At 42.4% G+C, this 143,503-nt stretch overlaps 11 protein-coding genes across 21 annotated transcripts in view; 5 read left to right on the top strand and 6 right to left on the bottom strand.

Moving 5' to 3' along the window:
* syne1a (spectrin repeat containing, nuclear envelope 1a) overlaps window positions 1-13,385 on the bottom strand; it is a gene marked incomplete at its 5' end in the record, with an annotated part of 171,551 nt that extends 158,166 nt beyond the window's left edge. The window contains 4 exon segments of the mRNA XM_080452284.1: window positions 2,172-2,255; window positions 3,409-3,504; window positions 9,483-9,544; window positions 13,238-13,385. Of these exon segments, the coding sequence (XP_080308410.1) occupies window positions 2,172-2,255; window positions 3,409-3,504; window positions 9,483-9,544; window positions 13,238-13,385 (390 nt within the window).
* A 20,170-nt stretch (window positions 13,386-33,555) lies between these two features.
* myct1a (myc target 1a) lies at window positions 33,556-36,520 on the top strand. Its single transcript, XM_080454208.1, has 2 exons — window positions 33,556-33,859; window positions 34,951-36,520. The coding sequence occupies exons 1-2, from the start codon at window positions 33,805-33,807 to the stop codon at window positions 35,499-35,501; spliced, it is 606 nt and encodes a 201-aa protein (XP_080310334.1). The 5' UTR covers window positions 33,556-33,804; the 3' UTR covers window positions 35,502-36,520.
* A 706-nt stretch (window positions 36,521-37,226) lies between these two features.
* serac1 (serine active site containing 1) lies at window positions 37,227-48,307 on the top strand. Of its 2 annotated transcripts, XM_080453324.1 has the most exons (18): window positions 37,248-37,312; window positions 38,503-38,563; window positions 39,873-39,973; window positions 40,172-40,208; window positions 40,329-40,471; window positions 41,097-41,186; window positions 41,904-42,035; window positions 42,250-42,371; window positions 42,966-43,094; window positions 44,029-44,142; window positions 44,395-44,557; window positions 44,814-44,964; window positions 45,171-45,315; window positions 45,765-45,865; window positions 45,949-46,046; window positions 46,168-46,350; window positions 46,621-46,764; window positions 47,509-48,307. In XM_080453324.1, exons 3-18 carry the CDS (start codon window positions 39,880-39,882, stop codon window positions 47,637-47,639), a joined length of 1,977 nt encoding a protein of 658 aa, XP_080309450.1. In that variant the 5' UTR covers window positions 37,248-37,312; window positions 38,503-38,563; window positions 39,873-39,879; the 3' UTR covers window positions 47,640-48,307. The 2 variants fall into 2 exon arrangements, with proteins under 2 accessions (XP_080309449.1, XP_080309450.1); XM_080453323.1 differs by lacking the exon at window positions 38,503-38,563 and having other exon boundaries at window positions 37,227-37,312.
* Window positions 48,308-48,847: 540 nt separating this feature from the next.
* Window positions 48,848-57,188, top strand: gtf2h5 (general transcription factor IIH, polypeptide 5). Its single transcript, XM_080452963.1, has 3 exons — window positions 48,848-48,974; window positions 49,846-49,911; window positions 56,777-57,188. Exons 2-3 carry the CDS (start codon window positions 49,877-49,879, stop codon window positions 56,955-56,957), a joined length of 216 nt encoding a protein of 71 aa, XP_080309089.1. The 5' UTR covers window positions 48,848-48,974; window positions 49,846-49,876; the 3' UTR covers window positions 56,958-57,188.
* Window positions 57,189-59,051: 1,863 nt separating this feature from the next.
* On the bottom strand, window positions 59,052-60,248 carry LOC308102911 (GPI mannosyltransferase 1-like; the record flags this gene model as incomplete). The annotated part of the gene is made up of 1 exon (XM_080452764.1): window positions 59,052-60,248. The coding sequence occupies one exon, from the start codon at window positions 60,246-60,248 to the stop codon at window positions 59,052-59,054; it is 1,197 nt and encodes a 398-aa protein (XP_080308890.1).
* Window positions 60,249-62,619: 2,371 nt separating this feature from the next.
* dynlt1b (dynein light chain Tctex-type 1b) lies at window positions 62,620-63,799 on the top strand. Its single transcript, XM_080453186.1, has 5 exons — window positions 62,620-62,677; window positions 62,843-62,884; window positions 63,173-63,296; window positions 63,461-63,538; window positions 63,658-63,799. Exons 1-5 carry the CDS (start codon window positions 62,651-62,653, stop codon window positions 63,726-63,728), a joined length of 342 nt encoding a protein of 113 aa, XP_080309312.1. The 5' UTR covers window positions 62,620-62,650; the 3' UTR covers window positions 63,729-63,799.
* Window positions 63,800-63,963: 164 nt separating this feature from the next.
* Window positions 63,964-74,945, bottom strand: tmem181 (transmembrane protein 181). Of its 2 annotated transcripts, none has more exons than XM_080452612.1 (17): window positions 74,829-74,945; window positions 73,743-73,846; window positions 73,117-73,184; window positions 72,700-72,790; window positions 72,373-72,509; window positions 71,690-71,806; window positions 71,421-71,501; window positions 70,438-70,537; window positions 69,308-69,438; window positions 69,056-69,147; window positions 68,785-68,842; window positions 68,417-68,519; window positions 68,274-68,325; window positions 68,060-68,142; window positions 67,788-67,877; window positions 67,616-67,682; window positions 63,964-66,023 (listed from the first exon to the last, which is right to left on the bottom strand). In XM_080452612.1, the coding sequence occupies exons 1-17, from the start codon at window positions 74,834-74,836 to the stop codon at window positions 65,939-65,941; spliced, it is 1,467 nt and encodes a 488-aa protein (XP_080308738.1). In that variant the 5' UTR covers window positions 74,837-74,945; the 3' UTR covers window positions 63,964-65,938. The 2 variants fall into 2 exon arrangements, with proteins under 2 accessions (XP_080308738.1, XP_080308739.1); XM_080452613.1 differs by having other exon boundaries at window positions 72,379-72,509.
* A 3,200-nt stretch (window positions 74,946-78,145) lies between these two features.
* Window positions 78,146-121,337, bottom strand: tulp4a (TUB like protein 4a). Of its 8 annotated transcripts, none has more exons than XM_080453276.1 (16): window positions 121,306-121,337; window positions 118,532-119,268; window positions 117,533-117,654; window positions 116,957-117,110; window positions 103,407-103,535; window positions 102,228-102,389; window positions 101,412-101,592; window positions 93,292-93,399; window positions 92,953-93,119; window positions 91,442-91,666; window positions 90,232-90,466; window positions 86,531-86,675; window positions 85,593-85,764; window positions 85,360-85,453; window positions 81,730-85,223; window positions 78,146-81,568 (listed from the first exon to the last, which is right to left on the bottom strand). In XM_080453276.1, exons 3-16 carry the CDS (start codon window positions 117,640-117,642, stop codon window positions 81,452-81,454), a joined length of 5,493 nt encoding a protein of 1,830 aa, XP_080309402.1. In that variant the 5' UTR covers window positions 117,643-117,654; window positions 118,532-119,268; window positions 121,306-121,337; the 3' UTR covers window positions 78,146-81,451. The 8 variants fall into 8 exon arrangements, with proteins under 8 accessions (XP_080309402.1, XP_080309401.1, XP_080309403.1 ...); XM_080453275.1 differs by having other exon boundaries at window positions 118,532-119,318; window positions 121,306-121,326; XM_080453277.1 differs by having other exon boundaries at window positions 121,182-121,307.
* A 2,742-nt stretch (window positions 121,338-124,079) lies between these two features.
* Window positions 124,080-128,708, top strand: mrps10 (mitochondrial ribosomal protein S10). Its single transcript, XM_080453302.1, has 7 exons — window positions 124,080-124,185; window positions 124,398-124,450; window positions 126,265-126,328; window positions 127,440-127,579; window positions 127,671-127,779; window positions 128,138-128,227; window positions 128,541-128,708. The coding sequence occupies exons 1-7, from the start codon at window positions 124,114-124,116 to the stop codon at window positions 128,631-128,633; spliced, it is 621 nt and encodes a 206-aa protein (XP_080309428.1). The 5' UTR covers window positions 124,080-124,113; the 3' UTR covers window positions 128,634-128,708.
* A 124-nt stretch (window positions 128,709-128,832) lies between these two features.
* Window positions 128,833-138,502, bottom strand: LOC308103363 (uncharacterized protein). Of its 2 annotated transcripts, none has more exons than XM_080453300.1 (6): window positions 138,170-138,502; window positions 135,835-135,920; window positions 134,924-135,082; window positions 134,403-134,549; window positions 134,022-134,147; window positions 128,833-130,441 (listed from the first exon to the last, which is right to left on the bottom strand). In XM_080453300.1, exons 2-6 carry the CDS (start codon window positions 135,918-135,920, stop codon window positions 130,327-130,329), a joined length of 633 nt encoding a protein of 210 aa, XP_080309426.1. In that variant the 5' UTR covers window positions 138,170-138,502; the 3' UTR covers window positions 128,833-130,326. The 2 variants fall into 2 exon arrangements, with proteins under 2 accessions (XP_080309426.1, XP_080309427.1); XM_080453301.1 differs by lacking the exon at window positions 128,833-130,441 and adding an exon at window positions 132,273-133,415.
* A 1,817-nt stretch (window positions 138,503-140,319) lies between these two features.
* Window positions 140,320-141,375, bottom strand: msgn1 (mesogenin 1; the record flags this gene model as incomplete). The annotated part of the gene is made up of 2 exons (XM_080452763.1): window positions 140,320-140,567; window positions 141,066-141,375. The coding sequence occupies 2 exons, from the start codon at window positions 141,373-141,375 to the stop codon at window positions 140,320-140,322; spliced, it is 558 nt and encodes a 185-aa protein (XP_080308889.1).
* Between the last annotated feature and the right edge of the window lie 2,128 nt (window positions 141,376-143,503).

Genomic DNA, 143,503 nt, shown 5'->3' with positions numbered 1-143,503 from the left:
CCAAAGCAGAGAGAGAGACACTTGCTTTGGCAATGTAAACGTATGTTTTCTCATGCCAATAAAGCTCCTTTGGCAGACAGACAGACAGACAGACAGACAGACAGACAGACAGACAGACAGACAGACAGACAGACAGACAGACAGACAGACAGACAGACAGACAGACAGACAGACAGACAGACAGACAGACAGACAGACAGACAGACAGACAGACAGACAGACAGACAGACAGACAGACAGACAGACAGACACACACACACACACACACACACACACACACACACACACACACACACACAGGGACAGACAGAGACACAGAGAGAGGAACAGAAATCGAGAGACAGGTATTAGAGAAACAGAGGGATAAATAAACAGAGGGGGAGAGAGAGAGAGTGGTGGAGTTGGATGCTGCCAGATGTGGTTAGATAGTGGATATCTAACCTTATCATCACAGAGAGGAGTATATATTACAGAGGAGCTGAAGTGGCACAGCACCACAGGTCATAATAGGTATAAATCGCCACTCCATTATAAGGCGGAGGGCGGCAGATGAGGTTTCCATGGAGAATTGTGGGATATCTAGTTGATGAGAATGCCTGCAGTATATGGCTCCATATTAGAACGCACAGTGGGTTATCATGGCAACCCATCACTGCTATGAGCAGTTGGAATGGTTAATATTAAATTGTTGTGTGTACAGCGTGTGGAAGTGTGTACACACACACACGCGCGTGCACGCACGCACACACACACACACACACACACACACACACACACACACACACACACACACACACACACACACACACTTGAGCAAGCAAAGGAAAACACATTGGAAAACCAACAGGCTCATCATTATTTCCTGTTATGATAGATATATGAGGTAGAAGCACTCACAGGCGTACGGCCCACATCTAACATGGAATGTAAATATGGTCTAGACGTTTTGAATGATTTACACACAGACCACATTTACATAAAATGTTTCACACACACTGACAACTACATACATATACACACAGACACAGACACACACACACACACACACACACACACACACACACACACACACACACACACACACACACACACACACACACACACACACACACACACACACACACACACACACACACACACACACACACACACACACACACACACACACACACACACATACACACACACGTGCAAGCACGCCCATGAACGCACAGAGTGCGCACGCCCACACACAGCTGGCGCAGCATGGCAAAACACAGCCCCATCGCCGTCTCATCTCCAGACTGCAGATTACCGCTTTAGGATTTACAGTTTTAACCCCTGTCACACTTGAGGAAGTCAAATCAATGTCCCCGCAGACGGCAGCTCGCACTTATGGATTTATTTATGTATATCCAAGGACATGCCGGCAGAAGCTCTGGGGATCTAATACTGATCTCACACATGGAGGGGGGGGGGGGTGTTTGATACTAGTGGCCAACTCGTTTCGACTGGACGGGAGGGAGAAATACACTGGGTTTGGACATACGTCTGTCAGCGAGGCGGGGAAGAGGATCCCACCAGGGTTCTTGGAACATGGCAACAAGGATGATGAGAGAGGATGGCATGGAGGAGATGAGACAGACAAAGAATTAAAGCGGGGTAGAGAAGTGAGGAGTTGAAATGACACAGGGGAGGGAAATAAAGCCAGAATATGATGATGAACAGTATTTTTTACTGAAATTAACCCTTTTTCTTTGTCTTTCAAACAAACAAGTACATCAAGCAATATGTATAGATATGTATACAAATGACAAAACATGATTTAATTGGTGGAAGTAAAGAGCTGAATTCTTGAGGTACTGAGACTGAGATTTTTTTTACTGAGACTAAAATACACAAATCACAGAAAAACTAAAAAAAAAATGTTTTGAGGAGCGATTTCATTGATCCATTGCATGATACGTGGATACACAGAGGAGACAGAGTACTGTGGCGCCAGGGGATGAAGTGAGGATAGAATAGCAAAGAAGGAGATTCATTCAACAAAGGGGGGTGAAAGGGGGGAAGAAAGATGAGAGAGAGAGAGGGGTCACAAAGGGTCAGTCAGTGTTTTGTGCCCACAAGGCAGTAGGAGAGCAGCCAGACGGGAGAGAGAAGGAAGAGGGGTAAACAGAGGATTGAACTCTTACCTTCCTGCCCTCCAGGAAGTTGAGCGCTGTACCAATGTTGGAGACGCAGTGGATCCTCCGTAGCTTCTTGCCCTGCTCACATGGCTGGAGGAAAACAGAATAATGATGGGTAGAGATGGAGAGCAAGAGAGAGAGAGAGAGAGAGAGAGAGAGAGAGAGAGAGAGTGGGAGTGAGAGTGAGAGAACACTGTTGTGCAAGCACTGTAGGAAAAACTGAAACTGATTTAGAAAAATTCACGTTTCTTTGTTACAGAAGGTAATAAACACTTTAAACCTGGTGTCCCTATTTTAGCACATTTTCGAAAATGTTTCAAAATTGAAATATTTGTATTAACATTTTCAAATATAGCGATAATAGCAGTGATGTTAATAAACAGGAAAAAACAAACAATTTACTAAATTGTGAATCATAGACAAATACAGAGAATAGAAACAGAAAACCAAGTGAAAAAACACCTCGAGACACAGAGATCAAACCAGAGATGTGCTTGCCCATAAGCAACTGGATCGATCAGACATAAGTAGACAGCTAAGACCTTGGGCAATATTGGTCTACAGGGATATGTGTAGTGTCTATGGATCTGTGGGTCTGTGTGTGTATGTATGTATGTACGTACATGAGTACATACAGTATGTACGTGTGAACCACTATGATCTTTCCTTGTTAATCTGGCTGATCATAATAAAGGCCAAATCTATGTTTATTTCCATGTAATTAAGGCTCGTATTACATTCACGCTGTGATCTATGGTTCTTTTCTCCCGTTAATGTGTTAAGCAAATCTCAGCGGTGATCTTTACAATATAAACAGAGCCAATTGTGATTAATTAAATTGTTTTTAACCCATTAAAACCGGGAAAGCATCCCGTGTCATTTTAGATTTTTGCATTGGCTATTCAAAAATAGCAGATATACAAGCTTGCAGAACGTCACTTGTACATCTGCTATTTTTGAACATTTTTTGAACAATCTTGATAGAACTACTGGTTTAGATTAAGTCATTTGTAGAATCGGCCTCGGGTCTTAATGGGTTAACTGTGATTCAGGCTCTGTGTTCATCAATTTGCATTCCACTGTTATCTGACCAAGGGGGCCTTGTCATATCAGATCAACAGGATCAAATGAAAGAGTTAGAACATAATCCCGCATGGAAAGGGTTTGGAACAGAGCTGGGAACAGCTCTGCAGCCAACAACATCACGTGCAGTGCAACCGACCATGTGGGCTGTGCGTCTCACCAGCTTCTGTCCAGACAGAACCTCCAGCAGAGCCAGAAGCATCACCCCGTCTTGGATGTCCTCAAACAGGTCCGTCACCACCATGGGAGGGACACGCTATATGTGACAAAAAATAAACGTCACCAAAAAGAGATGTGAGATCTTTTGTAAAGACATACTTATTTTGACTTCATCATTGGATTTGATTTGTGAATAAAATCATTGAAGAATGCAGTTTCACTTTTACACACAACAAAAACCTGCGTCCTAGCGGGTTAAGAGTATGTCTGAATATGTCTGAATATTCTATGGAAATAACAATACAATCGGAACTATGCACGAAAACGAAATTCACCCACTTTTTTACTTCTGTAAACCTGTGATGTGACAATAAATCTGATTCTGATTCTGATTCTATGCTCTATCAAACAGTTACAGTACATTTGCTGTTTACATGCGTTATGCCATAGATTCAAACAAATCTTTCCTGGAATGCAACAAATAACTGGGATTGTGGGTTTAACAGCTCTCGCAACGTGCACAAATATGAAACAATCACATGATTTCCCCCTTTAGTCTTAATCTACGCCAAAATTGTGCAATCGTTGCAATGCATACGAGCAAAACGGGGGGGGAAAAGAAGAGCTTATGAAAGGAGAGCTTTCATAACAGTCAAATGATGATTTCAACATGAAACAGGGATAAAAGTAGGCCCTGGTATAAGAGTCGTTTATTACTGACAGACAGATTCAGCCCCAAGTAGAAGCTCACTGAGCTCTAAATGGGGTCTTCAAATCCCAAAATATGCTGATGATTCCCAAAATGAATCCTTCTCATTGACTACCTCCCCTGCCCTGACACAGACTTCCAGACTGGTGAAAATCCACATATCTCTGTTTCGCCCCGACGCCACATCAAGGATTTCTCTTAAAGCACATTCACATGGCGCAGCTGAGGAGAGCTTTAGAGGGGGAAAGCGTTCTGACGAGCGAACCATTCACAAGGAGATTAACAGCAAAAAGAGAGTAAGGGAGAAAGTGAGAAGAGGGAAGGGAGACATACTGTATGTGTGGGTTGAGTGCATGCGTGTGTGTGTGTGTGTGTGTGTGTGTGTGTGTGTGTGTGTGTGTGTGTGTGTGTGTGTGTGTGTGTGTGTGTGTGTGTGTGTGTGTGTGTGTGTGTGTGTGTGTGTGTGTGTGTGTGTGTGTGTGTGTGTGTGTGTGTGTGTGTGTGAGGAGAGAGATGAACAGCCCTTGACACCCAGTCTATATGGGAGGGGGATAATTGAGCAGAAAGACTGGCAGCAAGAAAAATGATAGAAGGCAGTGGGAGAAGGGACGCCAACCTCCCGTCTTTGGAAATTAATTATCAAATGCAGTAGCTCTCATCACTAATTCCTCTTCTCATGTTGTTTCATGGCTTTGGATACTCAAATATTCAGACAGCACTTGACTGTGCCCCTATCATAAAGTGGCAGCACAAAAACACTTACATTTCAGAGGGATAAATTATGCCAAGAGCTAATTGAAGTGACATTCACCTGTTTGTTCATTATAATCCCAAACCTAATGGGGAAATCTTTGAACTAATTACAAAATAAGAAAGTAATATCAATTTCCTCTGTTCAGCCACATCCGCTAAAAAAATAAATAAATCAATGGCCTAATGAGCTAATTACAAGTGAGTGTCTGTGTCATAATTGACTGTGAACAGAGTCATAATTGACTGTGAACAGTGAGAGAGTGTCTGTCTGTTGTCTCATGTGCAGACTGACTGTGAGGATTCTTACAGAGAGAGTCTGTATGTCATTCCAAAATTAAACTTATCCACTTTGGGAAAATCACTCATGCATGAAGTTTATTGCTTATAGCTTAGATACAGATATACTTTGCAATTCCAATTTGGGGTTGATTGGATGTTGCGTTCATGATATGGCTTTTTTGTTGACATAAATAGGCCCCTCCCACTAATTTGGAAGCCAGTTACAAAACATAACCTTCGCCTCTCAGCCTGTCGGCCTGGTAGGGATAAGTAGTGCACAGAAAGACCAAACTATTAGATAAAACTGAAGTCTGATATCAAGGATGAAATAAATACCCAAATGGCATTCCATTCTGTGAGTGAGTTGCTGACAAAGTAAGTGAGTGGATGAGAGTGAGTGAGTGAGTGAGTGAGTGAGTGAGTGAGTGAGTGAGTGAGTGAGTGAGTGAGTGAGTGAGTGAGTGGAAGAGAGAGAGAGAGAGAGAGAGAGAGAGAGAGAGAGAGAGAGAGAGAGAGAGAGAGAGGCAGAGATGTTTACAATGGTCGGTGGAGCATCACTTTCCTGGTGTTGTCATTTCCAGGAGCGCTTGCTTCGCTGACTACAGTAACCATTACTTGTAATAGTTCTTGGCCTGTGAAATACCTGAGAGATGATGAGACTCATACCAGCCACCAGACCCTCCATAATTAAGCTCCGACATTCTCAGAAAGGATTTGTCAGAATGCAAACCCTTTCCTTTCTCTTTCTTCCTTTCCCTCTCCCATGCAACTTAAAAGCTCTGTACCGGCTGAGCACACGAAATTCACAAAATTCTTGCGCGATCTTAATGATTAGGCTAAAGCTACACAAGCCTGCGCAAAAGCACCCTATTGATTGTAGTACACTTCCTCCTCTCCTTTCAGAAAACAAAAGAAAAACTCACAAAATGTCATGACGTTCTGCACTGTATGTAGGTTATGTCTATTGTCTATAACTGGTGAATTACTCTGGTGAACTCCCTGCAGTAATGAGAGTCATTAATCTTCTCTGTAAATTACCTGTTCTCATACTTCCTGCCTCATATAAACCTTTGTCAGAGCTCATAAGACTTCTTTTGTTATACCTGTGGAGTGTGGAATAGAAAAGTAAGGGGGAAGGGAGAGGTAGTGAGCAGAAGCCCATGTGGGGGTGCAGTGTGGGTATATGAAAGCCTTCACATCGTGTCTTATCACACCTAGGTAATACTAACGATTAATCACATACCTTTAGGCGATAGATTAATGACCTCCGATACCAGGAACGGTCTAATCATCTGCACAGCCAAGGGCATATTCTAACCCTGTGAGAGCTAAGCTAAACCAACTGCTAAAGCTTATACCTGCCTCCTGCCCTGGTACCTTCTTAAGATCTCTCTCTCTCTCTCTCTCTCTCTCTCTCTCTCTCTCTCTCTCTCTCTCTCTCTCTCTCTCTCTCTCTCTCTCTCTCTCTCTCTCTCTCTCTCTCTCTCTCTCTCTCTCTCTCTCTCTCTCTCTCTCTCTCTCTCTCTTTTTTTTTCGTTTTTGGATTATGTGTGCCTTTTTAATGAATACTTACCTAGTATGGGCTGTCTGAGGGCACAGAAACATACAGTATGTGCTTACTGCTTATACGAAGCAATGTAACCAAATATAGCACCTTGTGCCACCTTCTGATCATTGCATAAACCCTGACACTCAAAATACAAACTATGTACATAGTGTTGCTGTCAAAGTAAAAACAAAACAAAACTGTCAAGTTCTACTCGGGCATCCATTCTCTCCTCCCTGCCGACCTGTCCTCTGTGTGTCCCTCTACATCCTGCTCCACCACCACACAGTCGGACACCTCTTCCATGGCCCCAAATAACACTTGTTTCTTGCTTAATTTTTCGGTATAAATTTACAGCATGTGTTCTCCGTTACTCTTCAATTGTGTGAAGGGAAGTTATTCACTCTAATCACCCAACACGCAGGCCTTATTTTTTGTAAAAACACAAAGTTCATTGTACATAGTATTTTGCATGCCATGATTTACAGAACAAACTGTGGCAATGCGAATGGGTAAAGTACACAACCAATAGAAAACAATCTGTTTAAACTGGAATGTCAAAGTGGAATGAGAATTGCATGGTACAGTTCATTATGACTTATCTGGAATGTACATTATGAAAATTGTGTTTAACGTTTTGGATTCTGTGTGAACACAATGGGAAGTTAAGTAGTGTATTGGCCGAATTAATCAGAATCAGAATCAGCTTTATTGTCACATCACAGGTTTACAGAAGTAAAAAAGTGCCTTGATGGCAAAGGTGGGTAATAACAAGTTACATTTACTCAGTTACATTTACAGTACTTTAGTAACTTCTTGTAACAGTAGTTATAATGCTCTGTACTGTACTTGAGTATTCTTTTCACTAGATACTTTATTAATCTTACTCAAGTAATTATTTGGATAACTACTTTTACTTCTATTGAGTCATTATTAGTTTAAAGTAGAATTATTTTTACTTGAGTGCAGCTTTTGGCTACTCTACCCACCTCGGCTTAATGGTGTGGGGTTCTGAGGCACTGTTAAGTGAATAGGGACAGAGGTTCAAGAAATGCATCCATGCGTTTGAGGAAAAACTGTAACACTGAGGATTTTGCTGTGTAGAGCACTATAGCCTGACATGTATGATTTGTCTTCCACAGAAAGTTCTAGATTCTAGTTCTAGAATACATGCAGATCCTTGGTAGAATAGATTCTCTGCAGCTTCTGAAATTATCCCCTACCCCCCAACATCACAAAGCTGTCCTTGCATTTTACGAGCAGCCATGGCGACCAAGAGATTTTTGGAAGTCAAATATTGGCCAATCAGTGTCGCTACGGCAACGTCAGGTTTCAGGTGAAAGGGTAAGTAAGCTGATGATGACTAAAATTGACAGAACAGCAGCAAATGTAATCATCTAGACAGGCAGAGAGGAGTAAAATAAGAATAACAAGGCAGACATACATCTCTCTGCTCTCAGAACCACAATCTATTGATTAGGTGAGTGAGCGTGAGCGAGTGAGTGAGTCAATCAATCAATCAATCAATCAATCACATTTAAAATTAATTGCCCGGTCCTTTACGTAACCAATTCATGCTCACCACTTGGGCCATGTTTTCTTGCTGCAGGCAACATTAAAGAAACTCTCCTTTGAAAGAGCATTGCTTGGAATTGCCTGGTATATTCTGTGATAAAGACCACAGGACCAGCAGAGCCTCTTAAACCCTCTACACTTTCCCCCGCTGACTTTGTCCCTGCATTTGAAATGTATATGCGGAATGTTGGTAGCAAGAGCTACAACTGCTTAATATTTATTCAGTTGCATGAAAATGATGTAATAAATAAACAATGAATTGTTTACCTTAAATGTTATTAAACATTCAAGGCATTTAAATATTTGGCTACATGCAATTTTCGTCTGTAAGGGCCCTAAAATGTGATATTTTTAATGTTATTTCAAGGTTTATTCCCTCCAGGCTGCTTTTCAGATGAATTTTCTGCTCCATGTCACCACAGTACAAGGCCATCACCACTGTCATAATCAAATTGGAAACCTTGAGAGGGGCGTCTCGGATTGAAATAGCACTTAATTACCTTGTGTCGTGCCACAGTTGCCTTGTCCACTCATTCCTGACACACTACTCAAGCAGTAATGGGTTAAATTGAGGCACCTAATGCAGTATAATACCATAATTACATGCACATGATGGCTTGTGGCACATGGCTACACCAACTGTAATTGTTTAGGCTTAGCTACAGGTGCATTGTTAGCCCCCTGCTTTTCTAGAGAGGCAAATGAAGGGCAGACATACTCTAGAAGTGCTTATCCTGAACAATCTAAATGAAAAAGAAAAGAAAAATGATGTGCCAAACTGAGGTGGAGAAGTTAATATGAAATCATAAAGGTTACAGCAGACTCAAATTATTTGCTATACTATAGCTTGCAGGGGGAAGACATAGAATGTGTTGATACTGTAACGTGTCCCAGAGATAATTAGAGTAAGACAAAATCCTTGCCACTGGCTATAAGAGATTGAATGAATAAAAACAACAAAAGAAGCTGTGCAGGTAAGCATGGCAGCACGTGTGGTTTTGGCTGGCACAGTTATACCTCTTACTCATATATCACAGTGAGTTTTTGGAAAAGGAGTCATGAATCATCATGGTGGGAGCATAATGGTTGTAAGAGGATGAGGAGGTGCAGAGGAAGAAGATACATTATGAGCAGTAAAAAATGAAATAGCGAAGGGAAAGATTTTAATATGTTGCTGTAATAGCGACAACAGTAAGCAGCAGAACTCCCTTACCTTTGCCAAGTGGGAATTGATCCATTTTGTGAACGTCCTTTTCTGTACCGCCTCTTGCTCATCTGTACATCAGAAATCAAAGTTTTGTGATCAATATAATTACATGCAATATATTGCAATGCAATAATAACAGAAAAAATCCATCCTTTCACTTTCAATTTAAACTGATTCCGATAATTAACTGCTAATTGAGTTTGTGTTTCATAATGGCTGGTGATTCTTGCTAACTTTTGACAGTATTATTTGATAAACAAGCCTAAATAGGCCATGCCACACTCTGGCATACAGTACTGACCAATGAGAAGTGATCTGACATTTAGACGGCATTTTCACCAACGAAACCTGTCTTCTCGTCAACTGAAAAGCCAATACCCTCTTATGAAAGAATGCCCTCTCCAGGACAGAAAGGGCACATGGCAGCGGTTCCTTCAATAAGATAAGGACGTCCCTTTGGCCACCTTTCCATGTTCAATTGAGGGTTTCATTAGCCTAGCAGCCACAGTTCAAGTATGCAATTTGTTGCTGCATTATTGTTCAGTGTAATGGTCATGTCACATAAAAAGCACCTCTCCAGCATGTGCATTTATTCAACTATAGTGAAGGGCGACTCTTGTTGTGGCCTCCAGCGATAACCCCTAAATTACCTAAGACTCAATCAATAGCATAGATATCTACTGACAATGTCCCCTAAAAGGACACTTTACTTAAATGAGTCCAGGGACATAAATCAGGTTCTGAGTGGTTCATAGCACATGCACAAACATACACAAAGCAACCATCCAAACACACATGTGCACACAAACACACAGATACTCACCCACAGACACCCACAAACACACATGCACATGCACACACACCTGTACACATGCACAATAGACCTGTAATTATCATCTTGTGGGGACGTCAAAAGCGTGAAATTCTTCATTTAAAATGCCATTTCCACCCATTCTGTTTTGCCATTTCTACCCCTAACCCCAACCCAAACCCCAACACCAAACCCCACATCCCTATCCCTATAACCCTAAACCTAACCCCTAAATGCCTAATCCTAACCCTGACCACAATCTGAATCTAGTTGTAACAGATTAAAAAATCATTCTTTCCCTCAAGGGGACCTGAAACATTTCCCCACAAGGTCAATTTTGACAGGTATTACTATCCTTGTGGGGATTTTGGGTATCCACAAGGATACTATTAGCCCTCACACACACACGCACACACACACACACACGCGCGTGCACACACACACACACGCACGCAGACACAATTTTATTGTTTCAGCTAGCCTTTGTAGCAAACCAATCCATTTACAAAGTAATCCATCCACAGTGCTGGACACCCTCACTTCATAATACAGCAATAGCCGCTGCAAACCCCACTCATCTCCCGTTGGTATTGCAGCGACCGCTGCAGCCTAGTGTATGTTCTTTCTCCCAAATTGACAAACAGAAATGAATAAACCCAAGTCGCATCTCTAAAACAACTTCCATCACTCCTCCTGGCATTCCGTCATCACAGCAATGCATGCTGGTGGAGCAAGCAGCATGTTGCAACTGCGACTCCTACAACGGCTACATCTGTGATCCTGTTCCCAACCTGTCCCATAAATGCAAAGAACACAGTGGTCCTATGTCATGCCAGGAAAACACACACACACACACACACACACACACACACACACACACACACACACACACACACACACACACACACACACACACACACACACACACACTTCCTGTCCTGCCAAAAGCTCTCATCACGTATTGTAGCCGGCACACGTGACAGTGTTTTGTTTTTTCCCCCAGCCTGGCTGCGGCACAGAGCAATATCCTTGAGATAAGCACGTTATCAACGAGGAGGACGCCTGCACACGGCTTCCCACTCCCTTAATGAAACACGCTGACTATTTGATTACACAAGTCGGTTAGTGTGTCACAGATTGCTATGGGCAGACGTGAGTGGTCAGGGGTGTGAATGCTGTGCGTATGTGTGTGTGTGTGTGTGTGTGTGTGTGTGTGTGTGTGTGTGTGTGTGTGTGTGTGTCGGGTTGGTAGCTGTGATGATGTGTGTGTGTTCATACATAATGCAGACACATATTCACACACAGTCATACGTGCCACCGAGCAGGTCCCCCATTTTATAAATTAATCGTTTGATTGGGTCCGAGAACAATCAAATATTGATGGGGAGGAATATTGGAGGAGAATGAGACAGATTTGGCCGGCTTATTGGAGCCTGAGTGTGTGTGTGTGTGTGTGTGAGGCAGAACATGTCTGCATGTGTGTGGTGCCAGCTTTCAATCTCCGGGACGAGGTGACTTTCACCTCACACACACACACACACACACACACACACACACACACACACACACACACACACACACACACACACACACACACACACACACACACACACACACACACACACACACACACACACACACACACACACACTCCACATCAACTCCCACTTTCGATAACACAAATCACCTTCCTCAGCACCCCAAGCCTCAAAGCAGCATTTTAACACATGATTAGCCCTCCGTTAGAGGTAGTCACCATCATCAGTCTCATCCGCTGTCCCCCAGTTACCGCACACTAACCCCTTACTGTGCAGACGACCTTAATGAAATACAACCACAAACACTGTTGCCCTGCGCTGCATCCGCTGACTGTACATAGGAAAATACGAAACGTTCATTTAACTCCAAAAGTGTAAAAATAGACTGTGTATTTTGTCTGTGTCTCTGGTATAACTGGGGCAGTGACAGACACACATGTACTGTAGGCGGACAGCATTAGATTTGATTTCACAGAACCAACTACTAAGAATCTCTATTGCAGCTACCAGGCTGTTATCTATTACAGTGTTTCAACATCTTTGTCAGTCTGTTTCCCTGCGCATTAAAACCACAAGGGATTTTTATGCAAAACACATGCATTTCACAGAAAACCAGTCAACAGTTTATAATTAACTCTAATATGATCTAATTTAACAGACAGTGCAACAGATAGACAAACAGATGGTCGGTCAGGCGAATAGTGTGAAATACAGATGACTATACAGACGGGGCTGACAGCCAGCCAGACCCATAGCCAAGACAGACAGATAAGGGATCAAATATTGGAGCAGACAGTCCTCCTATTGTGCCGAGACACATGCAGAGTGCTGGTGCTTGTCTGCGGATTCACCTGCTGTGGGCTCAGCACAGAGCGACCTCCATATGCCCCCCCTCCCAAGGTGGAAACACCCCCCCCCCCTTCCCTTGCATCCTTCTTTCCTTCAACTCCTAACTTAACACACACTCACACACATTGCTCCCTAAGGAGCTGTCCTGCATGGAGAGCTAAATAGTGGAGGGGAGAAGAAATCAAAATGCACACACGCCCATGCACACAAACATGCACGCACGTGTGTGCACTGTGCATGCACACACACACACAGGCATGTATACAGTACATACTGCAGTGCCATGCTAACACATACACACAGCAGCATGTCCTCACAAATTTAAGATACCACACACACACACACACACACACACACACACACACACACACACACACACACACACACACACACACACACACACACACACACACACACACACACACACACACACACACACACACACACACACACACACACACACACTTGTGTTAGCTTTTTTCGCTTGCTCTCTATCTGTTTTTCGGCTGGGACACACACATACATACAAACAAACACACACAAGCACACACTGCCCCACTTACCACGGAGGTAGCGAGAGAACCCAGCCACTAGGTTGAGGGACGTGTTCTTCTTTTTCGGGGATGCTTCGCCCCCTGAGCGTCGAGCCATCCTGTACCCCACACTGCACCTGGACCCCCCCCTGTCTTCATGGGGGCGTGGGGAGTACATCCACGGCAACCTACCCGGAGAGGGTACACTTGCCCTTGTCCTTGCCCTTGCTGCCTCTCCCTTTTTGGGGGGAAAGCGGGGAGGTCTTTAAAGAGCCCCCCCCAGGAGGCTGAATCTCCTGAGATGATGACAGCAGTGAAACTGTTGCTCCCTGCCAAACGCAGCGAGAAAGGAAGGAGGCAAGGAAGGTGCAGCTCACCTCCTCTCCTCTGTCCTCACTGTCTTCCAGGTCCTGCTGCCCTCTGTCCTGTCCTGCAGTTAACGTAATGTACTGGGAGTCTGACTGTTCCTGCCTCCTAAGCAGCTTGACAGTGTGTGGTGGGAGTGTACACGAAGAGTGATGCAAAGAGTGTGTGTGTGTGTGTGTGAGTGCGTGAGTGAGTGAGTGAGTGTGAGAGTGCGCAGCGCAGTGCCGGCTTCTCTCAGCATCAATCTCAGTGTCTCTCTCTCACTCTCCCTCTCTCTGTCTATCTTTTGCTCAGTCTCCCTCTCCCTCTCTCCGTAGACTGCAGGAACAATCCACTTCCCTCCACCAGTCCACCGGCCAGCCAATCGGAGTGCGTGGGAATGAATGATGTCACAGCAGCACTGTCCTGTTGTGGGGAAGGTGGGGCTGAGGGGGGGGGGGGGGGCAACGTGTGTGTGTGTGTGTGTGTGTGTGTGTGTGTGTGTGTGTGTGTGTGTGTGTGTGTGTGTGTGTGTGTGTGTGTGTGTGTGTGTGTGTGTGTGTGTGTGTGTGTGTGTGTTGAGGGATTGGGAAGGACTGACGATTGGGGACATTGGGCAGTTTAGGAGGAGACAGTGTGAGCTCTACACCAACAGCATCACACACACAAAAGTACACAACACACACACACACACGCACACACACACACACACACACACACACACACACACACACACACACACACACACACACACACACACACACACACACACACACACACACACACACACACACACACACACACACACACGCGCACACACACACACACACACACACGCAGTCCATCGGGCACAGTCAGGATAAACGTGCAGGAATTCCCTATGAGCTGCAGGCTTTCGAAAGTCCTTGCACTGCAACGCCCCCCCCCTCCCACACACACACACACACCTCTCTCCCCCTCTCTGTCTCGCTCTCTTTCACTCTTGTTTTCTCTCTCTCTTACACACACTCTCCTCCCCACAGATACCGTGCGGTGCTCAGAGGCATATGTGGCTTTCTAGTCCAAAGCCTGTAGGGGAGCAGGCAGGCTATCGCTGGCACTAGTCCTGTCTGATCTGCTACTGTACTCTCCTCTAAGGACCCCTCTTTCATCCTTTGCTTTTCCTGACCAGGAGGGGGGGGGGGGGGGGGTAGGCAGACTACAGAACACAATATATAATAGAAAAACACATTTTCCAGACGTTGTATTGTATTTATGTATTAACCACTTTGAATCTGGCATCCCTATTTTGAACATGTTATTATCAGCATAAATTGCCAAAAATAGCAGATCTACAAGCTAGCGACGCATCGCCATATACTTTAAGGCTTAAAGATATCGTTATTTGTAAGTGATTTTTTTTTGTTAAAAAAATTATAATAATTGGGTGAAAAGACGTTAAACGTTAATGCTCTAAATTCTGATGATAATTGCTATTGAGTGTTTGTTCAGTAACAGGGGTCTCCCTGTCTCTCCAGCGCTTTAGTGATCAGAAAATACATTTTCAGGTGTTCCGAAACGGTCTTACTTACTTTAAATGGTTAACTTGCGTTTACTCAAAGGTGTCGCTTTCACTTTGCTGTCACTGCTAGTAAAATCTATCAGGGCAATACAAATATATCAACTGACTTTATTTCTTTGCCAAGCAAAAACGTGCATAGACTGTATGGTATCAGCACTTTAAAAAGCAAATTTCACTTCACTGGAAGTGATACTAGAGATGATAGAGGGATTGGATTCCAAATCCAGAAGTCAAAATCACACTCAAACTCTTGCTACAATGGATTTATGAGGTAAACACAAATGTCGGCATTGTTTTGCTGACCCCGTATTATTTACAAAGACTGACTTATGCCACTATTTCTGTCTGACCTGTATTTCCCCAAATTCATTCAGTTCATTTTCTTCCCTTATTCCCTTATTACTTTCTCCCTCTGTCATGTACACACACACACACACACACACACACACACACACACACACACACACACACACACACACACACACACACACACACACACACACACACACACACACACACACACACACACACACACACACACACACACACACACACACACACACACACACAGCGAGCTCTGGCAATATTAAGGCAGGGCAGTCGTTTCTTTGAAACCATATTCAGAGGCGTTCCTGGAAAGCAATATTGAATGCAGAATAGCCGGGTGGGCCTTCTATCAGCTTTAAAGATGAGAGAACCATTCATCATGAGTATGATTTTCCCTTTTGTTCTGCGCTTCCCCATAAGGGATTCTAATTATGAAAGTCATCAATAACCAATGGCAGCTGTCATCTGCTATCTGTCTGCTGATAATCACACCACTGGCAGTCCTCCCATTACCAGACACAAGACTGGACGTCATATTCCGTGTCTTTGAAAGTATAAGCGTGCATATTTGTCTATGTGTCATTGTCAAAATTGTGTGCATCTCTAGTGTACTGTGTGTGCGACGTGCATGTGTGTGTGTGTGTGTGTGTGTGTGTGTGTGTGTGTGTGTGTGTGTGTGTGTGTGTGTGTGTGTGTGTGTGTGTGTGTGTGTGTGTGTGTGTTTTAAGTGAGTACAAACACACATCCTTGCGATCCAGTTTTTTGCATATATTGCAAAGTCTATATTTTGCCTTTACACACATAATCCAGTCTATAAACAAACCATTTCATATCAGGTTACTGCAGATTTAAGGGAATCCAGGGAATGCACACACCAGTCATTGCACAGTTTGCGCTCAACATTATCAATGCAAATAACTAAGTCAAACATATCAGCATATACAGTACGTACGACATATATCCTATATTACAATTGGCTACTGGGAGGGACCACGGCGGACCACAGCCATGTCACTCTGACTCAGACATAACCATAAACAAACCCGATACGCCCATATATAGGCATATCACAATGACTCAGACATAACCATAAACAAACCAGATATTCCCATATATAGGCATGTCACTATGACTCACACATAACCATAAACAAACCCTGTGCTGAGGCACGTCTATCTCTGCTGACTTCTCCTCAGATAGCTGGCCATTAACCAGATCTGAGCTGCTGATTAGACATTGTACAGCACCTAGAACCCTGGGGGCTCAGTTTGGTTCAGACTTGCCTGTGAAAGAACAACTGAACTAGCTGAGACTTTATTTTTACTAACTGACTGACTGACTGACTGACTGACTGACTGACTGACTGACTGACTGACTGACTGACTATCTATTTGGAAATACATACTGTATATACACAAGAAAAACTAGTTTTAATTTATCTCAGAGTTGAACTGACCCTCTGGACTTTTCTGCCTACTTGTATGCCAACCACAGTCCAGTGGCATCAATGACATTAATAATGGAACACATGGACTGGAGATCCAACACTGACTCTGTTATATACGCTATCATGTTTAAAGGTGTTTTTTTGGTGATAAATGATGGGTGAAGTAGAGCTGCACTCATCCCATTCAGCAGCCCAGTGAGCCCACAGTGGGTTGTTGGGGAGCTATCCATGGTGCTGAACGTGTACAATGAGAACCCTCTTCTGATTTTGATTCAAAAATGTGACTTCAGAGGAGGAGAAACAAAAAGATCCAAGCTAATTATCTTCACGCTGAAGTGCTGAAAAGTATTATTAAAACAAAGCCCATTATTTTTCCTAGCATCTACAGGCTTCTTTGCTCATAATGCTTCACAGAGGCGGGTGACGTACAGTAGCAGAGACTGAGAAAGTTGCAGTTCCCCTGAGACCGAAATGGTTTGGAAAAACAACCCCAGGGTAAAATCAAAACAAGAAGCTGAGGATTCATGGGGCTTATTAAGCTTCACTAGGGGAGTTAGTAACACAGGCAAGTGTGTTTTACACACAGGTGGGTTTTACACACATGCGTACGTACACACACAAACACACACACAAACACACACAAACACACACATTGTAATAAGCTGAACGGAGACAAGACTCCTTGAGGCTACGCATGTTCAACGCTCTGCAGTGTTCCAGTCTTTCTAAAAAGGGGAAGTAACAGAAGAAGGAGGGGGGGGGGCGGGGTGAACAGGGGTTTAAAGACTGCACCTCATCTGGTCTAAATCCATGACAGATCCTCTGGGAGACTGACGGAACTTCCAGACAGCCTCTCTGGTGGTTCTGCAGGTTGGATCTGGGTCAGGGCCCTGACGTTCACACAGGTGTCCCCACAGGGGTAGATTTGTGTCCTGAGGAGTGGAGGATAGAGGCTATTTTGAGCCATGAAAGGAAAGAAAACAAACGGCCCCCTGCAGGGTGGGAATGGAAGCCGTTTTGTCTCGTCTTGTAATCTATTCACCCACAGGATATTTGGGTTCACTCTCTCAGCAGCCGAGAATTCTCACACAGCCTGAGGAAAGGAGTATGGGGACACAGCGCCACCTAGTGGATGAGTGACAGCTTACAAGCTGATAGACACGAGGGAAAGAGGAGAGAATACAAGAAGAGGAGGAGGAGGAGGAGGAGGAGTGTTCTTCTGAAAGGAGAGGAGAGGAGAGGAGAGGAGAGGAGAGGAGAGGAGATTTGTGGTCTTGGCATACAGTACCAGATGACCTGAGCTCACTTGACGAGTGTTATGTCCATGGCAAAAACCTGAATATACTACCTGTTCACGAAATGAATAATAATAATGAAATATAGTCTTGTAGCCTGTTACTGGTTGAGGGAGGATAGAGGGCATTCACGGCAGAGTGTCGTGAGCTTGTAGATCGGTATTTTCAATGTGTGACACCACTGAGCAACTAAGTATGAATCCCCTTTTAGGGCCACACAGTATCCATTTAGTTATTCAGGACCACAAGCTCTTAGATTTCTATTCTAATAATGCAGCAGTACTTATAGTGTCTATCATATATGACATGCCTGTAAAAGCTATCATTGAGTAAATGGATGGCCTTGTTTTGTGACTGAGAGCGCCATCACACACACAGAAACACACACTCATAAGTCACACGAGCACACTACAGTACCCATTATACTGTATACAGTATGCACACATCACACACATTTCATTCCCGCTGGCTTTCTCCAGCCACTTCCTGATTCAATCTATTCCCCTTCACCCCAAAAATGTCCCATTTAAAAAAAATATATTTTCTAAACATCCATCACAGCACTTTTACCTCTCAACACCTCCGCCAACATACAGTACCCTCTGCCAACTCCACTCAACCCTCATTCACCCATTCAACCCACCAGCCCCCACTCCATGCCACATTTACAGCACATTGTGTTACCAGTCCCGAAATAAGTGGCAAGACGGAAGTCCAAATGCCAGTCCATTAGCATACCTAATTACATTTCAACAATAATGACACCACATTAAAGAGAGGAAGCCGGGCGGGTGAAGGGCGGGGGGTGAGGGGGTTGAGGGTGGAGGGGGGTTGGTGGGTCTGACAAGTCATAATGATTACCAAAACAGCCACTTCCCCCTTTTGAGCACCGTTGCCTCTTTTCAGCACCAGATGTGCAGTGAAAGCAAATGTCAAAATACCACACAGTGTTCATTTGAGCAGGTCTATTGATACAGCAATTAGAGCTCCAATCTTAACACCTGCAGTATTTCCATGCGGAAAAACTATCATCAAAAAGGGGCCAGATTACCAAGAACCATGCTCAAGTCAAAGGAAATAAAATAGTCAAACAAGCCAAAATATTAAGTAGCCACATACAATCTTACGATCCAGTTATTACATTGATGATAACATTTTGTATGTATGTATGTTCATATTTATACTTTATACCTATTTATGGGGATATAATGTTACTTACATTACAGTATTCTTACTTCATTTTTTTTTAGCATCTCTTTTATATAGCAAGTACATTCTGCCAAACGAAAACAAATGTGAACAGCTGAATTGACACAAACAGAATGAAACCATGGCTAATACTGCTGAACACACCACTCACTGGTGGCACTAAGAGCATTAGGGAGACTCAATTTGGCTAAGATGTACAAAATATTTGAGTTGCATGTTTCTCTCCAGCTCTATCCATGAATGTGTGTGTGTGTGTGTGTGTGTGTGTGTGTGTGTGTGTGTGTGTGTGTGTGTGTGTGTGTGTGTGTGTGTGTGTGTGTGTGTGTGTGTGTGTGTGTGTGTGTGTGTGTGTGTGTGTGTGTGTGCAGGAGTGGGTCAGACAGCATAAGCTCTTTATCCAGGGTCAGCTGCCCGCCACACACATTACACAGAAAAGAAGAGTGAAAGGATCGACATCAGCACACTAAATAAATCATAGTGGTCAGGTCAGTAATTCAGTTATATGTCTACTCTCTGCAACACAATATACTAACTGGAACCAAGCCAAATCATCTAAACCCTGCCGCATATAGCCTACTGCCATTTCCACTTCAGTCATCTGTGAATCATAGTCCAATCCCACTGGGACCATTTACTGTGTTATTGAAAGTAGACCATAACCAATTCATTTTGCAACCAAAGGCTGAGTGATCTCAGTTTAAACACTTGAACCCTAGCATCCCTAATCTTGAGCTTGTAGATCGGCTATTCTTGGCGAAGAAATTTGGTGTAGAGCAGGGGTACTCAAATACAAATCTTAAATGTCCACTAAGAAGGTTTTCAATAAGACAAACGTCCGTTTATTAAGGTCAGTCAAGCCACAACTACAAATGTATATATTTATATACTGTAACTACAACTAACGTAACTGTTGTGTATACGTTGCTGTTGGGGGCTATTTAGGGCTGTCAAAATTAGTTAATTAACGGAGTTAATTAATTTATGGAATTAATGTATAAAAATGCAATTAACGCATGCGCAGAATGACACGCCCCATACATCCCATAATTCCACCCACTCTGCACTAGTCGTCGCTCTGTTATCTGATGGCTGACAGAGCCAAACAATGAATCCAAACGGGATGGCAAGAGAACCTGTGCGTGGCTCTATCTGGATGGGTAAAAAACACAAGTCGGCTGCTGCCAGAAAAGGCTGCACAATTTACGTAGGCAGCGGCACAACAGGGTGAGAGTGAGAGAGCGAAACAGATTTGGCATATTTCAAGCCTAGTTACGATTGGTGAGAGAGCCATCTCAGGTCAGGTTTACTAAGCATAGAGGGTTTAAGTCAGGGGTTTTCAACTGATTTTGACCCAGGGACCAACATCCTGACTAAGAGCAACCTGGAGACCACCACTATTGTGCGTGGTGGGTCCATCATAGACCCACCCCACACAATAGTTGTGGGGGGTTCATGCACCACAGGGAGCTGGAGAAAATAGCTATAATATCAATATAATATCTAATAAAATACAGTGATTTTGTTTGAATATGATGGAATATGATTAAGGATTACTGTGATTATGGTAAGCTCACATTTCATATCACACACACACACCAAACAGTAAGAACTCCTGTAAGTTATTAAAAGAAAAAAAAAACGTAATGAATGGCCAGGGACCACCTGCAATACCTCCGTGGACCACCAGTGGTCCGCGGACCACCGGTTGAAAACCCCTGGTTTAAGTGGTTAATTCTGCATCCACCCGTCAGCCTGCCGTTATACCTACAAAATAAAATCTGCTTCGGTAGGCATGAAGTTTTTTTGTTTTGTTTTATTTTTTACAACCGTAAACATTCCCTGAATGTTTCTTCATTTTGGAGACTGGCATTCTTTAGGTATTAAATGCAGGGAACAAGGTTTGTTTAGTCAGGTGGCAGCTTGTGTTTGAGTCTATGTTGTATGCGCCCTAACCATTTGGGGGTCCCAACATAGTACATTACTATACATCCAGCATATCCATTGACCATATTCACATAGAAACTAAGTAATATTGGCCTAAGGGACCTGTGTCAAATACTATTTGTAAATACTTTGGTCTATTTTTGCCTTTGTACAGATGAGTGCATTTTGTAACACAGAATAATAGATTGAGTGTAGATTGAGTGACATGAATGTCAACATTTTATACATTTTGGTGAACAACAAATGACCTGCAATTTTATCAAACAGTAAACAGCACATTATGTGTCCTTCCAGCAGATAAACTGAGAATTATTTGCAAGCCGGTCTGCTGGAAATGGGACATTTTCGGGGGACCTGATCTCTCAGAGGTCAAAGCATGCCCCCCTGACCTTTATTTCAAAACCTTCAATTGCAAAATAGGGTGTCACAGGCACATTCTCCATTCTATCACAATAGAGAGCTATAGAGGTGTGTGAAAGATAAGGGAGCAACATTCAGTGTATTAAAGGCAAGGGTTAACTGTCTCTCAGGGTCATAAGTTCAGGTGTTTGGAGTTATCTGCTCGGACCATTGTTCTGTATGTCCATCAAAACCATATCAGATTCTTCAATCTGACAGACATCAACTCATATCTAATTGAAATGCAGAGGGAGCTAAGCTTTCTTGGGAACATCCTTTCCACTGTGGGTCAAAACTAGTGCTTAAACTTAGGTAAACTCTATATTGACAACTAATTTAAAGTTAATGGAACAATTTAGATATCTTTATTTTACAGGCATAAAGTGCCAACGTGTGTACAATTGTCATACTTCTGCATTGATGAAATCTGTGATGTGTTGTTGCACTGTCAATTTCAGGTCAAGCAAGAGAATGCAACCCACATGCTGCAGAGAGAGAGAGAATGTGTGGGCATAGGCCTATGATGCATTTTTTAGATGCTTGTACGGATGACACATTTTCATTTAGCATCGCATTGTTTCTGTATGGACATTTTTCCTTTTCTCTGACACTGTGGGGAGCCTTCATTTCCTCCCGACTGTTGTTGCAGAATTAATGCACCCAGTCTTTGTTTGTGTGGTCTTTTTGATGTGTGCCATTGTATCTACTCTAATTCATTTACTGTAAATGCTAAATATCTATTATTATTTTTTAGCATTAAAGGCAATTTAAATAAACTTTTCACAATAATCACTAGAGGTAATGTACAATGCAAGATTAATTACTTACTTACTAGCTAACTAGCAAATGCCAAAAGAAAGCAATATTTTGTATAAAATCTGGTTTGAACTAATTATAAGAAGTAAGAACCTATGTGTGTTTAGGTTCAACGCCATGTTGAGATATATAGCTGACCTTTTCCAAAGTGTGATCAATCACAGAATGATTGGCAGCTTCCCCCACCCCCTGTATTGTAGAGACGGAACCCCTCGTGTCTGAGACCAGTCATGTGTCAACTGAACCATCTCTGATAAGCAGGTAAATACTAACTAGAGATTATAATCTAATCAGCAATATATAGGAACTGTCAATATAGGCCACACACACACACACACACACACACACACACACACACACACACACACACACACACACACACACACACACACACACACACACACACACACACACACACACACACACACACAATTCTGTTACAGAGACAGAAGTTGAACCAGACACAGCCAATAACGCCAAAGGGTAAAAACAATAGCCCATTCTGGCGGTCATTCGACCACAGCTATGGCAATGTGTCACAAACACAATCTGGAATCACAAGAAAATTATGCATAAGAATAAAACATGACCCATACTGGCCCTAGACGACGTGCTACGGTTCTGAGGCCATGTAGAGTAATGGCTGCAGCTTAATAGGCCCGGGGGGCCCTTAAGTCTTGCTCTGTGTCTGTTAAACTGCATGGCTAAACTGCTGACTCCCAGTGGTGTGATGAAGAAGAAAAAAAGATGCATCAGGGCTATTTTTAACACTGTGTGTGTGCACGTCAGGCACAGTGTCCAGAGCTGCACACGATAAATGGGCATGTCACAACCATAGAGGGGGTTGGCAACGCTCAAGGTGACCGTCTGCCTGGGCCCTCTTTGGCTGCGGCCGGACTGTGATGTCGCCCCTGGCAACCGGATGTCACTCTGGCACCATGCCAACCTGAGGTTTCGCGCCAGTCCCAGGAGCCACCAGGAGCTTAAAAACTGTTTATGAGGGTGCTCTCTCACCTCCCACACACCCCCCTCCATACCTCATGTCATTTGGTCTTTTCTCTGCCTTTCTAAATTATATCCTTCTCTCAATGTGGAACTGTTTTGTTGTTCAGTAGCCAGTGAGTTGCAGATGTCTTGCAGATGCCCTCACCTCTGCAACCATCTCCTGCCCTCTATAGTCTCCTGCTCCGCATTCCTACCTAAACTCAATGACATCAGCAGAGGCTTACGAGAAAGGGAACCGCATTCCAGCATCTAGGTCTTTATAGATGTACTACTTCTGCAGTGATATGCCATGCCAACTAAAGTACACTGTTCAAACAACACACAGCGTAAAAGACTGAACAAACAGAGAATGGAGTTTATTTCTAAAGGGCCTACATCTACCTAGCTACAATGGATAGTCCTCCTTATTATGAACTGATTGTCAGTCAAATGCAGGATTGCACAGAATGAAGTGAAAAGCACACCTACGCAGAAGATTTAGCAAGCCTGCCCACTGGACAGCTGAGCAGACGCCAAAACCTGGCGGCATTAGTGAGAAAGCGTGGCCACATCCGCCCACAACGGAGAGAAGACAGGTGAGAAATGGAAATGGAAAAAACAATGGACCGCTTTTCTCATTAATGAGAAACAACAAACAGGCACATTCCACAGCATATGGAGGAGTTCAGGCTGGGAGGCGTTCAAAGCAAGCCTCGGCATTCTCTGCCATATGGTGTCACTAATTGCTGTTTTTCCCTGCGACAGAGAGGTACAATAAGACAAGAATGAAGGGATAGGAAAAACATAGCCCAAAAACTGGGGCAAAAGTTTTGATTGTTTTGATGTTGTATTGAGCAGTTAGAAGCTTCTAATTTGAGCCTAAAAAGAAATAAACCTCATATCATTTCATGGTAGGCATATCTGGAATGTACCTTTAATTTGAAAACACTGTCCTCTCTTGACAGGAAATGTAATAACTGTGTCAAATCGAATCAGCCCTTGAAAAGATGAACAGGAAATGGAGTTAAGTTATCTAAATTTAACTCACAGGTGATGAGAAAATGACATTGGAACAAATTTCCCCTTAAAATGTGAACAAATGCAGCTGATCTCAAGGCAATTATACCATGAACATGTATGCATGTTGTTGTTAGTTTCTGCGCAGGAAAACACTGAATAACAAATGCAGATGATTTAATTAACCACTTAAACCCTCTATACTTAGTAAACTGGACATGAGTTGCCTATGTACTTAGTGCGCTCTTTTCCTCCTCTACACCAAATGTCTTCGTCTAAAATAACCAATATACGCATCGCAGCGCAACACGCTGTGAGCTTGTAGATCATCTATTTTTTTTACTTTTTATCCCCCCCCCCCCCCCCCCCCCCCCCCCCCGAATAGGGATGCTAGGGTTCAAGCAATCTGGGAACCCATCGCCAAATGAAAAGGAAAAACAGCGCCCTCTGCTGTTTTTTTACTATCTCACTTGGCTCTGGGAGGAGGTCGACGTAGCACTCGTGCGCAAGGAAACCAGGGTTTTGGTCTGCCTTCAGCCTTTCACTTCCGGTGGTGCGACTATGTTTTCATTTCCACTAACAATATTTCTACACGGAACACTAACACCACTTCTCCCAGAGAACATGGATCGTTTTGGTTATAAGCCCACTTGTTTCTATGATGAAAGAGCAAGTTAAAATGTGAATATCTTTCCGTGGTTGTCTGCTCCGAGGACACTATTGTTAAATGAGTTTCGGTTTTGTTTTTAGTGGGAAGCAGAGCAGACAGTAAATCCCGCCCACTACATTTGATTGGGTAAAGCGCGGCCTGCTTCCTGATCTGAAGGCACGCCCACTTGTAGGTCAGTGCGTACACGTTATGACGAACCCCCCCCCCCCCCCCCCCCGACAGATCCAAACACAGAGTAGAATCTGTTCTTGAGAGATTAGGGTTCAAGTGGATAAGAAGCATATATTAACATATATATATATATATATATATATATATATATATATATATATATATATATATATATATATATATATTAACCCTCTATTATGAGCAGAACATACGTACGTACATGTAAGTGCTGTATGACAGAACACAAAGCTTTGATACTTAATCATTTGGAAAATTGATTGAAATCTCATCGAATTACAGGAAGTGTGTCAGATATAGTCCATCTCTGATCAAAGTGAAGTGCAGTAAGAACATGCTATGACAATGCTGGGGAGTATGTTGGTAGAGGCAACAGTGACCCAGCATCTTCCTGATGACTGTTAGCTGCATAGAGGTCACTGTCAACAGGGTTGATGCAATATCTCTACAAAACACCTTCATTCTATCTGCCTCTAAAGATGGCTGTAGCAACAAGATTTTTTCTTATCTGAAAAGCTTGCATACCACAAGGCACCAACAATAAACTATGAGGAGACAGTATGGTGAAACTAGATAAAGGTTTCACTGGCTTGTGTCGAACAGATACACCCCAACCCACAGTAGCTAATCAGGATGTTATTTTCAGAAGAAACACCACACAGGTAAAAATTACATTAATTACACCTAATATCATGTCCTGACTTGTCCTGGCAGCAGAATGTATCCACAAACAATGGGCTCCTTTGTGGCACCCTTCAGGCATAGCTCTTTGGTTTTAATGGGGCTTTACCATAGCTGTTATTAAGTTATGTAAACGTTATACCAAATTTACAAAAGGGAACACTTATCCTGATTACAACACAGACATACTACTGTAAAATGTGTGAAAATACATCCTTGATGATGCACTGGTTTAGTCAGCAAATGCCCATGCTGACCTTTTTATATCCCACCTAGGGACTTCTTCATGTGCCCCTTTAAACTGTCTCCCTCTCAGCTGTCCATGTAAACATTTACACTGGATTTTACTGTGTACCGTCTGCCTCAATAAATAAATAATATTCAGGAGAGTGGACAGACCATTTAGCATTTCATAAATAAAGTATTTGCTTTCACAGACCTATGGAGAGTCATCTAAGATCAGCTGAACCAGAGTGTAGCTATGATAAATGCCTGTAGCTACACCTGCGCAGAGTGATGCAGAGAAACCATGTGGCTGATGATGCTGTTCTCTGCTATAACAGAAACTGCCACCTCATAAGGCACTACGGGAGCAGCCATATTGGAACTCCGCTCCAGTGTCACCTGACTTCTCCCTCTACTTTCCAAGTGCAATCAATCTGGTTCTGACATTATAGGTGGGCGTGAGCCAGTGCCACACACTGGTCCACACAGCGGAGGTTTGAATGGAGGCAACAAAAGGAATACATCTATTACACTTTACGTGGGTCAAGAGAGAACGCAAATAAGAAAGTAATTACAAGATATGAGAGTATAGATATAGATAGAAAGTCATCTATGTGGGTCAAGTTTATGAGTGTAAACATCTGATAATGCCATTGTAATGAATGTTATGCATGCAGTATTTGCAGTAAGCTGAGGATAAGGGCGTCCACATCCACAATAAAGACATAATAAGATGCACACAGTCCTGCTGGTGCAGCACAGTTAAGAGGGAGCAATAGACTTCATCCTGTCAGCTCCTCTGGGGATTAGTTTAGCCTCTGCCTGCATCCCTGTCTATCCCCCCTGTGCGTACTGTATGCGTGCCCACGTACATGTGCACCCATGGAAATTCACCAAAGAACATCTCAAATGAATACAGTCCTGTGCTATTTGCTCGTTTGTTTGTTCACCCATCCTCTCGCAGATACAGGACACCCCATAAACACAAATCCAACCAACTTTAATGTGTTTATCCTCGGTCAAAGTCACATGCACAAACATGGACACACACACACACACACTCCTGAAAACACACACGTGGGTACAGACAGACAGACAGACAGACAGACAGACAGATACACATACACACACACACACACACACACACACACACACACACACACACACACACACACACACACACACACACACACACACACACACACACACACACACACACACACACACACACACACACACACACACACACACACACACGCACACATTTTTCCATCTGCCATCATGAACAAAGATTCAACCAAAACTTGACCTTCAGCACTAAAGCACATTGTGCTTTTAGCCATAGATAGGACCTGCATTCCAGACACAGCATTATTGACTGCAATCTAAAATTACCCACTCTGTACTTGAATACTGCATGGCATGACATTGGATATCGCATGCAGTTATGTCCTTCCCATACCGCACATGCACAATCAAAGGCAAATGAACTGCACTCAGGTGCTCTGCAGACAACGCATACACAGCAATAAGAATGTGGAGAAGATCTTAGTCAAGCATTCTATCACGGTAACATGTTTTTCCCTCAGGATTCATTTTTGCTGTGTCATGCCAAGCGCTGGGTCACCTTTAAAAGCACTGCAAACTAAGGTGGAGCAGCGTGAATGAGTAAGCAGTCTATACGCTCTGTACCTTGCAGCCTCTGCATCACATTGGCAATATCCCTGGCAGAGAGCGCATAGTGCCTGGGTGATGCCATGCTGCTGTCCCGAGGTCACTCAAGTTGTGTCCCGACTCCAGCCGGTCACCCGGGCAGTGATCTCATCCTCTGATCTGAAATCAAGTTTGGCTGTAGTAGCTCTGCGTCTTCAGACTGACTGCAGGCTATGGAGTCTGAGTCATGCCCATGATGTTGTGCTCCCCTGAACAAGCCATCCCTGTTGCAGCAGCAGCAGCCTGCAATCTTCTCACTCTCTCTAAGCTCCTCCCCTGGGGATGATGTGTGTGCATGTGTGTGTGCTGATGCCCCTCCCCTCCCCTCCTCAGCCTCTCACTCCTGCAGTCAGGACAGCTTGTTGGTCTGCCTGCACTGCCACCTGCTGTCCAATCAGAAGGAACTTCTCCTGCATCTCCCTCAGACATAGCAACCAATCGGATGCCAGGTTGTCTGTCATACCCATTGATGCCTCTGTAAGCACTATATAAAGAGCTGTGTGTGTGTGTGTGCGTGTGCGTGTGTGGGGGGCCTAGAAAGGAATCCACTGCAGTAGGACACCTCATCTGTGTTGACAGTTTCATTCATTTTCAGAACAAAATGAATTATGGGTGCAACCGTTAATGGAACTAGTTGATTTAATAGATTTTTTAAATATATATAATTGATTAATAATCGATCCCCTTTGGATAGGCCTTTATAGGCGAAAATAGCCTATCTACAGTCGTGATGTGACACATTGTGAGCTTGTAGATCGGCAATTTTTATACGATACCATTGTGTGATGAAGTACAAATTAACGCTTAAGTGGTTAATTGATTTGCTGATATATAATGAATATAAAAATATTTTTCAAACGTGCTTCTCGATTATTCAATTAATCGAAAATGTAATCAATAGGATAATTCCTAAGAAACTAATCGATAGTTGCTGCCCTAAAAGTAATCCTCAGTGTAAAACTAGCAGCTCGTACAGGCACTAAAGGAAAATATATGGGGTCACCAAAATCAGCAGGGTTCATCCTGGAATATTTATATTAGATGATGAGATGTCTTGTGTGAAAAGTTGATATTTTGGCCTCAAGTGGCATTAGATTACATGCCATGGGGCCCACTCAAATAGTTTTTTCCAGGGTGCATGAATGTGCTCAGCAGGTTTCATGGCAATCTGCCCATTTGATTTTGACTGTGTGCAATTGGAACATTTTGCCTAATGGGGGCGCTACTGGAAAGAGCCATTATTGGATCATAAAAATCAGCATTGTCTGGAGAGCATGAAGGTGCACAACAAATTCCATAGAAATCTACCCAGCAGTTTTCAAGATACTATCTTGTTTGGAATTGAAATGTGTGCAAGTGGACATTTTGGATGCAAGAGGAAAAGCCACGGAGTCACCAAAATAACTAGGGGACATCCTCTAGTCTAGATTAACAGTGGTTCTCAAACTTTTTCAAGGACCAAATTACAAATTGGAAGCCTATCAGCTGTATTTGGCCACTGACCCCCATTTGAAAACATTTTGTGCCAGGGACCCTATACAATTTTTTTATTTTTGTCAAGATATTTTATAAATAGTCGATCTACAAGCTCACAATGCGTCGCATCGTGATGCGTTGTGAGCTTGTAGATAGGCTATTTTCAAATAGCCTATGTATATAGGGTTATAGAGGTTAAACTGATTTTATGCCATATAAACCACTTTTGCTGGGGGCCCCCTGGAACCCCCTCAAGGACCCCTGGCCCTGGGGGTCCCCGGGCCACACTTTGACAACCACCGCTCTAGAATTCATGAAGGTGCACAGAGTACAGAGACAGACAGACAGACAGACAGACAGACAGACAGACAGACAGACAGACAGACAGACAGACAGACAGACAGACAGACAGACAGACAGACAGACAGACAGACAGACAGAGCAGACAGACAAAGCTATCCTTAGAGTCCCGCTGCTAGAGTGGCTATAAACTCTACACAAAACAACAGCTACAGAAGCCAAGAACCAACAGTAACCAACTCTTATCTCTAGTCTAGTGGTGGAACTAATACATGGCTGCAAATTTCTCTATATATTCTGGCGGTTCCGTAACAGATCAGATCGATGCTGCTGCTTGAGATGCAGGAGGGAGGTGTGATGCACCAGCACTTATCGCAATGTGTAATCCCATTAGGCAAGTCCTTTCATCATCTCAGGGGAGCTCTTACTAGGGGTGTTGAAAATGTACACTATGGTGGTCTGGCTGCAGCCCCATCATAGAGGTGTGGAGATGAAAAAGATAAAAGATGACTTGATTGCAGGTCCTAAAACCTGTTTTGGTGTAACAACAAGTTAAATGCAGTCAAATGCAGAAATACGCAGGGGAGTTGTGCGCTGTGTGTGCCTTCACAGCATATTTGCTGAGATTATGTTATGGCATTTCTGGCATTAAATCATTACCATCGAGAATGAAAACGAGTGGGAATGACAAAGCACAGCATATAGCACAAAGCACAGCACATAGCTTGGCCTTGATTTACATCGCATCACATACTATGCACCACCACCCATAGTAACAGAGCACTCTTGTACGTTCTGTAGTCAAGACTCGTCTGTCTGCATTTCTACATTGTCCTGGCAGTCGTCTGAAGCCCTCATGCAGGGTAATCTAGGCTAACCAAAGTAGTTGGGGCTTGGGGGAAAGGGGGGGGGGGTATAAATATAGGGATGCTCTTGGTATGTATGTTTGATTATGGAATAAGAATGCCTGTAAGATCACAAACGATAGTAGGCTACAGTTAATCCACACCTGGCACATACCACTGCCACACAGTGCCACACAGACTACCTATAGTATGCCTTTTCTCCTCAAAATTAATAGGATCGTGGTCAAGACATGTATAAATAAGAGGAGGGTTATGTGTCCAGTCTATGCAAAGGCAATAAAATCAACAATTCAATTCACCCAAATGTATCTATATCCCTGCAATTTGTGTTTAAGATAGCAGAATCAGTGGCTTAACTTGTGGTGTGCATACAGTACAGTGGGACGTGGAATTGGAACAGCCTGCTACATCTCTACTGCAGCAGTGGGAATGGACTGCTGATTCCCACATTTTTACACGACTCGGATTGGGGTGACCTCTACCGTCCAGAGCCCCCCAGGACCAGGCCGATTCAGCTGGAAAGAGAGTCTGCTGCAGAAAGCGAGAGGAGAGAGCAAAGAAAAAAGGAGGCTACTACATGGGTCAAGGGGAATGCTTTGAGTATTGTAGCCAACCCCTAAAGATCCGTCTTATCTTATCGGCACAGACCCAGAGAGCTGGTGCCGCAGACAAAGCCCGCCATTGCGGTAATCTTCCCAGTCCGCAGTCAGCAGTTTTATAAAATCTTATTAAAAAGTTACCCTTGTCAACCTGCATGTCAAAATTGACATTCCACGATAGCAAAATGACAAATGGCACAGCGCCAAAGAGATATTGCAATATTGGTCTGAAATCATATTTCATGCCCCTTACCTACTTACCCATGCAGGATTAAAGGGAGTCTACCCTACATGAATTTCACCTGGAAATATATAAAACATACCCTCAGATTAGTATACTATCCTAGAAGTAATTGCATCATCATATAGACCACTACAGCCTAGCCCTATAGGTTTGGTGGGTCAGACGCATATTGGAAGAGCCCACTTAAAAAAAACTGTTGCAGACTCGATAATGGAAGATGTTTTATGTGACTAGGGGTATAACCCCATCTACTGTTCAAAAAGAGAACAGCTGAACAAACTCATGCAATGACTGTTACCCTCTGCTATTTGTAAGGAGCATCCTGTTTAATAGTGAAACTACTACAAAGTGTTCCAACAGAATGATGACAGGTGGAATTTAAGATGCTAATGGTTACAGACTAACAAAAATGATAAACACATACAAAACAAAAACAACAAAAGTGGAGATATGTATCATGAAGACTGATACAATCTGTAAATCTAACCATACGGTAAGTCATCAGCAGGATTAAAAACATCTGCTATAAAAAAGCAATAACAAAGTATACCGTTTATTGCAGCCTATTAATTAATAAATGTCCTTATCATACCACTGCTGTGGAGGTTATGCCTTATAATGAACCACCATTCTGCCCAAACACATTGTAACAATGCTGGCCTGGAACTTCAGCTATAAAATACAAACATATTCTCTTAAAGAATGTGTTCTCCACCTGTTTGTGGACCAGCCCAGTTCACTACATTCTGTGATATAACAGGACACAATGGTAGTGCATACCGTATGACTCAGAATAATGGGTGTTTGCTGGTACTTTTGGATGGGTTTTACGGTAGGGAAAACAATTCAAGGAAGTCTTTGCTTAGGCCATAGCAGTCAATCTGTGTTGTGAGTGGTGGTTTCTAATTTTCTGATCAAGAATCTATTTTGAAAATCAATTAGCTAGAAGTTGTATCAAATAATTTTGGGGCATTTTTAACATTAAGAAAATACCAATAAGGTCTTCAGTGATTGTAAGGTCAGGATCGGGTTTATAATATATATAAAAGAATATGCCATGTACCAGCTTTTCTAGAGGTAAAAAAAAGACAGTGTAGAGGGGGCAAGTGGGCCACAAAGCCCCTCTGTTCAACTGCATTCCAATATGAACACTTAACATCCTTCCTAGCGCCTGCATTGATGACCTTGCAGAACAGAGTAGCAGGCAGTGGATCAGTGTAAAATAATGTAACAGCTAAGGGAATGACTAATATACAGATAGCCTTGTTGTTAACCATTGTAACTTAAGCTGACAAGTCTATGAGACACAATATCAAAGAGGAAAATGACAGGACTGTAGGGCACTTGTAAAGCAGCCATGTTGCCTTTCTATCTTATCAAACTCAGTGTTTTTACTGGACTTCTCCAAGTGAGACCGGGCCAGACGTCCAATGCAGGCACCACTGACCTGGCAGACACTGTGGAAAGACTGAGCTTACCAACAAAGACGCTGGAAATCAGAACAGGCTCAGATATCCACGTATCCACAAGACGTTTCAAAAAATGAAACAAAGCGCAGTATTATTTTTATACACTGCTACAAGTTATTATTAAAAGCTTATTGCCACCATCAATGCCAGCTGACGTTTTGCCTTCGAGGTTCCATTTCACAGGCCCATGGTTATAATTGCTGCTTTGGCTCCTGGTTAAGCTGTCGCCTGTGGTGTCTGTGGTGTAAGGGTGGAATATAAGAACAACTTAAATGTTTATCATTTATGGAAAGGAAGGGGAAAAATCTGAGAGGGCATAGGACTGTCCCATGACGAAAGCTGGAGATCAGGGGGGTGGGGGGTGATACTGTTTCACATTAATCAACCTTAAGGACATGATGGGAGAGGAAGTGATTACAGCAACACCCCTTCTCCCCCCACCTCCAGGATCTCTGTCCTGGATAGATAAGCGGGTCCTGTTGCTAATTTCGAGCTGAAAAGCAGGAAACGTGACAGTGAAGTTTTCCGCTTCCATAAACAAGAGAGCGGCCAGAGCTAGCCTTGGAGGGAATCCTGTGTGCCTTTGGGCTGAGTCTCCCTCAGAGAGAGAAGAGAGAGAGAGAGAGAAAGAGAGAAAGTGGGGAGGAGGAAAGAGGGAGAAAGTGACAGACTCGGATAGACGGGAGATAGAAAGAAGGGAGCATACATCAAAAGAATAGAGAGACAGACAGACAGACAGGATTGACTGAAGGAGAGAGGCTGAGAGAAGGCTGGATGCGTAACAATCTCTATTTTTCTTCTCTGACAGAGCAGAGAAAACCATGGCCGAAAACAACACAAATCTCTTTATGGAAATATTTCAGTCTTTTGATGTCGGTGAGTTCCTTTGAAACTCTCTGTCTCTTTCAACTTTTCTCCTTCATGTGGCTTCTTTAATTGCCACTTATTTTCTTGGGAATGCAAGGTTCTATGGATCTCACAAACACATTTTGTAGACTTGAATTCTATAGAAAAAATACAAACTAAGTAGAACACGAGACTTGTCACTCAAAAAAGTCGACATTATAATGATATGCATGCAGGCTACTTTTACTGTTCCTGACTTTACCCAAATGTCATTTCCAGATGATCTCTGACCAATGTCTGTTTTTCCCTTTCCCAAACTCAGGGAAAAAGAGAAAAAAAAAAGGAAAAAAAGGAAAAAACTATGGAATTGTGGAGCGGTAGCAAACTATGCTTACAGTTTATAAAACGTAACTGTATTGAAAGGAAATTCATTTGTTTTCCTTGGCTGTGGGCCAGTGGGATTTGTCTTCGCTGCTGCATTCTCTCTTTTCCTCACGAGCACACACATGTTGGGACTGTCGCTTCCTGGGCAGAGAAACTGAGAGACAAAAAGTCAATTCCTATTTACTGGGTCTAGAGATTTGATCAGTTTGCGGTCTCAAAATATCTTGCTCTGGTAAACACCACAGAGGAAGACCCGTTATTATTTTGTCATTGGCTACATAGCAAACTACATCGTTATTTAAACTGAAGGGTCCATTTGGTTCTATTTGTACACTCTTCTGAGTTAAATTAACACCAGGGATCTTTCTGTGTACCATCTTGCAAATACTGTACACTCTTGGACGGGCTCCATTTGGTTTAATTGTTATAACTGATGGTCTCTGCAATCTTGGCAACGTTGTGGATTTTAATTAAAACTCTTCCCCCCACCCGACAGGGGATGATGAAAAATCCAGTTCTAGGGGATGAACTGCATTGTACATGCTTGTATGAAATGACTGACTTTTAATGAGCTCTTATCCCTCACAGTGAGGATAGTACTCAAAAAACAAATATAGACTTTAGAAAATAATAAACACACCATAAGGGTCCATAGCCACTGGCCAGAATGTTCTTATAGTTATCCCTCACAGATGATTAACATAACTTTTTACATATCTTTCTCTCTCCTTGTGTAGTACCTCTGATCATTGCTTTCTGTGTGTCTATGGCGGTGGGCCTTGTCTTGGGAGCCCTGGTCTATGTGGTCCTGACCTGGATGTCCCGACGCAGAGCAGGCTCTGCTAGCATCACCCGTCGACCCCCGCGCCAGTCTCGCGCCTCCCCTCGCGGCCGCCCACCTTTCAACCGCAACAGCAGTTATGACCGGCGCAGCAACAATAGCTTGGTCAGCGCAGCCTTCAGCTTCCACCGCCAGGCCTCCTCCCCAGACCAGGCCGATCCACTGGGCCGCAAATCCAGCTTCAGAGCATCTACCTTCCACCCTCTCCTACAGTGCAGCCAAATAGCCAGGGAGGCAGAGGAGGGGAGCCAGACCACGCTGCCTCGGACCCCGACCCTAACCACCTCTGCTGGTTCAGTTCACGCGGCAGCCACCACGCCAACTACCAATCCGTCAAGGCCAGAGTCCTTCTGGGGCAATAGTAGTCTGAGGGGTTTTCATGCCACGCAGACCCCTCCTCCAGCTTACGAGAGTATAATAAGGGCTTATCAGGAAACCTGCACATGAGGGGGACAGGACACCCGACATTAAGGGCTGAGACTGACAAACTGTATGAGCCGTATGAGGGCTGTTAATGGATTGCCAATGTTGGATTATGGAGGATAAATTGAAATCTTCTAACCCATACTGTATTCATACACATGGTGAGGTTAGGTTAGGTTGAAAAAATGGGGTTAGTGACACTCACTTTTGATCCCTGCTCATAGACACAGCAAAATGTTGATGTGAAAAGTTGTTAGGAAGTTACAAGTTACATATAAATGAAAAATCTAAAATGTTCTTAAATTATTTTTTGTCCCGTTTTGTTTTTATGTATTGGATGCTGACATGAGCACACCTGCAACCACTGAATACTAAGTACAAATACTAATAATTAGTCATTTGAAAGTTGAAACATGTACTGCATCAAAGCTATACGTCCAATGCTACAGTACCATTCTTTCTGGATGGATGTTTGTAAACACAAATGACTACTTCTTTATATTTATTCATCAGCATTTAATGGTGGCAGTCAAAAATGCTTGCAAAGAATCTGTGATTATATTAGAAGAATTATTTAGCACTAAAAAGCTAAAAAGAAAAACGTTTTACTGTATTTGCTGGACATCCATTATGTGAGATAATATAGTAAACTTGGCTTCTGCCTTGTTCCTATTGAATGTCCAGACCTAACCATATGACAATAAAGAGAAAGGGGAATGGTGCAAACAAGCAATATGACTGTCTGTATGATATTGTCCTAAAATCACAACACACCAATGCAATGTGTGTGTGTGTGTGTGTGTGTGTGTGTGTGTGTGTGTGTGTGTGTGTGTGTGTGTGTGTGTGTGTGTGTGTGTGTGTGTGTGTGTGTGTGTGTGTGTGTTCTTTGGATGGACTGTTTTGATTGGATTTTTGCTAAACTGTGCTCATAAGTTAAAATTAATAAAGTGATGAAGGTTCTGTCATTGGTTTGTTCATTATGAAAACTGCAGTAAACGGTGAGCGTAAATTATTTTAATTAATCATGACATGACCTTTGTTTGCAAAAATAAATGTATATTTGGACTAAACACCATGTTCATAGCCTTCCTGACAGTTCACCGTTTCCTATCCTGAGGAGGAAATTCCTTCATTCAAGTGAAATGTAAAGGTCAGGGACATTGTGCCAAGAAGTAGTAAAAACAAATCCTCATCGTACTGTCTGTAATATGTAATATGTCACAGAAAGACAGGAAGACCAGCCCTCATTCATAGGAAAAACAACACAGATAGTAAAACACACCAGCAACTACGTCTGTGGGTGTACAAAACTTCAATAGTAGCTCTAGACAAGGGGTCCGGAACCCCCAGGGGGTCCTCAGAGTTACCACAATGGGACTGCCAAATCTTTGTGTGATAGGATATCTTTTTTACATTAACCACTTCAACCTAGCATCCCTATTCGGACGAGAACTTTAGCCAAAAATAGCAGATCTACGAGCTTGTAGATCCTCTATTTTCGGCAAAGAGGTTTAGTGTAGGGAAAAAGAGCAGACCAAGTACAGGGTGAAATGTCAAGTTTACTAAGTATTGACGGTTTCAGTGTTTAAATGTCTGAACATACACATTAATATGAATCCAACGAATATGGAATCTGAAAAGGTTAATCTGCAACACAGTTTTATACAATATGTAGTAGTGGGGGTCCCTGCTTCATCTCTCTCTCAGCTAAGGGGCGTACTTCAGTCACGTGGTAAATGACGTGTGCGTGTGGGGCAAGTATGCGTTTGTTTACAAGACGCTGCCTGTCGGACGGGAGGACAAAGTTAGCCCTTCAAATCACACCACTTAACAAGGTAAAGATATTGTTGCATGCACTGAATGTCACACTCCTTTGTGTTGCTACAAACATAAAACCAACCAGGCACTTTCATAAAACTAGAAACAACTTAACAAGCCTTTGTACCTAGCTAGCTAGTCGCGTTAGCCATCTTGCTAACCTTGCTGCTGTCACAATTCAATTAAATTCAAAGGGCTGTATTGGCATGAGAAAACATACGTTTACATTGCCATAGCAAAAGTGGAACTACAATCAATCAAAGCAAAATAATTAGCCTTAATTGGATCAAGACTATCATAGATTATCGATTAATAATTAGTCTTGATCCAAGGCTACAAAATAATGTATGTACAATTAAAAGGGAATAGAAATGTTGTGTACACGCCGGAGCTGTTACATTGCAACTGAGGGAAATCTAACTTACAAAACCATAAGAATTGTGCATTTGCTGTCAGAAATAGTTAGCCTAGAGCTGCTGTCACACACACCTACCCGCCTTATTCCAGTTACTGTTGACAACGGAACTCAGCTGGTACAACGGTACGCCATAATACATTACTGATAACTACGGTAGCAGCCAGGTTCATGTACAAAATAAAGGTAGTGAAAGTAGCTCCAAGTGTCGTTTCTGATGTTCGAGTAGTCAGACTCATGAAACCATCGGTTTGATCATTATTAGATACTGTTATTGTACTGCTATAGCAGTAACACCAAGTAGCACTAAGTGCCATTCACACTGAGCACTATAACTATAAAGATAACAGTAACTATAGCGTTCACCATTGTATTTTTTTTTTATAGTTGGTGTGAACTCTGCCATCCACTTGACTTAGAACGAGTTTTAGAACTATATATTTTTTTATAGTTATAGTGTTCAGTGTGAATGGCCCTTTAGTGCTCAGACAGAACCAATTGTTTTATTTTTATTTATTTTATTACAAATTGAAAATCGAAAATCTGTTTTGAACTGCTGCCTAGATACAAGTGCCAGTTCCTCCTCATCTCAATGCATATCATTCTGGACTGTTACACATCAGCCCATTTGGTATCATCACCCAGGATAATGTGTTCCAGGGCTACAACATTAATTATAGTAAAGTCCAACTTTTGTGACGGTGGTCCTATGCTTGACGGGCAGGTTCTGCGCTCTCTGCTTGAGAGAAGCTATCACTGATGGTGTGCTTCTGGCAATAATTGTGTTCCTAGGATGATCAGGAGACAATAGCGTCCTGCTGTCAATGCAAGTCAGGTGAATCCAGTGCAACAGGTGTGTACGTGCCCCCCCCCACACACACACACACACTTTTACCAGGGCCAGGACGCTGTGTGTGGTGTTGTGTGTACTTTGATTAGAACAATAACAGCACCGCCGAAACTGCAACCACACCCACCCACCCGCTTTGCAGAAAGACCAGAATGTTTACAAAAACTCACCAAAGCAGCCATGCCTACAGGTTTGGCACAGGCACGTACATGTTTGACTTTGAAACAATTAAAAGATATATGCCAGGCATCAAGCGTCAAGCCGTCAACAGTTTCTCAGAAGTTAAAATTTCTGCAATAGTCTTCTCTAAGCCACTGCAGTTCACCACTGTCTGCAACCGCACAGACAGTCGGACTAACCATGTCCATTCAAAGTTCTGTTCTGTAACGTCACTAACGTGACAAGTTGGCCTGTATTTGGAGAGGTGTAATTGTGTGAACTCTCCAAAGATTCAGGCTGCCTGCCTATGTGCCTCCCATGCAGCACCGCAGAGGGCTCAGGGGGATTCAGCTAGATGAATAATCTGCTAATTATGTTAATTATCACATCGATACCATGTTGAACGGGTATCAATGGGCCACCTCGAAGTAGTCTGTTTGGAGAGCCTCCTTAAAGGTAACCAGTGTCCTACAGCTTGGCTTAGATGCCAACACACAACTGAAGACAGGAGAGAAAGACCCTGCTAGGGAATATCGCAGGGATATCCCTGACCCATTGTAGCGATGCCTTTGACTTTTTTTAAACCAATGTAAGTGATTATGTTGAATTGAATATGCAACGTTAATGCTATTATGGTCTGTATTATTTACAGTATAGGCTATATAGGCCTGCGTGATTGTATGAATTTGTTTTGGTTATAATTCGTTAACGGATGCTGTGTGCCTGCTATTATACATTGGTTAGCCCCATCTGTGACCTCCCCAGTCTACATCACTGTAGCTTAGGGCCCCCAAGCTACAGTTATGGGGACTGGGGAGGTCACAGAGAGGGGCCCCGAGCTACAGCGACTGGGCATCATTCTGCATTATATGGATGTTGATCATGTTTTTTCTAATATCGTAGCTAAAGTAGTCTGGCAAACGTGTACTTTTGTGTCTGTGTACATACATGCATACATGACGCATACATGACGCAATTTCTTTCCCCCCCTCCTCACTACACCGATGGGTGAATCCTAATGTTGACGTTATTTGACTTTACCTTCGGAAACGGAGCCAGGGAATCACTGCTGTTCTTTTAACAAGCATTACTTGTGACTATATTTATTCATTGGATATATTGGTATTGGCTTACTCTTGTTGCATTGGTGAAGGTTGAGGATGTCTGTGGCAGCGCTCCGCATGATCCGCTGTCGGAGACTGAGTTCAACTGGCCCAGGAGGAGTGAAGCGAGGTCTTCCATGGAAGGATATAAGTAAGCTGTGGAACACACATGAGCTTTTATTTAAATCAATCTAATAGTTTTGCATACATTGTGTGCGTGAACATATTTTCACATTATTGTTTATATTTTGTGTATATACTTCAATTATTCAAACTATGGGCATACAGGGTAGGCCTATAGTTTGAATTCATTTTCTAATGCAGATTCCCTTCTTGTACTCAATTTTAGGGAAGATTGCTAAAGTGACAGGTGCAATTGTGTTCGGGTGAGTTACATGAGCTACAAAGCATTCACCCTTGTTTCTACAACAACCATTTAACATCTTCGTCTAGGTATATTGTCACTTTCAAAGACACCTAATATCCATCACTGTTTCTGTCCACAGTGGTTGTGTTTTTATCTCTTATGAGGTGGCAGTCTTGGACAAGGCTGTGACGATTGACACTCAGGCAATTCTTCAAGAAAAATACAAGTCCTACATCTATCTGAAAGCCACTCCCTCAAAAGAACAGGAGAATGTTGCTGCAGGTACTGTACTATATGTCGTTCACCTGGGTTTTATGGCACAGGGTGTAAAGTCAAGATAATATCCACACCGTCACACGTGTCAATGTGAAGTTTCTGGGATAGACGGCGGCCTGTACTCTGTAATAGGCTTCTATCCTTTTACAGCTAAAATGTATTTAAACTGTGAGAAAAGTCCCACTTTAATGAGGTGTGTTTACAATGTGGTCTGAATGAAAACTGAACAGGTAGTCATAAACTTTTCTAGGCCCAGACCAGATGGATGCGGGGGAGGGGGAGGAACCCTCGGCAGTTTCATCTGTTTCCCCGGTTGAGCAGAAAGATTTGTTATGTCCAGGTGTCCTGTGAATTCTCTTCCATGCATCCTGTCATCCCTTCCTTCCCCTCTCTACTCCCAAAGTTGAAACCGTCTGTAGCCTCCAAATTCCACCGGTCAAGGCTTCCATGTCACTGAAAACTGGAAACATTCACCAACCTACAATATACAGAGTTAACATCCAATAATTCATGTAATCTCTACAATGTTTTCTTTTCTCTTTTATGTGCTGTGTCTTAAACACCACAAAGATATAAATCAAATTCTCACAAGACATTTAATGTCCTATTTCCTCCCCAATGTCTGTTTCAGGGCTCACGTACAAAGCCAGGAGAGAGCTCCATAAAGCAGCAAGAAGGTTTCTTGAAATATCATCTAGGATTTTGCTGCGACCCCTAGATGGTGAGAAAAAATATTCTGAAGCAACAAGCACATTCTACAGGTTTACCTGGAGAAGGCACTCAAATTGAAACCGTTTGAAACTCTGTCCTGCTTCCTCTTTTGTTTCTTTATTGGAAAGCAGAAGTGAAATCAATGCTACAGATAGTTTAATGTTTATATTCTGATAGGCATAGCAATGCAATCAAGACATTTGAGGCAGAGATAGCCATTTCTTTTTTGGGTAGAGTGTGACTGTGAACATGTAGGCCAACGGAAACACCTGCCTGGCATGTCCTGGCTTTGAATGTCAAAGGTTTTGTGCATTCATGAGTTCCATGCACACGTGAGTGTGAGTAATGCAATGTCTATACTATTTCCTGTTTTAATTAAATACCAATGACTACTGCTTTTTTATGTTCTAGACCTGTGGAAATTATGTAGCAATTTTTGCAAAATAATTGAATGAATTACTTTTGTTTTGGCTATTTTAATGTCACTTTTGACCTTTTGTGGGGGGGAAGCTGCACAGTTGATGAAACAAAGTTTGCAACCAAAAGGTCAGCAAGGTTTCCAACTTCTTGTCTGTTGTAGTATTATCTAAGGTTGTAGATGCTAGGTGGTTATTGTGGTAGATGGAGTTGAACGTTATGAATTAGACTAGATTACAGAATGCCCATGGCATATTCATCTTATGGTTTCTTCTGTGCATGTCTCTTATGTGCTTGTGCCTATTTTTAGAGCACCTTAGCCATCTGGACGCAGACCCCCATGAGGTGGCATTATGGGTGCTGCTGAAGAGAACGCAGTCACCCATCCAGGCTGTCAGACTACAGGCTGTACAGGACCTCAGTGACAACCATCATTGGCACGGTAAAATAAATACAAAACAAACTATAACATTGCTAGTTACAGTACATTTATCTACTGCAAAGGCTCCTTTTTACTTTGTCACACACCCCTGTCCTATGACAAAAATGACATGTTCAACTGAAAAAAGGGTTGAAAATATGTAATTTATGTTGCGTTTTTGCTGTAAGTGAAGTGAGCTTAACAGGGATTGGTTCATATCCATTCCAACATATAGACTACCAATACCAGACAGCAGCCCAGGCTCTAGATCAGAGGACTGCGGTGGGTTTGGCCCGGACTCCTGACACGGACCTGCGTTTCTTCCTCTGCCCACCTGCACTGCCTGAGGTGGAAGGCGTACGTACTTCATTGTAATAGTTTCATGTATTAAGGCTGTCTGTGTCTCTGATCAATCACTCTTCCTCTATCCCGTGTGTGCAGTTCTAAATTATGTACACATAGTCAGTCCACTATAGACAAAATTCTAATGAGCTTGTTCACTTTGTGTAATAAAGTAAAAACAGTTTTTCAAAGAAAATTAATGTTTGTGAAATTCAGTTAATAATAATAATTATTATTATTATCATCATTATATTAATAGTTGTGTTCTTGGGGTATTTGCCAAGAACATTTGCACATACCTGGAATTCATCCAATGCATTTACCCATCCGAACTATTAGGTGTACGCTATTAATACTGCAACCGGGGTGCAGTTAGGCTTAAGTGACTTGCTCAGGGACACTTTCACATGCAGGCTGAGGGGCGAACCGGTGACCCTCTGATTTCCAGACTGCCTCTCTACCCACTCAGCTCTGGAAAACCAGTTGAAGAGTAGTGCTGCCACATGTTGACAATTATCATATAGCCAGTCAGCAAATCACAGACAGTACCTTCTCACTGCAGCTGTGATGACTTCATATTAACAAAGATAGCCAATGTCATCTTCACAGGGTTTCTCAATGGAGGATGGCCTAAGGCAGCTGCTTGCATCTCTACCTCAGTCTGAGGTCGACAAATGTCTTGAGTACTTCACTTCACTGGCTCTCAGAGAGAGCAGTCAGTCCCTGGCAGCACAAAGGGTGGGAGACACACACACACACACACACACACACACACACACACACACACACACACACACACACACACACACACACACACACACACACACACACACACACACACACACACACACACTCAATATGCTTCTGTTGGTAATCGTTTTTCACACACCTGCTGGCAGGTGTGTGCCAGTCACATGTGTGTGACTGGCTGGCACCTGAGCATGGGTCCTGTAACTTTGACATCTGTCTGTGGTACCGTTGTGCAAATCTTGCCTGTAAATCTCCGGAAGAAAGCCTATGGTTCCTCAGTGAAGCAAGGGTGAGGATGGAACCGGTCTCCTTGAGGTGTCGTCTTCCTTTGACTTCACCAGTCCCACGGAACTTGGTTCAAAGTTTGGAAACACCAGGGCTGACACCAAATAATGCTGGCACTCTGCGTAACGGAACACCAGCTTCCACTTGCCCTATTGCACGGGCCTTATGCTGAAGGGACAAACGTGGCATCTTTCCATGGGGGCAGTGTTGCTGCTTGGAGCAGACACAAACTCAACAAAGTTGCAGGACCCATGCTCAGGTGTCAGTCACACACCTGTGACTGACACACACCTCTGGCAGGTTGCTCAAAACAAGAGCGATTACCAACAGAAGCATATTGGGGGATTTTGGCAAATGTTTTGGGGGCGCTACCCACACATTTAGCTGTGTTACTCATTCTACGATTGCACGACCCTTACAACAAGTTATACCTCATTGTAAAGGTGACTAATCAACAATAACAATGATATAAAATACAATACCAATTGGTATTATTGAAGGGGAGAAATAATCGACCAAAGTTGAGTTTCTGAACTTTTTGTGAGGAGTTTAGGAATACAGTTTCCCACACAATAAGAACAAAAATGTGTATCTTATCCTCTCTGAATTTCTCCTACTGTGTTCTCCCATGTTACAGGGTGGCCTGTGGTGTTTTGGCGGCAATGGGTTACCCTACGCCCAAAGCCTCACCTCTGTTCCCTCTGAGAAGGTGGAATCCTTCTGTCTACAAGCACTGGTACAGCACTCTAAGGTAGTGATCACTGATGATTGTTTCAGTTAAATCCAATAGACTGTGAATAATTTGTCTGCAGTGCAGACCTGTGTCTGTCTTCTTCCAAAACTACTAATTATTTGGATTTGTTAATTGATATATCACTGTTAAATGTTAAAGGTGTGAACTTGAATGGTTTAAGTGCTGTGGAAACTCCTTCACTTCTAGTTCTTTTTACAGTATCTAAAGTGTGAATAAAGCTTACAGAAATATTGTGTTGTTCATGTTCAGGTCCAGAGTCACTGTGACCACATCGTTGCCAATGGAGGTCTTCAGCTCCTCCAAAGGGTCTACCAGCTTCGTAGGGACTCGCACAAGATTCAGAGAAACATTGTTCGCATCATAGGAAACCTGGCGCTCAACGAAAGCGCTCACCACGCCATAGTACAATCTGGTAGGACACACACACAAACTGCTTTGGAATCTGGTTTGGTGTCCTGTGACGTGACTTGTATCCATGATTAGAATTGGCTTTTTAAAGGGATATCCATGATCAAATCATTATGCAATCAAAGTACAGCAACTGCTTACTTTGAATACTTTTTTGGTAATCTCCTTTACTATGAACAAGATGCACTGGAAACAAATTACTTACCAATATCAGTGTAACAATGACGGGCTGTGTTGTGTTGTGTTGTGCTGATCTGCAGGCTGGGTGTCTGTCCTGGCAGAGATGATGCAGTCCCCACGTGTCATGCAGGCGTCTCATGCCGCCCGGGCTCTAGCCAACCTGGACAGGGAGACGGTGAGGGAGAAATATCAAGACGGGGTGTATGTGCTTCATCCACAGACACGTGACAAGTAAGCACACATAGTGATCAAAATACATGATTTATTGCTGTTATCAGTATTGTTAGCTTAAAAATCTGTTTATAGCCGAAACAAAGCATCACCTTTGGTTCTGGGTCACTGTATCTTATCGTCATCTACACAGTAGATTGCAGTCTCAGTTAGCCTTTGTTTGTCATGATTTAATCTGACACTTTTAACAACGTGTCAACTTTCAGGCAGCCGATCAAAGCAGATGTGCTGTTTGTCCATGGACTTCTGGGTGCAGCCTTTAAGACATGGAGACAGAAAGATTGTGACGGTGTAGAAGAGGAGGAGAAGGGAGCAGTAAACGGAGAGGACTACACCGAATGCTGGCCCAAGGTGAGCCACACACATCAGCTTTGGGTGTGCTGCACTTAACCACTTAAGCCACTTTTTATAATTCGTTGTTACATGGTGAAAATGGCTGATCTGCAAGCTCACAATGCAACATGTTGCGAGTTTGTAGAACTGCTATTTTCTCTATTTTGGAAAATGTTCACCTGTAATCGCATGCCAAAAATCGGGACGCTAGGTTGAAAGTGGCAAAAGCTAGGCATATTATGGCTTATGGATACTTTTTGTTTGAAGTGTCCTGGATAAAAATCTGCCAAGTTCATTTATGCCCCAACCCCCTCCAAATATATACAGTATTTTCTTTTTAACCTACAACTTCAACTCATTTCAAATGTGCGATTTAAAGTTTTCCAGCTTCTCCTGTTACTCAACACAACCCTGTGTGATAAGTTAACAGGTGCTCTCATTGTATTTATCCCTCCTATGTGGACCAGTCCTGGCTTGCTGCAGACTGCCCGAATCTGAGGATACTATCAGTGGAGTATGACAGTCACCTGAGTGACTGGAAGGCCAAGTGTCCTGCTGAGAACCAGAGGTGAGCAATGTACTGTATTGTCGTTTTTTCACCCATTTAGTGATAAACAGTTAATTAACTCTTTCATGTTTCTTTCTCTTTAGGAAATCTCTGGCCTACAGGAGTCGTGAACTACTGAATAAACTGAAGTCTGCTGGCGTGGGAGAGAGGCCTGTGGTCTGGGTAGCACACAGCATGGGGGGTATGCATTCACTGAGTATTATTGTACATGCTGTATGATAAAATAAATAATAAATAAAACTGGGCAACACAAGAAATTTCACATTAAGCCTCTTACCTCTGGTGTCTAATTTCTACTCTAGGTTTACTAGTGAAGAAGATGCTGATAGATGCTTCTGAGGACCCAGAAATGCACGAGCTGATGAAGAATACCAAAGGCATTTTGTTCTATAGTGTTCCCCACCATGGCACCTTCATGGCTGAGTACTCCGTCAATGTCAGATACCTCCTTTTCCCCTCCATTGAAGTCAGGGAGCTCTGTAGAGGTCAGTGAAAATTAAGCACAACTTTGAGGTCAAATGGACATTTTTTACATGTATTTAATATGTTTTCGCCGTACGACCCATTTCCATCAAGGGTTATTTTTATTAGCCTTTCAAAGGTATTAGAGTTAGACAGTATGAATTTCTGCCAATGAATACAGGATGTCAGTTTAGGTAAACAATTTTTTTATTTTTATGGTTTGTGCCATTTGATATGTGTTTTACTACTTAATTTGCGCATAATGCTTGAGCATGTCTCTATTGTAACTTTAGACTCGCCAGCACTGCAGGGCTTGAATGAGAACTTCTTGAACATTGCCAGAGAGAGGGAGTTCAAGGTTCTGAGCTTTGCAGAGACACATCCTACAACCATCGGCCCCATGATCAAGAGTGTGGTGGTACCGACACAGTCAGCAGGTAAGAAACTGGTGGAGCATGTGGAGCAAGCTTGCTGCTGCAGTGTATGTCATCGCTGTCAGGCAGAAGCCTTGTATGTCAAAAACCATTATGTCCCTTGGCTACAGATGGCTCATTCTTGTGTGGGCTTGTAGAAAAGCTATTTTTGCATGACACTGTCATGCAACAATATAAAATAGGGTATTAATTTATGAAAAAACATAAGATGAAACATGGAGATGCATATTTGCTCGACAGTGACAATATTTTAAACATGAGTAAGATCAGATAAAACATTTTTCTTGGGAGAAATTGGTACAGAAAATGCCAAAATATATGAATTGCGCCAGAAATATTCTCATTGATACTTGCCGTATAAAAGTATTTTTCTATCTCTTTTCAGTCTTTGTTAAATCACTGTGTGTAACTAGCCTGGAATCCAGACTGATTCGCTCCGCTCCGTTTTGTTCTGCAGATTTATTTTCTCACTTAAAAAAACAAACGCTGAACGAGCACCTGATTGAAGTAGAATTGATTGAAGTACTTTATTTAGAAAGACATGGAAAAAGTACATGGAAGTACAGTTAACAATACAAGGTCCTCTAAACCGGATCGCCCATAAAAGCACAACGGCTTGTTTCAAATGAGATCCCCACGCACTCAAATCATGCTGACATTTAAGAAAACCGTCTGGATTCCAGGCTAGTGTGTAACCCCATCACTCTTAACTCTAACCTGGATCAATCCTATGGGTACATATTTCAGACCTCGGCATTGGGGACCTGATTGAGGTGGATGTAAATCATCTCAACATCTGCAAGCCGGAAAAGAAAGACTCCTTCCTCTACAAGCGCACCCTCCAGTTCATCAAAGAAGCACTGCAGAAGAGCCACTGATGCTGGACCTCAAATAGACATGACCTATTCAGTATACTTGAAGTTGAATTTGTTCTTCCCAAATAACAAATTAAAACCCAACTGCCTCTCCTTGTTGCACATTTAAATGAAATACCACTAAATAATGTGATGATGGCATATGAATAAGAGATTTATTTTATTTATTATTGAGATCTTTAGAATGGAGGAACCCATGTACAGTGCTTATCTCTGTCCTCCTGCAGTAGCTATGATCCAAGCACATTGGTCCATCACTAATAAATCACATCTAGTAGATGATTTTTAATTAGGAAAAGTTTTAAAGATCAGCTGGACTTTGTTTACATATACATAGAGATGAAAATGGCCAGATTTTCTCTTGCCATCTTAATCTCCACATTAATACATTATGCTGTTTATCCAGGTGCTCATACTGCTCAGTAACCTTGAAGCAAGGCGCACAAATTTAGCCTTTTATTTTCTACTGCATTTATTTTCTTCTAACCACTGTATAGCAGTCATACTGTACCTTCCTTGTGCCATAATCCAATGTGGGCCTTACCTCACCTGTCTGACATCAGATGTTATTTAATGTTGCGTTATTTTTATTTATTTACTAGAATCTAATCATAATTCTGATAAAGTAGTACTTTCTTGCTTTCTAAACATTTTCAGTTATGACATCATGTTCCATGTTAAATAAATGGTGTTGAATTGAATACCTTGATTTGGAAGCTATTGTGTGTGTGTGGTATGGAATAAGTTTGTTACCTTTCTTGTTATGTTTGTTACTCTTCCTTTACATTCCAATAATGACCCAGGAAAAACGTAAAAAAAGGCTACTCCTCTGTCCACTTCATAGAACCAGGGTTGCCATGTCGGCTTATTATAAGCGACGTTTGCCTTGTTTGTTGCGGAGTGCAGTTTTTTGGGCTTGTTTTTAAAGTTTGGTTGCTTATTTTGAGCTTGTTTCCTAATGTTGTTTAAACCAGTTGTTCTCAAACATTTTCATATCAAGGACCCCCATACAAGATTTGAATTGTTAAAATGTTCTAGCAAGATTTTTGTGGAAAAAAGCTTGTAGAAGGGCTCATGCTCTAAATTACTCTGGGCTCATGTAGCATAGTCGCTTCTTTTGGGCTTGTTTTCATAGACCTGGTTGCTTGTTTCTCTCGCAAAACCTGGCAACTGCATAGAACGTCATGTACACATATCCCACAATGCTTTGTTGAAATGTTAGCAAGCAGTGTTTGTTTCGATCCATGATTTCAGCTAACACAACATAAGCAGTTGGTGAAAGGTTTACGTCTATTCTTGTCCTTCAAAGCGTGTGGTCCTAACTAACCCAGCGTTGCTGTAAGTAGTTAACAGTGATTGGTTTTCCATTTCATTACTTAATGTCAGAAAACGACAGAATCATTATTTAACGTAGTGTTCATTTCATGTACTAGCCACCAAATAGCAGTCATCGAGCTAGCAGTGGTGGAAAAGGTACTCAAATGTTTTACATAGTGCGTTCGGAAATACAGCAATGAGCATACAAACTAATAGGCGAGTGTGCTCCGGTGCGCAATTTCCGAACGCACTTAAGTAAAAGTAGTAGAAATACTATGTTACAAGTAAAAGATCGGAATTCAAAATGTATTAACAAAAGTTCGAAAGTATTGGTATCAAAATGTACTTGAAGTACCAAAAGTTGAAAGTACCCATTACGCAGACAGACTGTCCCATTTCACAACGTTTCAAATCTTTTGAAACTAGCAGATCTACAAGTTCACACTGCGTTGCATCACTACGAATTGTGAGATTGTAGATTTTCAAATGGCCGGAATGTATAGGGCTGGAGTGGTTAATGTATGTTTTTTTATGGGGGGGGTCTCCTTGTCTCTCCAGCTCTTTAATTAAGACTTGTTTAATCTGTGTCCTGTGTGGGTTCTCTATCCTGGTTGGATACAATTGGTATCCTGACCTGAAAATGCGTTTTCTGTTTATTAAAGAGCTGGAGAGACAGGGAGACTCCTGTTACTGAACAAACACTATAGCTATGAGTACTACCAGAATATAGAGCTATTTAACACTTATTTTAACTAAAAAATTATAGAACTTACCCTACCTTTAACCTTGGTCTTCATTTATTCTTATTACCTCGTGCTCTAACATTACACATTCCTCCCTGGGTCATTACCTCAGTAACATGACCTATTTCATGTGTGTGTGTATGTATTAGGCTACAGGTTTTCCTCCATCCATCCATCACCATGGTCAACGTACTCAAGGGTGTTCTGGTTGAATGGTAAGGGAAGGGGTCTTCTTGGGTTCAGAAAGTGTCTCCGATGTAGTAGAGAGAATAGATGCTTTCACCTACTGTGAAGCCATTGAGTGGTCTACCATCTATATTGCTTCAAAATAAAGCTTACCATCATTGAACATCAATAGTATGAACATAGTCATAGTAACACATTTTGCCCACATTACTAGTCGGTGATCATCAATAAGCTGGCGACATTTAAAGGGACTACACCATGAATTTTAACTTTTTCTTATTTTTTGTGTGTTTTTGGTCTCCCCTACCTCTCTTCCATCCCCAAAAATACCCCAGTTTGAACACTCAGGCTGTCACAGCAAATCTGGGGTTTTCAGTAAATTGGTCTCAAAACAGGCCAAACTGATTTGGTCCCTGACGTGACGTCACGTCAGGGTACAATCCCTCCTGTTTTTTTTTTTGTTTTTTTTACTTTTTCCACACAGAACTATGGGTTACTTGTGTAACCCCGGTTTTGTAAATTGCGAACGAGTTGTTCACTATGGGAAACAGCGCCCTCCGGCGATGATACAGAAGCTTCACATTCACTCCCTCAGGGCCGAAACCCTTTTTGGCCCGATGGGCCTTTCGTCGCTTCCCAGCAGCCTCCTCGCCCGAGGGCATAAGAGGAGCAGGAACGCGGAAGTCATCCTCTTAACACACCAGCTTCCTTCTGCCAAGCAAAAAAGAAGGGTGTTTTAGTGAACAACTCGTTCGCAATTTACAAAACCGGGGTTACACGTAACCCATAGTTTTGTTGCATTGCTTCTCTCGTTGTTCACTATGGGAGATATAAACCCCCGGAATGTACCTAAGAATCGAGGTACCACCACCTGCTGTCCCAGCCCTCCCCTGGGCGCCAGGGCCACGCCCCGAGGGGCGTGACCCTTGCCACCCAGGCGCCAACAGACCCACCGGGTCTAAGGCACGGAACAGGAGAAAAGTGGGGCCCTGACAGACCAAGGTCTGCCTTATAAACTAAAAAGCAGGCACAGCCTGTCTATTCTAGTGGGGGGAGGGCCCTGACAGACCGAAGTCCGCCTTATAAATCTAAGGCCCAGACATCGGCCTATCCTACACTAAGGCACAGGGGCATGAACAGAAACTACCGCGGTTCCATGCACCCGCCCACCCTCAGGTGGAAGCCACACCCAGGACTGCGTGCGCCAATGAAGACGCCGCCACGTCCAGGCTGTAGAAAGCAGCGAAAGTCGACGGCGACGCCCAACTCGCTGCAGTACAAACGTCCTGAATAGACACCCCTCTGCAGAGGGCCCAGGACGCTGACACACCCCTAGTAGAGTGCGCCCTCAGGCCCTCAGGCACTGGGGCTCCCCTACTGGTGTATGCCAGGCGAATAGCCTCCACAATCCAACGGGAAAGCGTAGACTTAGTCACCGCCTTTCCCCCAGGCCCGGGGCCCAAGGAGACAAACAACTGGCTAGGCCGGCCCTGGGCCGCAGTCCTCTGGACATACAGCCGCAAGGCTCTCACTGGACAAAGACAGTGCAGCCTCCGATCCTCCTCTGAGGCAAACGGAGGCGGGTGAAAAGCCACCAACTCGGTTGGCGCAACCACCGTCAGGTGGTTCTTGGGGATGAACGCCGGGTTAGGTTTTAGAACAACCCTACTACCATCACCCGCAAACCTCATGCACTCCGGAACCACCGAGAGGGCATGTATATCGCTCACCCGTTTCGCTGTTGTCAGCGCAACCAAGAGTACTGTCTTGAGCGCGAGGAACTTCAGTTCCACCGTCTCAAAAGGTTCAAAAGGAGGACGAGAGAGTGAGTCTAGCACCAGGACCAAGTCCCACGTGGGAAACAAAGACCTTGAGACAGGGCGTTCACGCAACGCGCCCTTCATGAACTGACCCACAAGTGGTTGTTTCCCCACGGTTTTTCCATCGGGGAAACCAACATGGTTGGCCGAAATGGCCGCCAAGTACACTTTAACCGTGGAGAAAGCGTTCCCAAGATCCAACCTATCCTGTAGGAAGGTCATGATATCTGCGGCCGACGCCTGGAACGGGACCACAACCGGGGACTGTTCCATACACCACTCCTCGAACACGCCCCACTTAGCTCCATAGAGAGACCTAGTGGAGTGTGCCCTAGCGGCCTGAATAGTAGCTACCACCCTAGGTGGAAGTCCAGTCGCAGTCAAGTTCGCCCTCTCACGGGCCAGACCCACAGAGCTAGGTCTGCGGGTCTGGGATGATGAAGTTCGCCCCCCGCCTGCTGCAGCAGGTCCTCTCGCAACGGGAGGGGCCAAGGCCGCTCGTATAGGAGGGGAGCTATCTCCGACCTCCACGTGCCCCATGCTGGGGCCACCAGCAGCACCGTCAGGTCCCGGAGCCTGATCCGTTCCAGAGTGGGGTGTATCAGCTCCAGCGGAGGGAACGCATAAAGTAGCCCCCCCGGCCACTCGTGTGCCAGGGCGTCCAAACCCAGCGGAGCCTGTCCTTTCATTGAGAAAAACAGCGAGCACTTCGCGTTCTCCTCCGAGGCAAAAAGGTCCACCTGGGGCCGACCGAACCTGGTCCAAATCTGGACCGCGACCCCGGGGTGCAGAGACCAGTCCGAATAATGAGTCCTGCCTCTGGACAGAAGATCGGCTCCCCTGTTCAGAAGTCCAGGCACATGAGAGGCGCTGATTGATTTCAGGTGCAAGTTGCACCACAGTATCAGCCTCCGAGCCAGACCATCTAAGGTAGGAGACTTCAGACCTCCCTGCTTGTTGATGTATGCCATGGTCGTGGTATTGTCTGTCCTGACCAGAACGTGACAACCACCGATGTGGGACCTGAAATGTTTTACTGCCAGAAAGACTGCCATCAGCTCCAAGTAGTTGATGTGTGCTTTCCTCATACTGCGGTCCCATAGACCCCTGGCCATCCGGCCCTCGAATGTTGCGCCCCAGCCTGTCAGGCTGGCATCTGTGGTGATCATCTTCCTCGAGATGATCCTCCCCATCGGGACGCCCTCCGACAGGAAAGAAGCTACTTTCCACTGTTGAAGGGATTGCATGCACGCCGCGGACACTGTCAGACGAAAACCCTGAGTGGCCGGGATCCTGAGGGAGCCCACCCATCTCTGAAACGGCCGCATGTGTAGTCTGCCCAGACGCACTAAGGAAATGGCCGAGGCCATGAGTCCCGCTGCCCTCATGCAGATTTTGTACTGGACCCTGCGTCCCAGTTGAAACAATGCCAGACACTTCAGGAAGGAATCTATCCTCTCCTGAGACAAACGCGCCCTGAGAGCGACCGAGTCCAGTGCTATACCTATAAAAGTAGCGCAACGGGACGGTGTGAGCACGCACTTCTCGAAGTTTAGCGTGAACCCCAGGGAGGTCAGGTGCGACACCACCAGACTGGTGTGATGACATGCTTCCTGACGCGAATCCGCCGTCAGAAGCCAATCGTCTATGTAACTCGCTATGCGAACGCCACTCTGCCTCAGAGGGGCTATCGCTGCCTGAGTGCATTTCACGAACACCCTGGGACTCAGGGACATCCCGAACGGGAGGACTAGGTACTCGTACACCCGACCCTCGAATTCGAACCGCAGGAATTTCCTGTGCGGTGGGTAAATAGGGATGTGGAAATATGCGTCCTTGAGATCTATTGAGCTCCACCAGTCGCCCTGGCGGACTGAGCGTAGTAACGCTGCTGCCGTCAACATTTTGAATTGAAAAGTTTTCAAATACCTGTTGAGAGCTCTGAGATCCATTATGGGACGTAATCCACCCCCTTTCTTCTTGACCAGGAAGTATCTCGAGTAGAAACCGAGACGGCTTTCTCCTGGTAGCACTTCCCTTACGGCATTCTTGCGTAGTAGAGAGGAGATCTCCTCTCGTAACGTCACCGCCGCTTGACCACTCGCTTGTGACAACAGTACTTTGTTGGACATGGGTGGTTTGGTGGAAAATTGCAGTCTGTAACCCTTTGCTATCGTACGAAGCACCCAGGGGTTGGGGTTGCATTTTTTCCATTGCTCGATGTGCAATGACAACGGATTTGGGGGGGTTGTTATTGTATTCGAGCGTACACGAGCCGCCATCTTGGCGCCACTCGTTGTCCTGACAACCGTGCTTGGTGTTACTTCCGGGCCCATGTACGCGGCCATTTTGGAAATACTGGCCACGCACGTGGGCGCCGCCATTGTTGCCGGCAACACGTGTCTGCGAGCAGCAGCGGCCATCTTTATTGGCAACACGTGTTGTGCAGTGGGGGCGGCCATTTTGGCTACACCCACCGTCCTTACAGCAATTTGGCTTATATTTACCTTGTGACTTTCTTTTATGGACCAAGGAAAATTTTGGCGTGACCCTTGTAGGAAATGACGGTTTTGGCCCGCCATAACGCCTTTTCTCTGTCCAACGACCGGTCCCGCTGTTCGCTTCTGGCGGCGGGCGGGGCGGAGAAGGAATGGGTCTGGCGAGACGGAGCGTCCTGTCGGGTCGGTGGTCTGCCTCTCTCCGGCCGCGGAGGACGGTTCTGGGGTTTGGGGGGAAGAGACCTGGTCGGAACCTGGATGCAGGACAAGGCAGCCTCGTCTTGAGCTTTACGCACTGCGGCGCTCTCCTGCAGGTAGCTCATGCCCCCCTTGAAAAGATTATCTGGAGTTACTTTTAGGTTCTGGAGATTCTTTTTGTCCTCAGGACCCTTGAAGTTGACGTGGTCGAGCCACCGCGCTCTCTCATGAGTAACACACAGTCCGATTCCCCTGCCAGTCCACTCTGTGGAGTATTTGTTAAGCAGGATAAGCTCCTGTGTGATGCGCCTCATCTCTGCTAGCTGCTGAGGTGTGGCGGTGTCTCCTGCCTCGCTCAGGAGTACTTTCAGGGACCCCTGCAGCAGCGCTGTGGCGTTGAGGGCTCTAGCTCCGGAGGTAAAGGCTTTGTGGAGAACTCTGGTGGCTGCAGAGCCAGACACGTCCTTCTCGTTGGTCAGAAGCGGAGGATCCTTAACCGTGGAAAAGGGGAGCTTCTGGTTCTTTGGTATGCTAAGGGCGAGTGAGAGGGCTAGGGTGCGATCCATGGGGGGAAGGGCCAGGAGACCGAGCTCGCTCGCACCCGCACAATCGATGTTAAAACGTAGCCGTTTAGGATCAGAGTCGGGGGTTAAAGGGGAATCCCACGACGATGAGAGAGCTGTGTTGAAACCCATAGCCAGGGGAAGCTTAGATTTCTTGGCAACCTTTTCTGCCACCGAGTCGAGACCCTGAAACTCCGACGGGTTGGCGGGGGGCTCCTCGGTGTCGTCAGCCGGCCATTTAAGACCGCATCTAATGGTAGCTGTTTTGTAGAGCTCCAGTAAAGTGGTCTCGCCTTTTTCGGCTGGTGGGAGAATGCTGCCAGGCTGAGCCGCAGCCGCCACCGCAGGCATCGTAACAGGGAGAAGGGTCCTCGCTTCAGGTGGGCCGAGAACTGGGGGGCCACGGTCATCCGTGGCGTCAGCGTCGTGGAGGACGACCTCCCCGTCCCCCTGGATTTCATCGACGACTTCGAATTCTTCGATATCGTCATGGTAAGAGGTGATGGCCCCGTTATCGGCATCACCATCACCACTCACCGGCGGGGAGTAGTAGCGGAGAGCCGCTCGATGCTCTGCGCTGCTGCAGCGGCCATCATGTGGGGAGAGAGGGGGATCCACGTGGGGCTCGCTGTCCTCGTAGGGTGCCCTGGATGTAGGAGAGCGTGAGCGGGGGTGCAGAGTAGACCTCGGAGCTTCCAGAGCTCGTGCAGAGCCGGCTGCTGCTGACACTCGGGGCCGCCGACGTTCTTCCCATACGGAGGCTAGGCTAGCTGGCCCGCGGTCCGCCGATCGTCGAGAGGAATAGTAGCGGCGGTCTCCGTCGTACTCGTCCTCGCAGCTCTCGAACATGGCTCGTGGTGGTAGGAAGAGCCTCTGGGCCCTGTTGAACCTTTCCCTCAGCTCGGAGGTGTGCAAGCCTGCACACTCGTAGCATCTCGGATCGCCGTAGACGGCGTCCTCAGCGTGCGCGAGCCCCAGGCAGCTAACGCAGTGGTCATGCTGGTCCCATTCCTCGAGAGGCTGGGAGCAAGAACGGGAGCCGCAACGCCGCGGGGGAAGGTCCATGCTGGTCTTCAGCTGTCGGCGATCGGCGACGGCTGGACGGTCCCGTCGATCCATGAAGAGCTAACAGTGTTAGCGGAGTTTTCCACGCCGGGAAAATAGTAGTTAGAGGGAGAAAGGTTGGGGAACTCAGTGGACTGGGATCCAACCCGTCGCTATTGAGCTTGTAGAAACCCGCAACCTCGATACTTACAGTGTGGAGCTCCTTCACACGCTTGGCAGAAGGAACAAAGAGGATGACTTCCGCGTTCCTGCTCCTCTTATGCCCTCGGGCGAGGAGGCTGCTGGGAAGCGACGAAAGGCCCATCGGGCCAAAAAGGGTTTCGGCCCTGAGGGAGTGAATGTGAAGCTTCTGTATCATCGCCGGAGGGCGCTGTTTCCCATAGTGAACAACGAGAGAAGCAATGCAACAAAACCAGGAGATAACATGCATACAAACTGGCTCAATAGCGCCCTGTGCCAAACAGGACAATGTGGTATTGCAGGTGAAAGTGCTTTATAAGGCAGAGAGAAGTTAGTTGGAATGAGTATATCTGAGGCTTGATTTAGGCTCAAACCTTTTGAAAAACGTTTCAGGGACATAAACAATATGATATTAAATATTATTATTTTTTAAATTCATGGTGTTCACCCTTTAATGTAATTACTTCAGCAGTTAAACCCAAAACAATGTACTGTAATATATTGTGCCTTGGAAATATCATGTGTTAAACTCACTTGAGTTGTATGTTCATTACTTCTGTCCACCCACAGTGATCCTGCCATGAAACAGTTCCTCCTGTACCTGGATGAGACGTCTGCCCTGGGGAAGAAATTCATTATCCAGGACCTTGATGATACACATGTGTTCATACTGGCAGAGGTGGTTCAGCTACTTCAGGACAGAGTTGGCGAGTTAATGGATCAGAATTCATTCCCCTTCAGTCAGAAATAAACACCATCTCCAAAAGAATACTGTTCTTGGACAGAACTATTTCAGGATGGAGTGTGTTGATGCTATTATGGTTTGTGGCCCATTAACAGCATAAGCTTGTAAAAAAAAAAACATGTTTATTTTTACCTGGACACAGAGTTGATGTGTGTTGGCTAAATGTACAAATTCAAATTTGATGGTCCACCTGTTTCTTAATTTATGTTGTAAATATTAAACCTTGTATAACTGACAGATTGCTTAAAGTGAAGTTTTGAATTGTTCAGCGAAAACTTAATTTTGTAATTGAAGTGTGGAATTACATGGCTCTTAACACATTGACTGCCTAGAACGAGTTAACTCGTTTTTAAAATCCATCACTTGATTGCCTAGATCGAGTTAACTCGTTTTTAAGAAAAAAAACAATTTTCAAAAAAAAAAAAAAAAAATTATTTGACCCAAAGACCAAGGAGATATGATTAGTCGAAGATCTAGACTCCTATCCACTTCCTTGTTAACTTAAAACTTTAACATTTTGTATCTCAGCTCCTGAGTACTTTTTTTTTTTCAATGAAAAATCTCTGGCAATAAACTGCAAAAAATCTGAAATAACTCAGGCAATCAATGTGTTAATAGGCAGACTAAAGTTCCACAAGCTTTGACTATTAAAATACACTAAAATACAATGATACCTTTTCAAAAGTGGATACTTACATGAGGATAAGGTTTTGTCCTGCACAAAACAAAAATGTGTAGTAATGATCATGGTTTCATCATGTATTGATGAAAAATGTGAAGTAATCATAAGTCAAGGTTGGCTCCACCTCATACTCCTTTAGGTCCCAGTTGATGCCCGTGATGGTTTTTATGAGATCTTATGAAAACACCTTGTGGATATCAAATAACTTATAACTATAGTAACACCAACGAGTAATTGCACTCAAACAGTAACACAAGGACTGGAAAGTGCAGTGTACTGTGTCATTTTCCAAGCAGCCCAGTTTTTCACATCCCCTAAATGCAAATATTCCATCCAAATCTGAAAAAGTTACGTGAAACACTTGAATAGATGTTTGATATAAGGCCTAAATACAGGCGAATTTGCATTCTGAGCTTGTAGATCTGCTATTTGTTACTTTTAAGGTTTCATGATGAGTACATCTAAATGCATCTAGTTCATCTAGTCTACCATTTTCTTCCCAAAATCCCTCAGTCAGATGCTTCCTCAGCTGTTAAAGTCCCAGAGATGAGTTAAAATTGACTGAAGTTAGACAATTATCTGTGTTCTGGTTTCATGTTGTGCTTCAACATAGGGAGCCTATAGGTGTTTAACTTAGAACACCGATTGTTGCATGCTCAGTTTGGATATATGAGGATGTGAGAGGCTGTTTAGAGTAGTTCACCCAAAAGAGACTTATTTTCTATCAATTACACACCCCATTGCCTTGAATTTGTGGAGATTTTTTAGATTGTGTCGCATTCCTAAGGCAATAATTTCGGTCATCGGTCAAGTCTCCTACCGGAAACTCTGCCGGTCATCAAATTATTGGCTTCAGAATGTGACAAAAACTAAATTGTGTGTAATTGAGTGTGTAATTGATAGAAAATAAGTTCACCCCAAAAGTTTGGGTGAGCTACTCCTTTAATGATGGTTTCTGACTGAAATACTCCTTTAATGATGGTCTCTGACTGAAATACTATGCTCTAAAACCACAGAACATCTGTTTTTGACGATTGAGAAGCACCTTTTTGAGGCCGGAGAACACAATTAGTGCAAAACTGTAAATGGCCACTAGGTGGGGACTAATTCATTCCAACACAGTGATGAAGGAATTAAAACAGTAACTGGAAGAGTGAGCATGTCAATGTGAAATTAGCTATTTTTACCTAAAGTAAAAAAAAGTAAGTAATGTAACGTATACATGATTAAACAACATTGTTAATGAGCAACTTGGAACAGAAATGAGCTGTATTAGAAACTGCATAACTAAACATGACTAAACTATGAGTATAACAGCTCTGCCTTTGTATATAGTGCACAGATTTTAAAGGTGGATGTTAATTTGAAATCCCATGCACGTTTTAATCCAAGAAATTATAAGTCCTTCCACACTTGTGTCAGTGAACCTTTAGTCTCTGTGAGGTCTGTATTGGTTTATAATGGGCTAGAATCTGAAGCAAGATGAAGCAGTTGATGATCAGGAACAGCAGACCAGCCAGCCAGATCAACAGCAACGTGTTGTAGCCTTCAAACTCCAGCAGGTAAGCCGGCCCTAACCACACACCCTGGCCAGTGAACCACAGAACCAACAATGCAATTCCCTGCTTTGGTGACAGACTCAACTGAGGTATGAGAAGAGGAAGCAGGCACAGGTACCAGAGGAAGTATTGTGACGTGCAGACTTTGTTGAAGGAGACGAACATGGCAGTGTGCAGGAAGCAGCAGAGAGCCAGGTCAGTGTGGTACGCCCAGGCCACCAGCAACACAAGACCCAGCTGAGGCAGGAACGCTGCAAGGCCCAGCCACACACTCCAACCACTGTCTGCAGTGAGGTAAAGCATGTAGAAGTAGGGGGAGAAGTTGTGTCTGGTGTCCCGTCTTGTCAGGTGGTACAGGTAGGTCTCATGGAGGAACTCCCAACCATATATGTGATAGAAGAGTGCAGTGAAGCCACAGAACACGCCTCCTGACACTGCGATGAACAGGAACAACTCTTGGTTGAGGAAGCTTCCGATGAACCCCAGTGCTCTCTTCCACCTCGCCTCCGTCCTCTCCTCTGCTCTGGGCCCTGGCGTTCGCAAGGCCAGAGCGATGGGCAACACATATGTAACAGGGTAAATCTTCATGTGGACCGAGAGGCCGTAGAGTAGCGCCGCACACTTCAGGCGCTTCTGTTCCATACAAAGTAGTGTACCCAGCACCAGAGCAGATAGGATGGACTCTGCGTTCCCTCGACTGGACACTCCCATGGGCAGGGGGTTGAAGAGCCATAGAGAACAGATACAACATGCCCGCTGGGAGTCTACGCCTCGCAGACAGAGGAGATGGAAGATTAAGAAGCCTGACAGTACATCACAGAGGATGAAGAGGATCTTACCAAATATGGGGCTGAGGTAGATGTTGGGAGTCAGTAACCAGGCAAGAAGAGGGGTGTAGCGGTATGTTGATCTGTTGTAGGGTGACTTGCCCTCAGTAATGAACCTGGCAGCGTCAGTGAACACATGGTAGTCAATATCTGTGTATTTCACATCCATGGTTCTGTCCTGAAAGTCTCCATAAAACACCAGACCGAGCCTCACAACCAGCGAAGACATTAAAATAACACGTTTATGCATCAGTCTCTCCATTACACAGTGAGGGTTCACAAGTCATCAATATGATTTTAACGTTAAGCCTATATTCATAGCCAAAAAGAACAAGGGATATATTAAAAAATTATGGATCTTGAGATCCACATAGAAACATTGTGGCTCAATGTGGATCTCAGGTTTCATGTGACCAGCCTGTGACATCAGGCATTTATAACATCCATCATAGATGACGTATGACTCCAAATTTGGGCACGGTTTCAGCCCAATCACAGACCCATTGACATCCATAAAATTAAAGTTAAATATTTCAAAAAGTATCAAATGTGGGGAGAGGGGAGGGAATTAGTGGAGGTACTTCTATGGCCTACTGGCAGTGTGCATACAAGGTTTGGCGCCCCCGGTCAGCCCTGGAATCCAGACTGAGGCGCTAGGTCTGCCCAGTCTGTGTGTCGAAGAATCCTTCAGCAAGATACTTAACCCCTGTTCCCTGGGTGCTGTATTAATAGCGCCCACTGCTCCTAATAGTTAGGACAGGTAAACGCATATGACACATTTCCACGCACAAATGTACATTGACAAGAAAACTACTACAAAGGAGTGGGGACTTCTTAATTATCAAATAGGGACAAAGACTGTGGTTTCTTAGTCTTATTACAGATTGCGTTTACATACAATTGAACCATGTAAGGAGAGTTCTGGATAGCTGAAAGTGAAAACCTCTCCAGCCACCTGATGAAGGAGGGACATTGGAGAGTGGAAACAAGTGTGGAAGAATACCATGCATTTTGATTTGACCAAGAAGAAAAGTGTGCTGTATTTGGCCATATCTCCCAGCCCTAAACCGCAGCACTGTAAAGTGATGGCGAGCAAGAATGTTCGAAAGTGTCTAGTGAGCATAGCCTCTAGGTTTTACCAACCTAGAGGTCTCTACAACACAGATACACAAGGTCATTCTTTCATTCCAACAACGATTGGCCTAGGCTGTGATCATAGGTGTGACTGTGACATGGTGGTGTGGTGTGGTGTGGAAGAACAGCTTGCTCTGTACCTTCCTGTGTAGAGGGCCTGCTCTGTGTTGTCAGTCCAGTTGAGCATCTTGTACGCCTAGGACTCTCTAGGTGTCCACAATCTCCACTGGCTCGTGGTCGATGGTGCTGGGAGCCGGTGGGCCACCACCAGCTCCTTGGTCTCGCCTATGTTAAGCCACTTTTACTTCATCCACTCTTACATGCACCTGTAAACGTGATGTGACAGTAAAGTTGAAGTTGATATTATTTTAACTATTCTGAATCTAGATCACATTAGTGGCATTTTGTGTAACCACTCTGTGGTAAATAACAATCCAATAACATACAATGATCTAGCCCTAGGCTAGATATTACGTGGTACACTGCATACAGAATTCTAAAAGAATTTTCGTGGAAGGAGTGAATTGGATTCATTTTGGTAACATTCTTATATTTGTTGCTCCCCATGAGTAGCCTACTCACCCAATAATTATTGCTGCGACGTGTGGTCAGCTGGTATAGGCTACATCATATCCATTTTAAAATTCTGGCAGAAAACGTGCATAGCCTATGAAATAAAGCCTATATTATTTATCAAACTATCTCCACTTTAATTTGCACGAGATTCACATTCTCGTCCGCGACGACGACATTCACAGCAGCACTGAACAACATGTATGTAAACAAACTTCATTCAAAGAGAACATAATGTGGGCACAGTACACACGATTTGACACAGGTGGGATTAATTACACCGCACCACATTCAGAACGGTGAAAACACCAATGGCGGGAGAGAATAAAAACAGCCTAATTTGAAATGTTCAGTGATCTCCTCTCCCTCTACTTAATTAAAACATAGCTTCTTACATGCTATATTGTTTTGTAAGTTGGCAGCTCCCATATTATGAAAACCTACCCTCCATGACCCTGCGCCCCCCGCCCATCCCAAGACATGTGCGCTTGTGAATCTGGCGGTCTCCCAAATGATGACTGACGTCACAGCAGTAGCTCAACTAAAGCAAGTCATAGTAGCCTACTACTACTACGTCATAACTGGCCTCCAAAGGCTACTTAGACAACGGGTAATGCACTGGACCAGGGCATAAAATGATAGGCCTACAATAATTGTACTTAAATGTAATACAATTAACGTAATATTTAAGACAAAAGAAACAGATATAGCCTACGTACATTTGCATGGCGCGGGGCCCACTTCCCAAAAGGCCCAGTTCTCTTGCATTCATCCAGTCCAGAGCGAATCATAGGGGAGCCAGTCGACCAGGCGGGCCATATAAGGCTCTGGGCGGGCCTACCATGCCACAGGCGCGCATGCTCATTTCTGTTGACTCAGACAGTCTATGATTTTGTTGCGAACAACGTTACCCGTGTCTATACGATGGACGAGTTTCAGACCGCAGAAGAGGTGGGCAGGAGACACTATTTTTAATCCATTTGTGTATCCGCAGCATAATTGTTATCTCTGACAAGTTCAACTTTACAGACTGAGGGGAAGAGATTAAGAGAACGCACAACGCAGTGTAGCTACACAACACAATCTGATCTGATCTGAACTCTTTTTGTTTTACAGACTGCGTTTGTGGTGGACGAAGTGAGCGCAGTAATAAAAGAGGTATGCCAGTTTTATTGTTTTCTAGCTTGTCTGCTGTAGAATTATACATCACAAGCTAGTCTTGAATAGCTAGTGGCTAACACATAAGTTACCGTTGTTTACCAATTGGTTGCTATAGGGACAACAGGTGGTTGCTATAGCAACCGTCGCAGACTCGTATTAATTCCTGGACATAATTAAATGACATAATTAAATGGTGTGCGCTGAGTCGCGTGTAGCCTATACTTGCAGCTCTGTGTAACTTGTTAGACAAGGATTAATAACTCTTTTGTTGAATTATTCCTCAAGTCAGTAGAAGGAGCCATCGGAGGAAATGCTTATCAACACAGCAGAGTCAATCAGTGGACTTCCAATGTAGTGGAGCAGTGCCTCAGTCAACTCAGTAAACTTGGAAAGCCATTCAAATATGTTGGTATGTTGGATCCATTCCCGACAGTAAAATACATTAATGGCTTTTGTGACCTGTAGTCAATAGTCATCATTACAAAATATATGATTGTGTTTATGTATCCTTCACAGTAACCTGTATCATCATTACAGAATATATACTTGACTGTGTTTATGTATCCTTCACAGTAACCTGTATCATCATGCAGAAAAATGGGGCAGGTCTACAAACAGCCAGTTCATGCTTCTGGGACAACTCCACTGATGGTATGATAACGCACATATATATCATTTCACAGTCTCAGAACATTATTTATGCTCTAGTTATTTGACTTAATGTTTGCTGAATAAATACTGTAAGACATAATGTGTGTTGCACTCAACAGGTAGCTGTACAGTAAGATGGGAGAACAAGTCCATGTACTGCATCGTCAGTGTATTTGGACTCGCCATCTAAACAACTTACCTCCAGCGTCCAGCCTAGTGTTAATGCTGCATTCTGCAGTGTTTTATGAAGACCAATTTCCCATGTGCAATACTTGAATAAAATGTTTTGTCCATATTGTTTATTCATTTGTATTGTCTCATTGCTATGTGAATTCAAAACCAACAGAGTTGGTAAAAAAAAAAAAAAAAGCTTTGCCCAACCAAAGCACCACCATCAAAAAAAAAAAGTTACACATTCTATAATAAATTGTAATGCTTGTTTATAGCAACAGTTTTATTTACATGTGACATTACATAATGGTGCATGTACATGATTTCTTAAAGCAACACATAGTCTCTATGCCCAACAGCAGAGATCCCACATTTCATTCAAACTTAAAAATTCCAAAAGTCAATATAGTCCACATTCATACTAGAACAATCTTGAACATAAACATCAAAGCTTTTTCCACAACATTTAAGACTGCAACAGTATTTAGCAGAAAACCTTGGGTTTGCAGTGAAAACAAGGCACCGTTCTTAAATAAAACATTTTCAGATATATGTGATTAAGTAACAGTTGATTTCTAATTCAGGAAAGCTGCAAAATACCCACAAGCTATAATTTGAAAACATAAATGGCAGAAGTATAGAGGCAACAGATATAACACAAAACAGTAATGTAATTTCCTAAATGGAATTTTACACAATGATAAAGGACAACTAAAGATAAACCATGTAATACATAAGGCAAAAATAATTCAGAATTGGTTGTCCAAAGGTGCAACTTAATCAGCAGGGTTATAATAATAAGACACATATAACCAACATGACACATAAGTGGTCCTTTAATATTTCTTAATGACATATCAAATGCCATCAATTTCAGGCAAAATAAGTTCATATTTAGCCTCAAGGAGTGCAATCATAAAGCTGCTTCACAAGGAATGAATTGAAAAAAATAAAAAAAAAAGTGGCAAGAGGTCAGTGGTACCCACTCCATTAATGTATATATTTTTGCACTACTGTACTGCGTGTAAATGACTTTAAAGTTAAAAAAAAAGGGAAAAAAAGTTTGTGCCTCGGTGACACACCTGGTAAGAATGCTTACCATATTATGAATAAGACTAGCCTTGGACGACGACTGACAATAGATTTGGTATGGTCCTTCTTTACACTGGCATGGTACTTAAAGTTTAGGCATTGTGGGGCCATGGTTGGATAGTCAAGTTTTGAGGGAGGGCATTCTGCCGGGTTTTCCGTCCTTTCTAGGGGGACATCTATTTAACACTCACTCACAGTGCAATAATGTAGCATTCTTGACTTGTGCATAACCGGCACATGACTGGCATCATGCAACAGTCCCATCAGCTCAACGTGGTCTCAAAGAGTGCTGCTGGAAGCCAAACAAGACAGGACCGCAACATTGCATCAACAACTGATCAGTGTGCCAATATGAAAAGGGCACGAAGAAGGACTTTTCAAATATCTAGTGATAACCAGAACAGTTGTATAACACGGTTGTATGACGAAGTATAAATTAGGCTCAGGGCTCTCTAGTTGCAGAACTCATCTGAGAACAATGATGGGCTATGGGAAGCCATCAATGCTATGGCACTCTATTATTGGTTAATTCAATTAAAATAATGCTTACCGGCCACAATACACATTGTCTGCATAAACCATTTCATTTCGTACCATTCAATGCGCCATCAATATAAACTATATTTCAAAGCGGCGACACCAATATTCAAAATTCTCAGAATGCCAGTGAGCCGATGAGCAATGGCAAAAACAGTGCAAGCACAGACAGTAGTAAATAAAGCATTAAAAACAACTTAGATTTTCCTTACAATGTAATGAAATCCCATGATAAATGGCACGTTTTCCCTTTCAAGTTCATCTGTGCCCATACTTTTGTAATGAAATGCTGGGAGAAAAAATCATTTGTAGACTACTGAAAGTTTGATGACACAGTTTCCATTTGGTGACACAAAGTTTCCATTTGGTGACACACAAACAAATCTATCTGGCTGCAAACATTGACTTTTAGTGAAATTACATTCAGTAGATGTTGAATTTCTTCTTAAAAAATATATCTATGTACAGTTACTGTATTTTACTTTGCATTATCAATGCAAATACTCCCTATTTACACATGACAGTTTGTTGTACTCTTCCAAGTTTCCAGCGGAGAAACGAGAGAAGAGACGGGACGTGCCACTCGGAGATTAGCTCAGATCAGTCACTGTCAGTCTCATCTTGGTACTTGGCAGTTGCTTTGATAGCACGGCCATTTTGTAAAGGCATTTCCTCGTAATCACTCCTTCAAAGAGAAAGAAAATGGTTTTAGGCGTGTTCTACCTACAAAACCATATGTAATGGGGATACACAAAAACTACCAACACACATTAACCACTTAAACCCCATATGGTTCTGTTATTGTGGGGAATAGCCGATCAACAAGCTCGCGTTGTGAGCTTGTCGATCTGCTATTTTCAGCTAAAGATTTCCCCACAATACTGGAGATGCTGGGGTTTAAGTGGGTAACCACATCTACAATGAACACCCACATCATCTGTAAGTGAAACAGGGCGTGTTCTGCAAAGGTTTTCTGTTATCTTCCTGGTATTAAAACGAAAAGATAATTTACATTAAAGCTGCAATCCATAATTTATTTTATGAATGAAACATTATTCTAACCAATCTGTATCGGTTCCCAGGGGAACCATATAGACTCCAGAATGAGAGCCTGAGACAACAATATCTCCTTGGACTTTAGCCCCCCCTCGGACACACCTGTGGACTACACCAGGTACAAATGACTTTTTGTTGCACTCCCTCATGGAGCTACATGCGGATTATACTAGGGTCAGTCCACTCTAGGTGGACACGCACTGACCTTTTGCACCTTAATCCCTTGTATAACGCACTGACTTTTTTTGGGTCTTTTTTTATTGTGCTCCTTTTCCTCTAAGCACCTTAACGTCCATTGTCTATCATGCACAGTATAAGTATAACATGCACAGTATACAATACATTGCTGCTATGCTCAGGCACCTTAGTTTAGTTTTTTTTAGTTTTTTTTTATTATCTCAGGTAATTTGTAAATATGTAGATAACTTGTCTGGCCTTCTGTTGCTCTCTTGTTTTGATCTCCTTCCCACCTGCCCCCCACCCTCTTCTTCTCCCCCCCCCCCCCTCTTCTTTCTATGGAAACTAACGTTGCGATGGGAACGATGTACAAAAAAGAATTTCACCCACTTTTTTACCTTGTAAACCTGTGATGTGACAATAAAACTGATTCTGATTCTGATTCTGATTCTCCTTCTAGTGACTGTGTGTACTGAACAACTATGAGTGATCATCTGCAGGCATACATTTTGGGCATTGTGGTGTATGGCTGATGTCCATATTTGAACACGGTATTGTTGTGCATTGATTGGGGGGAAGCTAGAAGGAACCTTTACAGGTAATATCTTCCCTGCCCTAACAGGCTTTCCGTATTAGCCAAAGAGCAGTCGAAATTTCAGTGCTTGATAGTAAGACCCAGGTTTGAATCCCGGATAGGAGATAAATCTTATGGATTGCAGCTTTAATTTAAACGATACTCTTATACTAAATACATTACCACAACCCAAATAGTAGTCTGTGTGAGCTTTCATATATGCCACTCAACTGACCAGATATAAGTGATATGTTTTAGGTTAAAACAGAGTTGGATTGGATCAAACTGGTATCCCGACCTGAAAATGCATTTTCTGTTTACCTACGAGCTGGAGAGACCCCTGTTACTGAACAAACACTCTAATAGCAATGATTGCTATGAGAATATAGAGCCAATTAACCCTTATAATTAAAAAAATATATATCAATTACAGCACCTTTAAAATTAGAAATACTGTCACAAACACTCACCCGTATATAACTTCATCATCCGAGTCGTTCAGCATGGAGAACGCAGGATTATCCTTCAACTGGGAATCTGGGACACAAAACTCAAAATGGTTAATATACTGTTATACAAGTTCTAATCTATTGCAGTAGAAAAAAATGCTCTTTCAACAACAATGAATAAAACTGTACTTACCATAAAGGGCATTTTTCGAGGGGGAATACACAAATGCTAATGTGTACAAATAAAAGTTGAGCAGGCCATAGAATGATAAGAATTCAGCTGGTATGTCAAGAGTTAAGGAACAAACATGAATAATTCAACAGGTAAAGAGAAAGAAATTAACATCTATATCTTCACAGCAAAGGAAATCACTCACAAACCATTACATGGGTACCCCGGGAACCCACTCAAGGACCCCTCGGGTCCCCGGATCCCACTTTGGGAAACACTGGGTTAAAGGATATAGTTCTGGTAATGAGTAGACAATTCAGACACAAAATTATCTTGCAGGGCCTTGGCACCAAACCTCAGGTAGAGTATGACCATGCTAGGAAGAGAATGGAACAGGCATTATAGGACCAATTTGTCCGGACAGACGACAGCTCATCAAGAACTTCAAATAGAGATATATAACATTGACTTCTGCAGTTTGGTAGTCCAAAGAACTTTGAAATACACCTTATTATGAGGACCACAAATGTCAGCGCTGTCAAAAACTTCAGGCGGAGATCTGGTGGTACAAAGGACAGCACACATTGAGCTTGTTATAACGACGAGAGAAAAGCCAGATCAACATGGACGTGTGTGTCACACAGGGTTACCTGAGTACGGCATGTTCTTGAGCTCAGAACAAGCTCTAACAATCAGGAAGATCAGGTAGAGAATGTAGAGGGTCACTACAATCAGGAAGAAGATCTTCATGCCCTTGAGAGAAAACATGGGAATTTGATTTGGCGAAGAAGCATACACTGACCATACAAAATATGAGGATTATATTATCTACGTATCTGTTAAGTTAAACCACATGGATCTCTAACTGGTCTCCTTTCTACACCTCCCCTTCATGACTGAAGTGGATTTAATAGGCGAAATGGGGTCTTTAGCTTTCAGTTAGATTCACTCGGTCACTCCATTTGACAGGAGGAACATTTCCATGTTCCATTTTCATCTGCACTGTTAAGCGACTCACCTGAAAATTGGCTATATCCACTTTGTATTGGTAGGTTGGATCTTGGAGTTCATTGACTCTGTAAATCCAGAATAAGAGAAAATAATTTCACCTGTAAATACACCGGATTTAGCATGGATGCACATTTTCATCAGTAGTCCCCAACATAAAACAATATAGACAGGCAACAACAACATAATACATGGACAGATTGTGACAATGTTGAAGAAAGAAAACAATACAAGATTGTTTTCTTTCTTCAATATTGTCATAATCTGTCCATCAGACTTACGTTTGCCATATTCCCAGTGTGACAGCAGACAGCCACAGGAGACCAACAATGACCAGCTTAGGCAAGTAGAATGTCAGGCATTTCCTCTCACCCTGTGGAAAGACAATAAATCACATGGGGGGGGGGGGAAGTTAAAGTTAAGTGATAGTTTATGGACAACTTTGAACGACTGGAGGATGAAAAGCATCTTTATCATTACAACAGTAAGAGGAATGGAGTATGGTTCTGGTGTGGGGATGATCATGGACCCACCTGTACCCTGATGCCGTGGTAAACACAGAGCCAAAATAGGAGCAGGGCACACAGAAAGAGAGCCTGGAAGAAAGCATCCAACGTTCCAGGAAACCAGCTGTTCACCAGGAATGACAGTGGGAAAAATGGATCTGAACAGGGAAAGGAATAGAATTAGGGCTTCGAACTGGTGCGAGGAACCAAAACGAAAATAGACTATATTTTACTAGGAGCAGAAACGGAAACGTAATCATCTTTGTATGTTCTGAACATAAACGATCATTTTATATCTCTAACTAATGTTATTTTGTTCCCATCATATTTAACAATAAGTCAAACTTGCTTCTGCATTTCAAAATAAATTACTCCTGTACAAACTCCCAGATGCCTTTAGATCTACCTCATGTCTCAAAATGAAAGCACAATTGAGACATGATGTATTAATGCGCAAAGCGATTAGTCCAGTGCCTAAAAGCATGCCAAAGTACACCATTCCAGGCACAGATTATTTCTGACAGAGCATCAAACCGAAATGGCAAAAATACACTCGTTCTGTGTATGGGACTCAGAGTCCATTCAAAACTTCTCTAGCAAACACTCTCCCTGTCATTTGAGGAGTTTTGATTATATCTAGCACCTGTTGAGGCCAAAAACTGAGAGACCACCACCACCACCACCACAGTGTGCCGTCGTCATGTCTCCATTGCGTCTCTCTTGGATGCATACTCAAGATTAGCCTGTCCAAAGCGCAGTGATTGTATCTTTGCACAAATTCTACAAATCATGAACGACTGCCATGAAACTTTGTACAAACACTTCCAGTAGATCAAGGAAGTGACCAAATCTTTTAAATCGGCCTCATGGTGATGCTATAACAGCCCGCTTCACGTTTTGGCCTATGACTCTTGAACTGTAAGTTGAACAATACAAAAAATCCCCTGAATTCCTTGGATCATGAGTCATGACGCAACTCCCCATATAGGCCCTCTGCCATTTAAACTACACTAGACTTTTTTCTTCTTTTTTTCAGTTTAAGAGATACATTTGCAAAAGTAATTAGTGCTCTATATTTAAAAAAAAGAACAACATATACTGTACATAACCCAATGGTAGAAAGAGGGAGTCTTGGATAGTGTCATACTCAAACTCACCATTGTAAAGCAAAAGCAAAGGCAGCAAGACAGACATCCACTTCTGCTCTATCCCCCAATCCCTCATGGAAAACTTCCTCAGCGAATGAGCAAACAAACACTGCAACATACAGACAAAGCAAAACATTTATAAGTACATACATGTCTATACACACACAAACAAAATAAATTAAACTTTCATGAACATAATGCATTTAGATAGAGATATAGATTGGATATAACACAGAAACAAATAGCGGAGTATCGAACACTGATCCAATACAGCATAAATATAGTCTGTGCATTCAAATCTGTAACTTTTCAGTGTTCCTCATTTTCAATTGTAAGCTACTGTCAGGCATGCAAACAGCCCCGAGGTGAAAAAGGTGACAACATGTTGTTTTCTTTCGGGTCAGGTGTCACACAATTGCCCTATTTGGGTTCAAAAAGGTGACTGTAGCTGAAAAGTGACACTTTTGCATGTCTGTACTGTGTGTAAAAAGTGTCTTGTCAGTACGTCTGACTTTAACAGGGAGCCATTAAGTTTTAAATGTGCATTTTAGGGAATTTCAAGAGAACCCAGCTCAATTGACTGGTAAGTTTAGATGGGTGAGTTTTGGATACACTGAGTTCTCCTGTATATTAATCCACACAAGATTAAATACACTAAAACTCATTTCAGTGCATTTGTTGATAGATAGGGTGCAGTTGAATCTCATCACAAACTCTGAACTGCTAAATCTTGGTTGATTGTTCACTTTGAGGCTTAACAGAACCTCTATTACTCATCTGACTAAAAATGGAATGCAACAACAAGGCCACATGTGCACATACTCAATTTAACTGCCACAGTGCTAAGGAAATTGAGGAAATTGAGGAGTTAATTGGAAAGTAACGCCATCATAAGTTGTATTTTTCTTTTGAATAAAATGAAAAACTCTGAATAGCTGGCCTGACAGATGTGAAAACAGTTTTTTAGTCAATAAAAGCACTTGCTGACTTACCGTCACCATGAAGGTTAAAACCACAAAGACAAACCGGAACCAGATCTCAACTTGAGAGAAGGTAGGATTGTACATTTTCCACTGTGAAGTGAGAATACAGGTAGAGAGCAGGAGAAAGAAAAACAAGTGGATATGTGAAGATGTGACTGTGAGTTTATGCAATCTCTAGAGCCGTCCCATGCAGAAGCAGAATGACAGCCATCTCAGATCACTTAAGTTAGTTTTGATAAGTTGAAACCCTCTCCTGCAAGTGTGTGGAAGTTGCTTACCGCAAAGTTAACTTTGATGTCATATGTGATGTTTTCTAGACCTTTGAAGCTGACCATGATCTGGTACTGGGTGTAGTTCAGGTAGCCCAGATGGAGCACAATGATCTCATCACATTTCTGTGAGACAGGGAGAAACACAGCCAAAATGTATTGAAGATGATTCACTAGAGTAGTGAATTTTAAGTTTGTAACATTGTATAAAACATTCTTGTCAAGTGTCCATCTGAAATGGATTTATATACATTTATTGCGCACATTTCTGCACCAACTGCATGCTTAAACACAAAACATTGCATATGACTTGGCATACATCCTTCTCTCCACAGCATGTTGGCCGACCCCTCACTGATAGATTAATAGTTGGTTTGGTTGGCAGACTGATAGTGAGATGGGTGGGTTGCTGACTAAAGGTCTGTACACACTGGGGGGCGTTAATTTCGTGCGATTAATTCACATGAATTTAAACAGCTGTTTGTATTGTGAGTACATGCACACTGAGTGCGATAACAAGGCTATGAAGCAACGTATTAACGAGGTCGGTTTTTCAGCGCAAATAAAATCATCAACTTTTATCATTGGTGGCATCACCAAAATAAAAGTTTGATTGAAAATTTGACGCATTTTCATATCTTGTGATGTTTATTCGCATCACTCCTGGTGTGTGTAATGGCCTTAACACTCACACTTACAGTGTCACAATGCAGCATTCTTGACTTCTGGTGGACGTCTTTGCTGATGTGCATGACTGGCACATGACTGGCATCCTGCAACACTCCCTTCAGCTCAACATTGATCTCAAAGTGCTGCTGGAAGTCCACCACTAACCAAGACAGTATCACAACATGGCACCAACAACTGATCAATGTGCTAGTATGAAATGGTTATGACGAAGTCATTTACAAAGAAATCCAAAGATACCAAATTCCCACACAATGTCAGGGAACCCCGTGCGTAACCCACAACTATGGTCAGTGGTTTAAATCTGTTATATATTTACTTGGTGGTCTTACCATTGCTGTGTTCAACCTGCATTAGACAGGTAAGCCATAGCTGTTGATTGTAGGTGGTAAGGGGAGGAGACTTTAGCTCGAAGGGCCCAGTCTGAAAAAACAAATTAGCCGATAAATAAATGAATTTATGCGGTAGTCCTTTTAAAATATGCACAGATGCTCAAGTCAGAAAGCCGAGCTGAAATGGTTCAACCAACAAAGAATAGATACAAGTCCATAAATAAAGTCTTATAATATGAGTTCATGACACCAATACCAAACTACTGTACAAGTTGACTGGGGACCTGTTTAAGTGGCTGCACTGACAAAATCCATTCATATACCATTCTAAAAACTGTTAAAACACATAACAAATTATTTTTTACCATTCCTTGCCATTGTGGCAATGCAAGCATTTTCTTCCTTTTATCATCTTACCTTAATTGAGTGATTCTTCTGAAGCAGTTGATCACCACTGTGTTCTTGCTCAGAAATGATCTGAGGACCTGCATCATGGGGCATACAACAATGCAATGTGTAAGCATTTGTTCACAGTGTCTTCTTCCAGGAGAACATTGACAATGAGCACATATCAAATCAAAGCTCATGACAGTTGATGGTCAACAGAACATTACAGTGAAACTTACAGCCTTAACACTTGGCTTAACAGTCCTAGTCTTACTGATCGAGCACTTTCATTACTCAGCACTGACAGTGCTAAAGGTATCTCCTGAGTTATTCTACTTTACTTTTTTTGCTTGAATACTTGATGAAAAATGAATCAGTTAGTAATACAAACTTCCTTCCTGTATAAATTTTTGTATAATATATTCTTAATAGGGTGATATGGAAAGCAGAGATATGATGTCCAGGGAAGTCCATAGCTATAGCCTGTTATCAGTCCTGAAAACAGCATTTGGCCGAATGACTCATTTATACGTCTTTGGACGTATACCTTTGGCCTATGGTTGATAGTATATTGATCTAGCCTTGATACAAGACTGTCATATGACCGATGACCGTCTTGATCCAAAGCTATTATTGATCATGTTTTTCTCACTTACCAGCAATACCAATGAAGACTGTGAGGCCAAAGCAGATCAGGAAAACGACAAAGACCAAGACAAAATGTCTTTTGGAGAGTGTGTAAAGCCGCATGGGGGCCAATCTGTTAGAGGGAGACAGAATTCTTAGTCCAAATATTGTTGACACACACACACACACACACACACACACACACACACACACACACACACACACACACACACACACACACACACACGCTAATACCAAGCAGACAACAACCCACCCAGCAGAGCACACACCCAACACCCACATAGAAGTGTTCTTCAGAACAGTGGTTCTCAAAGTGGGGTCCGGGAGGCCCCAGAGGTCTTTGGAGGGGTTCCAGGGGGTCCCCAGCCAAATGTGTTACAGTGGCTATTTAAAAATGGCAGATATACAAGTTCACAGCACATCACTTCGTGCCGCAATGCAAGCTTGTGCATCTGCTATTTTAGAACATTTTTGAAAAATCTTTAAAGTGTTTTTTGAATAATTTTGACATAAATGTTCTCTTCAGGGGTCCCTAGCACAAAACTTTTTCAGATGGGGGTCTGTGGCCAAATACATATCATTTGGGGGGTCCTTGGCACTAAAAAGATTGAGAACTACGCAAGAAGGCAACTGTAGCTAAATGTTATTTATTTAGTATAAAAGTAAATAACCAGCTGCCTAAAAAGCCAGGGTGTGCATCTGTCAACACTGCTAGCTGCCATGTTAATATGGTAATGTTCAGTGTTGCCAGATTCTGTGAGGGAAACAAGCAACCACGTCTAGGAAAACAAGCCCAATAGAAGACTATGGGCCACATGAGCACTTTAAACATAATACATCGGCCATTTGAAAATAGCCGGGAGACATGAAAATGTTAAGAGAACCATTGGCTTAATTATTTACAAGCAACTTAAAAGAAAAACAAGCCCAAAAGTCACTTATAATAAGCGGACATGGCAACGTTGCTAATGTTGGCAAGAAGCAGCAGATGGAAGCCGATGCGAAGGAAACAACGCACCGTTTCCACTCCTATCGCTATCTGATCTATCAGATTGCCAGCGTGGCCAAACTTAAGTACTCATGTAAACACTTACAGATCCATCCCGGGAGATGCTCACTCCTTAGAGTGAGAGAAGACGCAAATAAATAAACAAAACAGCAATGAAATCCACATCCGTGTACATCAGCCCTGCGACAACTGGAATGCAACGTCATCAATTGGGAAGTGGCTACAGTCACGTGGTAAGTGGTAAATAGTGGGGGGGGGGCGGTACTTCGCCGTACGACGGTGTCGAGCGCCGTAAATAGCCAACAGCGTTGCCATGTCCGTTTATTATAAGCGATTTGGGGCTTGTTTTTCTGTAAAGTTGCGTGTAAATTATTGGTAGTAGCAGCCTTGCGGGTTGCGGGTTTTGGGCTTGTTTGTTTCTAAAGTGTAGTTGCTTGTTTTGGGCTTGCTTCCTAATGTTGTTTAAACCAGTGGTTCAATACAAGGTCTGCTAAGAGGATTTTAAGCCTATGGCTTTTTTCCATTGGGGTCCTTTGTAGGCTACTGAATTCATGGAACAATTATAATAATACATTATACTTTTCAGAAAATGGTCGAAACGCATGTGACGCCTTGTGAGCTTGTAGATCGTCTATTTTCAATTAGCAAGGGATAGCGTAGTTGCTTCTTTTGGGCTTGTTTTCATAGACCTGGCTGGTTGTTTATTTCTCTCGCAAAATCTGGCAACACTGTAGCGGATCTGCAAGCTCAAATTGGCTATTTTCGGTTACAAAAACCACACGTTAAATATTTTTACCCAATAAATCGTTGAATTGCCCTGCCAGGCTGCCACTCACATAAAATTACAAATGTATATGTAGTGATACTGATATGCTACTATCAATCAAATCAAATGCAACTAAAGATGTTTACTTTCGTTCATTTATTTCGCTCTGCTGATTAAACATACTTGTTGCCTTCGATATGAATCAATAGGTCTAAAGAATGGGTTCGGCTGATTAAACATAAGCGGCCGTGTCCACATTTAAAGAGCCAATGCAAGCAATGATTGAGAACCTGCGCAAATATGCAATTAGTTGCAGTGCATTATTATTGGCAAGTGGCTATAATTCTGTTACAGATTTGTTATGTCTTTAGGCCATTCTTGAATGAAGGCCAGTAGGCAACATGCAGGGTAGGTAGATTCTGAAACAAAACGTCTTCTTTGACTCGTGTGAAAAAAAAAAGGTGCACTGTCTGACTGCCACTGATAGGCGTCATTACAATGACCTCCTCACTAACTGGCATGTGTGTAATTATTAGCACCATTCAAAAAAAAAATGTGTGTTATAATTGGCATTTTCTGTGCACCAAATTTTGGCTGCAGTAGTCATTTTACCGTTGCATTAAAGGGCAGGTCACATGAGCGTCGGATATATGAAAATAGCCAACCTACAAGCTCACAAAGCGTCGCATCACGACGCGTTGTGAGCTTTTAGATCAATTTCCAAAACAAATCTTTGAATATTTTTTAAACATTTTAACAACACCACCAATCTGGTACAGGGCGGCCCTTGCCAAATCGCGCGCGCGCATACACGCACACACATACACCCTGGACCTACCTGTAAAAGCGATCATCGCGGTACGGCGTCAAGTCCTCCTTCAGTTCTTTATAGGCCTCCTGTATCTTCTTACAGAAATATTTAAATTCGCTGTAGAGCGGATTTTCCAAACCAGAGTAGTCGGTATCCATGACAGCCTACCGACAGTGTCAGGTGATGACTGAAAATGGCGATGGGCAAATGATCCGCAGCCCTTTACAAAACGCTCTCTATTGATTGTGTCCCGGTTCAAATGAAAGTGCAGGCGACGCCGTTTTGTTTGTGTCGCTTTTCAAAGAAAAAGCATCAAAAAACGGAGAGAGGAGGGAGGACATCAGAGGCGAGGAGGAGCATCACGTGACCACGATCCTCCAGCACCAAGGACAGAGACAGTGGAGGACGCCCAGTGTGGAGCCTAGACTCAGATGGCAATCTGTTGCCATTGGATTTTAATCAGTGGTGGAAGAAGTAGGCTACTGACATTTGTTACTTAAGTAAAAGTATCAATACCGCAATGTAGACAAGTAAAAGTCCGGTGTGCTAAAGTATTGGCATCAAAATATACTTAAAAGTACCTAAAGTAAAAGTACTCATTTATGCAAAAATCTTCCATTTCATGATTTAAAATGAATACAATAATTTGAAAATAGCAGATTTAGCTTGTAGATTGCCTATTTTCAAATAGCTGAAGTCTATATAGGGCTGAAGTGGTTAATGTATGTTTTGTAATATTTTAAATCATCTACAAAGTAACTATTAATAACTAAAGTTGTCCAAAAGTTATAGTGGAGTAAAAGTACTATATTTGCCTCTGAGATGTAAGAGCAGTAGAAGTAAAAGTATTGGAAATACTCCAGTAAAGTAAAAATCACACCCTGTGTGAAGTGGGCGGTGTCTTCCTAGCTAACCACAATACTGAATGGAGTCAACCAATATATATGCTTTGATCTGAAAGAGCCACTTAGTGTCAGCATGTGTCTTGCTAGCTAATCACAATACTGAATGGAGTCAATCAATCATGTACAAAAGATAAATACATTTATCTTTTGTAAAACACACTTTATGATGGACAAAACCATAACTTAAAAAAAACAATAGTTTTTTTTTTTTTAATTAAGGTTGCTTATATAGGGCTATGCACATGTGTCATGTGACACTGGCCAATCACATAGGGCTATGCACATGTGTCATGTGACACTGGCCAATCACAGTCCTGAATAGATTGTGATTGGCCAATCACAGCGCAGGATAATTCTACAAACTTTTAGGGCCGGTTTCACTGCCCAAGATATTTGTACATTTTTCCAAATCTCACTTATAGGGGCGGTTTCACCCAAAAATACCTCAAAATTGTACTGAAGTTCAGTACACGAGTAAATGTACTTCGTTACTTTACACCATTGATAACACCCAGTGTAATACAGTGGTCCTCGAACCTTTTCATGTAAAGGACCTCCAAATTGATATGAAAATGTTTTGTGCCAGGCACCCACCTCATTCAAGAATTGTGTGGTTAAAATGTTTCAAATCTTTTATATCATTTTATACGATAGCAGATCTCACAACATGTCACAGCTTGTAGATCTGCTGTTTTCAAATAGCCAACATATAAGGTGAAAGTGGTTAAACTTGGCTGGGGACCCCCTGGAACCCCCTCAAGGACCCCTGGGAGTCCCCAGACTCCACTTTGAGAACCACTGACCCAGATGGCAATCTGTTGCCCTTGGTTTTGTATTACTCTATTACACACAGTGTACAATAGGCAATTTGCCCTGGCATGGTACCATTACTATATGCATTTCATTGCGAGGACAAATACTCTCTGAAACAATGACATTTTATTCAAAAGATGCGTGACATATACAATTGTAAAATAATTTACATGGCATGCCTTACTATTGTTCACTATAAACATTCAGTCACCAAATCAGACTCTGATTTCTTGTTTTTTTTGTCCTTTACATCTACATCTAGAAGTACAAAGCACACGTCTTAGAAAAAAATCAAAATCCTACAATATCTACAGTAGGTCATGTCATCAAATCATTTAAAAGGTGATTCCTTAAACCCAAGTCCATAGGCAATTCTGAATCATGAACTCAGTGGCTTACACACACGCACAGACTCGTATGAATATGTGTGTAAAGAAATCATAACCAAAATCTAATGAGAACAAGGAGCATGATGATGCTTTAATGGGGTGAAAAAACAGTAGCTTTTTTCAGGGAGAAAACACACACACGAACGCACACACACATGGATTGAAGAGAATAGATACAACACTGATGGCATTTTGGTAGACCATACAATTGAATACAGACACACCTTGACTTGACAGATACGTCCTACACGACTAGTCTACCAACTACACTATACAACTGGGCACTTAAGCCTAATTTATACTTCATTGTATGACCGTGACAAGTGACACCATCATACAACAGAGGATCAATTAAGCATAACTCATTCACATCTTTTCCATCCAATGCAAACTTCACAAAAACACTGAAAATTCACCCTTCTCTTCGTCTCTCCCCCAACCCCTCACAATTTGGGCTACACTTGTAACAAACTCTTGTCAACACAAAGAAATGTTCAGAAAACTCCACAAGTAATATACAGCCTTTAGGAAATAATCTCATAAATAAAAATGTACAGACCAGCATTAGAGATGCTGCACAAATTGTTTTCCAACAGTGTGAAACTGTGGGAAAAAAAAGGGGGAAAAAAGAAAAGTGATGGCAAAGGAAATTTCTTTTTGTATTTTCCCTATGAAAATATTGCACAACTAACAAAATTAATATTGAAAAGATATCTTGTTTAGGCCACAACCATGGTCTTTTTGTTCTCAAGGTTAGACTATATGGCCTGATTTATACTTAGTTGCATGTGGGTGTTGTACACCAAAAATAGCCGATCTACAAGCTTGCGATTTGGCTTTTTTCAGTGCACGACATCCACACAAAACTAAGTGTAACTCAAGCTTATCCCTTGGTAGACACTTCAATCCATTGTTTTTCTGAGCTCCTCCCTACAATCACACCTGACTGACATGCATCTCAGTGTGACGGAAAAACAAATTAAAGAAATGTAATATCATTCATTCAAAGACCAGAACATGGGCTTTGTTGAACATGAGATTGTTTATGGATAGTTTTTTTTATCAAGCATAGGCTATAGTTCTATTTCTAACCTGTTAATTTTCTTCATCTTTAAGATTAAGCTACTATGTTTTGGCACAACATTTTGAGATGAACTAATTGGACCTAAATCTTTACTAAACATTATATTCTAATATGCTTGGGATTTTGGTTAATATATGTCAAACCAAGCAGGTATTTGCAATAAACCCATTATTCAAGCACCTACTAAATATAGCCTCTCTGTCCTTAAGTCAAAATGAACACAAGTCTGACAGCCTGAAAGAGAAAAAACATGGTGTCAGCTTCAAAATATTTCAGTGTCAGCTTGCTAAATGAACAAGTTCAAATAGCTTCATACTTCATTGGGGTTCTCACTTCAAAGATTCAGCAAATGGAATCATCTCAGCTCTACTGTTTTTAGCGGTTCCATAAACAGTACAACAGTACTAGCTTCCCTCCACAGCTGATTTGACATTGAAAACACAATGGAGACGGGTGTGAACAGATGTCTGTCAAACTCACCTACGTCTCATTTCAACATGTACAATATGAATGTTATGCATGTATTTACATTACTTCTGAAAAAAGTATGAAATGACATTGGTGAAATATACAAAAATATTTCCTGTACCTTTGCTTAAGCCTAATTTATTATTTGTCACAGAACCGCATCGCTCGCGGAATTGCTTTATTTCCAACGAGCGACGTGGTCATATGACAACGAATAAATTAGACTTTACACGTTTAGCGTTGTCTTTAGGAGTAGGGACAGGCCCAAACTACACACTCACTTCACAGAAGTGACAGCAGGTGACAAATCACTTCATGCCAGAGATTACGTTGTTGAAACCTGACCTTTTTGTACCCCCGTCACCATAATGGCGAAAGGGGAGATACATCAGTAAGTACAGGACACATCAGTCAAAACTATTCTGCACACCACTCCAACCTGAATTCGTCAAACTATACAGCAATATGTTTCTCGGCTGCCGGTCTCCTAAATAAAACAAGACAAGTTGAAAACCAGGTCAACAACGTACTGAGGTTGTATGACATGAAATCACATGAAGGATGATTACATTGTTAAAATTCATATCCAAGTAGTGAAAAGATAAACAAAGAAACATACAGATAAATTAATCCATGTAGGAGAGTGACATGTTTTCTTTCCTTCAAAATCCCAGGAAACCTCATAGAAAAGACTGCAGTTCAACTTAGTTCTATTTATTCCCTTACTTTCCCAAATTTGTAACAAGAGGGAATACTTGTGAGTAATTTCTAATAGTGCTCCTAAACAATGAATATATTTAAGCTTCAATTCAGCCAAGAAACAGTTGGAGGGTCGCAAAATGAATGGGAGCGCAAAAAAACAAAAACTCAACCCTCCACAAAGATTGACCTTTAAGAAACTCCTAAAAGCAAAAGCAGTCTACTAAAAGTGGTAACTGTTTCACTGAAGTTTTGTACAGCAATGGATTTCAGTGCCCAGCAGTACCTGTGCAGAAAAAATAGAAACATCTTCAATCTCCAGAGAGTGGGATTTTCAAGTATTACTGTTGCTGCTCCTTTTTTAAACTGCACAGAGACCATTTCTCTTGCAGCACCGCTCTGTTGAGGATATCTAACCGTCAGGTTATCACGTCCAATAGCTTCTTCTTCTAGCTAAAGCAGCTTTTATTTGCATGTCAGTGACTGAAAACTCAGCTCTTTGGCCCAGCAGACTTCGCAGGGCACTGCTGACTGCCAAACGAGAGCAAATCTAGGAACATACTTAGCAACTGCAGCCTGCTTATTGCACCAACTCTAGTGGCAGCGTTGCGTAGTGCAGTGTGATTGAATCTTTCTGTTTATGCAGACCAGGGCTGACTTCAGTTACTGTTCCGAAAGTAAAGTTATGCAACTTCAAATGAAACAACTGTGTCACTTCAGCTGATTGCGTTCAAATCCCAGATAAAATTCCAGGTGAGGGTGAGTGGGACATCTCATTTTAGGCGTTGAGTGACATTGGCCAAAGCCACTGCAAAGGCTTGCACAGCAGAGAAGGGGTACTGGAAGTCCAGAATGTAGGCATTGCCATCAATCCTGCCAAACTGCATCACCTATGAATCATCAAAACACATCAATAGAAAACAAAGTTACAGTATTTTCTTTCTTCTCATGTGCACAACCAACAATTTAAAGCAATAATCAAATGTCTCCTGGTAATATTTCCCCTATGGAGGACAACACATGTAAATAACAGTAAGGACCCATCCCTTACCTGTCTTCCATCCAGTTCAATCTGGAAGTTCTTGGCTGACTCTTGCGTGACACGCCCCCCAAAGTCCAGCTGGTAGACCTGCGTAGCCTCGTTCCACAGTGGCTGCTTGTTGGCCATGATATAGACAAAGCCCTGGCTGCCCAGCCCACGGTCCTCTTTCTCGTTGGCCTTGCGACACTTGATTTCATCCAGTTCGCTGGCAGCACGAAGGCTCCTTTTGTTTTTCCAGCCCTTCTTACCACTCTGACACTGATTGAGCAGCTCGTCCCCACTGATGAAGAGCTCCGGTTCACTCTCCGAGCTGTCCTGGAACTCGCTGGTGGCCGGGCCCTTGCTCACCTTCTTAGCCTTCATCTGCTGCTCTTTCTGTCCCTTCGGTTTTTTCTTGTCCCTGCCTCCCAGCCGTGGGCTGGATATGAGCGAGTTGAAGTCACCCAGAGCTCTGCCCTCCTTCTTGGACTTGCCTCCCTCGGCCAGGGGCGGTACGTTTGCCTCCTCAGCCCGACCGTCCGCCCGTTTCCGGTTCTTTTTGATGAATTTATCGGAACGCTGTGGCACAGGGCTCTCCGTGAGGGACAGTACCTCTTGAAACCCCTCCCCAGCATCTGCCATGGCCTCTGGTGAGCCGCGATTTCCCTGCAGCTCTGCTGGTGGTGGAGGAGGGGGAGGTGGTGGAGGAGGTGGTGGGGGCGACAAAATGTTTTTGTCTACTGCCATGTGGGAGGCTTTGGGAGGCAGTGGCACCGCAGGGCTGGACATGGGCGGGCATGAGTTATAGGTGCCCCAGGGAGTGTGCAAGGCGATGGGTGGGATAGGGAGTCCAGCACAGGAGCTTCCTCCTGGATACATGGGCGGGAGAGGGCAGCAGGCTAGGGTAGCCAGGTTTGCGGAATAACCAGGCGGCAGAACCAGAGTTGCCTCCTGCTGTGAGAAGGGCACCGGTGCCACCATCTCCTTGGGGGAGGAGCAGGGGCGTGGGGATCCCGGAACAGGCTGCATCTGTGGACCAGAATAGGCAGTGCTAGGAGCGTACTGGAGAGAGATTTGGTAGCCTGCGGCTGCTGCTGCAGCTTGGAATGATGCCGCGCTGGGGCTGGTAGGGGACTTTGGAGAGAGGACAAAAGGGAGCCTGGACACATCTAAGTGCTGAGCCGGGCCGAGGATGAGGGGGGGTGGTTTGTGATGTCCCGAGGGACCAGAGGGGGTCAGGGTTGCTGTCCGTTCCTGAGGAACCCACACCTCCTCTGTGGCTGCTGGGTCCCACTGATAGGGAGGGGGGCGTTTGACAACCAGCCCCGACACATCAGTGCCCCCCAGAGCCAGATGCCTCAACGACTGATTCAGTGTCTCGTCCTCAGTAAACGCAGAGTTCACATAGTCTGCCCTGTCTCTGTTGCCTCCTCCACCACCTCCCCCGCCATTACCAGCTCCGTCGAGGGCGCTCAGCAGGTTGTACGAGGATTGGGAGGCCAGAGGAGAAGCACTGTTGGAGTGAACGATCACAGTGCTGTGTGGTGCTCCATTCCCTGGTGGGAAATCCTGTCTGATGATGGTCCCTCCTGCTATGCCGTTAGTGCTGCCTGGGGCAGTACTCCCAATACTGGACCCACTACTACATTGACTGCACGTGTACAGGGCTGTTGGCACCCTCTGTTGATACGAGGCTGCTAGTGCACTACTGTTTTTGGCCTTGGGCGGCAGGGGTCTGGGACCTGGATCCAGCATCTGTGAGACCTTAAGAGCAGCCTCTCGGCTGTTCCTCCTGAGAGTGGCGTGAATCAGATTGCTGTCAAGCCTCTGTCCAGGGTTCCTGCCAGTGGCATTGTTCTGATTGGCTGGGTCTGGGTACGGGGGCGGGTCTCCACTGGGTATAGAGTAGCGGGGCACAGTGAGTCTGTTGAGAGTAGCAGAAGCATAGGGCAGCTGGATCTTCTTCCCATCTGCTGAGGCAGAGGACGACGAAGAGGTGACCCGGAGTGTGGCAGAGCTGCCAGGACCCTGGAGCGCGTAGATGTTCTGATTGCACACAAGGCGCGTCCGAGGACGGCATACTTCCTCCACGTTGCCGCTGCTGTCGAAGGTGGTTATCCGCTCATAACCCAGCGGTGTCGGGTACTGTGCTGACTGCTGCCCTGCAGTATACAGATGAAACTCAGCTTTCTTCATACACAGGTCAGCTGGTGGAGGAGTGCCATTGCCGGCCCCCGCTGTTACAGATGCAACAGCGGAGGCTGCAGACACTGAGACTGAGGCAGACCCTGAGGCAGCGGCCGCTGCTGCAGCTACAGCAGCCGCCACTGTCCCGGGGTAGGGAGGCGGGGGGTTCATCTTGCTAAGCTCTAGAGGGGCACTGAACACCACCGTGTCTCCTTCAGCCAGCTGGGGAGCTGGGCGTATGGGCTTGATTTTCAGCAGGTGCTCATGATCGCCTCCCGCTGCTCTCTCAACCACCAATTCAGCAGGAGGGTGAGGGATTTGGATCTGCAGTGTCCCTGGTTGAAGCTGGTGCATGGCTGCACCTGAAGGCTGGCCTGATGACATAGAGGGAACAGGGATTTGGATCTGCAGTTGCTGCTGCTGAATTTGATGGTGGTGCTGTTGTTGCATTTGATGATGTTGCTGCTGTGCTTGCTGCTGTGCTTGCTGCTGCACTTGCTGCTGCGCCTGCTGCTGCGCTTGCTGCTGATGCTGAAGAATTTGTTGGTGCTGTTGCTGTTGCAGTTGGTGTTGAATTTGTTGATGCTGCTGTTGCAGCTGCTGTTGCTGTATCTGCTGCTGCAGATGTTGTTGGTGCTGAAGTTGATGTTGATGCTGCTGCTGCATGTGGTGGATCTGCTGTTGAATGTGCTGTTGCTGAAGCTGTTGCTGCTGCAACTGCTGCTGCTGCAGCATCTGCTGCTGTTGCAGTTGGTGTTGTTGTTGCTGAAGCTGTTGCTGGTGGTGCTGCATTTGCTGTTGGTGGTGTTGGAGCTGTTGTTGATGGTGACTTGTTTGTTGTGTTTGATGTTGCTGCTGTGGGTGATGGGCGGTTGGCGGGCCCACCATCAGGCGACTCATATCCAGCCCCCCAAAGATGACCTGCCCAGGGGCAGAGTACCTGTTGGCAACTGTGTACTGGGCCGTCAACTTGTCCTGACTTTGGTCTGACCCACTGGCAGCAGCACCAGCGGGTGTGGCGGTGGGTGGATTTGACAGGACGTCCAGCTGAACATTCTGATTGGCAAGCAGTGACTGGACCAGACCAATGCTTTGGGTGGGGGACATGGCCTGGGCGGGGCTGTGGATGGGAGCGATGGGGATGTTGACAGTGCACGGTGGGTTGTCATCAGCAACACCAGAGGGACCAGTGACAGGCAGATCATCCTCGTCCTCACTGAAGACGTTGGGGCTGAAGACAGGTAGGTTGATGTAGTCCATGGAGATCTTACGCACCTCTGGCAGGTAGATGGTCATTTGTCTGGGCTGCAGATGGAGGAGGCTTGTCTTGTAGATAACTGGGAAGGAAGGAAGGATCAAGAGCGATAAAGACAGAATTAAAAGGAATGTCATTCGATTTTTCCATCAAAGACTGGAGGGTGTATAAATGTCATTAAAATTCACCTCGTAAAAAAATTGCTTTTGAATCATTACCTGCACCGAGATTTGTTGGCAAAAATGTTGCAAGCCCCACAATCTTGAACTTTGTCCCCCAAATATTGGATGTAACCTGAGCAAGGTAATTATGCTACAACAGAAGAAAGAACAAACTTATTCTTATTCTTAAGGCAATACAATTCAGCATAATAAATTCATTTTCAAAATACACAGTGGAAGCTGGTCATAAAAGACGTCTTCCCATCAAGTTGACCCAACAGGACCTTTACCTGAGTGATGTCATCTAAGGGGAACTCTCGCCGCGTGAGACTAGGTGATCCAATAGACGGTTTCCGTAAGGGCAGCCTGGGTGACCTGGAGATTTCCTGTGTAGCTCGGGACAGTTTGGGGGACTTTCTGGGATCAATGTTGATCCTGTTGGTAAAGGGACAGACTAAGTCTCTACAGAGAAGGTAGCAAACGGGAGAAAGAAAGGTTTAGGCATGCGGTGAAGCAAAAGTAAACATTACATTAGTGTAGGACATTCCACTGAATATGCTGTAATTCATGCAAAGAGTTGGTTTAAGACAGGCAAAAGAATGAAAGTGAATATTTCAGTATTAGTTGGGTTAGCTCAACAATTTACAATGATACACTAAAAGGGGCTCTTCAAATTTGATAGCGAAGTATCAATACAATACACACAATCAATACAAATGTAGAATCAATGTTAACGTATAATGAAAAATGCTAAATGATTATAATTTGCAGGATAACGCCTTTTTTTCATGCAATCAGCCCCATAGCTCTTAGAGACTAACAGGTGAAAGCTAATGCATAGCTTGATTCTCTGTGAAACATTAACCAAAAATATAACCTCTGGAGATACTGAGTGAAGGAGGAAAAAAACAACAAAAAACAAACGTGTTTTTTTATGATTCTAGTTGATGTATGCTGAATTTCACAAATGTTTGAGTGTGAACATCAGGGAGAAACAAGTATTCTAAGTTCACTTGTCACAGCTGACTATTAAACAATTTCAACTTTACCTGGCATCCCTATTTTGGGCATGTCAGCATTAAACTGTTTAATGATTTTCAAACATTGTTTTTGAGAGAATTTTGCTTGTAGGTTGGCTATTTTTGCTATTTTTAATAAAGTGGTTAACAGAAGAGAGGTAAATAAATACTGTATGTTTGATAAACAGATAAACATGGTGCAGGTTTACCTGGGCAGCTTGGGGGATTTGCTGCCTCTGGATATCTTGGGAGATTTCTTTCCCACCCAGTCATCACTCAATTCAATATCACTGGAGTCTGAGCAGTTACAGCTGTCAATCATGGTCGTTATCAGACTGTTGCCATACACCTCATCTGAAGGGAGAACACAAGATGGAGGCGGATTTTGAGTGTGTAAGTATGTATGACAGTAAAATGTGGTGATGGACTGAGGAAAGAATCCATTATAGATAAGGACACCATTTACACTCTCAATATAAGGAAGGGTGATAGATATTGAAACTTAGATGTAAGAATGTAAAAGAATTAGGGATATATCACAATACGTTTTCGTGACGATATGTATCGTTTGGCGTTTTTGGCAATAATGATAATGCAAAAACAGAAGTATTTGTTTGCATTTGCTTTTTTTCCCCCCATATATTTTCATAAGCATTTTTCCCCCCATATATTTTCATAATAAGAAAGTGCCATATATCGTATCGTATCGATATCGTGAGCCCAATATCGTGTATCGTGAAATTAGTGTATCGGCACACCCCTAAAAATAATGTTATTGTACAGTAATAAAAAAGAAAACAAACATTGTTCGTAAATTGTTCATAACCAATATCATTTTTTTCTTCTTTTGAGCACCCCATTTGAGAGACTCTGAACTAGAGCATCAGGATAGTAAACTACTGTGACGTTCAGTGGCATTATTCCCCAAATCCCTACTTTAAAACTTAAAGGGATACTTCACTTTCACATAAAATAAACATTAAAAAAATATATTTAAAATAAATGAAAGAAGTTATGGCAAAATAAAGGCCCCCCTCACACATTAGTAGGACACTCTAATGCGTGAGGGGGCCGTGATTTTTCCATTACTTTTTTCATTTATTTTTAATATATTTTTTAAATTTTTATTTTATGTGAAAGTGAAGTATCCCTTTAAAGTTTATCATTAATAATAATAGTCAATATTAATAGTCAAGCATTGAAGAGCTTCATAATCCACAAACAACCCATATCCTAAGCTTTTCTAATTTCCTAAATTTACATAAAAAAATATAACAAAAAGATAGTTTAATCTACTGTTACAAACACACATCATTCTTCTCTGGTCTGTTGCCTTGTGCTCAGCTCTCTTTGTTACATGTGTGTACAATAGCTAAACCCTGAGGTGCCACCTGGTGTTGGGTGGACCACACCCTTAAACCTGAAATTTGACCACTGCCCTGGATTACTGTGACGGGAACCAACACAAACACTGATGTTATCTCTATATTTCCACAGACAAATAGGTTTGTCCCCTCTGGCCACTGAAACATTTAAATGAAATGCTCCTAAACTGGGCAGAGGCCTAGGCTTACAATACACTATCCCAACACGGTTTAGTTGGTAGCAGAGCCACCCAAGAGATTTAAATAACAGTTATGTACAATTATGTTCAACAGATTTCCAGCTACATCAACAACCTGCAGGGGGCACAATTCACCCTTGAAACCAAATGTGTAATGATAAATCTCAGATTTCCAGCTACATCAACAACCTGCAGGGGGCACAATTCACCCTTGAAACCAAATGTGTAATGATAAATCTCAGGGAGGTATAGGGTAATGTGCAGCACTTTCCTCATTCTACTACAAGTAGACCTATTTGATCCATACTACTGTTTAGGAGTAACTTTTCTCCTCTGTTTCTCATTCATATGGATTCTGTGAACCACTGCTACTCTACTCTGGGGTCAAGCTAATTTATTTGATGGGCATTAAAGTGTGAATGGGCTGCATACATTTCATGGCTGGCTTCATTTATCACTGTGTGGGGAGGGAGTGGGTTGATTTATGAGGAACCCAGGGGCCATCAGAGCCCCCATTAAGCAGATTTTAATTAACATGGACCGGTCTGCCCTATGTGACTAAAACACACTCACTCTCTCAATGCCAGCACAAGAAACCCCAAACTCAGACAGCTGGAAAAGTACTGGAGCAGACAATTATGTCTGGGGTGAATACATTCAACTACTTGAATGTTAGGGAAATAGACAATCTGTGGAACAAAAATAATATATCATGTTGATTACTATGATTACATGTTTTATCCCTTCAAGGACACTCAGCCAAAATGAAAGTCAGCCAAACAGGGGGAGTAACAGCTCATAATGAGGGCACCAGAAAACACTGAGGATGTCAGTGGGCAGGGAGATTCTCATGTATTTTATCCCATTCAATGCGGAAACGCATCTACAAATGTCAAAAATTTTGATTTAAAAAAATAGCAGATCTACAAGCTCTTATGAGCTTGTATATCTGCTATTTTTGTATAGACAAAGTATAAAATAATGGCTATAGATAAAATCTAAAATGACTCAGATGCGTTCCCGGATTGAATGGGTTAATGTTTGTAGAGTCATTAAATCTAGACTGTATAACATTGTTCTACTAAATGGGCAAGGCAAGTAACATATTAGACACCTTAGACAAATACTACATTTACATCCACGATTCCTTTTCGTTACATGCTTGTCAATCATATTCCATGACATAACAGCAATTCGAACATACATAAAATGTAAGATTTCTCATTGAATTGCAGATGTCAATGACCTTATTGTTATTTTACTATCCATAACGCTCAGGGGACCTTATGGTGGACAATCAGGGAACTTGTTAAAGGGATTGTAGGCGATTCAGAGATAAACAAAGAAAAAAAAAATTCGTTTCCCCGACCACCAGGGGGTGACGCAGGGAGGAGTTCCATAGAGTTAAGGGGACTTTAAACGGGCCATGCCGAATATAGGTTACTTTATTCGGATACAATTCGCGGAACTGCCCGCCCCTGCCGGTTCTCTGAATTTTTTATTTTAAATAGGCTCTTTCATGACAAATTGACCACATATATGAAGTTAAACAACTAAATTCTATCCAAACGCTATCTGAAAAGTAAATTATGTGCCTCAAAAACGAAGTTTGAGAGCGTTTTCAAACCGAAAGTAAAAAGTTCACACGGACACGGACGCGCACGGATGCGCACATGCGTGCGTTAATTTACGGCCCGACACCAACATAAACAGTAGGGAAATAAGGATTTCAGAAAGAGGACTGTGTTTCAATGCAGGAAAACACCCCAGCATCATTATATAGTGGCTGATAGAGGGGAAAAAATGCAAAATATATATATATAGACATTTTTCAAATTTAGGCTTAATGTTGCCAACAATCCCTTTAACCATTTGCTAAATAAAAAAACACAAACTTTTTGACTCGACTGCATTACAATAATTCCATATCTCCTTAATAGTACAGGAACATAACTGCTAATAATGCTGTTAGTATGTGACAATAAACTCCCTTAAAACTACCCTAACACCAATCTAACCCTAGCCTCGTTCCCAGCCTTACTCATCTGCGAAGAGAAAAGCCTGGTCACGACCTAATACAGAATGTCTATAGGGGCAGGACTTCCATCGTATGTATTTTCCCCGGAAACTATCTTTTTTGCGTTATCTCCTTGGGCAGTACTTCCGTTTAGACACTCAACCAGCTAGGACTTGCCCAGCGTGATCTATTCTAACCCTAAGCTCAGATCAGAGGCTTTCTTTCTCTGAAAAAAAAAAGCCTGGGGAATGTAGAAGTGAAAAGTGGATAGAAGGGGGTGGGCCGCTGAAAGTATGGGCAGGAGCACGCTAGTTAGATCAAAGTCTCACCTGCTTTCCCATCGGTCTTGGGGTCCATGATGACAAACTCAGGCCGCAGTTTGCTGATTCGTCGGCCCTTGAGAATAGGCACCAGACCACCGAGGTACTCCAGGTAGAGGGTGTAACAGGGCCCCCCCACCTCGGGGTTGTCCTCAGTGCGCTTCATGGTGCAGTGCAGACGCTCATTGCCAGCGGTCGGGTAGCTGACAAAGTCACGCATGTTGTTGGGGTCTGGGATGGGGGGCTAGGGGACAGTGCATAACAGGAGAAAAACCTCAATGCTATGATCATAGTATTTAGATTGCTTTCCTACAAGAGACTTGTGCATGAATGGATCTATATGTGTGCTACAATGAAACCTCATCCACAACTCATGTACAGAAAACCAACTTAGGTGAAAACGCGTTCACGCATCAGTTGGCCCAAGCACGCAAGTAGAGTAAGCTTAACCACCGATATATTTTGCTGTACAACGAACAGCGGATTGCCAATCTACCAGCTCGCAACGTGTCGCAATGAGACATGTTGCGAGCTTGTAGATCATAAATGTGTGATATATATGTGAATAATACGATTTCTTATAATGACATGCCTAATATAGGGACGCCAGGTTTTTAAGTGACTTAAAAATGATCTGGTCGTCGTATTTCCTTTGAAGTGTACTCTAGGCCAATGGTTTTCAAATTTTACACCAAAAGTAAAAATCTGAAGGCACACATAATTCATTGCGAAAATAGCAGATCTACAAGCTCACAACGCATCAAATCGTGATCCACTGTTAGCTTGCAGATCAACTATTTTCACTATTTATTTGTAAAGATTTTTTTTTATATATTGAAATAATCATGTGTGGTTGTCATAAAAGTCTCAAGGTATACCTGGACTTGTCTCATGGCACAACAGTGTGCCTTGGCACGCCGTTTTGAAACCACTGCAAGCTCATATGTATGGAGTCAATGAACTCGAGCTCTGTGGTTTGGCTTGTATGATGTCACTCGCCTACAGTACTCTGGAACTTTGTAAAGCCAATATTGGAAAACGTGAGGCGAACTCGCAGCCATAAATTTCATTCACGACTCGCATTACAAAGAAATTATGTTGAAAAAAATACAAATCTTTAATCAGTTTTATGCCCCTAGTGTTGGCTAAGATGGTCTCTATGGAGCACTGATGCATCTATGCCATGAGCTCATCGGAACTCCAACCCATGTTATGTTACCTTGGTGGTGGGGACAAAGGCAGCAGTGACGTAGGAACAGAGGCGGGAGGGCATGGTGAGCTTGGCCACATCTTTTTCTTCCTTCAGTGCCGTGGCAATGCCCTGCTGGCACAGCAGCTGCAGGCTGGCCACGCGGTGCTCCACCCGCACCACGTAGAGTGCCGGGCCACACGCCAAGAACAGGCGAGAGTCCCGGTGACCCCAGCACAGCGTAGTGATAGGACGCTGCAGGGACAGGAGGGAGGGAAGCCATGACAATGATACTCAGGACTTTTTTTTTTATTCACAATCTCCACATATGAAAAGGTTTTCCCCAGGTATAAAAGGGGTTATCACAGTCTACAGTAAAGATCAAGATCTTTATTGCCATGCCAAAACCAGAAACATTTCTTGGTACTTCTCAACATATCTGGTCTGAAGTACTAACATACTGTACATACAGAAACAGTGTAGTAGCCCAATAAAATGTCTAAAAACAAAAGCAAATACATAGAATAATTGCTTTGCATGTTCTCCCCCTGTCTCCTAGGGTAGGTACCCTCACAAAAACATGCAGTAATCCTGGTCACTATACTGCCTGATGGAGGGGAAGGGAACTGGTTGGAATAACGTGTTCCTTCCACGCGCTACGTCCAACCAGGGAAACTCCCCCCTGTCAGGTGACAAGAAGGTCAGTTGGCTCTCATGCATTGAAGGAGGCATGAGCTCGGCCCTGGGCTCCCTAGGTTGGCAGAGGGAAGGTAGTGCCCAGGATTACATAGACAATTGGCACTGGGTGTTAAAAATAGGGTTACAAAATCGTGGGATAAAAAAAAAAAGAAAAAAAGAAAAAAAGGGAATAATTGCTTCAAAAATCTTTTTTAACAAGAGAAAAATATATAAAATGCTTTAGAAATCAGCAGCATCAGAAGACCAGAATGGGCAACTTATTAATTCTGATTATGGGGAAGGTAATTGTTTGGTTTTAATGGCTTTGATGGCAGGTAACTGAGCAGACGCTTGGCAGGTTGTTACCCAGACCTGAGTCAGATAGCATTTGTAAACAACTGCTTTGATTTAGCCTTCTTGGACTACCACATGGGAGAGGGTATGCTACATATAACCACTTGGAATGACCTACAGCTTAAATTAAAGATCTGCTCTGCCATAACATACGGTCAATTTAAATCTTTGATTGCAGACCTACCCACAAGTGTCTGCAACTGCTTTTAAATTTGTGTTGTATCACGATAGGGGAAATTCTGTTTGTTTTGTTTTGTTTTATCATTTATATAAATATTGATGTGAAAATTAAACTGCACTGTGATGTATCTCGACGACACTGCAAATGAGGGCAATGAGGGCAACCTCAATGTCCTCAATGTCCCTGTCAAGGTTTGAAATGAAATATATTACTCAAGATAAATAAGTTTTTTTAATCTAATATACAAAAGACTTATCTGACACCTCATACATGTACTCTGACTGGGCTAAAAGAGATGAAGGCTAGGTTCTTTTGTATAGCTGATCACCTGTGCCGGTGTGTCCAGTGTATATATGTGTTCTCCGCGGACGTTGTAGAACTTGACGATGGCGTTCCTGGTTGGGGGAGGACAGGAGGGGTCTTGGGGGAGGAAGGTCCTCTCCATCCCTGCCACTGCCAACAGGTCCCCCTGAGAGCACCACTGGACCACCACATCTAAAAGCAGCAGGATGTCAAAACAGACACATTAAATTAAGTCGTGTATTAAGTTGTGTATGCAAGACCGACAAACATAGACAAGTAAAGGCACACATGTCTGCGAACATGCATGAATGCACAATTGCAAATGTGCCCGCACGGAGGTGCACAGGTGTGTCCACACACTTACCTTTAAGACATGTGCGTATGAGGGTGGGCGAGAGGTCATCGTAGTTGTTCATCAGGCTGATGTCTCCAGAGGTGAAGCTTACAGTCAGCAGTGGTTTCAGGCTGTGCACTGTGAGGAGACATGGAGAGGTCAGGCCACCATGGAAGAGGAAGTCAGACAGCAGCACAACACAAGTCAGTACAAATCACTTTATACCACTTGGTTGGTTTGAACATGCAACCATGTACAGTACAGTACATATACATTTGGATGGCAAAAGACATTTAACAAGAAAAGACAAGACCGATAAAACAACAAGTTTACCAAAAACAAAAATGTGTGCAAAATTAGGAGTGCCCTACATTCAGATAAACAGATGGAGGATTGAGATCAACAAATAAACTGGGCTTTCTGCACTAAGAGGCTACTTTCAGCAGCTACAATCTTTTTTCTTCTTTTTTCCCCCCAAAAATTTAGAGTAGCCAATAGTTTTTTACCCCATTTTTCTCCCCAATTAAGTCGTTAAGCCAATTAATTCCTCCCCACACACATTGCTGTGTTGTCACTTCTGTTGTATCCTACTGACTCACCCTGCCAGTGAGGAGCCCCCACCGGGAGGACGTAGGGCCTTTGTCCTACTCCTCCCTCCCAACACTCCCTGCTAACAGGTGCCGCCCCAGCCTCGTAGGAGTACATGCAGTGCAGCTGGCTTCCCTCCCCCGAACACGGGCCAATTGTGTTCACATAGACGCCCCGACAAAGCCGGATGCACCACGGTGGATTCGAACCCACAACCTCCGTGGTGGTGGGCAGGGACTTTACCACTGCGCCACCCGAGCGTCACAACTACAATTTAGTTTGAATTGGAATTTTGCTGAGCACACATGGTCTTTTTCCAACAACGTCATATTCATGTAGTTACGAGACATTGGAAAACCTGATACACCCGCACTTACAGTAGTGTATATTGCCAGCCACTGAGCATTAGTCTGCCCCAACGCTCCTGATTTCGTGTATAGAGGGGCGGGTGTATAGAGCCGGCGAGAGATTGCGGCTGATCCCATTGGTTCACCGATCTGTCCGTCAACCCCCGCCCCGTTAACACAACATTACGAGCGACGCCCACTGCACTCTGGTTGGTTGGGAAATGAAACACTTCCTCATACCCAGTACAGGCTATGGTTGGGCCAGGCTTTTATTCTTTAGCAAAACTAAGCAATAAAAGCCTGGAGATCGAGGCTACTGAGCATTGTCATTGAAGCAACTGGAGCCAATATTTCTAACCTTCAGGCTACACAGTAAAATCCTGAGTGTTAACACTCATATGCCGCCAATCGCGCATTAATGCGATCTAATAAATAGCGTGCTTGTCCGCCAAGATCGCATTAATGCGATCTAGTGATTAATTGGGGTTTATATCTCTGATCGCGCTATTCTGCTTATTTTTCATTCTAGGTTTCGAGTTCCACTTACTTCACCCACACTGGGATCCGGTTTCATGACTCGGGTTCCGTTTCCGGTTTTACATTTTTTTCCCCAGTCATTTTCGGCCAGAATAGGGAAAAACACGTTTTTTTACACGGTATAAAAAACTAACGGAGAGGTCCACTTCTATAATCTATGGTCTGGGTGACGAACAGTCATCGCCGTCGTGTATCACATCGTACTTTTGGCCGATCGGAGAATCTGAGAACACGTCACATCCGGTTTGACGTATTTGACTGTTTGACTCTGTGTGGGGGGGGCGAGCGAGTCAGCGAGCTGATCAAGGTGTCTATTTGCTGCTCTCTAGTGGCAGATTTGTCGTATGTGTTTAAAACAGCACTCAGACAATTTATTTGAATGAAAAATTACAAAATTAAAAAACACGCAAATCGCTGGCACAGGGGTGAGTACATTAGGAATAAACTCTGGCAGTCAATATTAATGTAAGGCTGAGAGTGTAAAAATGAGTTAATTAACACTCTGGATTTTACTCGTGTACTGCTGGCCCACACTGAAAGCAGGTTTCAACAGAACTAATAAGTTGCGATAAGTTACACCAATTAATGTTTTGCTCCTTCTTTTAGATGTCCTCTGTACTGGCCTCTTTCAAATAAACAAATACAATAAGTCAGTGAACATTTGACCATCGAATACACTGAGAGATCCTTTCGAAAACCAGAGAATGTGCTGGGCACTAGTGCTCTTTTACAGCGACACCTTGGACAAACACACACACACACACACACACACACACACACACACACACAGTTGGTCACTGCACAGCTCCACCGGAGCAGTTGGTTCAGTGCCTTGCTCAAGGCACTGAACCCCTCAGCTGAGTTGAGGGAGGGGTGAGTGGTGGCCACTCACGTCCCCACCCAGAATGTTTCTGCTGCTGCAGGGAATCAAACCCGAGACTCTTTCGGTTACAAATGCGCTCCTCTAACCTTTAGGCCACCAATGCCCCCAAACGCATAAGTATAATTAATAGTTCTTATGATGTACCTCAAAGAGAGCTGTGCCTAAACATATTCCTCCTCAATACTGGTGGCATTACATCGCTAGCGTCTTTGCACACTACGTCAGAGGACCAGGTGATCAATATGCATTTTCAAAGTGGGCCATAAAAATAGATTGGACGTGAGGGAGACGGTGCCTTTGTATGCCTGTGTGTCTGTGTGTATACTATAGCGGTAGTAGGCGGTGTTATGAGGGGCCAGTTCTATATCTGTAGAAAATAATCTAAGTAATTCATTCTCAGAAGGAATCTACTGCATTTTAATCAAAATAATACATTTGCCCCGACACATAGTCACACAAGTGCTTTTCCTCGTTGTATTTCATTCTATCATAAGTGTTATTAAAAGGCGGAGTGCTATAAATAACACACCTTACTGCAACCACCTACACTTTGGTCATATCGTCAACCTTGCATCTGTCCTTTCAAATTGTCCTGCAAGTGACCCAATTACCACAAACCTCTTTACTTTTTCTCCTTTAGATTTCCTGTCACTGATTTAGTGTTCTGTTAAATTCTTCTGCTTTGCATTGTAAAATACTCTTAGCTAGGATGCATATACTAGTATGATGCGGTGTGCACTGCAGTGATAATGGGTCATCATCATATATCATGACCCACTGCTTTGGCAGGTGGAGGAATAAGAAGGGTTGGTGTCTCAGGCAGGCTGTCGTCTAGAGAGACCATTTCTATCGGGGCCAATCAATTAGTATTGGCTGCTTTAATTAGTGAATTAGAGTATAATCAGCGGTCCAGCTATGGCAAGCACTTTTCGGCTTTACAATTCGATGCGCTATAAAAAAAAACAGTACAAGCGAGTAGTTAAGCTGAGGGGGGAGTAGGTAGAAAAGACAAAGGAAACCGATAAGCAAACAAAGTTGTTCCATGAGCTGCTGCACATGATAGACGCAACATGCGTCGGTCTATCAGCGGAGTGGTTGCAGTGCAGTCCCATCATATCACAACGTCCTTCCAGATAGGCATGACACAACAGCCTCACTACTGCTCTCTCTTATTATTAGTTCTTTATACTATTTCACACTTTGCTGAATGCTGACAGTGGAGATCGCCAAGGTAGTAAAGAAGTGCAAAGGACAAAAATACCAAATAGATTAACTGTCACATGGGTCCTCCATGTTTGGTTTGAAGCAGGAAACACGCCTTTGTCATGCTAGAATATTCTCCTATTTTGTTCTGCTTAGCCACTCTACATGAATGTGGCCCTGTGGGCAAGTCAAGACCAAGGAAGAGGCAGAGAACCCTGTTAGCAAAACAGGTCTGGTAATAATATGTTGTTAATGTTAACACTTTTGACAAGGGCATGCCTTCTAATGTACTGTAAAGTGACACTTTTAAAGGCCTAGGCATTCAGATTCACCAGCCTTGACCTTGCGTTCCATATCAATCCTAGGGGGCAGGGTTGAAGAAACCTGTATGTACCAGGCTGAGAATTGAGAAATTGACTATTCCCAATGAGGATTATGTATTGTGCTGTTACAGTACAGGTCACATTGCGGTGCTGTCTGGGGACTTCTCTAAGAGCTGTGAGCTTTCCAATAATAGCACACTGTCCACCTGGGCCAATGTAAAACATTGTTTTTAATTTAACACAATTTCCATTCTGTGTCCACAGTCCACACACACACACCTCTGATCGTCACTTGAGGGTCAGTGAGTGACGCACATCAGGGTTCTGGTGACGCATACTTTACACTGTGACAGCTGCTGTTGTTACAACACCGCCTGCCGTCCGCCATTGTCCCAAGCACCCAAGTCAGCAATTAGGACTTCCTGTAGCAAAGTCAGCCCAATGTCACAGTGACACACACACACGCACACGCCACGGTCATCCTGGTGTCCTCTCTGCCGTTGCACTCCTCCTTTCCCTCCATCGCTCTCCATCTTGACTGCCCCTCCTGCCCTATAGCCTATCTTCCACACACTTGGTCACAGTGGTTTGTTTTAATGCCCCTCGGAGACACTCGGCTCCTCTCCCTAACTGCCGCAGAAGTGGAGTGCTGGTCACTGGTCACCTTCCTATTTTCTGGTCTTAACCAGCTGGTTTGCTCTGGATATATGGCTTGCTAGCCTGATTGATTGATGTTTTTACTGACAGAAATGCGGATACATGAACGGTGACATCACATTCACACACGTGTTCACTCAGCGACGGCGGAGGAAACCATGCAAGGCACCAACCTACTCATCGGGGGCAGTTTGGGGTTCAGCGTCTTGCTCAAGAACAGCCGTGAATCGAAGTGGGAACCTTCCGATTCCCAATCGGTCGCTCTACCTCCTGAGCCACTGCCGCCCCGTGCAGGTGCAAACAAAATGACATTGAACAAGTGGCCCAGACAATATATCCAGAGCATCTATCAAAGTGGATATTTCTACCTATACATTTTACTTTGAATGACCTTTGAGATAACCTTTAGTGCCATGCTCTTTCCAGATAGTTTATTGTCTAATAAGCAGCCTAAGTAAGTAACTTCTTTCTTGGCTATAACTTCAAAGTCACCTGCTACCACTCTGAACCCAGGGGACTTATTTAGCATTGCATTACACCCTGTCTGGAGCCCTCATTCAATGCCATTTTGATTGTGCTTGCACCTCTTGGTTCTCAAACATCTCAATGTTACTCAAAACTAAGCTTCAGACATCGAAAAACAAACTGATAACTTTAAGACTACTTCTCGACCTTAAGCCCATGACCCATCTAAATCCAACACACTTTGCTAGTTTGGGATGGCTCAGGGTAGGTACAGTGCCCTCAATACCCTCATACCTGTCTAACTACTTCTCCAAAGTGAGTGAGTGACACCAACAGCCACAACACTAGAGGGAGCAAGTAGCGACCATGATCTGGTACTAACAAAATTTAGAATAAACATGGGAAAATTCTCATTCTACAACCAAAATGTGGAATTCCCTGACACCATCAATTAATTCACTGGTTTCTATCAAAACTGTCCTGAAAAAAATCAGGAGAAGGGGAGGTAAATTCCCATCAACAGGTGTCATTCACGCTGTCGTTTTTCCCTTTTCTCCAGTTTGTACATAGTGTTTGTATTTGTTGATGACATGTATTATAGTGTAACTGTAAACTTGTATTTTTATGCTATGTTGATTAATTGAATACATAGGAGTTCTGCACCAAGTAATCTTTCTACCCCTAATTTATCATGACAAGAGACTAGAAGAGCTGAATCATGAATGAAATCATCAGTGAAAACTAGCAGGTTACGTAAGACCACAGGCTGACTTCATGTCAGTTTAAACCACAAAAGAAACAGACTCAAATGATTCAATCGTTTACAGGGTTAGGGGTCAGTGTATTGGCAACATTACAGCATTTCCGCAGCCGTTGACCACCTGGCATCACCTATCAATTGTGACTCATCCTTCAGCAGGGCAAAACAAGACAAGCAAAGATCATGCATATTTATATCAGCACGGTCCCATCCAACTAATGTTAACAGAAGAACAGGGCCTACAGTACGTCAACTTGCACATCTGCCCTCCTACATCTATGTCACTGTTTCCCAAACAGTGGGTCGGGACCCATGTCTGGATCACGGACCAATTTCTATGGGTCGTGAGTAAATATCCCTTTATTTTGTGTTTCCTAAATCTTGTTATTAATTATTATTATTCCAAAAGATTTTCAAAACAAAATCTGTATGTTGTTGAAAACAAGATTTTTCTAAAATAATTTCATAATAATCAAATTAATTCCCTAAATTGAAGTGAAAATGGCAGATCTGCAAGCTTGTATCTGCTATTTTCACTAGTTTGGGTCCCGGGCAAACGTCTAATTTCTCTTTTGGGTCTCTTTTGGGACCTAAAACGTTTGGGAAACACTGGTCTACCGTAAGTTATGTGACAACACCAAGGAGACTAATTATATCATCTTGCGTTCCTGTGCAGTCTCTTCTGAGTCAAAAATCGTACCCTTCACCAGCACTGAGTTGAGGGAGCAAGAGAAGGTGGTGACGGAGCAGTGAACGACAGGACGAGGAGATCATGCAACCGAGGGAGGAGCAGGAAGCAAGACAGATGGTTTCACATCTGCCTTCATCCGTGCTGAACCACCGTGGGATGTAACAGCTGGTCAACTCTGCCCCGGTGTATAGCTCCCAATAGACACAATGCCTTACCAGCTAAACCCATTACAGATGACCCCTGCAGCTTTATGGCTGCTTAAGGTACCACACCGTGGTACCGTTTATGTGTCCTATTGCATATCCGATACAGTATGGAGACGTTATGTTGACAGATCTCACTGAACATAATGGTGTAAAATAGTTTAAAAGGGTACAGATTAAAAAGGGCAAGGCTGCTTTCCCTTGCCTGTTGGAGAGGATGAGGAGAGGCAGTGCAATAGACACGCAATAGATCGAAACAACGTCAACGCCATTACTGTATATTTGCTGCTCGTCACCAGGTGTTAAATAAACTGTGGTTTGTAATTACTATGGCAGGTTGATAGAATGTCTTGTCCTTACAGACAGTGGTAGAAAATTACACGGTGCAACATATTGGATAGTTCCTAATGATTTGACTCTGGTGTAAGCTAAGGCTGTCCCCAACTATGAATTTCTAGCCATTACATTACACACTGATACAACAATTTGCAGCAGCTTGTTGCACATATCTAAAGACCTGAACCTTCTCAGAAAGAACAGCCTGCTCTGGCTCTTGCTGTAGAGGGCATCTGAGATGAAAATCTAATGTTATACATTACATTTAATTAACTCATTCAGTGCCAAAAATATTTCTGGCTATATCACCCCTGTGCCAAGGCCAAAAATACATTGTAAAAAAAAAGTGCTCAGGAGCCGAGATACAGCCTTTTTCAGTAAGAAGTTAAACAAGAAGTGAATGGAGCAGCAAATCTTCAAATCATCATATCTTGGGTTCTGAACCTTTTTTTTCCATGACGTCGGTGACGTCATTGGTGCTCTGGGCTTATAAAAACGTGACGTCGGTGAGGTCAATGGCACTGAATGAGTTAAAAGCCGATTTAAAATCACAGATTAAGTACTGCTCATGGCCAACAAATACAGCTTGAAAACTTCCTCACCCCCCCCTTCCTCACCGCCCCACCCCCCCCCCCTCCCCCTCCCCAAAAAAATAATCTTTACGTTTTTTACGTCCGTGGCAGAATTGGATTTTGGACGTAAATTACGTCCTTGGCAGTGAATGAGTTAATAAAAGGTGTACAAAATATAAAATCGCGCCGCTGTGCGGCTGCAGGATATTCACAAGCCCGGGCCGCCATCCCCTCCCTCCCTCCTAACTAAAGGGACTCGCAATGCGCGTGGGACAGCGAACTCACATTTCAAATCGCATTGATTGACTGGTGATATAAACATAACTGACATACATTTTAATATCCAGACTTGACAGCAACAGGAATTAAGTGCACGATCTTGTGAGACCGTGGGACATCGTCCCAGCATTGTCAAGCTCGCAATGCGCATTGAGGATTTGCAGAAACGAGAGCTGTAGCTCATCTGCTCTAGTGGAGCAGAAATTAAAAAGTGATGACTCGACTAACACAACCGGAGCTGACAAAGAGCCCACTACTACAGCAGTCCAGTGGCAGAGCCTTCTTCTTAGAACTTAAGCAACATACCTTTGGGTGGGGAGTAGTCGTCGGAGTCTGTGTCACTCTCGCTGCTGTCCTCCACCAGGAAGCTGGGGTAGTTCCAGGACATGCTGACGATGCCGTCTGACTCGTGTAGCAGAATGTGAGCCAGCATGCGCCCGTGGCAGTCCATCACTATCACCTGTCCGTCCGCCGTACCAAACAACACCTACAGTAGAAGCACCACAGAACAACTCATCATCATGCATCATCTCATGATAAAACTACAGAGGACAGGACAGAGAGAAACAGAGATGGGGGAAAAAAGAGATTGATAGAGAAAAAAAACAGAAAGAGATTGAGAGAGGTGCTAGAAAGAAACAGACGATAGATTGAGAACATGAGTGAGTGTATGGTGTATCTGCAAAGATCCTAGCTGAAGGAAAGGGCTCCAGAAAAACATTATGGAGGCAATGAGGAACGACAGGGAAACATACAAAAACTGAAAGCTCTGTGACATCCAACCAAAGCCGACAAGACCGCAGCACGTAAGCAGAAATGCAGCCAAATAAAACCACTGTGTAGACAAGAGAGCGAGTACTGGCTGTCACTCACGACAAAGCTCCAGTGGCCATCAATGAATGAGACGGATTACTAAAAGTGGCAAATGCCAAAGAAAAACAAAAGTTCAGCCTATTAGCAAAAATAAAAATATAAGGATCTGTCTATTAGCATAACATTTTGCTGGGAAAATGCTTCCAGTGTGTGTGTGTGTGTGTGTGTGTGTGTGTGTGTGTGTGTGTGTGTGTGTGTGTGTGTGTGTGTGTGTGTGTGTGTGTGTGTGTGTGTGTGTGTGTGTGTTACCTGCTGGTCGTCAGGTGTCCAGATACCACAGGTGATCTGACTCTCCAGGTTGATCTCGGAGGACCAGTGCCTCTGCCCACTGACTGACCCCACCAGGACAAAGCCATCCCGGTAGGAGATGAGCGCCTGTGTCCCGTCATGGGACCAAGTGAAATCGCTCACCTAGGAAGGTAAAACATTCATAACGGGTCAGCTAATGAAGTTGGTCAGAAAGACCGCTTAGCAGTTGGGACATGGAACATAATTAACACCATAGTGACAATACCTAACGATACTGTGAACAGACGGTACTGCATGTCCTTTGTATTTGTCCTTGTCCAGAGCATAATTGGCAGACAGAGAGGACAGCAGGAACTTAATTGGAAGTAACAATGTATGCAACACTGGTTTGTGGGGTCCTTGAGGGGGCACCAGGGGGACCCCAGCTAAATTACTGATAGTTACGAACCAACCAATTCATTCCATGTGTACACTTTGAGTTAAATTAATACTGAGAATGTTACAGTGTAGATTGGGGTCACAGAGATATAGAAATGTGTATCAAACGGGGGTCTGTTGCCTTGTAATACAGTCAGGGTCCTTGAAATAAAAAGGTTGAGAATCACAGCTCTAAAATAAATGTATATCCATCACATGTGAGGTCTTTCCCAGCCTTGCTTCACGTGAAATGGGAGCACTTGTCACAAAAAAAACATCTTTTACCGGTTGCATCGTTCAAAGAGAATTCACCAAATTCACCAAATCACCAGCACTCACTTCAAGTCTATACATTTTCTGGAGGCCATAAGAGGAGGTAGTACCAGTTTCCCTGTAGACAGATGACCCCCCCTCCCCTTTTTTTTGGTATATATTTAATTTTTTATTTTTCATGATGCTTTTTTTGTACATAGTGGTATTTTTTCTCTGTTTTTTATGTTGATTTGAACTGTTTGGTTGCTACTATATATATGTCTATGAAATTAATTCAAGGACCCCAACGGAAACAAGTCCGCAAGGACTTTTTTGGTCGGACCTTTTAGACAAAAGTATTATAAATGTAACTGTGTTGTTTTACATTCTTTTGCCTAATAAAAATTTCAATCAATCAATCATTTCATTATCCGGTACAGGCAGCAACAACGCACAGACGTAATTCGAAGCGCCGAAACGTGTGCTAGCGATCTCCCTCATGTCTCTTACCTGAGCCCCACGGTCGTTGACGAGCTCCACAGACCAGCGTCCTTCATACTGGATCCACACGAAGATCCCCCCATCAGTATCACATGTAGCCAGCTTCTGGAAGGGCTCGTTCCAACGCACCAGAACCACCTGGTAAAACACACACACACACACACACACACACATACGGGAAGACAAATGAGAAACATTAAGCGGTAATTCTCAGGGTAATTCTGGGTCTCAGAGACCATTCTATGTCTCCATCACTGGTGAGCTGTCTTTGAATAAAATCAAACTGGTCCCGACCTGTTCTTAGGTCCCCCTTGCAGTCTGACTAGGGCTGGGCGATATATGGACAAAATCTAATACGATATTTTTCACCAAATACCTCAATATCGATATTGTGACGATAATATCGTATTGTGGCAATAATACATTTTTGTTTCATGAACGTTAAAAAACTGCAAAAATAGCCGATCTACAAGCGCACGTGTCATTTGATAGTATAAAATAGGGCTTAAGTGATTAAAACCAGGAAAAGACAACACAATATTACAAATACCAGACAATATCTAGTCTCTCAATAGATATATTGCCCAGCCGAACTCTGACCCTTGTACTGGTGACTTATGGACGTGGATGAGTATCTTAGTGTAAAGAAACAAATGACTAATTACATTCTGTGCAATATGGTGACTGGGTTCTCTAATGGTTAAAGAAATGGTCCACAGCTCATTCATGTTCATCAACAGCCATGCGTGCAGCCGCAAGTGCCCTTGAGCAGGACACTGAAACCCTGCCTGCTCATTCATGTAAATCGCTCTGGTTAAGAGTGTCTGCAAAATGCCTAAAATGTAAGATGTTATGCGCTCTACTACACACATTTCAGCCCCATCTAAATTTAGCTGTGGACCGGAAGAAAGTCAATCAGAAAGTGGGTTAGCCTCATTTTCAAAGTGACGCAAAAGAGGTGCTATGATATCCTGGAAGTCTTAGATAATGAGTTTCTATTGCTCCATTCCCACCCACCGTACATCCTCACGATGAACAACTCTCAATGTGTTGCACTTGCATCACACCGACAAACACACAAACTCTCAATGCTCGTTCATAACTGTAGTAGTGCAGTAGTGCAAGCGACAGCCAAACACCAATCAGTCTGATAAGGGTGGAGGGTTGCTGACTGAGAGGTTCATGACTGGCTACTTTATCCGGTAGTACCCACAAACGCTTGCCCAGAGAGAACACAAGCAAGAGATAGAGAGGCGACAGGGAGAGAGAGAGAGAGACATAAAAAAGAATCATGTTAACAAATTCATTTTGGAATCCTTCCAAGAACTCTTAACTTCAAATCTAATAGAGACTGAGAATAAGAAACAGAGGGCTGTACTAGCGTGAGATCAACATAGGGGTGAATGCACAGTGGTTTAATGATCAGACAGACCAGCAATGGAGACTATACGCGTCCCACTGTGGCAGCTGCGTCTCACAGATGTATGGGTTCCTGTACTGGCCCCACGGTTGACTAATGAAGAGATGGAATGGAACTGTGTAAGATGCACACCTTTAGACTGGAACTGGAGGCAAAGGGTGTCAGTCAATATACAGTATAAAGTAGAAAGCAGCAAAACCGAAATTGACATTTATTATTATTATAATAATTTTTCACTCGAATGTGCAACAGCGCTCGGTTTTTCTTTTCTCTGTGGCTTTGTGAAGTCCATATGCATGCTTTAAATCTCTCACACCTTTGTTGCTAGCAGCATCGCTTCCAATACCCCCACCCCCAATCCTGTGCCACCTTCCTCTGTAGCGTGACTCAGCCTGTTCCCTGAGGAATAATCCTAGTAGAAGCAGCTCCCATTTCCCTGGGAGCAGCACGTGGGTTCTGCACACTCATAGACACCCAGAACAGGCTTTTTTACCAGGGCTTACACTGACTGAGTGCACGCCCGACAGATCAGTGGTTCAGAGTTGGATTAGCCAACCCAACACACCTACTAGCCATAGACCATGGGAACAGCCATCATTAAATGTGACTTCACTTTTCTGAATGAGAGCTTCATAAGAACCCAAAGAGATAAAAGACATAACTTTGTGTCATATGTCACTTAAATCTGACCATTTGATTTGTTACAAGCTAGATGTACCATGCTGATTTTTGCTACCGCATTGCACTGTTCTGCAAAAAGGGTTAACGGTAACAGTTATGCCAGCAGCAAAGTTATGACGCCTATGTGTGTGTGACCATAGTAAATCACATAACCACCTGAGGCAATACTTGGCAGGCATACAGTACCTTTGCATTAAAGCTAGTGGATCATACAGCAGAATACTGAGGGGGAATACTGAGGCTTTAAAAAAAAAATTGGGGGTCTTTTTTTCCATGCTTTATTTAGAGAGGGATAGGGGAAAGTAGGCTGAGAGAGATGGGGTGTGACACGCAGCAAAGGTCGTCGGGAACGGGAGTCGAACCCGCGACACGCCGTCAGGCTGGCATTGCAGCCTAGGGTGCCTGGACCGTCACGCTACGGCCCAGGCCTGGTGAGTCCACCTCTGAAACCAATGTGGCAAGATGCCATTGTAGATGGCCCCAGCAACAGACAAAGTCAGAATGAGCGTCAAAAAATCAAACCAGTGTCAGAAATACACTGTAGTCAACGGGCAAATATGTATCCTTTAAATTTGAGTGGGGCAACAATATTTGTAATGAGTAATGATACAGTCAGGTACTGTAACTAACTAACTAACTAACTAACGGTCCGTATACTCAATAGTTTCAGGTGCAACTACTGGTCATTTGTTGAGTTTGTTTTGTGGAAAAGTAAATGCATAGTACAAACAATCTGGCAAGAAGATGATTCTGTGATAAATCAGCAATGCTGGGAATAGAGGATGCATCACTGTCTTGCATGTTGTTGAAAATGTTGTATGCACTCCAATTTTTGTCAGTGAATGCAATCTGTCTCTCACCAACATGGGGGCACACACACACACTATGCATGCATTCACTGAATGCAAACAACAGCTCATATGTTTAATACAGACAACCCAATACATCACCAACTCCCTGGAAACCTCGAGACACATTCTTTTGCCCCACAGGGCTCAAAAAGTGACCGGCTACAATAACATTCATCGATCTCCTGGCCCTGGGCCCTCAGTCAGAGGTGTGTGCGGTAAGGTGATCTGTGAGGTAGATTTACAGTGCTCTCACTTTTACTCCCAGTGACATAAATCCTAATGCAACTCTATAGGCCTATACAAGCCACCAGGGAGACAATGCGACTAGGTCTGCAGCACTGGTCCAGTGGTCCCCATGTTATTTTGAATGAGCTGACCATATCCACACACACCACAGAAAAGCCTGGTTATCTATCATTCAGCTGCAGCGGTCACCTGATGGCTGCAGTAAACACAGAGTAACGCTGCCTAGCTTGGGCCCATAGTTTACTGTTTTAAAAAAACTGTACATTTAACAGGTTTCGGCAACACTGTCAAAAGATAATTAATTACATTGCAGGAACCCTGTTAAAGCAAAATTTAGGCTGATTCATGGTATTATCTGACCCAATTCAACTCTACGTGTGTGTGTGTGTGTGTGTGTGTGTGTGTGTGTGTGTGTGTGTGTGTGTGTGTGTGTGTGTGTGTGTGTGTGTGTGTGTGTGTGTGTGTGTGTGTGCAATAATGCTCATTCACACACACAAACATAACATTGATGTCACCAAACAACCAACTTAGCACAGTAGTTTATGAATACTTTTGCCAAGCAAGAGTGCATGTGCCCACTCTGCCCTTCCCCGACATAATCCCTATCCCTGTGTGTGTGTGTGTGTGTGTGTGTGTGTGTGTGTGTGTGTGTGTGTGTGTGTGTGTGTGTGTGTGTGTGTGTGCGCACATGTGTGTGTAAACTGTAAATTTAGCCCAGCGTGGGGCTTAGTGTGAGCTGGTCAGTCAGCCCGTAGGGGGGACAGCTGACAGCCTAACTGTGACGCTGCGATTTAGGGGATCAGACGTCACATGGAGACAGACAGGATAAGACTGGGCAGTCACAGGACACAGAGGCCGGATGGCTAGCCAGTAAGAGACAAACAAAAACACACAAAACAGCAGGGTGGAGAAATAACTTCTGTTGTACCTGCCACAGCACCCTTCTGAATTGGGTGTCTAAATCCAGCGGATTTTCAACAGACCAGTTCCATGAGGCTGGTGGAACTGACAAAATGTGGTGTTAATATCCCACCCATCTACATACTTTAAGTTACAAGTCATTTAAATGAGGAACAAGTCAATTAAAATGAATTATTAATGGCTAGACATCTACAAAATTAGAGTGAATGACAAGCTGGAACAGGTCCGATACAAGCACGGTGCGGGCACAGATGCATGTGCGCATTCATCATTATCATCATCTCTAGCCCTTCCTGACAAATAAGAGACAGAGGCTGCAGGTTCTGAGACCAAGGCTTCTTACTAAGTGCACAGAACATTCATTGATACCTGTCTGCAACATTCGAACCTATTATCCGTCACTGTGCTCGAACGTCATGTCATCTGCGTTATTAGCATAAATAGCCTAGCTTAAATAACGGTAAACACAGACTCTTCATCAGGGTTGCATTGATGATTTGGATGGTGGTTGCACTCTATTTTAATGACGTCACTCGCACGTCGCTTACCACCTACACTACAGGTCACACAATAGACAATTGATGTGCATCTAGGCTCATTTCTATGTTAATCCTATGTTAATTCATGCTGGTGTGACAACCGACAGTCGGCAGCCTTTGTTAACTTTGTTGAGGTGGGAATTTAAGGTTGTTTTAAATCTATGCATCTGCGAGTGTGTACTCCGCCTCAAAATAGTGGTTGCACGGCGCGTTAGCCCATCCCATGACCAACGCAACCCTACTCCTCATGGTTGTGGTAACGAGTCAAAGTCGGGTCGTAAATGAACGGGCCGTTGTCAGACACAGCCAGGCCACTCAAAGTCACGTTTGTTTATCTCCCGCTTTGGGGAAGGGAAGCTGGTTGCATAACACTTTTGCATTTAGTCCCGCCTCTTCTTGGTTTTGATTTGATCGGTCTGATGAGTGGCGCTACTCTCCTAAAGTTGAACTATTTTCAACTTGAAGTGCTCAGGGCACTCCGAAAAAAAACGCTGGACGCTTGCGTCATTACATGGGTAGATCGGAGTTGACGGAGAAGTCCATGTTTCTTGACAATGGAAATAGTTGACTGATTGCCATCATTGTTAATGTTCGTCAAATCTCCGTCTTTTAATGTAGCTTGATAGCGATGCTAAGCTACCAATATACCAATATATCCTGAACATTAAACTTATACTCGCGTCATCAGTCTTCCTGCTGTGCATGTGGAGACCCTGGTTTCTATTTACTGCTCTGTGCTCTAGAGCCCACCTACTATATGAATGCACACATACACAGACCGTATCCTGTCTAAACCGGATCACTAGCAAAGTACGGGGTAATCAGCCCTGCAAGCCAGAAATAAATAACTAAATGAATAAATAACTAACCGAAAGTCCGAACCTTGTAATTGAGATCCAAATGCCAATGCCAATAGAACAACAAACATTTGAATCTTCAGATGTTCGGGGTCAGCCCTAGTTGTCAGTGCAGGCCCGTTCCCTGACTGAGAATCAGAGGGCGGCCACTGACCCAAGCAACTGCACCGAGGGGACAAAAATCAAATCAAGGGACAGCTGCATGTTTCATCAGAGTCAGCAGGAGTGTAAGGACACAGTTAGGGCATCAGCACATGGGTGCAGCCACGGCGCGCAGGTCACCACCGTTTCGTTCAAGTGACAAGACAGGTTTTTCTTCAATAATCAGTGAGTATATAGTTCAATTTTAGTTTGTAACCTTTTCTGCGAGAAGGCTACACAAATCCTTTTTTAATATCACATGTAGGCAACACAAACTAAGTTGCAGAATGTTCTGGTACTAGTCTAGGTCATAAAAGGAATAAAACTTTATTAAGGGAAGCAAGGCGATTTGGGAAAAAAACATTGAAGAAAGTGGGCCAAACTGGAAACAAAGCAGCAACTATCTCTACAGGCCAACCGCTCCCTCTCTCAGAAACTTTCCAGCAAACACAGATACACCTGCACCTGGGGGAGGACATGTTTGTGCACGTTATGCAACACGTCCTCTTCAGGGATGGATTAGCATGCTACGGTGCTAATGCTGTAACCGCTAAGCACTTCGGTCAGAGCCAATGGCATACAGCACAAGTTCACACATTCTCTCGCCTGAGACGAGCTTCTATGGTCAAGAGTTCCGAGTAGTGGAGAACAGTGACTTAAGAACACGACGAGCAGAAGGGACGAAACGGGATCAGTTGGCACGAGGAAAGCAAGGGTAGACGGTAGACAGACAGGGGGAATCAGCAGCGGTTGGAGGAGGATCGAGTATTGCCGTCAGGCAGAAACCTTGTATGTCCAAAGGAAAATTCAGGAAATGGAAAACAGAATGTGTGTTCCAATTAATCCAATGTAGTTATTATTTAGTCACAAGCTCTCGTTAATCATTTTTGTGAGCTTGTAGACAGGCTATTTTGCACGACACTCTTGTACGACGAAGTAGGGAATACATTTATGAAAGAACATAAAAAAGTATGAAAATATGGTGATACAAGGTTTCTGCTCGACAGCAACGATAGCCTTGAGCGGCGGCGGCAAGACACGGCAGCGCAACACCGACAAGCGTCTGTGAGCAGATGGTGGAAAAGTTGAGGAGGGTGATGAGAATACAGATCATGGTTGAAATCACTTGCTCAGGTTCAGGATCAGAGCTGCAACTATCGATTATTTTCCTAGCGATTATTCTATCAATTACTTTTTCAATGAATAGAGTAATAGAAGTGTTTTCTTAAATCATTTGTTTGATCTTTATATAGTATCAACAAATCAAAGTGAAAAAATGGATTAGCCTAATCGATTAGATTAACCCACTTAAGCCTTATTTAATACTTTGTTGTAGAACAGTGTCACACAAAAATAGCAAGCTCAGCTATTTCTATAATTAAAACAAAATTTCAAATTCCCGGCAAATCGATCATTTGCTTCGATTAACTGTTGCACCCCTAGTTACAATGCATCATGACTGACCAGTGACCACTGTTCCGTTCAGACTTGACTAATGAGACCAGATGGGCAGCATCACTGTAGTCACTCCAGCGCCCCACCCTCTCCACCAAACCCATTTTTAACAACGCCATAAAGGTCCCAGATCAGTGGCTGTCCCTGTGTGCCTTCTCTACTGGAGATGTACACTGATTTATTCATGGGGTTCCGCCAGGAAATGGCTTTTTAAATGCATGGAAACGTCATACGACTCATCTGGGAGTACAGGGAGGAAGGTGGGGGGTAAATAAGTGCCGACAGAGGTACTCGGAATACATACCATTAAATCTTCATTATTTCACTTCACAATAATACTGATGGAAGTACTTTCAGAGGTATGAGGTATGACAGTACGTATGTATAAAGGCAGACAAGTGTATTGTTTATCACAATAGAAGTTAAATCTTGGTCTAAGACTGTGCTAGTGCCATTTGATCTGATTATTGTGCAGATCAGTATATAGGCCACGTAAAACCAAGAGAAGGCACGTTTTAGACACCACATATTTGTATTTTATCAGCCTCTACAATCACATGGTAAAAAAGGCAATTCAGCTATTAGAAAAGTCTAGGAACGAGAGTGAGTGTGTTTGTATATAAACTAAACAAAGTCGTACACGTTAACAGTGGATATGCGTCACTGACTCAAACACACAACGCTTCCTCTCATCTCATCGCTCAGCTTTTGCAGTCTCAACACACATACTGACATTCTGCTGAGGCAGAATGCGTTTCATATTTTTAGCAGCAAAGGTAAAAAAAAAAGAAAGAAGAAATCTCCCCTTGAGATTCATTGTCACTTAGTGCTCTACTTTCTCTCACATTGTGCAACAGAGATAAAAGTCCAAATGGCCATTCAGACTACCAGCAACTAAGTGGTATTGCCACTGGTCCCATATAGAGGTAAATGTAGCCTGTAATGTATAGAATCGACATTTAAATAGCAATATCGAGCTTCACAGTGAGTTTCTGATCAGGGTGCAGTGCAGATCAGTATTTAGGCCACTTAAAACCAAGAGAAGGCACGTGTTTGGTACATCTACGTATGTACGTCTGTAATTCACGTATCTCGAGAACCGTTCAACCGACTGACTTCAAATTCGACACATGCGTACTGATATGCTCTGATGTCAAGTCCCAGATGTTTTTCTGCAGCATCATAAATAGACTACCACTGATCACTTTTCATCTTTATTTGAGCGTGACACTATTCTTTTCACACACACACACACCCTGTGAAAAAAAGGTCTGCAATTTTCATTTGTCGAAATTAGGATTTAAAAATAGTATCAAAGCATCTACGGACAATTTTCTTTCCAATTTCCCTTTTTGGTCTGTCTCTGGAAGACATATTTTTAGACCAAAAAGTCTTGCTGGCTTTCTAGATGGCTTAATGAAACTGCCAAGTGCTGTTGTAGACAAAGCCGTTGGGGGGGTTGAGGTGCGAGTGCACAACACAAGCATGTAGTGTACTTATGTCAGATCATGTAGAAGAATTATATGCACCCCTAAAAAAGAAAGAAAAAAAGGGTAAATATCGTGCTTCATTGATTATTTAGAAATACATTTTGATGTAATACTTTGAAATTGCAGTAATTACTGATTTTTTTAACAGATGGGTTCATAAATGGGTCATGTCCAAAACTATTAAAGAACATGTAATAGGTTGACTATAATGCCTCTTCATTCCATTATATAATGTGCCAAAGAAACCATTGGGTTGCATCAACATCAGCCTGTGGTAAATACATGTTGGGAGTAGGGCAGACCAGGCCTGGAATTTCATTTTAGGGGTAAGGCCACAGAAATAATTAATTGATTTGAAAGGTTAAACAGTTAAAGGGATAGTTCATCCGATAGTTCATCGATTAATCACTCCATGGAGACTTGAACTCATGGATACTTTTTAGTTTTTGTCGCATTCCTAAGACAATAATTTGATGACCGTTAGCGGTTCCGGTGGGAGACACAAAGAGTCTCCTTTCCCTTTGTGTCTCCTATCGGAACCGCTGCCTACCAGTCCGCTGGACATCAAATTATTGGCTTAGGAATGCGACAAAAACGAAAAAATATCCATGAATTCAAGTCTCCATGGGGTGACTAATCGATAGGGAAAAAAAGTAATTATTTGGGTGAACTATCCCTTTAAGGGTGATTCTATTTTAATACAAATATCAGTGAGATAAATAAAGTTACTTATTTCACAAAATAATGTATTGGTATTTACAAAGAAATTTCCAATATTTTAGTCAAAAGTTCATATATGCTCAGCCCTGGACTAATCAGAGTCAGTGGGCTTGTTTGAAGATGGGGAGTCAGGGGGAGTTCTTCAGAATCTCAACAAAAGACATCGTTATCTAAAAACTGTATTGACAGGATAGAGGCAGAGGAGACATGGTGATATCGGCTAGGGCTTTTTTTTAAGGGCATACGGCCAAACTGAGGAGGCATGGTGGCCATGGCCTCCATGAAATCCCTGCCCTGCGGAAGACACACCTGTCTTTCACCTTTAAAAAAAAAGAAAAAGAAAGAAAAATGGTTGTGGAAGAAGAAAACACCACAGATGAGGATAGGAATGGCACCTACGAACATAAATGCAGGTAAAGCTTAGTATACCTTGCACCCTTTGAAGCTACTAGCTTATAATTACCTTTCAGGGCTGTGGAAACAAACACAGGGAGGACGAACACTCATTAGGGACCTTCAACAGCGCTTGGGCAATCTTCTCATTAACTGTACAAGAGCTCATAGAGGTGTCCACAGGAACAGGAGAACAGTCGCTACAGTGTGGTCACATAACTCAGCTTCACTAAAGCTCTTCTAGTGAAGCAAAGTGACTCTTGTTCAGCCACCTGGCCGCGGACCCCAATTTGAAATATTTATGCCAGGGACCCCCATACAAGATTTGTGTTAATATTAATTTTAATATATTATTTTTTTCAATATTTTTTTCAATATATCTACAAGCTCACAATGTATGCAACGTGTTGTGAGCATGTACAACGGCTATTTTAGCTACTTTTGTATGACAAAATAGGGAATTAATCTGCAAAGAAAAAAATATGAAATATGGATATACAAGGTTTCTGCCTGAGAGCAATGATATGTTTCTATTATGCCATTTGGTGCTCATACAACCTTAGTGCATACATTTGCACCAAGGTTCCTCTGAGGGACACTAAGGGTGAAAGGTACTTTTGAGGATGGATAGGTGTCCTCAAAGGACTCGTCATGAGTGTCATCTTTGGAAACCTAACCTACAATGTGGTTATGCCCCGTTTGTTCTACAGGACCACCATCTATTCTGTATCATCCAATAAAAAAAACTTAAAAGCTTGTCTTTCCTACAAAGCCCGTATTGGCCAAAGTCCAGAAAACGCATCCATTCAGACATTCACTAATTTTAAAGTGATCCCAGGACACTCGGGTTTAGACCATCAGTTATAAAGGCATTTTTTTCCTATGCTGCTGGCAACACTGACCTTGGCAGGACTCGACTCCTACTGGATGAGCTCATGTTGCATTTTAGTGTGCTCTTTCATAATGTGAGCGAGGTTAATTTGTGTGAAAAGGACACTTGTCAAACACAATGACAATGCTGAATATGACGATACTTTAGAAGAACATGTTGAGTCAGGGGACACCTCTACATTTACTGCTGAAGGATCAGCGTTAAAGGTATAATGAGTAGGATTTGTAGGTTGCGGTTCGAAAACATGTTTTTCAGTTTGTAACAGGTTACATTCCATGTTATTCTCTCTCTGGAGTTTTTCAGGTCAAAGACCCCTTAGCTGAGAGAGAGAGATGAAGCAGGGACCCCCACTACATAATGTATAAATTTGTATTGCATATAAAAGCTTTTTTTTAATAGATTTCATAGATAGCTTAGCATAGCATAGACGTGTTTGACAGCACTATCTTCAGTGAATGTTTTTCTTTTCTAATACACATTAACATGAATCCAACACATTAATATATAAGATAATGAGCAAACAGACTTTTGTTTTTATAAACACTCAATACTTACTAAACTTGACCATTGGCTGCTGTTTTGCGCTTTACACCAATCTTAGCCAAAAATAGCAGATCTACAAGCTCACAACGCATTAACAAGTGGTTAATGTGAGTTTGTAGATCTGCTATTTTTGGCTAATGCCCCCCCCCCCAAGAATAGGGAGGCTAGGGTTCAAGCTGTTTTAATGTAAAAACATTTGGTGGCCCCCCTGTAATAACTCTGAGGACCCCCTAGGGGTCCAGGACCCCCTGTTGAAGACCCCTGCTCTGGACTATGTGGTTGACTGTGTATTGGCCTCTATACATATTAGCTGCAACGTTTATGCTGCGTTCACACTGGCAGCTCCAAAGCAATGCAGAATCTGTTGCTGTGTCTCTGTTTAAAGGGATACTTCACTTTAGGGCCGGGGACACATTTAAAAAAATATTAAAAATAAATGAAAAAAGTTATGGAAAATTCATGGCCCCCTCACGCATTAGAGTGTCCTACTAATGTGTGAGGGGGCCATGAATTTTCCATAACTTTTTTCATTTATTTTTAATATTTTTTTTAAATGTGTCCCCGGCCCGAAAGTGAAGTATCCCTTTAAGTGTTGATCAACATGCATGTTGTTGACATTCATCTCGTGTATATAAAAGGAAAATATAACGCCTGGTGTTAAAAAGAACACGGAACTGGCTTCATCATCATTTTGTGGATGTCATTATAGGCGGGAAAAAATAAAACAAAACAAAAAATCTTCAAAAATAGCAAATCTATAAGCTCATAACGCTTCGCATTGCAGCCTGCAGATCGCCTGTTTTCAAAACAATATCAGGGCTTAAGTGGTTACGGGTGGTCTAAAGGTTTTCAAGAGCAAATTCACACCAGTGCACCAGTACCAGCTAGTATTCACATCAACACGACGGAACGCACCTCAATACCACAAGGGACCTCGCCTCCCCTTTTCTACGCAAACCTCCTTTCTACAGCCACAGCCACCCCACCAATTCCCAAGCCGATTGGGTTTCTTGGGTCATCAGAACTGGGATATCGATGTGAGTGAGCTGATATGTCATAACCTGACAGAATTCATTAGGCGGTGTAATTTCCAGACTGTCAGGGACACCGAATTATGCACAGGGCGGACAAATGATGGATTTCACATTTCCCAAAGCGCTTATTTATTGCTTTATATCAAATATAGAGTGGGGAGTGGAAAAGACATCATCAATTTCAGTACTGAAGTTAGTGTAAGGGAGGCGGATATAGGGGAGAATTCTCAGCCAAGTAAAAGTGAGAATAAGAAAAGAAAAAAAAAGCTACAAAAATAGGCCACATTATCATGCTAAACAACATGGCGCAACCAAACATAGAAGTTGAAGACAGATCCGAGCCAAAGCTAGTTATATAATTGTGGTTATTGCCAATGACCACAAACACACACAGTGTGTGTGTGTGTGTGTGTGTGTGTGTGTGTGTGTGTGTGTGTGTGTGTGTGTGTGTGTGTGTGTGTGTGTATAGTATATATATATATTCACTACAAACAAATAATGTCACCACCGTCAATATGTCATTATCTATTCCCCTGATACTGAGCAAATTTACTATGGGAATCTAAAAAAATATTTAACACGTATAAAATACAAATAAAATAATAATCACTTACAGCACCCTTAAGAATTTAATTCACATGAGCTTAAAGGGATGGGCAAACCTTTTCCAACAAAAAGGGTACATAACTACATATATACTGGGGGGTAAGCTGGGTCTGTTCTACCCTACAGCACTATGAACAAAACAACAGGCATATCAGCATTTGGAGCCTATTCAAGTGGGCACAGTCCCACAACATATCTGCTGTGCTTCACTCCCTCTCTGCGGGGTTCCATCCACTCTCCAGTCAGCTGCCTTATGGAATGCTGACACAGCACCTTGGTCCATCTGACCCACAGTAATACATCCACTCACAGTAAAAACACAGGGGCTGTGTGTGTGAGCCTTGCTTATGGCCAGCACTGAATCCGCATAGCCTACATACTGTATGATAGCACAGTGGTTCTCAAACCTTTTAATTTCAAGGACCCCATAACTCTGAGAGTGTACAAATGGAACCAAATGGACCTGTAAGGATCCATTTGTTACCATTTGAACCCTGATGGTCCCTGGACCCCACTTTGAGAACCACCGTGACAGTGAACAGGCCTAAACATTACTCAGCAGATCTTTACAATCATAACATGATCTTGGAAGCACAGTAAACTTTGACAGCATCACAATGTCGTGTAACCTATAGGCTGCTACACAAAGCAAAGTATTTTAATTAAAGTAATTTACACTATATATTCATTCCGTTTCTGTCCTGTTGAGTCTACAGAAATAGGTCGTCTATCTATCTCTGACTTTTCCTTCCAAAAGAACCTTTGCTTACCTCACTGTTGTGTCCTCTGAGGTTAAAGTTGATCCTCTGCGGGGTGGTGCGGTCCCTCCTGCAGTGGCTGGATGTGAACGTAACCCCGACCACTCCTCTCCCATTCCCGGTGGCCAGCCAGCCCTCCTCGTAGTATCGCTTCCTGCACACAGGCCTGTCACAGTCACTATATAATCGCCTAATCGCAATTATTTGAGATAATCAACAAAAAAAATGCATAATCGTCTCCATGTTGGAAAATGTTTGTTCACTTAATGCATTTTCAAACATTTTCAAAAGAATAGCGATGTGACGCATTGTGAGCTTGACGCGACTATTTCCACTATTTGTAAACATGTTTTAAACTAAGAATAAAGTTATTAAATATGACAATCATTTCTTTGTATAGTTCAGTAATGTGTAATATATAGCCTCAGCCTGTGCGACGACATTCGTTTATGGAGCCTAAACACCAAGCAAATGTCCTTTTTAGGAATATGTCCCAATGTTCAATACCAAAAACACTATTAAGTTAGTTGATCTCAATTATTTGAGTGACAATTAAATCGTCAAGTAAAATCACCGCGGCAGCCCTACCTGCACACCGGCTTCTCCTTCTGGCTCTTGGGCACGCGGCCCTTCCACGACAGGCAGAGGATGTTGGAGTCACTGCAGAGGACCGGTCCATGTTCCACCGCCGCGAACATCCTCCCTGCCGCCTGGAAGTGTCGGCCTGTCACAATTATTACATAATCGCCTAATCACAATTATTTGAGATTATTGCAATTATTTGGGATAATATTCAAAATAGTTTCCACAACTTTTTTCTCTCTAATATTTTCCAAAAATAACAGGAATAGCAGATCTACAAGTTCGCAATGTGATTGATTGAATACTTTATTAGACAGAAATGCAAACAGCACGGGGTGCAGTCATACATTTGGGCTAAAAGGATGACACAAAAAAGTCCTGGGGACTTGTTTCCATTGTGTATTCAATTCATCAATGTAGCATAAAAGAATTACACCAAATTACAATATTATCAACAAATATAAAACACATGTATGTGTATGTGTATATATATATATGTGTGTGTGTGTGTGTGTGTGTGTGTGTGTGTGTGTGTGTGTGTGTGTGTGTGTGTGTGTGTGTGTGTGTGTGTGTGTGTGTGTGTGTGTGTGTGCAGAGTAGAAAGGAGGGTGTAGGCACGTTATGAGCTTGTAGATCTAATATTTCCACAAAAAAAATATATGAAGAAAGTATTTTTTTTGTATTTTCAAGTTATTTGTCATATCTGCCCTGTGCAATTATTGTTTGCAAAGCCTAAAAATCCTAACAGAATTTGTATTTGTATTCATAATGTTCCCAATATTCAATGCCAAAAACGCAATTAACAACTTAAACCCCAGTAACAGTATTGTGGGGAAAGCTTTCGCTGAAAATAGCAGATCGACAAGCTCACTATTTCACCCGAAAAATACACAAGTATTGATCCCTGAGGGACTCCGGTTAGCCTAGCCATATGGGGTTGTGGTTAAATCGTTAATTGTAATTATTTGTATGACAATTAGTCGTCAAGTAAAATGTCATGAGTACCTGAGAGAAGAGCGCCACTCTTTCTCCGACCAGGACCACAACTCTCCTTTATGAGCGCTTCTCCTCCCTGGCGGAGATGATGACCACACAGCGGCAACGGTGCATAGTAGCTCTAGACTTCAGATTGTCCCCTCGGACTGTCCGATTTACATAGACTTGTTTATCGATGCCGATCTAAAAAAAAAAGATATGCTCACGAAGCAACACAAAGTGATGCTTGCTTATAAGATTACTGGACCGCGAGTTAAAGATAATAATAATAATAACAATGTAGTCCACATTGCATAAAAAGGTGGGGGGGAAGGCACGCGTTCAAGTCATTGTGATGAGCTGCCGCCGTGATGATCAATGACAAGGCAACACATTACAGTAGAAGATAAACAGTCAGATCACCGAAGCACTTTGTCTCCGTGGTGCACCGTTACAGCCATGGAACAAAAACAAAGAGATCAAACCGAGTCTCATACACGTCGGAAAAAAACACTATAGACAAAAAATATCCGTGTCCACTTTTTAGATGTGTAAAGCAGCCACTGTAAGTCCGAAAACTCCCCAATGCTTCGAATTAAGTTGCGTATGATCCATTTGTTCCTGTAATGTGATTTTCTCCAGAGCAGAGCTGCCTGTGTGAGGAGGAGCAGGGACTCCTCGTCAGCTGTCAACCCACAGCAGCGCCGCTTCGCCCGGCAGCGTCATTACGTCAACCTGCTGGACGTCGGATGGGATCCCATGGAGGACTGATGATGGAGTCAATAACACACAACAAAACATGCCCTGTGAACAACCGCTGTCAAACAAACACATTATGTAGAATCAGCCTTGGATCAAGTCTATCATAGATGTATTTAATCGAGTCTCGACTTTTACTTTCGTATCTACGATAGTCTTGGCTAGCACCACCCAGTGCGTCCTGCACTTTCACGAGTAAAGCCCGTACATGTACAAAGAAAACAAATAAGGTGCTTACCCGGTTGTCCCAAAAGTTAACTCACGCTTCGGAGGCTTTGTGCACTGTATTAGTCCGTATTTTTCAACAAATAAGTGTATTAATTCCGACTGTGCCTGAACGCTATGTTTTCTCCCTCGTTTACTTCCTGTTTACATTGAGCGTAATTCCGGCTTTCACCGGGTGCGCACCGTCATTCCCATCCATTGAGGAATACAGGGAACTTCCAACATAATCCAACACAGACGGGATTAAAACACTTCTTTATTGAAACATACGGACCAATACATTGCAAAAAAGACTCCGAAGCGCGAGTTAACATTTGCGGCAACCGGGTAAGCACCTTATACATTTTATCTTTACCTGTACGGAGAAGTACGGGCTTTACTGGTGAAAGTGCAGGACGCACTGGGGGGGGGGGGTGCTACTGCTAGCCAATACTATCGTAGATACGAAAGTAAAAGTCAGACTCGATCAAATACATCTATGATAGTCTAGTAGGCTAATGTAGAATATAATGCAATTTATTGACTAAACAGCGTTGCATTGGCTGTTTAATCAAGGCTGAAGAGAGAGAGATTCCGGAGCGAGTGTCGTGAAAACGGGAGCAAGAAAGAGTGGGGGGTGGCAGAGGGGTTAAAAGGGGAGACTGAAATACATAAAGGCTACAGACAGATACAACACAAGGATGGAGATTGACAGACAAGATTAGACACAGACAGAGTCAGACAGAGGGATCAAAGACTGAAAGACAGACAGACATACATAAGTATGCAGACTGAAAGACATAGGCTACAGCCAGATACAAGGATGGAGATTGACAGACAAGATTAGAGACAGACAGAAGGATTAAAGACTGAAAGACAGACAGACATAAGGATGCAGATTGAGAGACAGACAGATGCATCGGCGAATGATCCCTAAAAGACCCGAGCAGTAAGTGTACGTCATTAGACAATAAGAGCCCTAGACACACTGGACTTATATCTCCAGCTGGTCGTAAACGTTAGTTATTATGTATCAGTGCAGTTACACGATCGCTCATAAACACAACATTTTAAATTAGATTAAGACGTCAACAGAGAAAACCTCAACATCTTTCCTAAAATAAAGACAATATAAAATACATCAGGTTATTGTTGCGCAGCGGATGGGGGGGGGCGATGCTGCTTCCACTGCCTGCAAAATGCAGTCTTCATTTAACTTACAGTTGAATCTAACACTGAGGATTTGTGTGCATTGACTATAGCCGAGGATCCAAATAAAAGCACCCATCACAACCATCATTGGCTACCTCTTATAGCCAAATAGCCGGGGGAGGAGGGTTAGACAACAACAACAACAACAAACAGTACAATCCTCAGTGTTTAGTTCATCCATCTGTATGGAACCAAATGGATTGTGGTTCCATTTGTACACCCTCACAGTTACATTGACTACCGTCAGTTAGCATTCTTTGTGAGTTGGCTAGCCCAGCTACAGCTGAGCTAGCCAACTCACAAAGAATGCTAACTGACTAGCAACTATTAGCTGAACCTGAACCACCACCATCATCATCATCATCACTGGCATTCAGCTAGCCTTCTCTCTCTCTCTCTCTCTCTCCCTCTCGCTCTCTCTCTGTCTGTGTGGCTAGCAGGTTAGCTTCAATGGATGTTGTTTGCTCTTTAAAAGAGGTTGCTGTTGATTTGTTTTAAAACATACATCATCTATAACACCAAGCGCGAGAGATCATCATGCGAGGCGTCAGAGTGTTGAGATGATGAGAGGCATGCGGTCAATAGAGAATAATCAATGGTCCACTGAAGAGAAGAGCTGCTGTCCTTACCTCGTCTGGTCTGTGTGTTCCTTCCTCTGCTCTGCTGCCACGGGACTTCTACTGTCTTTGGTGTTTCGCCCAGGAGGGCGTGGTTATATGCCTAGACCTAACCCTAAACCTCACAGAAAAGAATGACGCCTTAACCCAGTGGTTCCCAAACTTTTTTGGTCGTGACCCGAAAGAGAAGTGTGATATCTTCCCCGGGACCCAAACTAGTTTAAAATAGCCAATTTACAAGCTCACGACACATTGCTATTTGCCCATTGCTATTCATCAAAAATGTGGAATGCCCTACCAAAAGGAGTAAAGGAGTGTAAAACCCTACTCACTTTCAAAACTGCCCTAAAGATACACCTTCAGGAGGCTGCAATTCGAAAATGGCCCCTGTCTAAGTCTTAACCTACCCCTCCCTACCCCCCCCCCCCCCCCTCTTTCATTTTCCTCTTTTGTATATATATATATATTTTTTTTCTCTCGTCATACCAGTAACCTGAAAGCTGATTGTATGACATTCTGTATAGTAGTGTGTATATCTGCCTGCCTCTTATATTTCATCATGATTTGTGTGCATGGGGTCCTCATCTTAAACAAGCGTAATGCTTAATGAGGGTTTCCAGTTTAGTAGACCTTGTATTGTGAATTTGTACTTCCATGTACTGTTATGTACTGTCATGTACTATTCTCATGTCTTTCTAAATAAACTACATCAATCAATCAATCAATCAATCAATTGCACACATAGCTTGTAGATCTGCTATTTTCACTACTTCTAAAGCTATTTTTAAATGTATTTTTGAATGGAATTTAGTTTTTATGTGTGTGTGTGTGTGTGTGTGTGTGTGTGTGTGTGTGTGTGTGTGTGTGAACCACTGCCTTAACCTAACCTCAAAACCACGCCCACCTGGGGCGAAACACCTGGGAAAGAGAGAGTCCGCTGCTGCCACTGGAACTGGCAGGGCCCGACCCGACCACCCTGTCACGTGACTGGGTGACACATGATGATGATGGAGGGAGAAACCTGGAAACACTGTGATTTCTGATCTGTGCTTAATTTATTATAATGAGACAATAAGACAAAAATAGGATATATCATATATGTGCCGTAATATTTCTACCTTTTTGATGATTTAGTTGTTTTTATTTTAGGCAGTATAAACAGCTTAAATCAAGATACAAAAAAACTAAAAAAGAATAATGACACCCGACCCCCTCCTCCCAAACACAAACAAACATAGACACAACAAAACATAACACACACACACACACACACACACACACACACACACACACACACACACACACACACACACACACACACACACACACACACACACACACACTTCTTTCTTATTTAATTTTTGTATATAACTTAGTTTTTAGCTTTGCTTCCAAATTAAATGGGGAAAATTGATTCCGTTGTGGGCATGGACATGGTGCATGATGATTGATTCATTTTATTTGACAAATTAGTAATAATAATTAAAAATGATTCTCTGCCGAAAAGTGCAGTGGTTGCCATAAATAATAAAGGTTGACACAGTATAATTAATGACTCATCCACTAAGGCGTATTTCTTCCATTCATCCTTTGATGAGGATTATGCATGGCATTATCCACCTGGCTTCAACCACAGCTAAACTCTTATAACATGTTGTTGCCAGTGGTGTAAAGTAACCAAGTACATTTACTCAAGTTACTTAAGTACAATTTTGAGGTATTTTTTACATTACTGGAGTATTTCCAATTTTTAGTAACTCAGAGACAAATATTGTACTTTTACTCCACTAGAATTATTTGAAAATAAGACTTCTATACATGAAGATACCTAACATACGCTCTGACATCAGAGAACCTCTCCTGGAACCCCATATATGGAGCTAACCGAAACGTCCAGGACTGACATCATAGACCCATCTTTGGGCATAACTGACATCACCCGCTCCATATATGGATACATATGACTGACATCACCATAATGACACCAGCGCAGCAGCCAACAATATAAAAGGCAATGGAATGGAACTCCCAGGTTTGTTAGCCTGGGCACCATTCCTTTTCGGGTATATGATCCGGTCGTTAAAAAAATAAAAAGTGGCCGGATGGGCAGAACCGGAAACACGTCTCACCCCAAAATAGGTCCGATAATAAAATCGTTGATGCGGCATAGTTTCGCTTATTTTTTTTAATGTAAATGTGCGTGCACTATCCGGAGACTATTTAGCGTCTGTATTATCCCACGGGGAAATTCTATTCCATTTAAATAGGGATTGGGGAACCAAAACAAAGCGGCACCGCAAAACCGGATGGGCAGAATCCGGAAACAGGATTACTTTTTCCTTTTTTTTTTTCAGTAGGCGTGGCCTAGACCGGATCATATGGGTCTTTAGTAACAGACACCAGGCTTTCCTCCGAGGTGGAAAGACTGGTGATGCGAGGTTACAGGTTTGTAGACTCTGATTATTATTACAAAACATACGTTGCCCACTTCAGCCCTATTTTTAGCCATTTGAAAATAGCCATCTACAAGTAGATCTGCTATTTTCAAAAGATTTGTATACAATTTATACATTTGAAAACTTGTGAAATGGGACATTCTGCATAATGAGTGCTTTCTACTTTTGATACTACTTTAGGTTTTTCTACATTGCAGTATTGATATTTTTACTTAAGTAAAAAAATTGAGTACTTTTTCCACCACTGTACCGCCCATTTCGTGACGTCAGTGCAAGGGCTCAATAAGCCCTGGCAGTATATCATCCTGTCCACATGGCGGCAGCATTGACAAATCATCTCGCTGGTTCTTTTCTCTCAAACATCATGGCTGCCCCCATGTCTGTCAGTCGACAGATCTGCTCTTCATCAAGGATCTTTGCAGGAATCTCAATATTGGTAACGTTGTGGTATTATGTTTTTATTCTGCTCCTCACTGTCACATTAATGTGTTTTGCAGGACAAAGTTGCAAGTTAGGAATATTTAAATAAATAGCTCAATTGTGATTCTCCCAGTCTTAAGGGCCTCTGAGCCCTCAGACATTATTCTTATTCTAGTTCTAGTTTTGTTTTCAAAGTTTGTTAATGTGGCATTTGTTATTATTTTTTAGGGAACAAGAGGCCTGAGCAACTGTGGAGATCATCGGAGGTGTATAACCCGGCGGTAGGTGTTGTCTTATCCCAAGTCAAGTGTTATAAAATGAAGGCAGTATAATAATACTTAATACATTAATAACAATACTAACTAGAAGGTACTGTTCCTGAAGAAACAGTGTGGGATCGCTAAGAATGTTGCTGGTATTGAGTATTGATAGTGTTAATAGTGTTATAGGTTTGAAAGGTTTGAAAGGTTTGAAAGGTTTGAAGGGTTTGAAAGGTTCGAAAGGTTTAAGGTTTGAAAGGTTTGAAAGGTTTGAAAGGTTCGAAAGGTTTGAAAGGTTCTAAAGGTTTGAATGATTTGAATGATTTGAAAGGTTTGAATGGTTCTAAAGGTTTGAAAGGTTTGAAAGGTTCTAAAGGTTTGAAAGGTTTGAAAGGTTTGAAAGGTTCTAAAGGTTCTAAAGGTTCTAAAGGTTCTAAAGGTTCTAAAGGTTCTAAAGGTTTGATAGGTTCTAAAGGTTTGAAAGGTTGTAAAGGTTCTAAAAGTTCTAAAGGTTTGAAAGGTTCTAAAGGTTTGAAAGGTTTGAAAGGTGTGAAAGGTTTGAAAGGTTTGAAAGGTGTTAAAGTATTAGTGTTAAAAGTTTTGATAGTGTTGGCAGTGTTGAATAGTGTAAAATGTAGTTTTTTAGGGTAAACAGTGATAGCTAGGGTCTAATAGGCGGTTGCTAGGGTCTAATAGGCGGTTGCTAGGGTCTAATAGGTTGTTGCTAGGGTAAAACAGGTGGTTGCTAGGGCCTATTAAGCGGTTGCTAGGGTCTAATACGGGGTTGCTAGGGTCTAATATGCAGTTTATATGGTCTAATATGCGGTTGCTAGGGTGAAACTGGTGGTTGCTAGGGTAAAACGGTGGTTGCTAGGGTCTAATACACGGTTGCTAGGGCATAATAGGTGGTTGCTAGGCTCTAATATGGTGTTGTTAGGGTATAATAAGCAGTTGCTAGGCTCCACTGTGGCTAAATGGCATTTCTCCATTGAAATGAATGGGATTTTTTTAGCAGTAAAAAGTGAAATATCTCTAAAAGTACAAATTATTTCAAAAATTCTAATGGTAGCCAATATGTCCTAAGTAGGCTGAACGTTATAGAGTTGGAACGGAGTTTCTAGCTAAAATTATGAATTTCTCCATTGAAATGAATGGGAGTTTTTTAGAAGTAAAAAGTGAAATATCTCTAAAAGTACAAATGATTTCAAAAATTCAAATGGTAGCCGATATGTCCTAAGTAGGCCGAACGTTGTAGAGTTGGAATGGAGTTTGTAGCTAAAAGTATGAAGGACTAGTTAGCCGCCAAAAAACGGGCGGAAGATATAATAAATAGTGGCAATAACATTAGTGTGATCGCTTTAGCGATCCCACAATAAGTCTTACTAATATATTGCACGCACCTGCTGTTATATCCCACTGGTTCTCCAGTCAGTGAGGATTGCTGCTTTAGAAAGCAAGGAGTAGGCAAGCTTATCTCAAAATTGGTGTTATTATAAATCATTATTTAATATTTATGACTATTTTATTATGTTTTTCTTAAATTGTGACGATAATCCTAGTAAAATAGTTTTGAGATGGTTCCATCATTTAGACTGTGTTTTGGTACGGCGAAATATAGGCAATACTGTGTTTTAACCAATAACTGGTGCATTGTTATTGGTTAGTAGTGTGTTTTATGATTGGAATCAAGGCATCAACACTTTATTTATCCCCAAGAAGGCTACTTATGGGGAAAACCTCTATTAATGCAGTCCACTTCCTCAAGCACATTAGATTTACTTGTACTGAGAACTATTGACAGCTGATGTTATAAACTGTTATTTTCCTGGCTTTAGACCACAGCTCCTACTGGCACCAACTGCTTCCTTTCATTCTGGAATTGCATCTTGGTCGAGTGAGGTCAGTGAGGCATTGTTCTTTTCTCACCACAAGCTGTTTATATGACAACTTCAGATTCAAAACTGATGTCTTTTTGCACAATTGGAGGCAATTAAAGGTAGGGTAAGTGATATTTTTGGGTTAAAACAAAAAGTATTTTGTTAAAAGGTTAAAGCACTATATTCTGATAGTAATCATTGCTATAGAGTGTTTTTTCAGTAACAGGAGTCTCGCCGTCTCTCCAGCTCTTTAATAAACAGAAAATACATTTTCTGGTAGGTGTCAAAATCTCAGCCAATCAGGAGAAAGTACCCATTTTTTAGCTTAATTTTTATAGTGTTCCAGTTCAAATTTGTCCTGCTCATTCCTTAGTGTCACCACTTCCAATTTCACTTGTTTAATCTATATCCTGATTGAGTTCTCTATCCTGATTGGATAAAATTGGAAATGAAACTGAAACTGAAACGAAAATGCATTTTCTGTTTTATAAAGAGCTGGAGAGACATGGAGACTCCTTATATGGACAGGACACTCTATAGTAACGAGCACTATCAGAACATAGACCCATTTCGCAATTATTTGAATCATTGCAAATCACTTACCCTACCTTTAAGTATAATCACATGGTATTGAAAATGTAGTTTTAGCCTATAAGCTTACATTCATGTATTTATTAGTATATTTCTATCAGGGGCGTCAATTGGGTATGGCAAGGTAGGGTATGGCAGGTGCCATACCTTGGCTCCAAAAAAATAAATAATAATAATAATAGTAGCCTAATGCAGGTGTAAGACCATTGTGTTTGTATTGTGTTATAGGTATAATGCATAGTTTTCTATGCATTTGGGGTGTTTGACCCCTAATTTCTTTCCAACCTATCCTGGGGGAGGGGAAGGGACACCAGGATAGGTGTCCCTTATTTCAATCTCTGGGAGTTGGCAACCCGCCTTGCCATACCTTAGCTTTTGCTGAACTGACGCCACTGATTTCTATACAGGACACACTGGAGGCATGTGTACACTATACTCACTGTGCTTTTGAATAGTTATTCCACAGCAGCAGTAGCCTCGGAAACCCATGCCTTTTTAGTTTCTCATCAAGGACTTTGTTTGATTTTTTTTATCTTTCTCAGATTACAGTTACAGAAGAGCCGGACACTCTGTTCCAAAAAGTGTCTGTGTTGGTCAAGGGTCATGACAGGGCTGTCTTGGACAGCTACGAGTTCTTTGCTACTCTGGCAGCCAAGGAGCTTGGTATTACACTGAGCAAAGTGTGAGTCTCAAGGGAAAAAATCGTAAAAAATAACAGCAATATTAATTCATCATGACATGTCCTATTTTAAATTGTATTTTTTTTACCTTAGTTTTGAACCTCCCAAGGACATTGAGAGGTTTACACTTTTGAAGTCCGTCCACATTTTCAGTAAACATAGGGTCCAGTATGAGATGAGGACACATTTCCGGTGCATCGAGGTAAGGATCTTGAACTTATGCCTTATTTATACTTGGTTGCATTCCGTGTCTCGCACCAAAAATAGCAGATCTATAAGCTCACCACACGTTTCAGCATTGTAAGCTTGTATCTTCGATGCAAAAGTAAAACAGGGCTGTAAGTCCACTGTGCATTCACTTCATTTGTGTTATGGATTCATTATGTTTAACGACATAACCAAAACCCATTTAGGTTCATTTGGGAATTTTGCTTTGGCAACACACACACACACTCACTCACTCGATGTGTATGCGTGTTGATCTGAAGATGGTTCCCATGAATACTGATTAATTATGAGACTCAATGTAATTTACTGTACTGTACCTCTCCTCTCTCTAGCTGTCTCACATGACAGGCTCCACAACACAAGTTTACCTTGAATACATCCAGAGGAATCTACCAGAAGGTGTTGCCATGGAGGTCTCGAAGGTGAGCCTCTATGAATTAGCTCTACACCAGAAAGACACTCCAGAGAGTGCCTTTACAATCGGAATCTGTTTTAAACCTTCTTTTTTTCACATTAATACCACTGTTCTCACAACTGACAACTGAAATGACTCAACATTCCAATGTTATACTGTTTGCATCATTCTTTGTACAGTACACAGTCAAATGCTTTGCTATTTTCTTTTTTTTTCACTCATAAGAGTCCATGACTCCAAATTAAATGAACACTTAGGATTTTACAGTACTTTGTATCTTAATATTTTGACGACGCCAGCATTATTGTCAATGTTTTCAGACGGCTATGGAGAAGATTCCTGAACACATTCTGGAACCCATGTGGAAGGACCAGCCCACTGACAAGAACTCCAGTCAATCAGAACAGTCATGAACAGCTGCATTTTAATTACCTCTGCAGCAAACGTGTGTGTTGGGGAGAGGCCTCAATAAATAATTTTTAAATGTTTCTATTGTAGTTTGTTATAGCAACATTGCTACATACATTTTTGGATTCTGGACTTGATTACTCTGAATGTAGAAAAAAAGGACCAGCACACAATAATGATTATAACTTTTTGTTTATTGAATAATCTGGATACTAACTATAGGTAAAAGCAAAGTGGTTTCACCCTGTAAGAAATTAATACAGTACTTGTCAGATGGTAAATGCAGGTGAAGGTAATGGGCAATCATGAGTGTGTTTCATTTAGATGTTATGTACACTTGTGGATATATGGTAAAGGATAATAATTGCTTAATTATACCACGCAGTCCAACTAAATGGAAGTAGATGCATTGATGTTCCTCCACTCATTTATTCAGGTTGTTCCTTTAATTTGTCACCCATCTGTATATAAAGAATAGAGCACCTGCTTTCCATCCCTCTCTCCTGGATCAAAGTGTGTTCTTCTCCTACTGCATTACTCTATTATACCAGACTGAGTCATATACACAGGGATTCGCTCCGATGCTTCAAACACTGAAAAGCATTATAGCTAAATAACCTGGGATGCAACTCAAATTGTTTCCCCACAAAAATAAATGCCTGATAGATGTTTGCCGCTTCCTCACTGTATTTAAACAGTAATAACTGATTTTCAGAGTTTTTGGAAACTGACATGTAATACAATTAAGTCGAAATTAGGTTAATCCTGGTTGACCGGTCTTCCTTTCCAGTTGAGCTGTCATTTATTTGGCTCTTATTAAGCCGTAAGCCCTCATACTTTCACATTATCAGCAGAAATATATTTGGCCTGGTGTGATTTTATTGTCTTATCAATTGATTCAGACTGATTCACAAGATGAAAATCACTGGCATATTTGACTATAAACAAGAGACAGTTTAACATTATAAAGGGTTGAAAATGGGCTTGGTGGCTAGGCTAAGCTTATGTTCAATATGAAAGCAAAGCGAAATGTGTGGACTCAACCAAAATCTGGCATTTGAATTTTTCATGTTACTAAGTAACGCAATATTGCTAAATGAATTAAATCCTCGAATCGCTGTGTAAAATCTTATTGGTAGATAGAGCTGTTGCCTGCATGACTGCAGTTGTACCAATAATTATGAATGTAAACGTATGCATCTGAAGTGAAGCATTTGTCTTTTTGTTTTAATGAAAGCAAAACGCTAGCACGTCTCTACAGCATAACCCCTAGTACTATTGATATGCAGTTAAAGACTATAACAATTCGAATTATAATTGTTTAAGACAATTGTCCACACTGAATGGTCCATTATAAACATGTGCGTTTGTACTGCCAGCAGTGTGACCCACAGAACTGAATTATAAATACAATGCAACATCACAAAATTGCATGGGGGAGGAGCTTGTACTGATAGTTAAGAGATTCTTAATGTGTTTTTTCATATGAAAATCCTGACAAACCCTTGAATGGGGCAATTCATGTCCTTCCAAAGAATAAATACATAGTGTTTTCTTTTAATCAAGCTAATACTAATTTGATCTCACCTGATTCCATGTGTCTTATGTTTCAGTGGTTTTCTCTGCTTCCATCCTGAAAAAGAGAATCTCCAGGCAACAGAGAGGGAGGGATATGGGGATTCAGACACAAGATGAAGCTCACCTTTTATTGAGTGAAGAGCTGGATCTCAGCTGTGGTGTCACTTTTGAAGGAGGGAGAGATATGGGAGCCTGGGTCCTTTGGCCTGGTAGGATTACTGTACTGTGTGCCCCCCTTCAGGAGACAACAACAGTCAGTCTGTTAACAATCAGCCACAGGGAGCAACAGAAGGGACGGCAAAGATTGAAAGGGTAGCAGAGAAATACAATAAAAGTTCTAAAGAGGAAAAAGGCAGACAGAGGAAGGGAAAGGTGTAACACCCTGAGATGGACAGGTCCCTGTGAACCCCTGATGTTGATGTTCTACAGCCATGTTTGAATAACTTGCAGTCTCTGAGTGGCTTGGTGGTTAAACTCAGTCCCATCCAGAGATAATGACGTGTTCTTGTTTGTGTCAGTGGTACCATACTCATCGTTCTGTTGGGATTTTATTAAATGCCTTGGATTAATAGGCAATGCATGAATTGGCTTTGTTTATGTTTTCAAAGACTTGCAGAACTTAGGAAGAGATAAACTATTTTGAAAATGATATAATCCATTATATGTCAAAGCACATAGGATACAAGAAGCATTCCTACTGTAGTAAAAACAAAAAAATATTTAATCAAAAATCAAACTTTAATTAGTAATCATGCTATTCTATGTAAAGTACAGAGAATTCATGCAAACAAAGCATGAAAGACTAAAAGTTTGGGGGAAGAATTTTGGGGCCACTGCCCAAAATAGTTTTTCAGATTTGCTAAACGTTCTTGACCTGGTTTGAAATATAGCAAAAAATGCTGACATAAGACTCTCCTTTAATAGTTTAACATACAGGTCATATCAGAGTGTTCTTTGTTGGTGTTCCTTTGGTGTTCCTATTTTCTGTTTATTTAGGGTCAGATGAATATCTTAAGGCTCACAAGGTGACCACTACAATAACCACAGAACATCTAAGGAACTTCAATGACAAGACGGATTCTGTGACAACCGTCCTCAACAATATGTAAAACTATTTCACAGTACCAAGACCATGTCTTTAACAGTAACAGAAAGTGGGAATGCCCTTACACTGTTATGGTATGAGGCATTTTAAGTGTCTTGTGACATTTTGACATTAGGCTCTTTCTTTGCCAGTAAACAATATCAATAAGCAGACATTTGGCTACAGCGTGTTTCGTTAAGATATCCAAAATATTTTTTATGATACACAGTTCAGGGGCAATTCTTTTTTCTTTCTTTTTTTTAACTCAATACACCTCTGTAGGCCCACTACTACAGAACAAGAGCTTGATTATAAATTTAGGGCAGGATGTGTTAAAATCGTCGGCCACCAGGGGGCCCTGGCCACCTCTTTGTTGGTGTTCCTTTGGGGAAGATGCTCTCCTTTTAAACATGCTACCACTGGGATTTGAGCTGTAAGATATATAATTCTGTGAAAAAGCATTTCAGTGCTTTCAAGCGGAATGGTTGCATGTCCTCCAGTTAAACAATGCTTTGTATGTGGTTATGTGGTAGTATCCCTTCTTTGAGTGAGATTCCTTTTCAGAAGAAACAATACTGTTTTACTAAATGTAACCATTTCCAAGACCTTTCTGGTCTGCAGTGATAACACATTTCAGCCCTCAGCAATTATGTATCTATAATGATAAGTCTATCATTCAGCATACAGTCCATTTTATTATCATTTAATATTTCCCATAAGAGCTCTTGGTCCTCCAAACTAGCTATAGCAAAAAAATGTTTTAAATATTAATACTCAGGATGTTTGCAGCAGTTTCGCAATGGTATTGCAATTAAATGTTCAGTTTGTTTAAAATATCATAATAACGTATACAACAAAATCAGACCACTGAGTAGTTGTATAATATTTGGATGTCATCCATTCTTTGATAAATTGCAGATATGTTGCAAACTTGTAATGGCAACTGTCAGACTTGACTGTGAATGAACAATAAAAAGAGAAGTTGAGTTTATTTTTACTTTTATTATTTGTTTCTTCATGACTACGGCATACCTCTTGAAAGGGTTCAAAAAACACATTCACAAATTCACAAAGGTTATGTTAATTACAGTAAATAAAGAGTATATAATAACACTTCAAAAAACTAGGTACAGTAAATAATTCCTTATACTTAAGTGAAGCAAATATGGAGTTTGCTTTCATGTATAAATGCTTGTAGATATATCATTTCAGTATAGTGTCCATTCAAAATGTTGTCTTTGACCCATTAACGATATAGATTGCTGAACACAAACATGAATCTCCCAAACAGCAATACTCATGACTTAAACTAGCTGCACATTAATGATATGAGATATAATATTAAATAATAATCATGTATACTTGACATGTAACTGTGTTATCACCTGAAAATAGTGCATCTAAAATAGCATTTTTTGAGATGCTGTACTGCCTGGTGAGGTTATAATACAAAACTATCTCCACGTAACAAAAGAAACATTAGGGAGGTCCAAGGTGTAAAAACTAGTCAATACTGGTGTTTTGAGGGCTGTTGTGCACTCTGGTCTCTCTTTATCTTTCACTTTTATTCTCTCACTCTCACAAACATTTGTCACCCCATTTTCTGTTTATTTAGGGTCAGATGAATATCTTAAGGCTCACAAGGTGACCACTACAATAACCACAGAACATCTAAGGAACTTCAATGACAAGACGGATTCTGTGACAACCGTCCTCAACAATATGTAAAACTATTTCACAGTACCAAGACCATGTCTTTAACAGTAACAGAAAGTGGGAATGCCCTTACACTGTTATGGTATGAGGCATTTTAAGTGTCTTGTGACATTTTGACATTAGGCTCTTTCTTTGCCAGTAAACAATATCAATAAGCAGACATTTGGCTACAGAGTGTTTTGTTAAGATATCCAAAATATTTTTTATGATACACAGTTCAGGGGCAATTCTTTTTTCTTTCTTTTTTTAACTCAATACACCTCTGTAGGCCCACTACTACAGAACAAGCGCTTGATTATAAATTTAGGGCAGGATGTGTTAAAATCGTCGGCCACCAGGGGGCCCTGGCCACCTCTGGCCTCTGCCATGTGGGGGTGGATGCGGAGGAGAGACTGGTCCATTGTGGTAGCTGTGTAAAAGGATAAAATCACACATTGGATTCTTGGCTTTAGGCCAATATGGGGCACACTCTGATAAGAGCGGCAAGCCCTGATCTTTTATTCTGAAGGATACTCTCACGTCTATAGCTACAATGTGCCTTTGAGAGGCAGGATAAACTCAATATGTATTTTTTTCTATATTGTTCCATGCACTATTTAAAAGTCTGGTTGTGAATACCTGAGCAGGATGTATTGCTTTAATTTACCAAATGCATTAATGAACTTTTATTAAATACTAATAGGATTAACTTTACAACTGGGGCAAAACGGTATGTTTAATTTGTACTTGTTTATTATTATCTTAGAGGAGGAATAAATTAGAAAATTTGGAGGCAAGTTATCATGAAGGAAATCAAGTTGAACATTTGACACCAAGGATGTAGAAAAAAGGGAGGGAAAGAAGTGGATGGCATTTGAGTTACAAGACCGAAATTGAGCTGCAAGCAAGGGCTCACTTGCCAACCTGCTAGATTTAAATTGATGGAGGCAGTCTAACAGTGTGCACGTCAGGAAATAGTGAAGAGAAGTATGACCTACCTAAATAGCTAATAGTGCAAATAATGTAGCAATCTTACCCTCTTGGGCCTCTGGGGTGGAAGTGGCGTGGGGGCCCAGGGGGTGGCATACCTCGCCCTCTTGGGTGTGGGGGGCGCCCCCTGAAACCAGGGTGGCCAAGAGGAAGAGGTGGAGGGGGGCCACGCCTGCAGGGGGAGAGGTGAGGTGCAGTATTTCAGTGATACTTAAAGACACAGAGATTGCATTTTAAGACAAGCTCATCGTCAAGGAATATTCCCCACACTTTTCATCAAGACCCTTAGACTATGTTGTAAGTCGCAGAAGTGACCATACATCCATGTTCCCTTTCCCCTCTCCATCAAGTGGTCTTGACTTTTACCAGGCCACAGTTGTACAACAAAAATGTAATAAAAAAAGCTCAGGCTGAAGGGAGCCGTCACCTGTGCATGGGTGGGAAAGGTGGACCTCTAAGATGCATGGGTAACGGTGGAGGGGGCGGCGGGCCCATGCCCATCATGGGTCCACCCCTACCTTCTCGATGGCCTCTAAAGTCTGGATGATATGGCCGCATCCTGCCCATCCCTCGCCTGCAATGGAAAGCCAGGAATCACATGTGGGAGAATGGGTTATCCTATCATCAATGAGTTGTTTAAATCCATGGATAACCAGGAGTAACGTTACATGGTAAAAGCATTGAAACTGTGTTTTCTTGCACGAATACTATTCGTATAGTTGTCATTTACGTGCTCTTTACAATGGTTTGACAAAAATGAAAGAACAAAACATTTATCCTGACCTGTATTCCATTTCCTCTCACCAAGTCTATCTAATTTGACCATATCGTGTTAGTGTTTACATTGTACTAGAAAGTGCCATAACCATGAGACAAAAAAATGTAAGTTAACAAAATGTTCTAAACATAACATTTGATAAGACATGTTAACCAGCTCCCGTAAAGTACCTCATAGGCACAAGGCCGTTTGTGACAGCGTCCCTCCCTCTACCCCTTCCACGTAGAGGTGGGCCAAACCCTTTCATCATCATCATGCCCCGTCCACCACGCATGCTTCCTCGGCCCATCCGACCCCCTTGGCCACGAGGCTTAAAGCCACCACGTCCCCTGAAGAGATGGTGCAATAAAAAACAAACAAGCAATTACAAATAGAATTTGGAACCTGCATTATCGCGCTTCTACCATAGCCACTAGTCCATATTACTGTTGTTATAACATTTTATCATGTCCTCCTCCATCCTTTATTTGCCCTGGGTGAGGGGAGTGATAAAAGGGTGATATCAGCCCAAGGTCTGATAACTCCCTCCTCACACACAGCTCCCACATTTTTCGTCCTTGGAGGCCCCCATTCTTACATCTGATAAAATTGTGACACCCCATATGTGTGCACACGCACAAGCTCTTGTTTTTCAGACATGGTAACCAACCACTTGAGCTTAATGTAATGCGACATGTTGTAAACTTGTAGATCTGCTATTTATGATTTATGACTGCATACTAAAAAACAATGCTATTAGTATGCTTCACAATGATGTTACATGTGGCAATTAGCCTATTGAGTTTGTGCAACATGTTCAACATTTTGGTCCCCCTGTGATCTTAGCTGGACCCCAGGTTGGGAAACACTGCACTATAGGAAATCCCAGTGAGACTACCATTTAATTTGCCAGCGCAGTGCCTCGCTGACAGTTATGTTAATCAAAAGCAATTTTCTCATTGTCTTGATGAATAAATAGAGCTATGATAAACAACTTATCGCCCCGGTATCCATTTTTGCCCTTGGTATCTAACCTTGGGCAAAGACAAATGCCCGGGTGAAAGTCTGTATGGATTGTATCTAATGTCAGCAAATGACCAACCGAGCTTTGTTTCCTACTGGTTCCTCAGATGCAGCCTTCGATGTTTCGATGGTTTCTGGTACTTGCTCTTCTGTGTCTGCATCCATCTGGAAGAGATCACAAGTCAACTAATAATACATGATTTGATTGCCATGTTAACAATATGAAAATCAAGATTGATGTTGCAAAGTGCTGTATTTCTACTCTAATACAGTGTAATATGTGTATTTTTAGCTGTATTGTTTCTAATCTGTCCTGAGTCTCTTCACAAGGCCTTTACCACATTCAAATGAAGGGAAAAAACCCAAACCATGTGTGTAGGAAACTCATACAGCCCATGTTCAAATAATGTTTATATTTGGGTGTGCACACCGCACTTTAACCACCAGTATTCACACCATCCCACAAACCTGCCTTGTTTTTGTTTTGTAATTTTATTTTGTGTGGTATGAAGCTTTTCCTGTGTAGTATGATGTTTTCATGTGTGTTCCGTATGTAGTATTTTTGTGTTAGCATCTTGGTCTATGAGGAACATTTTGTTCAGCCTGGAGGAGGATAAATGACAATGAACTGACTTGAACTTGATAGGAATCACAGAAATATCTTTAAGCCTATATCATGGTAGTACCATCGGTTCTGGTCCAGAAAGTGTACTTTGGATCCTCCACCACACTTTCACTTTTTTCACTTCTCTCTTAAATTTAACAATGGTATAAAAGACAGCAATGTTCTCTCACTATTTACCGTAAATCAAAGTACACACACTTCACAGACTAGGTTTATTGTTAAACTACATAATATGGTGTTGTTGTTTTCTACAATGGTAGAGAAAGCTCACTCAACAGATATTTGAAACATGAAACATTGCATTATAGCAATGCATTTGCATACATCACAGGCAGTATCATGTCTATAGTTAGGCTTTAAGACTGGGCATACCTTCCATAAGGCCATCTAAGCCAGTGACAGCTTTGAGACTGCAGCAGTCCAAAGCTGATAGTGGGGAGATTATTAATAGTCTGCATGCCAGTCAATACTATAAAATCTAACACCTGCAACACTGCTAAAATGGAACAGGGGAACACAAGGACTAACTGCATCCAATACAAATAGTTTTTTGTTTTAGATGGAATTCTACTGGGTAATGTAGCCTACATTCTTAGCATAATACTTTATTCTGTGTAAAATAGCATGTCACTTTGTTTAAAGAGCCATACCTTAATTACTGTAATTGTTTATTATTAGCCTATAATTATTATGACTAATACCGTGATAATTTCAGGGGGGAAACAGAATGAGTGACAAACACATACATACTGTACAGACTTATCTAGGGCACTGACTGTCTCAACATGCTCATTCTGACATGCATTTGGTAATGACTTAGAATTTGCCTCAAGGACAGGCGTCCTCCATTGAAGAATGTGTAGTGTAGATAACCTCTGTATTATAGGTTGTCAAAGACGTTAAATTATAAATAATAAAAACAAATGTTTTTAGATTAGTTTATTAATTTCGGCCTTTAGGAATATGATGTGGAATGCACTTAACCTCGTTTAAACATACCTAACTAAAATACAGCTATACTGTATCTTTGTAACAAGCAAGAAAACAGTGAGATTGAGATCATATTCCCCCAAATGACTCCAAAATTGTCATGGCAAAGCACTTTTTGGGGACTATATGAATATTCCCCAAGGAAAAGCTCATTGATAAGCCTATTTTGAGCTATGAGGGTGACATTCTAACCTTTATTCGTGTGGGTATCTATTCTATTAGGCTTGGATTGAATACACAGGACAGGACCCCAATGGAAACAAGCCATGGTGCTTTCTTGGGTTCAATCCTTTTAGCATTGTATTATTTGTATTAAACTGTACTTTCTGTACTTTTTTTGCAAACTGTTAATAAAGTATTCAATCAATCAATCAATCAATCAATCAATCAATCAAAGATCAAGACTATCATAGATGTATTCTATCAAGTCTGACTTTTACTTTCGTATCTACTAAAGTAAAAGTCAGACTCGATAAAATACATGATAGTCTTGATTGAAGGCTATATCTATCACAATGTGAGCTTATGGTAGTAGGCTAAAAGCATCTTACTCAACTACAATGCAATCGCCTTTTAGGCCTGCAAAAAAAATCACATCTTTCCATTGCGAGGTCAATATCAAAATCGGTCACTGCAAGATATGAACAAGATCACCGTGTTACGAGAAAAGAAAAAGAGAAAACAAGTCTAGCACATTTATAGGCCTCAGAAGTGTCTAAAATCTGTTGATCTTAGACAAGGGGCGTTTCTGTGATGTACAATGCTTTGCTGTGAAATGTGCAATGTATTTCTTACTTACATTCGTGGCGGATTCAAGGTAGATCCAGAAAAAAAATACTCTACAGAGCTACTCTGTGATAATAAATAAAAAAAATCTTAGATTTTTTTATTTTTTTATTTTTTTATGTACAAAATAGTCTTCTCTTAGCTCCCAGTGCCTCCCACGCTTTGAAATGGCGGCTTCTGTAGCTCCACTCCATCCAGGGTTGGGATGTCTTCGTGAGGAATACGTTATACCACTGTTGCCAGATGCTGCGAGAGAAATAAGCAACCAGGTCTAGGAAAACAAGCCCAAAAGAAGCAACTAGGCCACATGAGCACTTTAAACGAAGACAGGTGGGCACTAGGGACATCTGCGCACCATATTTTTGGTACGGCTGGACATCTAGAGAGGTGGGCACCAGGACAGCTAGGCCCCAAAAACATCTGGGCACTAGAGACATGTGGGCACCTAGATGGAGATATCTGGGCACCTGGACGAGTGGGCACCTGAATTAGTTCAGCATTTATTTTTGTTCAGTTCATTTCCCCCCTCTATTTTAACAGTAGGCAACTCTTTTTTTCTGTCATTTTATAGTGTACTGTTTAGTAGCTATATTTTCTCTATCTTAACATTGATCATTTTACCATTTTTTGGTATCCTTAATTCGTTTTGGCATTATACCATTTTCCAATTTGTTCTATTTTTTAACAGTACTTCTATTTTGGCAAATACACTCTTATATTGTACTTTGAAACGCTGTGTGTGTACTTAATCCTCAGTACTATTTTGGAAAATAAACTATTACATTGTACTTTTGAGTGACCTCGTTCTGTGTTGTGTTTGGGGGTTTAAAGAACAGTGGGTTGAATGTCACTTACCAAGCATGTGATGCGATGTAAAGTTGAAAAAGTTGAAAAACACTTTGGACGCAAATCCTAATTCAGATGCCCACTCGTCCAGGTGCCCACCCACATGTCCCTAGTGCCCAGATGGTTTTGGTGCCCAGTTGTCCCTAGTGCCCAGGTGGTTTGGTGCCCACCTGTCCTGTTACCCTTATACCCTATCGGATATCTGAAAATAGCCGATCTACAAGCTTACATCGGTGAGCTCACATCGGTGAGCTTGTCTGTGAGCTTGTAGATCTGTTACTTTAAAAAAATCTTGAAAAAAAGTGAAACATTTTGAATATTTTTTAACATTTCAACGCAAATCTGACCAAATATTTTCAGATGGGGGTCCGTGGACAAACAGGCTACCTATTCATTTGGGGGTCCTTGATTTTAACATGTTTGAGAACCAGTGGTTTAAGCAACTTTAGGAAACAAGCCCAAATAAGCAACTACACTTCGGAAACAAGCCCAAAAAAAAAACGCAACCCGCAACCACCAATATTTACAACTGACTTCACAGAAAAACAAGCCCTAAATCGCTTATAATAAGCGGACATGGCAACCCTGCATCGTACCACAGAGTCCCGCCTATGAGGAAAACACTGGAATTTGATTGGCTGCTTATTTCTCTCACTGTATTCCCATTCGTGGGGTATAAATTGACATGCTTACCCATTTTACGTGGCTGCTAAAGTGGTTCATTGATATAAAGCCCCAAGTTCAAATCATTTCATAAAGATAAATATTGGCAACAATCAGAATCTGAAATATTGGTCACAGAGTTGACAATATAAAATACGGCCGATCATGAGTCAAATAAGATTTAATTATCAGTTCACACACAATTTGATTTCCCTCTATGACTAAATACAAAGTCTCCGACATACGCAATTCATAATGAAAAAGACAGTCCCATAATATACAAAACGATTGTCAAGTGCCCACTGTAGAATATTTACACTGAGGGGCAAATATAAGAAAAACATAATAACAACATAACACAAATATAATATTAACCTTGAACCACTTAAATCCCAGAATCGGTATTGTGGGGAAAGCTTTCGCTGAAAACAGCAGATCGACAAGCTCACAAGTTCACAACCATCCATTGTGAGCTAAGCTTGTTGACCTGCTATTTTCAGCGAAAGCTTTCCCCACAATAACAGAAAACCCCCCGAGGGACTCGAGTTACGCTACTACCCATTGTGGGATTTAAGTGGTTAAACAAACGATAATCACACCAAATGCCGAGTGTCGGCTTATTATGCGTAGAGCGTGCGGTCAGATTTGCACACATTACGCGCGGTCTAGAATGTCCGAAAGTGTGTTGATGTAGTCGATGGTGTATTTGAGGGTCTGTATTTTGGTCAGAGGTTGTCCCTTCTTGCTGTAGTGCGGCGGCAGGTAGTCTCGGAGCTCGTGCAGGGCCTCTGCCAGGCTCCTCATCCTCATCTTCTCCCTCTCGCTGGCCTTCACGCGCGTCTTGATCGACATCTTTTGTTGTTTGGCCTGCTGACTCTGATGGTGATGTCTTCTTGCCAGGGCTGTCACGATTACACACAAATTTAAGTAATTTGTCACACAAATAATTGCGATTTAATAACGATGTGATTGTGTTTTTTTGGCATTGAACATTGGAACATGTTCTTCTTTGCCTTTTAGGCTTCACAATAAAAAAAATGCACAGGGCAAATAACTTCAATATAGGCTACAAAGAAATTACTGACATATTTAATAATGTTATAGCCTACTTTCAATTTAATTTAAATAGCAGAAATAGAAGAAGCTTACAAAAAAATAAAATAAAAAATAAAATAAAATAAAAGAAATTACTGACATATTTAATAAAATATGTCAAAAAAATGTTTTTTTTTTGCAGATCTACAAGCTTACAACACGTCTCGAAGTGACTGCTATTTCTGCTATTTCAAAAAAAATAAGAATTTTTTTTCTACATGGAAACGAGACAATTGTGACGAGTTTGCAAACAAATAATTGCATTAGGCGATTATGTAATAATAATTAAGTGTATGCAGGCCTACCTCTTGCTGCACGAAGAGCCGCTGCACTGTGATGTCCGCCCGGGAAACCGAAGGAGAAATCCAAGGCATTCTGATGAAGCCCACACGAGTTGCTGGAGGAGGTCGTCTCGGGTGAAGAGCACATCGAGTCGAAGGAGGACTGTGATGGTGAGTTGGAGTGAAGTGAATCCTGTTCATGATCTCCAAACGCACTGGGCTCAAGTGAATCCTGATCGTCTCCTCCGATTCCGAACACACTGGACTGGGTTTTCCAGTCCCATTCCGCCAATATTTTGGCTGAAGCGGAATCAACATCTATGGCACAATCCATGTTAGAAATAATAATTTAAAAAAATATATTTTCCCCCTTTTCTTTTGCCTATGGGTTCCAAGATTGTATTAGAAATAATCCTGTCAGGTTTTCATGCAGAAAAGGACGGTATTCGGGTGGATGAGGACGGTATTCGGGGTGGATAACAGCTAATTCTGATCCACGGACTGATCGCCCGTCCGTTTTTATAAGGAAGGAGATCTCCGGGCAGTTTATGAGTTCACAGCTTGGGCGAAATTAAAGTTCAAAGAAAACACCAAGTGCCAAAATGTGACCTTCTAGAAGGACGTCGTTCCTTGTTGTCACCGCGGTGCGAATAAGGTCAAATAGACTGATAATGTGTAATAGGAAAGAAAAATAATTAGATTGTCTTCTAGTGTGAAATGGGTCTTTAAGACGGCATGACGACAATTATCAGTTTGATGTGATCTGCCTAATGAAGGAATGAAAGGATGCAGTTACACCTGGGATGTTGACACCTCTCTGGTAAGTCAGGCATGCGTGTGTCTTCTGTCTGGAAGGTAAACATGAGGAGGGTAATGATGTCTGAAGTTGAACTGGGCATGAATGATGAAACTTAAGGAGTTGAACCTTTGAAAGATATAACAAATAAAAGACTATAATATACGCCCATTTAACAAGACTTCCTTTACAATCTCCTCATTATAAGAGAACCCCCTTGACAAATGAGCCCGGCAGTGATTAAGTTATATGACAAAGTAGTAGCATCCTACTTTTTGAAGGTGGCGTGCCGTGCATGGCAGCCTGCAGTGGTGTAAAGTAACTAAGTACATTTACTCAAGTACTGTACTTAAGTACAATTTTGAGGTATTTCCATTTTTCAGTATACAAATATTGTAGGCCTACTTTTTACTCCACTACAATTATTTGAAATCTTTAGTTACTAGCTACTTTGTACATTTTGATTATTATTACAAAAGATACATTAACCACTTCAGCCTATGTATACTTAGGCTATTTGAAAATAGCTGATCTACAAGCTCACAACGCGTTGTGAGCTTGTAGATTTGCTATTTTCAAAGCATTTTTATACATCTGGAAACTTGTGAAATGGGACATTCTGCGTAATGAGTAGCCTATATTGTAAAAATTCTGGCACTGTAGTGAAAACGTGGCTAAACTTTCAGTAAGTATATTTTATTGCGAATACTTTTGTTCTTTCACTCAAGTACATTTTTAATTCTGGACTTTTACTTGTAACAGAGTATTTATACATTGCAGTATTGATACTTTTACTCAAGTAAAAAATGTGAGTACTTTTTCCACCACTGGTGATTAAGTTATATGACAAAGTAGCAGGCTACTTTTTGAAGGTGGCGTGCATGGCAGCCTGCAATGGACGTCATTACACAGCAGCAGCGTGGAGGATGCAGCTGTCAGCAGGACAGTGCTATAGAATAGACGCTCTTTCATGTCTCAGAAAGGTGTGCAACGCGTCACTAATGATCAAGGGGGACCAGCAGTGATGGCTTGTAAACCTGAGGCCACCAGCTGATGACTCAGTGTAATGCCACCTCGTCTAAATGAGCTGAGTCCGCCCTTGGGATAAGTAGTGTGGTATTAGGATGTCATTTGCGTACTTGTTGGTCAGAAAACCAAGAACAAGATTTTTATTTTCATGATTTTTTTTCTTAATTTTTTTCTACCGTTAAAATAAAATAAAAGATAGGCCTAATAAAAATGATGGTCCCTAGTGCATTAGAACTAAGGACAATTACGCCTTTTCAGTCACCAGAACCATGATTGTTTCACTTTTCAATGAGTCTAAAATGGTTTAGGTGTTTAAAGTTGAATGGGCTCATATAGGAGGGAATCTATCTGATCAAATTAATATCAAATATCTAAATACTGAATCAAGCTGTTTAGAAACTGTCTGGGGTGCACAGCGCAAAAGCCAGAAGTGTTTTATGGTGAGATATCCCCTTATCTTATGTAAAAGAAGCACAGGCTACCATAATGTAGAAATAAAGTAAAAGTCCCGCATTAAAAATGTTACTTTAGTAAAAGTACAAAAGTATTGGCATCAAAATATACTTACAGTAGCCTATCAACCGTAAAAGTGCATAGGCATAGCTACTCATTATGCAGAGTGGCCCATTTCACAATC

Source organism: Gymnoscopelus braueri (genome assembly GCF_963280865.1).
Source record: "Gymnoscopelus braueri genome assembly, chromosome: 16".
Classification (NCBI taxonomy): domain Eukaryota; kingdom Metazoa; phylum Chordata; class Actinopteri; order Myctophiformes; family Myctophidae; genus Gymnoscopelus; species Gymnoscopelus braueri.
This window is presented reverse-complemented; position numbering and strand designations above follow the sequence as displayed.

What these genes read in the sequence shown, in the direction of transcription:
- myct1a (XM_080454208.1), top strand. Translation starts at nt 33,805, where the DNA reads ATGGCCGAAAACAACACAAATCTCTTTATGGAAATATTTCAGTCTTTT. An exon ending in ATTTCAGTCTTTTGATGTCG is followed by an intron (nt 33,860 to 34,950) that starts GTGAGTTCCTTT and finishes CTCCTTGTGTAG; the next exon opens with TACCTCTGATCATTGCTTTC.
- serac1 (XM_080453323.1), top strand. Translation starts at nt 39,880, where the DNA reads ATGTCTGTGGCAGCGCTCCGCATGATCCGCTGTCGGAGACTGAGTTCA. An exon ending in TCTTCCATGGAAGGATATAA is followed by an intron (nt 39,974 to 40,171) that starts GTAAGCTGTGGA and finishes ACTCAATTTTAG; the next exon opens with GGAAGATTGCTAAAGTGACA. An exon ending in TGACAACCATCATTGGCACG is followed by an intron (nt 42,036 to 42,249) that starts GTAAAATAAATA and finishes TCCAACATATAG; the next exon opens with ACTACCAATACCAGACAGCA.
- gtf2h5 (XM_080452963.1), top strand. Translation starts at nt 49,877, where the DNA reads ATGGTCAACGTACTCAAGGGTGTTCTGGTTGAATG. An exon ending in AAGGGTGTTCTGGTTGAATG is followed by an intron (nt 49,912 to 56,776) that starts GTAAGGGAAGGG and finishes GTCCACCCACAG; the next exon opens with TGATCCTGCCATGAAACAGT.
- dynlt1b (XM_080453186.1), top strand. Translation starts at nt 62,651, where the DNA reads ATGGACGAGTTTCAGACCGCAGAAGAG. An exon ending in TGAGCGCAGTAATAAAAGAG is followed by an intron (nt 62,885 to 63,172) that starts GTATGCCAGTTT and finishes TTATTCCTCAAG; the next exon opens with TCAGTAGAAGGAGCCATCGG. An exon ending in AAAGCCATTCAAATATGTTG is followed by an intron (nt 63,297 to 63,460) that starts GTATGTTGGATC and finishes TATCCTTCACAG; the next exon opens with TAACCTGTATCATCATGCAG.
- tmem181 (XM_080452612.1), bottom strand. An exon ending in TTTTAACCTTCATGGTGACG is followed by an intron (nt 70,538 to 71,420) that starts GTAAGTCAGCAA and finishes TGTATGTTGCAG; the next exon opens with TGTTTGTTTGCTCATTCGCT. An exon ending in CAAGAACATGCCGTACTCAG is followed by an intron (nt 68,326 to 68,416) that starts GTAACCCTGTGT and finishes TTGTACCACCAG; the next exon opens with ATCTCCGCCTGAAGTTTTTG.
- tulp4a (XM_080453276.1), bottom strand. Translation starts at nt 117,642, where the DNA reads ATGTTCGCGGCGGTGGAACATGGACCGGTCCTCTGCAGTGACTCCAAC. An exon ending in CATACGCACATGTCTTAAAG is followed by an intron (nt 93,120 to 93,291) that starts GTAAGTGTGTGG and finishes TGCTGCTTTTAG; the next exon opens with ATGTGGTGGTCCAGTGGTGC. An exon ending in GCCAACAAATCTCGGTGCAG is followed by an intron (nt 85,224 to 85,359) that starts GTAATGATTCAA and finishes CTTCCTTCCCAG; the next exon opens with TTATCTACAAGACAAGCCTC.
- mrps10 (XM_080453302.1), top strand. Translation starts at nt 124,114, where the DNA reads ATGGCTGCCCCCATGTCTGTCAGTCGACAGATCTGCTCTTCATCAAGG. An exon ending in TTGCATCTTGGTCGAGTGAG is followed by an intron (nt 126,329 to 127,439) that starts GTCAGTGAGGCA and finishes TATCTTTCTCAG; the next exon opens with ATTACAGTTACAGAAGAGCC. An exon ending in CACATTTCCGGTGCATCGAG is followed by an intron (nt 127,780 to 128,137) that starts GTAAGGATCTTG and finishes TCCTCTCTCTAG; the next exon opens with CTGTCTCACATGACAGGCTC.
- LOC308103363 (XM_080453300.1), bottom strand. Translation starts at nt 135,920, where the DNA reads ATGGATGCAGACACAGAAGAGCAAGTACCAGAAACCATCGAAACATCG. An exon ending in CCTTTCCCACCCATGCACAG is followed by an intron (nt 134,148 to 134,402) that starts GTGACGGCTCCC and finishes CTCCCCCTGCAG; the next exon opens with GCGTGGCCCCCCTCCACCTC. An exon ending in CACCCCAGAGGCCCAAGAGG is followed by an intron (nt 130,442 to 134,021) that starts GTAAGATTGCTA and finishes TGTCTCCTGAAG; the next exon opens with GGGGGCACACAGTACAGTAA.